Genomic DNA, 143,014 nt, shown 5'->3' with positions numbered 1-143,014 from the left:
GTTCAGGTATCTAGTGACTTCCTTCAAGTGACGTCCAAAGGGTGTATCTTCATCCGGTTGTGTGAACTTGTTCCATGCATCCGCCATCCTAAAGAGTAGAAAATATGAGGAGTCAGAGAAGAAGAGAGTGAATAGTGATCTAGGTCTTTTAGCTTAGTGGTCGTGTCCTACAGTCAGGGTGTGCTCTGATACCATCTCTGTAGTGACCAGACCTCAAACAGTCTGATCTCTGTGCTCCGGTGTCATCCCTGGATCAGTAATGCTGACACCACACAGTACTCGAAGGATTTATAGCAGAGTAGCAATCACACACTTATTACATCGAGTGTCTCATAAGAAAGCTTATTACAATAAAATATGGCTTAAGGCCATCTAATAACGATAACAGCGGAAGGCTTGGAAGATAAGTGAGTCCATCAACTCCAACAGCATCACTGAGTATAGGACCACGACCTAAAAACTCCTTAATCGTCGTCTGAAAAGTCTGCAACATTAACATTGCAGCCCGAAAACGGGCCAGCACATGGAATATGCTGGCAAGGTAACACATAGAGAGTAATGGAATGAAACAGCTATACTATATGCATATTTGGCTGGTGGAAAGCTCTATGGTTACAGTTTTTGCGCAAAGCCAATTTTTCCCTACTACAAAGGAATAAAATTTATTTAACTATCATGGTAGTTGTTAAACATTGAGAATGGTTGACAGCATTCTCAATCCCAATTAAGCATCATCATTAAACATAACCCAACAAAATTAATGTAGAGTAACATGTTGAGATTCACATGATAATCCAGGTACTAGATACTCAAGATGTCCATAACCGGGGACACGGCTAATCATGATTAGTTCGTTACACTCTGCAGAGGTTTGCGCACTTTTCCCCACAAGACTCGATCGCCTCCGTTTGGTTTCTCGCACTTCATGGTGTTTGAGAAGACGGATGATCGAGACATAGTCTTTCAGAAGCGCTAGCACCTTACGATCGGGTAGACCGTACCACCTACATCCCCTACATCTGCTAGTCTACCATTGTAAGAGTTCGCACAACTTAGTCAACTATGCTAGAGCCCATATTAGCTTGTGGCTGCACACGGAAGTTTCTAGTATGAATAGTCTTATGATCCCTTTGAGCCTGGGTGGCGGTCCAAAAGAAAATAGGCAAGTCCTGGAATACCCAGGTGCCTCAATCCACCCAGATGTGTGTTTAAGTTGCCACCTTAGATAAACCATTAATTAACAAAACTCACATCTGTCATGGATATCACTCACCCAATCCACGTCTACTAGCATAGCATGGCATAATAAGCAAATGCGGAAGTAACTCCCAAAGGTTTGAAATAAACAGATAATAGGTACTACCTCAACTACTTCCCATCCCACAATTTAATTAGATCCTAATCATGCAATGTGTGAGGATTGATCTAATGCAATAAAACTGGGTAGTAGAAAAAGGTATGATCAAAGTGTTACTTGCCTTGCTGATGATCCGGGAAACCTAGCGATTCGAAGTAACAAGCGGCGCACTCCGGATACTCTATCGCAAACAAACAAACAAGCAAGCAATAAGTACTCATCTAATGCACAAGTAAAACTCAAATAAGAGATATAACCAGAAGGTTCAACTTACGAACTCCGGTTGGCAAAAAGAATCAAATCGAACAAAGCAACGAAAGTCAAACGACGAAAGAAAACAACTTCGTTCTAGTAATCTGGTTCTCGGGAAAATTTTATAGTAGCAAAATCTTGTTTAAGTTGGTTAAACGGATAGAGGGTTTCGAGACGAAACTCTAGGCACTTGAATCGCCTGATTCCGATAAACGAGCGAAAAGATAAACTAAAACGAAAATCGGATCAGGAATCGCGATCAGATAAATCGCGGATTTAATCCGAGAAAAAGAAAACTGGTGAACAGTTAATCGAACGGACGTTCGTTAACAAAAACTAACCGGTGAACACGTTCGCTAAAACGAACGGATCGGCTATACCTCCGGCGAGGTACTCCGGCGGCGGGGCGGGGCTCCGGCGGCGGCTATGCGGGGCGGCGGGCGGCGCAGCAGCGGCGGCGGCGGCGGCGGCGTGCGGCGCGCGGCGGCGGCGGCGGCAACGGCAGCAGCACAGGCGGCGGGGCTGCTGCGGCTTGGCGGGGCGGGGCGGGGTGAGGTGAGGGGCGGCGAGGCGGCTCGGTATTTAAGAGAGGGAGGGGGTGCTGCCTTGGGGGAGGGGGCACGGCGGCGGCCCCGAGCCGGACTCGGGCGGCGGCGCGGCTCCGGTCTCCTGGAGGGAGACGCAGGCGGCGGGGTGGGCCGTCGGCTGGGCCTTGGCCCAGTCGGCGCGCGGCGCGGTTTTTTTTTATATATTCCGCTCGGAAAAAGGAAAAAAAAGAAATACTAAACGGACTGCAAAATTTCCGAAATAAATTTTCGCGGGCTTCTAAAATCAAGCCTCACATGGTGAACATTTATTTGGGACCTAAATGCAATTTTAAAAACGCACATTTTTCCTAAATCAAATAAAACACCGAAAAACTACGAAATAAAATCTTATTTGATTTTATTATTAAATCCTCAATATTTCTTTATTTTGGGAAAGTCATTTTATTCCCTCTCTCATAGTTTTTGTAATAGAAATAATTGATGATAAAATAAATAAAATCAAATGATCCTATTCTCAAAATTTGAGAGAACTCAAATATGAAAATATCGAAATTCCCAACTCTCTCCGTGGGTCATTGAGTTGCGTAGAATTTCTGGGATCAACCAAAATGCAAAAGAAATATGATATGCATCGATGATCTAATGTATAACATTCCAAATTGAAAATTTGGGATGTTACAAGAAGAGAATAGGTGCACCGTGCACGTACTCACGCTTCGTGCCCAGCCACACCCACGCGGGTACACGGTGGAGCTCATTTCTGTACGAAATGGAAGCCCATGTGCTAATTTGATCGTGTGTAGTGGTTGTTTACCTACGGAGGTCATGTACCACGCGTGCACGAAACAAAGTTCGACTTGATTCGTAGGCGGGTTATTTTTAAATAAATTTATATCGCTCAATGGCACGTACACATAATATAAAATGATTTTTATGGAGAAAAAGGTAGTCCACTCCACTATATACAATGGAGCCTGCCTGCCTGGTTTGTCTCTCTTCAGAGTATCTCACACAAGGCTGCGGTGGCCTCTCTCTCTCTCTAACCATTGGTCACAGATCCGGCTGCATCCCGTCCGGCGGCGGAAAGGTAGGACGTGCATCGTTTCTCCGTTCGACGGCGCCGAGGTAGCACGTCCCGATCTACGGTACACGTCGTTCTCTCTGACCAAGCTCCGGCGCGGTAGGGCCTACACCACCTGCTCGCTGCCGCAGTATGGGCAGACTCCGCCCACCGCTGCTCACCTAGTTACATCCCGACGACCTCCAGGTATCCCCTACGGCCTTGCTCCACTGCCCGTCTTCCCATGTCGCTGCATGTGGATCTTCCATAGTTCTTTGCCCAAAACGTAGCTCGTCCGCGTACTTTCCATATTGCAATCTCGTCCTCACACCGTTTTAGACAAACACAACTGTGTTGTTATCTTCCCTTAGGACAAGGAATATGCTTATTTTTTGTCGTCGCATGTGTCATCAACTGTTATTGGCTAGTAATTGTTTCCTTCCTACCTCTTTTTTGCAAACAGGATTATCCATTTCACCTCGTTGCTATTGCGACTTTTTGGTGAACTGCACAAATCACTTTTTTCTTAAGAGTGTTTTGTGCAGTTGTACTAAAATGTCAAACGGGCAACGTCTCTACATTTCAGTGCGACTGCACAAAGGGAGATTGGTTTTGCTCTATCCTCCTCCTCCAACTCCGAGCCTAATCTTCTCCAACTAGTTAGTCTTAAGAGAGACTGCAAAGGTGACCGGCTTCTATTTGTGTGTTTATTGTTTCATCGGCAGTCCTCTATTATCGTAATCACACTTAATATCTTTGGAACATGGACACTCGGCTCTATTTTAGTGGAACTGCACAAAATGATCGGAATGTTGCATGCTCCAGACAGCTACTTTTTTCCCAACATGCCTTGTTGATTTAGACAGAGCTGGGGGACGTTGATGCCAATGAAAGCATGGATCAATTTAAATTTAACACCTTCTCACAACTTTGTCTTCAGTTGTGATGTAAATATTAGCTCTGATCTACTAATAATTGAGATGCATTAGCAAGGAAGTTAGTTTTTTATTGTTTCTGAAAGAGCATCAATGGCAAGACACATGAAACAAAAGCTGAAAGCTCACACCATTGTACAATTTCATGTCGCTGGAAAATTATTTGTATAGTACGTCAATTATGTAAACAAATGCTGGAAGCTTGATAGCATTGCCAGAAGCCTCTTCGGCATCCGGGTCCATGTGCCATGCACAAAATTATACTCCTTCGTTCCTAAATATTTGTCTTTTACAAATTTCAAGTGGGCATATTTTAGAGTGTAGATTAACTCATTTTGCTTCGTATGTGTACTCCCTCCGTTCCTAAATATTTGTCTTTCTAGAGATTTCAACAAGTGACTACATACAGAGCAAAATGAGTGAATCTACACTCTAAAATATGTCTATTTACATCCGTATGTAGTAGTCCATTTGAATCTCTAAAAAGACAAATATTTGAGTAGTCACTCGTTGAAATCTCTAGAAAGACAAATACTCCGGAGTATATTTAAGAAGCGAGGGGGTAGTGCACAGCCGCATGGGAGACTCAGCCCGGTCGTTGCACCGCATTAATAGTGAGTAATGAGCAGTCAAATCATAAGCCCCACTTTTCCCACTGTAAGTTGCTCGGAGGAAGCAACCATCAATACGCTCTTCTTTGAATCCGCTCATACTACCCCATCCGTCACTGTTTATAGGGCACGCTTCAGAAAAAGAAAAAATCTCTGGGACCAAGGCGACTAGCGATCGGCCTGAAAAATAGCATTGGTAGTTATAGCACGGCGTCTATTACTAGAGGAAATAATGCGTACACACATGCATGTAGTGCTTCCACCCCAGGTACACACATGCATGCACTTACTCCACTCCATAGTACATCGAGAGAAAATTGTGGACTTGATTGCGGTTACCACGCCCTAATTAATTGAGTATTAAACCAAACACGTCTAAAGTCTCTCTGGTGGTGGAAATGCATTGAGAGAAATGCATCATAATGAAGCACGCCTTATAAACAGTGACGGAGGGAGGAGTAGTATGAAGGAGAAAAACCAAGTACGCGTATGGCCAGTCGGTCAACGCACCTCCTCTTGGCATATCACTGACATGTGGGACCGGAGTGTGAGCAAACCAATCTCAATTGACGGCAAAATGGCCAACCCGTCGTTCCTTGAGAGAGACGAGGAGCGAGAACACACAGACGGGCTCGCACAAAGGCCAAGATATATTCGAGCATGGTTGATCGATATCATCATTACATGTTGGGCTGCCGTTTTCCGCTCTTCTCCGAAATAAATGTGTACTTTATCAGAGATTAAAAAAATAAGAGTACAGACGCTCCACCATGCGGTTCTAGTAGTAGTACTACTCGTACTACTAAACCTTGCGCTTGGCTCTTCGCCTCTTCATGAAGTCGAATAATGATGGTACTCCGCATGTTCGGTACTATAGTGTATGCCTCTGGCAATCTGACACCGAATGAACTGATGCATGTCCACCGCCTGGGCGAGGGTAGGTTGCATTAGTCAAAAGGCGTAAGCGAGATTCACCTTGTCCCGCAAGCTTCTCCTCGTTCTGTGAGTTGACAGGACACACCAAAAAGTAGTGCTAGTCCATACTCCCTCCTTTCCGATTATTATGGCTTAATCTTTTTTGCGGGTAAATGAGGGAGCGTTATTCATATATAAGCATTCTTAGGACGATCAGCCAAGACACTGGTCACTAGGAAGCGAGGTACCCCGCAAAAAAATAAGTAGGAAGCGAGGTGTTTCATCAAGCAAGCTCTCGGCCACATTCAAAGTGCAGCAAGCACGGTTCACACAAATATGCGCCGCAAGGTTTGCTGACCTGTTTACATGCTGAATAACAAAAAAAGAGGAAATATTACCAAGCACTCCTATTTGTAACAGGATATGAGACAGAATTAAGCGAGAATTGTGGCGAGTGTTCCATGCAATCAACTTCCATTATCACATGCGAGAACCCTCGAAGAGAACCAAATGTGTTGAAGATTGCTTTATCACATTTTAAAAATATAATAAGAGTGCAGACGCTCCTCCATCCAGTTCCTAGTACTAGTATAGTACATACCTCTATAGACTATAGTAGTAGTACTAGTACTAGTAAACTTTGCGCTTGGGTGTTCGCCTCTTCGGGAAGTCGAACAATAATAGTACTAGTATAGTGTATGCTTCTGGCAATCTGACACCGAATTAACTATTGCACGTCCACCGCCTGAGTGAGGGAGAGCTTGCATTAGTCAAGAGTTTCTCCTTGTCCTGCGAGCCACCGCGCGCAAGCTTCTCCCATCCTGCAAGCTTCTCCTCGTTCGGCAAGTTGACGGGACACAGCAAAGTAATGCTAGTCCATACTGCCTCCTCTCCAGTTAATATGGCTTAATTTCAAACGAGATAAATACACTGTTTGTCATTGTATATTTGTAAAAATACGGTCAGTGGACTTCATAATACGCTCATTGCGCTCAATATATACATTTTCCGGTGTTTATACGGTTACTAGCTCACCCTGGCTGAGTATGTGTGTGCATGCATGTGTAGGTTGAGCACTTGAGCGTGACCGTGTGTGTTCCATCATGTGCTCGGACATGCATGCATTAGGGCCTCGCGCGCATTTTTTCGTCCATGTGTATGTGTGACTGTTGCAGACACGTAGGGGGAGTACGTGTAGGGGCAACTAAAGGAGCAGTCAAATCACACAGTAAGTTAGTCAGAAGAAGCAACCATCATTTCACTCTTCAGTGACACATACACAATATAAAATGGTTGATATGGAGAGAAAAAGAAAACCACTAGCATGAGCCTAAGCTACAAGCCTGCTTGCTTGGGTTGCTCTCTTCACAAGCATAGAACGACGGTGGCCACACCGCTGGTCACATATCCGGCCTGATCCTGCAGCTGGGGGAAGGGAACAATGTTCTGCGTAGACGCGGTCGACATCGGCGAGGGAGAAAATCCACAGTCGGTGCGTCCCAATCGGGGGTCACCGCGGTATGGGCCGATGCCGCGTCCCAACTGCCCTTCTAGCTACAACCCGACGTCCCAGGTAGTCCATCTTCCTTTTGGAGCCGGCTTGCTCCACTGCCGCAGCTCCCCATGTAGCTCCATCTCCATGTCGATCTTTCTCTACTTATACCGGCTTCTACTTGTGATGAGTTTATGTCTCATGAACTAGTGCCAGTACTATTATTCTAATCACACTTCTTCAATATCTTTGCCATCAGGGATGCTCAGCTCGATTTTAGTGGAACTGCACAAAAGCATCGTATGATCCGAGGGTGCCAGTCGTCTTTCCTTCGATAGGTTCTGCCTGGCCAGGAAATTAAATCATGTTTATCGTTTAGGGTTTAAGTCGTAGTGACCCCATCAGTAGTTTTTCTTTCGTACACGCTCTCACAACTTTTGTCTTTAGTTGTGAAGTAAATATTGGCTATGATCTGTGAATCATTGAGATGCATCAGTATGCGTGTTAGTTTTCCTTTGTATTTGATGGAATGTTGTAACGGGGCAACCTTGGAGTGGGAATGAAAATGGAGTGGAGAGTTTTCGTTTTTCCGGAGAAAAAATGGAAACAGAGAGAAACCAACATTTCGTTTCGTTAGATCGCGCCATCGAGCAAAACCAACGTTTAAATCACGTCTGTCGCATTCGTGTCTCACCCTCCTCCACGGCTCGACCCCACATGGTCGCTCGGCATGCCACTCACCGCAAACCGAGTATACGATAACTTTCCCGCCTGCTTGTTGATGGATCACGCCATGGATTACTAGTACTATTGGAAGAGATTGACGAGTTGGGGGAGGACGGCTAGCTGTAGCACAGACTCCCAAGAACTTTTTACATGCATTTTGTGGCTCGCTATTGCGACCTTTGGACACGGAGCAGTCGCGTGCACCAGGAAGCGGCGTGGGCGACGCTCTCTTGGCTAGCGCGCCGCTTCAATGCCGGCGCCAGTGAGAGGTCGCGTCCGCTCTGGCCGGGCATGAATATGACACTGACCGTTTTGGGCGGGAAGCACGTGCGAGTGATGAAGAGGGTTCGGATTGGTCAGGAGCGGCCATGGCAGCGGTCCGGACGCCCGCAAACAAGATGTTGTACGTTAATATTGCCGCGTATGTAATTAACAACGTAAATAATGTGCCAGTTGGACAAATATGATTGGAGATGGAAATGGAATTTTACGTAAACACGGGTATGCATGTCTATGTCTATGTGTGTGTGCGCGACGACTCTCGCGACCTGGAAGCAGGGGCGTGTTTTTGATTGAGTTTTCTTTCTTGGTACGTTAAAAAATTGTCCGCCAGTTTTCGTTTCTTTTTTTCGGGAACGCGCGTATTCTATTTAAAACCACTGCTATGGAGAGATTTTTTTACTCCATTATAGCCTCTTGTTTGATAGAGTTTCTCGCGTCTCGCTCTCTCACCCTCTCCATATCAAAACAAGATGACAGTGTCCACACTATCTCTCTCCTCACCGGTGGTCACAGATCCGGCTGAATCCCGTCCACTGCGGGAGGTGAGGAGGTGCAGCGTTGATGTTGTCACCGTCGGTGATGGAGGAAGCCGATGCGCACCGTCCTCTCGGAGCCGGCGCTGGCGCGGACGAAGGTCCTCCGCGCCCTTGTTCGCTGCCGTCGTGTGGGCAGACCCCGCCCGCCCGCCTAAGCGACATCTCGCCCACCTGAGGTATAACTTCTTGTACTGGTCCAGCTCCCCAGGTTGCTGCATGCGGGTTTTCTTCTATGCGACTATTCCCCAGCTCCCCATGTATAGTAGCTAGGGTTCGTCGGCTGGTCCAACATCACCTACTATTATAGATGAAATGCCACTCGAAAAGTTGTCCTGATTTATGCCTCAGTGGAGCTATACATGTTGTTTTGACAAAAAGTACATGGTGGTTGTGCAGTCATTGTCCATATGCTCCTATTGCTGCTGCTAATCTAATACTATCACTGGTTAAATGAAGTAATGCTTTTTTTCTCGGGTATCCTGGTTTAGTTCCCATCAAGATAATCATGATGCTTCTGTTTGTTGGTGTATTTTTCATAATTCTTATTGACAATTGAGATGTCGTTGTTAATTTTGTAAAACAAAGTAACAACACTATATCCCTTTTTTATATTTTTGGAAACAGCGATGTTTATCTCCATACTCGGGCATGTCTTCCTCAATTTTAGTGGAACTGCACAAAATTGGATGGCCTTGTTGTTCCGCCTCACTGTCCTTTGCCACGTGGTTCTTCCTTCCTCGAGCTTGATTACTGAGAAGAAACAGACCGCGGTGAGGATTTGTCAAACTTCGTAGGTGCCTCACCCAAACTTGATGCCAAATGGATGACGCATCACCACGATGACCTATCGATGCTCATGGTTGCGCCTCATGGCTGCGTCGGCTGTTGAAGCTGATCGATTTTCAATGAAAAACAAGCTGTCTTCCATCAGTGCTCTTTGCTTGTTACCCACAAAGATGATATCCTTCATCAGTTCACCTTGGTTGTGTTGGAGACGCAGTCGTCTTTCACATTGGTGCAATTTCATCACACAATTGGCTATGAACCAAATGTTTCCTCGAAGAAGGATCGACGTTGGTACTAAGAGCATAAATTTTGTATTGATTTCTAAGCCTTCTCACAACTTTTTCTCCAGCTTCCCTGTAATTTTATTTGTCCAACTATTAACTTTGATTAAAAAATGGTGTGGACTAAAAACCCGGATGGTCGTAGTAGCCCTCCATTTTTATTTACTCCGCATATTAGATTTGACTGAAGTCAAACTTTGTAAAGTTTGACCAAGTTTAGGCCGAACACAACAAACCATAATTATTAGAGAGGGCAAACTGTACATACTCTCAAACCTTTCCGATAATTGAAATTAAAATTCTTTATTTGTACACACTCTCACACGTTTCTGATAATTTGGCGCATGTGTGGTTGTTCACTTAAGGGGGGGTAGTGTGCCGCACATGAAGGACAGGAAGTGCAACCAGGACGCATGGATCATTAGTTCATCGGAAGTACTCCCTCCGTTCCTAAATATTTGTCTTTCAAGTGGTTTGAAATGGACTACCACATACGGATGTATATAGACATTTTTTACAGTGTAGATTCACTCATTTTGCTCCATATGTAGTCATTTGTTGAAATCTCTAGAAAGACAAATATTTAGGAACAGAGGGAGTAGTAGTTTTCTTCACTGGTACGTTAAATAAAGAGTTTCATTTCATACTTACGCAATTTAAAACGATTGTTATGGAGAGAATAAGAAAACCACTCCACTATATATTAGTCATATACACGAGTACTATATGGACGCAGCTTCATTGACTTTAGTGCACCTGCCTTTGGGTTTATGACAGGTGGGCCCAAAATGTGGCTGGCCCACCTATCATATAACCAAAAGCAGGTGTAGTTAAGGCACCGGAGCTCAATCCGTACTGCAGTATAGATAAGCTGGAGCCTCAGCGCTTGTTCGCTATGGTTTGCACTCTCCACACTCTCACCACACTACATATATATACACGCTGGAGGCTCAGCGTTCCTTTGCTAGGGTTTGATATATTCACGGTCTCTCACCCTCTTCACCAGATCTAAACAATACTGCGTTGTGGCCTCTGTCTATCTCACCCCCCTCACAGCTGGCGAAGGAGGCGTCCGGATCCCGTCGCACCGGGAAGGGGAGGAGGTTCCGCGTTCACTCTATCGCCTTCGGCAAGGGAGGCAATCCACTGCCGGCTGTGCTTTTCTCTTTCACCCAGCGCCTGTGCGGGAGGGCCACCGACCCCTTCTTCCTCGCTGTCGTACGTAGTGTGGGCAGATCCGACCTCCCGCCGCACGCCTTGCCACATCCCGATGACCCTAAGGTATAAGTTTCTTTGAAACCATCGTTGGTCTAGCTGCATGCAGATCTTTTTCGATTCTATAGTCGAATCTAGGTCTTGGTTCAAAGAGGAAAGAAGGGTGCGGTGGGGTGGAGCATGAATCTAGGACGTGGTTCAATGAGGAAAGGAGGGAGGGATAGTAGTATAGACTAGCTATCCAGCCGCTTTGTTGGTCAAAAAGGGAAAAGGGGGGTAACCCAGTACACACATATGTAAGGAACCGAACTCTTTGTTGAAAAGGGAAAGAAACTGGGGGGTCGGGTAGTTTGTGCAGGACTAGATTTGATGCCCTCACATAGGAAAAAGTATCAAAGAGAACAAATATGGGACCAACACAGATATGTTGCTTGGCTACATACTCTGCATCACCCATTTATACGTGTGGACGCACATGGTGCTGGCATGTCCCATGTCCTATCCACATGATCGTGCAGTGTGTTTTGAGATGTTGTGCTACTTGTATTGGTACTGTTTTAAATATTTCCCTAAAATATTAAAGGAAGGATTGTTTCTCCACTTTTTTGGGTCAAATTTCGTACGTCGCTCCTGATTTTTTTTTTGAAAACCATCGACACGTGCTTCCTGAGTTTTTCCTTTTAGGAAAAAGTAAAGGAAAAAAGGGACCCATTTATACGTGTGGACGCATATGGTGCTGGCATGTCCCATGTCCTATCCACATGATCGTGAGTGTGTTTTGAGATGTTGTGCTACTTGTATTGGTACCGTTTTAAATCTTTCCCTAATATTAAAGGAAGGATTGTTTCTCCACTTTTTTTGGTCAAATTTCGTACATCGCTTCTGATTTTTTTTTTGAAAACCATCGACACGTGCTTCCTGAGTTTTTCCTTTTAGGAAAAAGTAAAGGAAAAAAGCGACCGAAGGAGGATCGAACACGGGACCTCCGGGTTTAGGGCTAAGGTGCTAGCCACTCTCCCTTATGATGTTTGGTGTTCAAAAGCAGTGCTGCACTTCAAATGTACATAGGACATTCCGGATTATTATTATTTTTGAAAACCAGCCAAAAATAGGAGGCCCGAGGAAGAATTGAACATGGAGCCTTTAGTTTGCACGCGAATGTGGTGACAAAATTAGCGCTGGGCCATAAATATACACTGAACATTTTTTAGTATATGGTGAATATTTTTTCAAATGTAATTTTTTAACTAGCAACAAAATTCCGAAATGTTTGAAAAAATTGAATTTAAAAATACACAATGAATTTTTTTAGTATACAGTGCACATTTTTCAAATACACACTAAACATTTTTAAATATACAATGATTTGTTTAAATGCACGCTGAACAAATTTCCTATATATGATGAACTTTTCTTATATATAGTGAAGAGTTTTCAAATGTATGGTGAACTTTTTTTTCTCTATGGTGAAATTTTGTTATTACATGATTTTTTAAGAAGATGAATAAATTTTGGAATTACGAACTTCTATTGAAAAAAGATACGAACATTTTCTAAAAAATTGAAGAAAATTTCAAATTCTGAATGAAAGGTCCAAAAAAGTCGGCCGTCTAAACGCTACCTTCAGCGAAGCGACAACATTTTGATGCTCACAAGGGTCAAATAGAATCGACGGCGTTTCGTACATCGAGTCACAATTTGTGTACGTTATTCCTTCTGCGAACAAGTCTTGGTGAACACTCTTCTCTCATGGACCCGGGCCTACTGGAGTTCCATTTTTTTGGAAATTCAGCAAAAACTACGTGCATTAGTGGGATTCAAACTGGCTACATGAGGTGCAAATCCCATCACATTAACCAACTATGCCAGCAACTCTCATGGAATAAAATGAGCTATATCGTATTTATACACTACAACAGATAACATTTTTTCGTCCCAATCCCAAACAATTCACACTCGCACTTGCACTTGCAATACTGCATCTTTTTGTTTTTCTCTTCAAGTAATTGTCGGCTCAATTCAGATTGCAACCTGAAAGTACTATGAGATCTAACCATAGCTTCACCAATCAACCATTACTAATGGATTCAAACAACATGTTGGCACTACATATCCAAATTAAGACAAGAGCACACACAAGTTGATAGTATGCATATTCCTTTACCGAACCTTGTGCAGTCCAAGTTCATATATATTTCAGCGACGCAACCAAAAGAGAGAATTAGACAACTACTGATTTGGCTGAGTTGGTAGAGCCAATCAGGGCAAGCAAGCGTGATTTCCACACAACTAGAAAACCGTAGATCTTGCTATGGCAGTGGGCGCATGCAGCGAAGCAAACATGTCATGGGAGTGGGCGCATCCCCTAGAATCATTAATTGATATTAGTTGCTTGGAGTTGTAGGCGAGTTGCCTTGGCGGCGACCGGCTGGCATGCTACTGAGTTAGTGCTCAATGTGGTAGGGGATAAGTGTCCAACATTGTCGTTAGCCGCACATTATCATGTCCAATGTTCTGAAGTGGCCTCCTAAGAACCCTACCACAGAGTGACCGATCATTTTTTACATTAGCGACCTAGACTGTAACCCAGTTCCTTGATCTGGACAACCTTCGTATAGGGCCACAGATGTTTGCTCCATAACGAAGCACCAGGGTTGTGCAGGAGAAATTGTATGGAGCATGTGCCCGAGGGACACAGAGGGCACCGCTCAACCCACCTCAACAGATTAGTTTAAACATTCCCTTGCATTGGGGCAGTTTAATCCATTGGGCCGGTGCGATTCAATGACAGGTGTGTCATGTGATGGCCAAGCTCATCGCCTTGGGATTGGCCACGTCTAGATGCATTACGATCAAATGGACACCGGGGTACCCGTCAGTGAGGGCGGAAACTACGAAAAGCCATGATAGATGAATGCCGTGTTAAAATAGAGGACATGGACTTGCAGGGCGAGCGAGGTGGAGTCTTTGAGTCATGATTATTAGGCTAGATGTCTGTGATATTATTATTTTTCTCCCGTTGCAACGCACGGGCATTTGTGCTATAAATGTTGAATTGAAGCTATTGTATTTCTCTCTTTTCCCATTAAGTAGTGAACAAAAATGGTACCAACCCAGACATGATGCTTGTTGCTTTACTACAACAAACTCTGCATCACCCCCTTTATAAGTAGATGGAAGCACATGGTGTTGTTGCGCCCACTCGCCCCCGGAACTGTTTATGCTTTTTCTTAATCTAATGTTGATGGTAAAATTAAGCAATTCCACTCTCAGAATTAACTACTAAACTATTTTAAGAGAATTTCTCTGTTAATATGAATCAATGCAACCGTCTTAGAAATGCTATTGTCCTATACTTTGTTTTCCATCAAGATAAGGTAGATGCTTCTTTTTGTGGCTACATGTTTCATCCTCCTTTATTGGCGGTAATTGTTTCCTTTTTGCCTCTGTTAAATTAGGGATATCTATTCAACTTGTTTCTATAGCAAACTTAAATGTCACACCGGCGACTTTACTGGATTTCAGTGAAACTGCACAAAACGAGCTTGGATTTCCTATTCATGTTGGCAGATTCGTACGTGATCTTGTGTGCGTCATGACAGGTTGGTACTTGCCTTCATCCACATGAACGTGCAGTGTGTTTTGAGATGTTGTGATACTTGTATTGGTACTGTTTTAAATAAATGTTGAATTGAAGCTATTGTATTGCTGTCTTTTCCCATTAAGTAGTGAAAAAATGGGACCAACCCAGACATTATGTTTGTTGCTTTGTTACAACAAACTTTGCATCACCCCCTTTATAAGTAGATGGAAGCACATGTTGTTGTTGCTCCCACTCTCCCTGGAACTGTTTATGCTTTTTGTTAATCTAATGCCGCTGGTAAAATTAAGCAATGACACTCTTAGAATTAACTACTGAGTCTTATTTCAAAACTGCAACACTTGTTAGGGATTGGCAGGATTACCATTTTTGTGGCCGCGTGTTTCAACCTCCTTTGTTGGCCAGTAATTGATTCCTTTTTTGCCTTTGTTAAAACAGGGATATCTATTCAACTTGTTGCTATTGTGACATTTTGCTTCGCTTAATTTTGGTGGAACTACACAAAATGAGACCGGATTTCCATATATGTGTTGAGATCTCTTTTAGATCTTCCTCAGGAGTTGTTTCAAATATTGGTCTTGAAAGGTCAGTACCTACTTTCCTCAGAATTAACTACTGAATCTTAGTTCAAAACTGTAACGCTTGTTAGGGATCGGCGGGAGTACCATTTCTGTTAGGGATCGGCCGGAGTACATGTTTAAGAAATGTATTGTTCAGATAATGTCTCTGTTATTATATATCAGTTAAATTGTTTTACAAATGGTACTATCCTGCTTTGTAGTTCTTTCTACATGTTTAACCATGGTATTGTTAAGATAATGTCTCTGTTAAAATGAATCAGTCGCGTTGTTTTGGGAATGATACTTTTCTGCTTTGTCGTTCTTTATACATGTTGAAACAAGGCATTGTTAAGATAATGTCTCAGTTAATATGAATGAATCACACTGATTGAGAATTGCTACTCTCCTGCATCCTTTTTTACGGTTATTTTACACCACCGTTTGTGATTATGGCATCGCACACAGTTCCGTTGAAGGGTCTTTGATCGTAGTGTCGCGTTACCAGCATCCTGCAGTAGTGACTTGTTATTGCAGTACCAATACAGACCCACTCCTGAACCGACGTGTGGCCGGAATAGGCTTCTTAATGGAGGTGTTTGAATGCACCGAGCGTACATGTTCTATCAGGCGTGCATCGAGTGAGGGGGTAGTAACTGTTGTCACTTGTACACACTCAGTTTACTATTGAATCCAGTTCCCCAAGAGCTGGAAAACGAATTGCCGTCGCTGCCTACCCACTCATTCACATGAAGAGACTCCAATAGCGATCCGAGGGGTGAGCCTGCTGGATATGGACTTCAGCAAGGAGTTCACCTTTGAGTTCACCGTTCATACCCATGGTTGCACCAAGTTGAATGTGATGTACACCAATGATCCAGACTTGGTGAATCTCTGCCTTGCCGAGTTCAAGCAGTACCTATAGGACGAGAAAGCACAAGGTCGCAGGACTAGACCTTGTGCCCATCCATTCTTCTCCTGGCAGGGACCAGCGGGTCACCGTCGCCCAAGTATGCATGCAGGACGAGGTTCTCGTCTATCACTGTTGTAGGGCCATCATAGGTTCTGGAGCATTCACCCGTTTCATCAGCAGCGCCGACTGCACCTTCGCTACGGTGGAGAGAAGGAAGAATGCGATGATTCGGCCATCTGGTGCAACAAGCTTGTCAACATCCAAAAGCAATACAAGATCATCAGCAATGGGCAGGAGAAGGACTCCGTGGTTGACCTCGTTGAGACCATCATCGACCCCTGCTACTCCAACATGAAAGAAGACGACCATACCAAGGACCTAAACACGTGGGAGGTACCTCTAAATCTAGCCTACATAACCTACGCGGGCAAGGACGTGTACGCATGCTATGACATGTACAGGTGGATCTTGGACATGAGGGTGTGTCTGCTTCCCGTAACAGACGAGTACACGGACAGCCGCAGCATCATGATCAAGCATGCCAGGAAGGTCTAGATGATGTAATTTATCTATTTAAGCACCTTTATCATATGAGTGTTTCATGCATTAGCCTATGTGTCGTAATTATCTGTTTTGTCCGAAATATTTCGTCTAAGAACCCACTAACTTGTTTGCTTTTTTAGTGGCTATTTGCTTATGTATGTAACTAGTTCACTGGGCTGTCGTGCTTTGAATCTCCTTCCTCCCAACATATTCCCCTTCTCAGGTGGACCCAGCAGGTCTCGCACACAGACATCTCAAACCAACCACCTGTCCATTTGTATTTCTTTATTTTGTTCAATCTTTCGTCCTCTTCCTACAGCGGTTGGCGGCGTTGCCGCCCACGCCTCAGTGACCCATCATAGCATATGGCGTTGGCCAGGCCATCCCTCTACACCCATACATTGTCTGGTGGCTGCAGCTCCACCGGCCCACCCTGCACCCGAACAAGTCAACCCTCGTACTCCCCTCCGCTTGCGTCTTCCCCCGCTCTGGTTAGTTCAGTTTGAGGTCTCGACGTCATCCTCCGCCTTGGTTCTCGTGCCGCGGCGCCGCCGTATGTCGTTCCCAACATGGTCAGCAAAACAAGAGGAATCGGGAGACGATTGTTCGTCGAGAGGCTGACAGTCCCGGGCCCACCAGGTCCATGGCCTAGGTTTTGTTGTTTAACATGCGCAGCCCACGACATGTTTCAAATTTTTTGGATCCAACGGGTATCAAGCGGCCTCTGGGCCTCCCAGCCTAGCTTGTCTATAACATCAGGTTATGTTTGTTTTTTCAAGACGACGCACAACTCAGTTCTATTTTTCTATAAGAATGCAAAACAGAACCTATGTTTTCCCTTCTATAATAGGCTGGGGGTCCTAGAACTTGCTTAGGATGTGATGATTTGGTCCTAGAACTTGCAAAATGACCCTACCCGGTCCTAGAACTTGCACCATATGTGCAACTTTGGTCCTGGACTAATCACAGCGTGACAACTGGACTCCTCGGGCCCGAGCTGGTCAGTGCGTGCGTTTTTGCAAATAGCCCCTGCCTTTCCTTGTAATCAACCCGCACTCACTAAAAACACCTGAATTAATTGTTTAGCTGCAGAAACTGAGTGTTATTTCCTGTCCACTTGTAACTTTGTCCTGGCCATGTGGTATTTTCTGTCCACTGGAGAAGATGCACAACAGAATCCATGTACCATAATATTTCTTTAGATCCTATGTGGGAATCCATTTCTATGGTGCAAATGTAGTACTCCCTCCGTAAATAAATATAAGAGTGTTTAGATCGCTAAACTAGTGATCTAAATGCTCTTACATTTCTTTACAGAGGGAGTAACTTTTTGAAGAGGGTACAACTGCTGACAATAAAAATCTTGGACACTCGCAAGTAGTCATATGATCTATCGCTCAGAATGTTTTTCTCCTTTCTTTTTTCCTTGGGGAAGATGTGAAAATTTGATGATTTGGATTATCTGCTTAGTCGTGCATGCCGCGACTGCCAAACCACGCGCCCAGAAGTGCAAGCCGCAGCTATACCAAGAAGAAGAAGCATTAATACCAATCACTTTCAGTCGCTGCTACACCTGCATGTATTGTATAACACCATTTTTGTCAAGCAGACCAGCAACCGCGCACAGGGGATCTCAGGATCTACAGATGGAGATCTATAGTATTGACTCAATTAACCTATCTTGATTAATAGTCGGATTAACTCCTGCATGGTGAGTGAGGGAGTCCTAGATTAGGGGGGGGTTCGGGTAGCCGGACTATACCTTCAGCCGGACTCCAGGACTATGAAGATACAAGATTGAAGACTTCGTCCCGTGTCCGGATGGGACTTTCCTTGGCGTGGAAGGCAAGCTTGGCGATGCGGATATTCAAGATCTCCTACCATTGTAACCGACTTTGTGTAACCCTAACCCTCTCCGGTGTCTATATAAACCGGGGGGTTTTAGTCCGTAGGACAACTTCATCATACAACAATCATACCATAGGCTAGCTTCTAGGGTTTAGCCTCCTTGATCTCGTGGTAGATCTACTCTTGTACTACCCATATCATCAATATTAATCGAGCAGGACGTAGGGTTTTACCTCCATCAAGAGGGCCCGAACCTGGGTAAAACATTGTGTCCCTTGTCTCCTGTTACCATCCGCCTAGACGCACAGTTCGGGACCCCCTACCCGAGATCCGCCGATTTTGACACCGACATTGGTGCTTTCATTGAGAGTTTCTCTGTGTCGTCGCTTTTAGGCCCGATGGCTCCTTCGATCATCAACAACGATGCAGTCCAGGGTGAGACTTTTCTCCCTGGACAGATCTTCGTCTTCGGCGGCTTCGCACTGCAGGCCAATTCGCTTGGCCACCTTGAGCAGATCGAAAGCTACGCCCCTGGCCATCAGGTCAGGTTTGGAAGCCTAAACTACACGGCTGACATCCGCGGGCACTTGATCTTCGACGGATTCGAGCCACAGCCAAGCGCGTCGCACTGTCTCGATGGGCATGATATAACTCTGCCGCCGAACGGCGCCTTGGAGGCCGCACACGCATCGGTTCTGACCATTGATTCGGAGCCTACTGCGCCGATCGAGGATCAGCGGTTGGACGCTGCCTCAGGGGCTGCGATCTCAGAGGCGATCGAGCCGAACTCCAGCCCCGCACTCCGCATGGCTCGTGACTCCGAGGAGCCAGATTCCTCTCCGAACTCTGAGCCCCCCGTGCCCCTGCCGATCGAATCCGATTGGGCGCCGATAATGGAGTTCACCGCCGCAGACATCTTTCAGCACTCGCCCTTCGGCGACATCCTGAATTCCCTCAAGTCTATCTCTTTATCATGAGAGCCCTGGCCGGACTACGGTCAGCAAGGTTGGGATACGGACGATGAAGAAATTCAAAACCCACCCACCACCCACTTCGTAGCCACTGTCGACGACTTAACCGACATGCTTGACTTCGACTCCGAAGACATCGACGGCATGGACGACGATGCAGGAGACGAACAAGAACCAGCACCTGTAGGGCGCTGGAAGGCCACCTCATCATATGACATATATATGGTGGACACTCCAAAGGATGGAGATGGCGATGAAACAGCGGGGGACGATACCTCTAAGAAACAGCCCAAGCGCCGGCGTCAGCGGCGCCGCTCTAAATCCCGCCCAAGCAAAAACGGTGATTCCGGCACGGGAGATAATACTACTCCGGATAGCGCCGAAGGACACCCCCTCCAGCAAGATTCAGCACAGGAGGACAGAGAAGCCAGCCCTCACGAGAGGGCGGCGGACCAAGAGGTTGAGCACGATAATTATACGCCTCCCTCCGAAGACGAGGCAAGCCTCGACGACGACGAGTTCGTCATGCCAGAGGATCTCGCCGAACAAGAGCGTTTTAAACGCAGGCTTATGGCCACGGCAAGCAGCCTCAAGAAAAAGCAGCAACAACTTAGAGCTGATCAAGATTTGCTAGCTGACAGATGGACTGAAGTCCTTGCGGCCAAAGAGTATGAACTCGAACGCCCCTCCAAGAGTTACCCAAAGCGCAGGCTGCTACCCCGACTAGAGGAGGAAGCACCTACATCACCAGTGCATGACATGGCTGACCGGCCACCTCGTGGCCGCGACAGAGAGGCCTCTCGGCCCTCCACTCAAGCCATGCCCCGGCGCCGCATCAAGCATACTAAGGCATGGGAAAATACGCCCGACCTGCGCGACATACTGGAGGACAAGGCAAGGCAAACAAGATTGATCTACGGATCACGCAGGCGCCCTACGGCACATGACGGTGATCGTCACTCTGGATGCCATGAATCCGGCCGGGCCGAACTCAACAGACAAAACTCCTTCGAGCTGCGTCGTGATATAGCCCAATATAGAGGCACCGCACACCCACTATGCTTCACAGATGAAGTAATGGATCATAAAATCCCTGAGGGCTTCAAACCCGTAAACATCGAATCATACGATGGCACAACAGATCCTGCGGTATGGATCGAGGATTATCTCCTTCATATCCACATGGCCCGCGGTGATGATCTACACGCCATCAAATACTTCCCACTCAAACTTAAGGGACCGGGCCGGCATTGGCTTAACAGCCTGCCAGCAGACTCAATCGGTTCTTGGGAGGACCTGGAAGCCGCATTCCTTGACAACTTCCAGGGCACTTATGTGCGACCACCGGACGCCGATGACCTAAGCCACATAATTCAGCAGCCAGAGGAATCGGCCAGGCAATTCTGGACACGGTTCCTAACAAAGAAAAACCAGATAGTCGACTGTCCGGACGCAGAGGCCTTAGCGGCCTTCAAGCATAACAACCGTGACGAGTGGCTGGCCCGACACCTGGGACAGGAAAAGCCGAAATCTATGGCAGCCCTCACGACACTCATGACCCGCTTTTGCGCGGGAGAAGACAGCTGGCTAGCTCGCAGCAACAACTTAACCAAGAACCCTGGTAATTCGTATACCAAGGACAAAAGTGACAGGTCGTGTCGGAACAAACAAAAGTGTCGCGTTAACAGCGACAGCAACGAGGATACGGCAGTTAATGCCGGATTCCGAGGCTACAAATCCGGTCAACGGAAAAAGGCATTCAAAAGAAATACTCAGGGCCCGTCCAGTTTGGACCGAATACTCGACCGCTTGTGCCAGATACATGGCACCCTCGAAAAGCCAGCCAATCACACCAACAGGGATTGTTGGGTGTTCAAGCAGGCAGGCAAGTTAAGAGCCGAAAACAAAGACAAGGGGCTGTATAGCGACAACGAGGAGGAGCCCAGGCCGCCGAACAACAGTGGACAAAAGGGATTTCCCCCTCAAGTGCGGACGGTGAACATGATATACGCAACCCACATCCCCAAGAGGGAGCGGAAGCGTGCGTTACGGGACGTATATGCGATAGAGCCAGTCGCCCCAAAGTTCAACCCATGGTCCTCCTGCCCGATCACCTTTGATCGAAGGGACCACCCCACTAGCATCCGTCACGACGGCTTCGCCGCATTGGTTCTAGACCCAATCGTTGACGGATTTCATCTCACAAGAGTCCTCATGGACGGCGGCAGCAGCCTGAACCTGCTTTACCAGGATACAGTGCGAAAAATGGGCATGGATCCCTCGAGGATCAAGCCCACCAAAACGACCTTTAAAGGCGTCATACCAGGTGTAGAAGCCAACTGTACAGGCTCAGTCACACTGGAAGTGGTCTTCGAATCCCCGGATAACTTCCGAAGCGAGGAGTTAATCTTCGACATAGTCCCGTTCTGCAGTGGCTATCACGCACTACTCGGGCGAACCGCATTCGCAAAATTCAACGCAGTACCGCACTATGCATACCTCAAGCTCATGATGCCAGGCCCTAGAGGAGTAATCACGGTCAATGGGAACACCGAACGCTCCCTCCGAACGGAGGAGCACACGGCAGCGCTCGCAGCAGAAGTACAAAGCAGCCTCTCTAGGCAGTTCTCCAGTTCGGCCTTCAAAAAGCCGGACACTGTCAAACGCGCCCGGAGTACCCTACAACAAGACCGCCTGGCACATTCTGAGCTAGCGTAGCAATGCGGCCCCAACCCTAGCCCTCGCGATATAGCAAAACCAGTGCTTCACGTACATAACTACGCTCTTGAAATACCATGGGCACAGGGGAAGGGGCACTATCATGTCACGCCCGAAAAACGGCTTAAACCGCACCAGGGGCTGCTGGATTCCTTTTTTTTCTTCTTTCTTCCTTACTCTCAGGACTCCATACTTCGGACGACCCGTTCGGCAATTCAACTGCCGCACAAACGATGCAAGATCCAGGAAAGCAGACAAGCCACGCCGCATTATGGAACTCCCAAGTGGTCTCTATTACGAGCAGTATACCTGTTTTTTAATACAATTCCGCGGCCTGCCCCTGGCCAGGACATGTTAAATAGTCCAATTTCTTTTGCTTATCGCACTATTTGTATCATTCCGCTTTCATAGCAGCCTTTCTATAAACAATGCATAGATTTTTGTCTATTTTTTGCATTATCCTCTTTTTTATATATATGTTTATTAATAACATGTTGCATCCGTACACCGTGGTACGACAAAAATATGCCAGGGGCTTCAGTACCCATCAATATGGCGTGAGAAGTCCGTACACTTTCACAAGTGCGGCACCCCGAACTTATATCACTATATGCATTGGCTCCGAATCATGATTTGGGTCAATAGTTGGGTTTGCCCGGCTCCTATGTTTTGGTGCCTTACGTTCCGCTATATCGGCTAAGGTAGCACTAGGAGAACTACTGCGATTGTGCCCCAGTTGAGCTGGGCTGAGCACCTCAGTAGAGAAAGCTAAAACTGACTGTCATGATGAGGCGAGAGACCGGTCGCTGTTCGAGAGGTTTTTCGAGTCCTTAAAGACTTATGCCGCTTCGAGCGAGGAACCGGCTTTGTCCGGCCAAGGCGTGGATAGCGCCCCGAACTCGGTCTTCCGAATACTAGGGGCTTCACCGAAATTTAAAATTATAGAGTTCTATGGCTAAGTGAGAGTGTTCAAGCATTATAGTCCGATTGCCTTGTTCGTTGTGCTGAGCGCCTCCCTCGACGGACCCAATCATGGGAAAAAGAGCGCTCAGGTTTATCCCGAACACCCCAGCACTAGTGGCATGGGGGCAGAAGCCGACGACTGGCCATCTCTCAATTTTTTGATAAACGGCCGCACAGAAAGTAATATTTTAAATTCAACAAGCATTGCTTAGCGCATATGAACAAGTTTTCAGTGCACAGGATAACACGAGCGAGTTCATTCAAAAATTACATCCTTGGTACATTCATCCGCCATAAGGCGGGCACCAGCCAGAACATCCTTGTAATAGTTCTCGGGCTTGCGATGCTCCTTCCCCGGTGGCGGCCCATCCCTCAGAAGCTTCTCACCGTCCAGCTTACCCCAGTGCACCTTTGCACGGGCAAGGGCCCTACGGGCACCTTCGATGCAGACGAAGCGCTTGATGACCTCGAGCCTTGGACAAGCCTCCACAAGCCGCCGCACCAGTCTGAAGTAGCTCCCAGGCAGGGCCTCTCCAAGCCACAGCCGAACTATGAAGCCCTTCAGGGCCTGTTCGGCCGCCTTGTGGAGCTCGACCAGCTGCTTCAGCTGGTCGCTCAAAGGGACAGGGTGTTCGGCCTCAGCATACTGAGACCAGAACACCTTCTCCGTCGAGCTGCCTTCCTCGGCTCGGTAGAATGCGGCGGCATCGGATACGCTGCGGGGAAGATCTGTGAATGCCCCTGGAGTGCTCCGGATTCGGGTAAGTAACAAGTAGTTTACTTTTATATGTCTGCTTTGCATAGAGAATGCCTTACCCGCCACTATCTTTTTCACCGCATCCAATTCCTGGAGGGCCTTCTGGGCTTCGTCCTTGGCAGATTTGGCAGTTTTAAGGGCCGCAGCAAGCTCGGACGCTCGTGTCTTCGAGTCGAGCTCCAAACTCTCATGTTTTTTCATGAGAGCCTGAAGCTCTTGCTGCACCTCGCCGACCTGTGCCTCAAATTTCTCCCGCTCGGTGCGCTCTGTGGCTGCTTTCTTCTCGGCCTCGGACAGCGCCTGCTTGAGGGTCGCCACCTCAGTTGTGGCCCCTACAAATAAGCAGTATACTCCTGTCATTTTTTGCAATTGCGTCTTCTTATATGCATTTTTTCTATAAGGTATCTCTTACCTTCTTTCTCCTCGAGCTGCCGTTTGGCAAGGCCGAGCTCTTGCTCGGTCCGCTCGAGGCCCTGCTTCAGGGCACCCACCTCCGCAGTCAGTGCGGCGGTGGCCAGCAGCGAAGCCTGCATACGTATATTGACTCCTTTTTAGTTAGACTCCTACGATATTTAATAGATCCTCTATTCGGCTTTTCTTTCCGAATGCCAAACAGAGCATCAGGGGCTACTGTCTATGCGGTAATATTTTTACATATTTTTTTACTTACCTCGAAGCCTGTTAGAAGGCTAGCACAAGCTTCAGTCAGTCCGCTTTTGGCGGACCGAACCTTCTGGACCACCGTACTCATGATGGTACGGTGCTCCTCGTCGATGGAGGCGCCCTTAAGCACCTCTAGCAAATTGTCCGGCGCCTCCGGTTGGACGGAGGACGCCGGCTCAATAGGCTTGCTCCTCTTGGCAGGAGTTCGCCTGCCACGGTCCGGAACCGTTGATGATTCCGGTGTGGTGTCCGGCTTAAAGCCGGACTTGGAGCCCTGGGGGGGTCTTATCCCCTTCACTCCCAGAGTCCGGGAGGTCGCCTCGCGGCTCCTCCTGGACCACCTTCTCTTGCCCCGGAGCTTGTCGCGACGCCACTTCGGCGTCATCCGCGGCACAGGGGGAGGCAGCGGGTGGAACTGAATTCATGGCCGATGAATCCAGGGAGCCGCTCGACGACTCGTCGAACCCGTCCTTGGGCGGGCTGCATGATTATATTCGACATTAGGAGAAGTTGTGCAACAAAAGGAATATCATGAGTTACTCTGGTATCCGAACACTTACGATTTCGCCAGACGCTTGGCCCTGTCCGGCCACTCCTCTTCGTCCTCGTCGGCGTCGGGGGCGTAGTCCGGCGGAGGGGTTTTCCTCTTCTTGGACCCTTCGGCCTCCCCTACTGGGGAGGCCTTCCTCTTCTTTCCTCCCCCCGCTGGAGGGGGAGAGGTTTCTTCTTCCTCCTCCTCATCTTCACGGGAGGAGTGCGTCTCGGACTCGTCGTACAATGAGTCCGACACCGCCATATGTCGGGAACTCTTTTGAGTCCCTGTGGCCTTCTTCTTCTTGGCCTTCTTCTCCGGCACCACATAAGGTGCCGGAACCAGCAGCTTCACTAAGAGAGCAGGGGCTGGGTCTTCGAGCAAGGGAGCCGGACAGTTAATCAGTCCGGACTTCGCCTGCCAATCCTGTCAAAGGTAAGGGAGTTTAGATCCCGCATAGAGTCAAACTATGAAAAAACTTAACATCCTGTAAAAGATGAAAATATCTCACCTCGCCAGCAGGACGCTGCGAGCTGAATCCGCGGTCTTCGGAGGCGGATGTGGGAGCCTCGGCGCCTTGGGTTAGCCCCTTCCAGACATCTTCGTACGTCGTGTCGAAGAGCCTGCTCAGAGTTGGTGCTGCGCCGGGTTGAACTCCCACAAATTGAAGTCCCGTTCTTGACACGGAAGGATCCGGCGGATGAGCATGACCTGGACTACGTTGACAAGCTTGAGCTGCTTGTTCACCAGGGACTGGATGCATTTTTGCAGTCCGGTCACCTCTTCTTCGTCGCCCCACGACAAGCCCGTCTCCTTCCAGGACGTGAGCCGCGTAGGGGGTCCGGATCGGAATTCAGGGGCTGCGATCCACTTCGGATTGCGTGGCTCGGTGATGTAAAACCACCCTGACTGCCACCCCTTCAAGGTCTCCACAAAGGAGCCCTCGAGCCATAGGACGTTGGCTATTTTGCCCGCCATGGCACCTCTGCACTCCGCCTGGTTGCCGCGCACCACCTTTGGCTTGACGTTGAAGGTCTTGAGCCAGAGGCCGAAATGGGGGCGGATGCAGAGGAAGGCCTCGCACACGACGATAAACGCCGAGATATTGAGGATAAAGTTCGGGGCCAGATCGTGGAAATCTAGGCCATAGTAGAACATGAGTCCGCGGACAAATGGGTGGAGAGGAAAACCCAGTCCGCGGAGGAACTGGGGAAGAAATACTACCCTCTCATGGGGCCTCGGGGTGGGGAGAAGCTGCCCCTCCTCAGGAAGCCGGTGCGCGATGTCTTTGGACAAGTATCCGGCCTTCCTTAGCTTTTTGACATGGCCCTCCGTGACGGAGGAGACCATCCACTTGCCTCCCGCTCCGGACATTGTTGGAGAAGGTTGAGGTAGGAAGTGCGGGCTTGGGCGCTGGAGCTCGGGTGCGCAGAAGATGGATAGGCAAAGGAGGAAGAAGGCGTAGGTAAAAAGGTGGATCTTTATTCCCTTATCACCTATTACTTTTATGAGATTAATGAACGGAATTTTACGTGTTTTATTGGACGGTTTATGGTAGTCTATTTTGATAATATATTGATTTATATAAGACCTTTGAAGGAACATTTGGAATATTTACATGCTATTTTTATTGCTCGACGTGATGCGCGCTTGTTTATGCATGTCTACGATTCAGTTTGGCTTGAGTTAACTAAAGCTTAATTTTGATGCTAAACAAAGTGCTCAATTGATCTTAAAAATGCATGAGTTAACTAAAAAAACATTGAGCATATGAATGCTAAATATACAGTTGCTGGAGATAAAGGTAGAAAACATGTTGTCTTTGCACCTGGAGATCTTGTTTGGTTACATTTGCGTAAGGATAGGTTTCCTGGTTTGTGCAAATCAAAGCTAATGCCACATGCTGATGGTCCTTTTAAGGTGTTAGAGAAAATAAATGATAATGCATATAAACTTAAGCTGCCCGCAGATTTTGGGGTTAGTCCCACTTCTAACATTGCAGATTAGAAGCCTTATTTTGGTGAGGAAGATGAGCTTCCGTCGAGGATAACTTCATTTCAAAAATGGGAGGATGATGAGGACATCAATACCATTATTACACCCATAGCCCCTGCTGCTATACATACTAGACCAATTATTAGAGCTTTCGCACGCCAATTAAATTACCATGTACTTTGGTTTCTTAGTAATGATTCCAATGTTCATGAGAATATATGCTGTTTAAATTGGATACATTTGTCTTGCTTATAAATGTAGGGCCTAGCTTGGACAAGAAGGATGAACATTGAAGCAAGATCAAACATGAAGATGATGGCATGCGCAGGGGGAACAAGAACGAAGTTACAAGTGATGATTTCAGGACCTTGAAGCCACCATAATGAGTGCATGAAGTCTTGGACGAAATATACAAGATGCCATTTCATAAATTTTGTCCAAAGACTATTATAGGTGCTGGGTCACCTTATTATTGGGCTAGACCCATGTATTTTTGAAATACTAAAATATATGCTATTTTTAGAGTCCGTATGTGTGGTGAAAACAGAGTTAGGGTTAGTTTTAGACACCTCCAAAGGGGTCATGAAATCCTCCCCTCTTTCTTCATATATACAGCCCTTAGGGCGTGGTTTAGACTTTGAGTTTTGTTTAGATTAAAGTTCGCTATAGCTGCAACTTCGCATACTTCATTTGTATTCAATGACCGGACCAAGACTTCACAGAACCCCACCTCGATCAATAGAGGTTTCATCTTATATTCGCAATATCCAAACTGCAGTCTTAATTTCTTACTTGTTCGTCGTTTGCTTGCAGGAAATAGACCCTCTTGGTCAGGTTGATCGTGCTTCGGCGTAGTCAATAACCTCTCCGAGTTGGTTTAGCAATTGCTAAGGCGCACATCCTCGCACGTTCGTAATCGGATCGTCAAAGTCTACTCCACAAAAAACGATAGCCATCATATCATCGAAAGACGGGACACCTTTGCCTCTATTACATCTAGTACCAAGAAAATAACCACATGCATTGAACTCCATAGAGAAATTCAAACTGCGGGAACCTACATTATGCAAGGTAGACGTCCATCAACCTTGATTCAGGAAATTAATTATCCCTAATAAAACCCATAATAGGAACCCTAACAAACCCCTCCCAAAGTCCTAATCAACTACCGTCGCTGCAACAAAGCAGCCCATCAAAACATGTTTTGATCGACAACGTGGTCTCCTATATGATAGGATCATGGATCAAATCATCAAAACCGAGTAAAAATCATCTCATTTTTGTTCGAAAAATGGGAAAGAGAAGAGAGGCAAGACCAGTTACTGTATACCAATGGGTCCGTGCCATCGCTCGACGAATTGCGCCCATGGTGTCTTTCTCCTCACCGACGACAAGGGCCGCCACATGACCTATCAACCTTCGTCTTCGGTTTTGAACCTCGCCCACAAAAAATCGTTCACGTGATGTCGCCGGTCGCGGCCCTTCATCTCCCTTTACCAACAGATCTGATCAAGGCGCCTCTAAACATAAAATTGATCGATGCGAGGGCTTATTTGTAAAAAATAGATGCGACTCGGTGACAATACGGGCCAAAATATAGACAGTGACAGTATGAGTCCACGTGAACAACTACAAACGTAGTAACATGCCATTCTTTGAATACAATGACCAAAATGACCATGATGAACCAGTTTTTTTTTAGGCAATGATGAACAAGTTTAATGACCCGTAGTGCATCTCTACTCCTAATGGAGCAGTTGGTAGTCTCCGTCGGTTAATTATCGTCCCACTTCCCCTGATTTATTTTCGTCCTCAATCCCACCTCGTACGTAACAGTAAAACCGTCCTAGTTCGAACGTCTATTTCGTCCTCCCACCCTGTCGATCGACAAAAAAAACGCCTAGAAAATAAAATCTACGAAGGTTAACCCAAAAAAAACCAGGGCGGGGAAATTGGTCCCCGAGCGTTTCCTCCTCACGTTCGCCCCCGCCGCTCTAGGGTTGTGCTCTTCTCTGGCGTCGGCGCGTCGCCCTCGGCCCGATCTCCGGTCGCCGTCCTCCACCGCGTCGGCGGCGGCGCCGCGGCGTGGCGCCACCTGCTGCTCCTCCTCACTGCCCAACTGCTCGCGCTCGCCCTCCTCGCGTTCGCGCTCCAGTGCCGCGGCGGCATGGACGACGCCGGCTCCCCTCGCCTGGCCGTGCCGGCCCCGTCGAGGCTGCAGTCCCTCCACTCCTCCGCCGCCTCCTGCGTCGAGGTGCTCGCCGCCCCCGCCGCCCCGCCTTCCCCTACCTCCGCGGCTGGTCCTTCCACTTCGACGCGCCGGACACACACCACCCCAAAGTACTACCTTTCCAATCTCACCTCCGCCCTCTTCCTCGCCGGTCACCGGCCGATGTGTCCGACCTGTGAAGCAGGAAGCTTGTTCGATGAGATAAATCCCTGCCTCACGATTTGCTTCGTGAAGGCCAGAATTTCGCTCTTTGTTTGTCTACTGAAAAACCTCCATGTGGGGATAGATGTCATCATAGAATGCGTGCAGTAAAATTGTTCTGACTGTATTATGTATCATTATTTTGGTTAGTCTAAAAGAAATAATTTGGTTAGATTTGTCTTGAAGAATAGATTCGACCTATACTTCTAGGTTTTGATACAGAAAATAGAAATTTGTTGCCAAAGCAGTGTATGGAGACTATTTCAGTATCTGGAAGTACACTTGTGACCGGAGGCATGGCCGCTGTTGCTGCCAACATAGTGGCAGTGAGCGCAATCTGGAAGTAACAAGCACACTGTTTAGTAAGTGTGTTGTCCCTGGATTTTTTTATCCATGAGTATACCGTAGTAAATTGCACACCTCACTGGTGTACAGGGATCTAGGATCATGTAATGTAACAAAACAATGGTCCATTATGTTCCACTGGCTCTGATCTCAGTTAAAAGTTACCTGCAATTTTTATCCTTATTTTATTTATTCGTAAGGTATCTGACAAATGTGTTTGTGCCATAGTTCCCAACTAACCGTTGCTGATATTTGTTTTTAGGAGGGGATGGAGAGCTTTACAAATGGGAATGTTAGGTTATTGAAGCATGAACGCAGCATTGTTGCAGAGGATGATCTTGACTGTCGGTGGCAGGAAGCCACTGGAGAGGCTGTTTCCGAGGTCTCCAACCGCCCTGCACTCACTGTCCATCCAATCGGTTGGTTCTGCATTCATCTATCTGGATCTTGTTTAACACACAGGTGCAATTAAACCTCGATATGTTATGTGTAAAATCCTATTAAATACGTAAATATGATACCATATACAAATTGTTAATACATTCGAAAGTTACTGCACCTATTCTTCTAGCATACAGGCAGTTAATTATATTTTATATTTTTCCTAATTTCCCTGTATACTGTGAGCCTGCGATTGTTTGGTTTCATGGTTTTTGAGCAATGTCCATGCTTTCAACCCACATGCATACATGCATGTTGATTACTAATTAGTGGTTCCTTCTTACCACAATCATGATGCCTTTTCTATTTCCGAATCAACTGATTTTAATACTGATTGCTTTTGAAGATTACACTTGAAGTTACTCACCATGGACCACCATGAAGCTACTCACCATGGCCTATGTGTCCGACCTGCTGATCTTTTGCTTGCTTGCCAGGTGTGCGTGCAAACGAGCACCTCCGCAGGCCTGGACCGGATCCTGCCGTGGCTCTTCTACCACAAGGTCATCGGCGACTTTTTGCTCTTCGTCGAGGGCAAGGCCGCCAAGCCCAGCGTCGTCGGGGTCCTCGAGTCCATCCCCGTGCGTTCCTCGCTTGAGATTTTGAAGAATCCAGTAGTACCAATTTCACTCTGCTTGTTCTCAATGTCTGACTCTGTTTCTCTTCTTCTTCTTTAGGGGTATGAAGGTGGTGTACATGACCAAGGAGCTTGAGGAGTAGCAGGCCAGGTGGTGCGAAACAATCTTTGCCGCCCACGTGCCTCGTCGGGCTATACACAAATTCATTTCGATGCCCATTCTGATGATGTATATGTTTCACCTGCAGCCGAATCTGGAACGAAACCTGGCTCGCAGGATTCTTCTACAAGCCTTGCAACCGCAAACTATTTTTGAAGCAAGCACTCAACATGGAGATGGCCATTGTGATGGCCCGGGTATGTATGTTTGTTTTCGGCTTATCACCAGCAATTATTAATAGTGTTCGTTTAGTGTATTGTATTTATCATAAACAAAAAGCATTTTTCTTCATGGTAGGAATCTGGCATGGATTGGATAATGCATCTAGACACCAATGAGTTGTTATATCCCGGTAGTATTCCATCAGATGCCTGTTAGCTGACGTCCCCGATGATGTTGACATGGTTATTTTTCCTAACTATGTAAGTATACAGTGGTCCTAATACACCTGCTGGACTTCTTATGCATAGTAATTAACTTGCATGTCTGCACTCTGCAGGAAAGCAGCGCCGAGCGTGATGATATAGAAGATCCATTCAGTGAAGTAAACCTTCTCTGTATTTAGGAACATAATTTCCTCAAGTTCCGTTGGATATAATGTTGGCTGATGTAAACAACTTATGTCTAAATACTCTGATATGAATTTTGTTTGTTCGGTTTACGTCTGAAGTATGATACTGTGGTAGGATTTATGTGTGTCTGATACTGTTTACATTTGCTTGAAAAAATAGTTTTGAGTTGCCTTGTTATCTGCGTAGCTTGCCATGCTTATGTTTAGCCTATAATCCCAGAAATAAGTTCTTATACTCTTTTAGTGTAGACTGGGCATGGATCTAGCTAATTTTGCATATTACTCCGAAAGAAAAGAGAAGAGAATGAAAGAATATTAGACCTCTGGTATGTGCAACAAGTCATCGCTGACAACAGATTAAGTAACTTTGATGAATTTTGACATTCAATTCTTTGCTGCTTGTTAAATTTAATTAAGAGCGCTGAACCTAGGTGTGTGCAGCCTTGCTTTTATCTCTACTCCTAATGGAGCAGTTGGTAGGATTGCGTCCACGGCACGGTTTTTTTTGTCCCACCACTTTCGTCCGGTTTTTTTCCGTCCCACCTCCCACCACCACCTGCATTTTATTCTCTTTACAAAATATTACAGAAGAAAAAAAACCGTGCCGCCACTCCTCCCTCGATTTTTGTCTAGGGTTCCCTGCCTTCGCCTCTGCCATCGCGGAAGCTGAGGGCACGCCGCCGCCTCTGTTGATCCCTAGGGACGCCGCCTCCGTGGATGAAGTGGTTCCATTCGATCGGTACACAAGAGGAACCCATCTGTGGCCACATCACCCCTGACATGTTGATGTGCATGGAGTATTCATATGATACACAGGACAGGAAATCTAGCAAGTAATGTTCTAATCAGTTGGGTTATCCCCTTTTGAAAAAAAATCTTAATCAGTTTATTGGTTGATTTGATTGCGTTAGGTTATTTCTAATTATGTTCGAATTTCATCAGATTTGTATTTAAGTTTGTTTCTCTCATTGAATAAATTGATTGCCGATCCTACAGGCTGGGTGAGAAGCAGACAAGGGTCACGGTGAACTATTGCTAGCTTGAGGAGATGCTCACATGAAGACATGGTTGCCGAAGGTTGCATACAACTAAAGTGAGCTTCTCTTTGAAAATCTCATAATTGTTTCACTTACCTTCTTTTCACTATCAGCAGTTTCTACCGTTTCAAGTTGTTTGTTTATGAGCCAAGACTGAAGATATACAAGCTAATGGTTAGTATTATCCCTTTTTCATATATTTTGGTTATTGCTTTAGTTAGCTAGATGGATGTGCTGCAGTTAAATAATCGAATGACTTCTATACTTATATCATTGTTTGGTTTATGTAATTGTTGGCGCCAATATCTTGACTCGCTAAAAGTGCATGCAAATTTCTTACTGAAACAAGCATGTTTGACGTGTCAGTCAAGGGGTCCCTGCATCTGTGGTGTTCGGCTCGCTATGGTGGTCGACCATGGAATACTTGTGAGGGAGAGCACCCCTTTAGTGCCTCTTCGCGTAGTTCCTCCGGCGTGCACAGCTTAAGCCTTGTTACCATGGATGACAAAGTCTGCCTTGTCGTGACGACCACGCGCGGGTACGCACATAGGCATACTATAAGATCGTTATTAATTAATCCATGCAGTTTCATGTCCAGGCCAATGTTTAGTTGGGGGAAGTGTTGTGGATTTTTTTTTATTCAGTCATGAGTGTCAGTGTTGATTTTGAGGGCATTGTTAGGTGTTTAGTTGAGCTAGCAAGGGGGCGTAGTGGACCTGTCATCATTTTTCTGAAATGGGTAAAAGATGTTCAGCGTTGGCTCTATATTTTCAAGGGCATGTGCTTCTCTGAAGATGCTTCAGCTGCATTTTTGTTTACCCATCATTCGGTGGCAAACCAATGATTCCTCATGGGTTGCAGATGATGAGTACTCACATTTTTGGTCTTACTGATTTTGTCAGACTGATGGGTGCACGGCAATTTTTGGTCTTACTGATTTCGTCTGAGAGATAATCAGATAAAACGACAATTAACTCCCAACTAACCACACCTAGATAATCAGATAACTACATTTTGAAGTTAGTATACATTCATTCTGTTCTTGCAAAATATTTATTTATATAGCTTGTTGTCATCTAATTTAAGGTTCAATTTCCTCACTGTAAGTCCTCAAATATGTGGGCAGCATGGACCACCAGATAGGTAAGCAAGAGAAGGACCAATTCATAATCATCTTATTTGTTCTGCTTGGACTGTCGTTGTTACTTGCAGTTGCCTCTGCTACCATGTGGCAACGCAACCATGAAGGGCTTGACGTGTTGGCTGTCAAGAAGCACTAGGTCGACGGCAGGCAAGGCATCCAGGAAGCCACAGCACGAGAGAGCGATGACGCTCAAAGGGTGAGGTTGCCAAATGGTGCGGTGACACTAGCTCGCTAGCCAAGCAGACTACATTCTGGACTATTTACACATCATGGACTAAAATTGGACTTCTTTCTGGACTCACATCTTTTATATAATATATACTCAAGTCTGATATGCCTTTTATTTATTCTATAATTAAGTACAATCTTTTAAGTTGCTGCTGAAGGAAGAAGACATGGGGTCAGAAAAATGTTAAGATTGACTTGATGTGTGGTAAGGAACATCCAGTTGAAAAGCTTTTGATGCTTGAACATCCACTACTCAATTATTCTTTTAGGTATGCATAATCTGCCAAGTTATAAGCAGTTCCTTTTATTTGGGCACGCATAATGACCGTTCCGCAGCATCAGGTTCAAAAAAAGTTCTTCAAGGTTAGTAATTTTCTCCAAAAAAAGTTCTTCAAGGTTAGTAATTAACTCCCTTCCCATATGGATATGCATGATGGTTGTTCATTTTTTGGGATAGCTTACCCATCTTATGCCTTGAAAACTGAGCTACCTCCATGATTATGCATCTGGTCTCAGTAGATTATTTTTCCGCCAAAATACAGTTGTGAAGAGGAGTTCCTGATTATAGCTGAATATACCAGCCTACTTGCCTACAACCAAGGCAGAATTATCAGCATGTATGCGAAACAGCCTGCTAGCTGGGTGTGTGCCCCCTGTTTGAGCGAGAGGGAGGACCTTTGCTGGGCAGTCAAAGGATGTGCTCGGATATGGTGGTCCAACTGCAAGGTAATGCTAACACATCTTGTTACTCTTTCTTCAATTTCGCTAGGTTTACGACAGTTCCATTCAAGCACAAATATGTTTATGACACTAATTCAAAGTTGTAAAATACATATATTTATAATAGTTTAATTATTCTTACATGATTTCCACATATATGTGTTGCTTTAGACAAAAAAATGTGCAGTGAACTTGTTACATAGAACACCCTAGGTATCGCCACTAGCATCGACTAGACGACGCCCATCACTGAGACACTCTTCTCTTGGGAGCATTGGCCCAGCTTGATATGCGGGGAGGTGAGAGGGCAAGCTAGGGGAATGGAGTTGGGAGAGACGATTGTAGAGCGACATCGTTTTTGTTCCTATTTCTTTTCCTTTTCAAGTGGTTACTTTTTCTTCATCAGTTCATCTTTAAACTTTTGGTTGTCTCAGCGTAGCTTGCAGCTCCAGCTTAGATTTGTTAGATTTATGGGTAAGTCAAATTGTTTAAATTTATATTGTCCAATTTATTTATAGGAACCAATCACCCAGATTCCTTTCCTAGACTGATGCAGATGGAGCTTGCAATCATATCCAAAGACTAATGAAGCTGGGGCTGTCAAACTGACCAAAGCAATTTGCCACATCTTAGGCTTGAAAATTTGCATATGGACGTGGGAGTCCACTCATATGTATGGCTTTCATGTACACTTTGAATGGTCCAGGAACATTTGTATTTTTCTGTGTGTTGATTTTTTTCCAAGAGTATTTGCTTTGTGTCTGTAGACATTAGGTTAGTTGTCAAGTTGGTAATTAGAGGATTAGATCACTGTATCAATCGACAATCATCTCGGGAAAGTATCATCGTACTTTTGTTAGATAATTGGTACTTCTGTAGTTGCATGTTTTTATACTTATATATACTTGTAGCCACTTTTATTGTGTTCTTTGTTCCTTTCTTTTTATCATACATATAACTAAAAGCCAGTTTACAGAAAAAACGTCAGTCTCATCCCTGGCCTTCTTCAGTTGAGGAGATTACTCTACTTTTTATCACTGTTGGAGGATTCCTTATTTTGAGAAGTCAGTATCACAGCAACGGGCACGCAGCTTGGCCAACTCATTATTTCTACCGGCACCAATTGTTTTTATTGTTTCTAGCCAATGTAGATTGTGGTGATTGTATGAAAGATTTAATACCTTCCTCACGTGCATGCTAGCTAGGAATGTTTGTGGATGGACGTGAAATGAACTGTTAAGTACTCTCCTATTTAGTTTCACCAGGAATTTATTGATATGGTAAGAATTATTAGATTGGTTTGTGACGAAATGTTGCTTGAAAATAAATTCACGATAGGTTAGAGTGGGGGCAAAAATAGTTACAGTGCTCTTGTAGGACGATGGATTTTCTCCATGTAGTCTTGTAGCCTTCATGGAAGTCAAATTTTGTAGGTTTGTTTGTACATTTTTGCTTTGTTTCGGAAACCAGAGTAGTTCACTTTATCCATGTGTTTTTTCTTGCTTCTCTGCACTGTACCCTTTGGGATGATCAATATGCATTACTCTTTCTCAAAGTTTCTATTTGGAACTATATTTTTTATTAAACCACTGTCAGAAGGTTTCACAAGAAACCTAAAAACTGTAACAGGTGGTCATTATTTTTTTTGCCATATGTAATGAATGTTTGCCACAAGTTAGGAAACATAACTGGTTTTTAGTCGTTTATCAGTTTGTTTTGCTCATGGGGATATATAATTAGCTTTACCAGTTTTTTGATTATACAAGTTTTTCTCTTCTTTCTCCACATGTGTGTTTCTACAATATGTGTACATTCAAGCGCCAGAAGGTTTGTTCTCCCACTGTGTGCCACTAATATTTCATTTTTGTGGGTGAGATTTTTTAACTTCTGGATGCGCAATGGTTTGGATATGGTGTTGTGCAATGCTACTGTGTTATGCTATGACCATGAACATGCTTATGTGATGTGGTGCATCTCTTTTTATACTTCAACATTGTTGTTCCCGCTTGCGCGGCAGTGGTGACTGTAGATGCTGCTCACGCATCTGTTGTTCCTGTGTGCGCGGGGGCGCGGAGATGGGCGACCGGGCGCGGGAGGCGGCTCGGCACGACAAGGCGAGGCCGGGCCGGACTCGCGAGCACCAGGCAGGCGCAGCTGCCACCTGCGTCGACCAGGAGCACACGCCCGCGGAGGGATACTGTGGCCTGGCACTATTCATTGTGGAGCTCGCGAGGGACTCCTTGTCATGGGCGGGCGCTGCCTGTCACGGCGCTCGCGAGGTCCAGTTTGGGATCCATGGAGTCTAGAGCGCGGCAGTAGAACTGCGCGACGGCCGTCGCGGTGGGCGAGCGCGGGACGGCGACTGCAACTGCTGCTGCGGTGATTGGCTGCTGTTTGTTCCTGCTTGCGCGGCAGCGGTGACTGCAGATGTTGCTCATGCATCTGTTGTTCCTGCGTGCGCGGGGAGCGGACGCGATGGCGTTGCGACGGCGATGACTGCATTGGGCAAACTTTTTTGTCTGCGCGGACACGAAAAGACAAAATGGGTCGGTGTGTTGCAGTTGCTCTAACTCCCTGAAGTTTTTCATTCATTTGCTTTTAGGATGTAGGATGGAGCATAGTTTGTGCTGTTGATTGTCAATTGTATTCCCTCCGTTCCTAAATATAAGCCTTTAGTTTGTGATGTTGAAGATGCTTCGTACTCCTCCTGTTCCTAAATATATGCCTTCTTAGAGATTTCAATATAGAGTATATATGGAGCAAAATGAGTGAATCTACACTCTAAAATTTGTCTATATCCATTCGTATGTAGTTCATAATGAAATATCTAAAAAGGCTTATTTTTAGAAATAGAAGGAATAACAAACAAAAAAGATCACATAACACAAATTGATTGATCATAAATTATTGTTTTTTCTCCTAGGTGGGATTGGTAGTAAAGCTGTTTTGTTGGACTATGCAGTTCATTGGCCATGGAGTTTTTGAGGCAAATCTCTATCAAGCTATTAATGTTAGGTTAAGCACTAGCTTTAGTAAATTCCTGCCCAAAGATTATACTTGACACTTACTCTGACGGTAGAACCGGACACGTGCTCCACTTGACAATATCCTGGTTTTCACGTTTGAGCATTGAAAATGAAAAACAAGTGTTTGGGTATGTGGTGGAAATCCCTCTTACGTGATTTCTAAAAAAGGGTTAATCAAATATTGCATTCATGAATAATAGAACTACTAAAATGTGGACAAGCTAATTAATTTTTGAGGAACCTAGCACATCAACAACTATCACCTGGCCCATGTCAAACGTTCACCCCAGCAGACTAACCTGTCAACTACCAAAATGTGGACATGCTAATTTCTGCTTCGTATTCCAATGAGCATAGACGAACAATAAATTTATATATTGCATTATCGTAACATTCAAAATAATATTAATTTCGAAAATTGTAGGGATGCGTGTGACTATTTATATTATTTTATGCTTTGGTGGAACGGTGAAGAATTAGTTCATCCACTGTGCCTAATGAGTATTCTCCATTACATATTTTAAGATCTTCGACGTGAATTTTTCATGCTAATTACATATATTGCTTGTGCAGGTTGGGTATGATTGAGGAGGTTTTCTTAGTTATACTTGTTCAAATTTCATGTGAATGGAGCTAAAGTCTATATTCTTAATATTGTGCGAGAATTTCTTAAGCGCATCAAATGGATCTTAATTTGTAACTGGTTTTAGTTAGATAATCTCTCTATATGTATAAGTCATCAGATTGCCTTTTTTGTTATTAATTTACGTTGCAAGTGAAGTTAACTTTAATTATTAGCCGATCTTGCTTGTGCTATCTATTCTCTTCACGTGAAATTTAACATGTATTATGTTTATATAATTCCAGCAATATATTCAAAAGCCCGTGGCAACGCACGGGCACTCTACTAGTTTTACTAAGTTGACACAAGCCTTTGTAGTCCGTTTCCGCCCATTCAATTTTTTGTTCATTCCATTTATCCAAACTAGTAAGCGTGCAACGTGCAAACGCACGTCCTGCCAATCAATCCATTTTTCAATTCCACCTCTATTTATTTGTATCTTTTTCTATAGCTTTTGTTTGTCTACACCTTTTTTTTAATTCAAACAACTAAAGAAACTAAAAATGGAAATACAATATGTGCTATTCCCCAAAGAAATAAAATGGGAATGTGATATAGGTAATGAATAGGGAGTATCTAGGATGATAAGTACAACATTTGTCGAAATATCCCCGGGGCAATAACCTAATTATTTGAAATGCATTGTTTGACAGAGACACAAAAATGAAGAGTTTATTTGAACAGTGCGCAAAAATGCTCTTCAGATGTATTTTATCAAACAAGGAGTCTGAGTTTGCCAAAATAAAAATTCAGAGCGGTTTGGAAGTATTCTCATCACTTCTCTTTCTCCGCCTCAGAAGCATTCTTCATCCGGGCTCCCAAACGCTTCATTCCTCAGAGCTTTGTCTATATAAAGAGTCAAGGTACTAAACATGCATGGCATATATGTCCAGTAAGTAATAAAATTAGTTTCTAGCACAATGTGGGAGGATTTAAAGATGGGACATTACCGTCTTATGCAAACCTTGTGGAGACCTTTGTATATTTAATGCATACTTCTGCTTTCATTATTGGGCTGATGAAGTGAAAGTTGTGAGATAAAATATTCTAAATCTCCTCTAGCTTCTTTAGCAACTATAACCTTCGAGGTGGACAATCCACATCTTTGCTTCTCAGGAGAGGCTCCTAGTTGATTTGCTGCTGTACAAGGATGCTAATCTGAAACAATTATGCAGCACATGGTAAGTGCTAAGTCGACAATTGGTACTGAATCTACCAGGCTCCGAAGGATCCAATTATGTGATTTTACATGTGCATCTTAGCTATCAAAGGAAAGGAAGAAAATGGTCAAAGCAACAAAAAAATGCAAGCTTATATAAACTTCACAAAACCGGGTATGACATTTCAGCGAAGGAAGATTTATTCACTTACGTTCACATGATACAATATGCAAGCAACAATTCATGGGCATGCCCTGACTAAACTATGTATACACAAAAATAATTATCACCTCCCAACTGCCCGCCTGTTAAATGTACACAACAACTAATTGGCTTAATAGTTATCTCACACTCCCACCAATTTATTAAGAAAACAGAAATCACCCAATGGAACCAGAATTTCAGAACAGCTTAGTCAAGTTTTCCTATGTTGTATACCCTGCCGCTGAAACAAAGCAAATGAGTATAAGCTATGTAAAACAACACCAAGGATAGCGGATGAACAAAACAACAAATTCTGCATCCCACGGAACAACACCATTTTATGCAGTATTCACTATCGAAGACCCTCTGCTCTAAATACTGTGAGATGTGGAGTGTAGTAGAAACATGCTGAACCAACATGAATAGACTCCAAAATTATATGCATACATCTTGAAGCATACACTGGAATTTTCAAATTGCCATCCAACCTCCGGGAACTCTTCATGTCAAAAAGAGAATTATACAAGACATGGAAAGGAATAGTAGGCCCGGACCAAATAATTACTAACCTTGAACTGTAGGTTCAGGCCAAATAACCAAATAAAAGATACACAGATATCGGTGAAATTAACTATAATATACGCAACTATTATAAAGAGATTTCAGATGCAGATCAACTACATACACATAATTTAGTGCCCAAGATTTGGTGTCTTATCAATTGGTCCAAGTTCTCCATGTGGCAGCGCATCTCATTATTATTCTCTCGTTGCAACAAAAAAACAGAAGAATGTTATTTAGTGTCCAGTCAGCAAGTGTAAGCTTGAGCTAAAATAATACAAAAAAGAGGAAGGAAAAGTACTGCAATTTTTACACTTCAAAGCACCACGAATACACCTCATAATCGGATTGGTACAACAATAAGATGAAATTATTGCTATGTAATATATTTTTTGTGAAGAGACTTGAAATATCCTAGATTTGATGCTTGTACAAGTTCAGTTAAAAGTGGTTTAAACAGTCTATAAACTGAACTTATTTTTACTTCCTAGATTAACCAAAAATTGGGGGATTTCACACCAACCGAACGTAATAATATACAACAAAAATATTACTCCGTCTGTATACTAATATAAGGCGTTTAGATTACTAAATTAGTGATCTAAATGCTCTTATATTAGTTTACGGAGGGAGTAGAAGAAAGCAGTGCAAGGACAGAACAGTACTCCCTCCATCCCAAAATAAATGACTGAATTTTGTACTAACTTTATAGTAAAGCTAGTATAAAGTTGAGTCACTTATTTTGGGACAGAGGGAGTACATGAATTGTACGTAGCAGACATACATAAATCGAAACGTATGAGAGAGAAAAAACGATTATTTTTATCATATTACCTCAGTGTTAAACTGTTTGTCTACAACGGCGCGACCATAGCCTCAGCTTCCCTCTCCCATTTGTCAGATTGTGGGGAGTGGAGCATTTGGGGACTGCATGTCTCGAAACAAATTTGATCATACTACTAATGGGATCAAACACCAACAACCAATTGCATTGGTTCATATTTTCAGTGAACTGGGTAGAGAAGCATAATACAATCATAAAGAGTTTTGAGCTTGCAAATGAAGCAACCTTGTCTCTCTTGGATAGTTCAAAACAAAATGAAGCCGCCTTGATAAAATTCAACGTCGTCTCTGCAGACTCGTTCTCCCACAGCTTGAGAGAGACCTCTTGCTACACCTCTCCACCACCGACCACAAAGTACAAACTCTCAAGCGATGAAGTAAACCTGAAAATGTGACTGAAAGGACCTTAGGTGCAGCAATTGCTGATGAATGGCAACATTCTGAACATGTAGAAATAAAGTATGAGTTGATAGGGAAGAGGCCAAAAAAGAAGATATAAAATATTAGTATTGAGATTGCCTGAATTTCGTATATTAGTGGATGATTGAAATCATGTACAGAAAGTTTAGGAGCTATTGTGTAGTAATTTTGATGCCAATTGAGGAGTGAGTCGTGGTAGAATGGATTTGTGGGAGCACTGAAAAGGTAATTCGAGTTACACAATACAATTATCATATGAAGAGATTAAATAGTCAATAATCAGACTGTAACCCGTCTAGTGCTGAGCTTGGCATTGATTTGGATCATGATAATTCACCTTTTAATGATATAATCAGAGTCTAACCCTTTCAGAATAACGTTGTTTAACTGCGGCAATGTTAGTTGTGTGGAAGGATCATGTATATAAAAGAATGAGAATCAGTTCACATTTGGTCATTGGAAAAAGTACAATGTAGACTTTGTAACATCCTCCACTGCGACGTATGCAGATCATGATGCAGTAAAACGACCAAAGAAAGTAAATAAGCACAAGCATCAGATTCTCTTGTGTATGGAACATAAACTGAATCATAAGTACAGGGTAGACTTTGTAACATCCTCCATTGTGGTGTATGTAGATAATGATGCGCTAAAACGATCAAATTCTCTTGTGTATGGAACATAAAATGGACCATATGCTGGGTACCTCACTATTCAGTATAGTTTTGTATCAATCTACACTTCAATCAATCTAATGGAAACTTACTGGTTTCTCCGTAGTCAGATAAGGTCGTGGCCGTCCGTTGGGGCAGCGTTGGGCAGCAGAGGAGGGCAGCCGCCACACCGCGCTGACGTCCTTCCGTGTGTCAGCAGAGGCTGACCGGCGTTGGGCAGCGGCGGCAGGGGGCGCTCCCGCGTTCTTGGGGCAGCAGAAGAAGACCAGCGGGGGCCTGCTCTGCTCATGCCCACGTTTGTCCGCGGGGAAGCAGAAGAAGACTGGTGGTTGCGGCGATGGAGGCCAAGCTGGGCGGTGGGGGACGGTGCGGGGCCGGCCAGGGCGGTGGCAGACCGGCGGCTGGCGGCAGAGGGGGGGCAGCGCGCGGGGCTGGCCGGGGTGGTCGCGGACCGACGTCCGACGGTTGGATCTTTTGCCCCACTTTACTTGGGCATTAGATGATTTGCCCCATTTTACATAGGATTAGATCATTTGCCCCACTTTTCATTTTTCTTTTGATGATTTGCCCTTTTCAATTACTGTAATCATTTTTTATTTTGTATCCCTTTTTTCTCCATGTGAAAAGACACAATTGCCCCTGTGGCTAATTTACAATTTGACACTGTACAAATCTTTTTTCTTTACAAGCCTGTATCCAACCGAAGCAACTAATTAACAGGGAACAAATCACATTAGTTTCTTTATATGGCTTTATCCAACGGAACCAACTACTAACAAATCATAGATTGATTTTGTTGTGTCGTGGTGTTCATGGCTAGTGGAGAGGCGGATCCACCGCCGGCCCCCAAGCCATCAACTCCGACGACCCCTGCACAGCGAGGCTTCACACAGATGACAACTGAGACGATCCCACAGACTGCCGGACAGGGAGGCGACTGTTGCGTCCATGGATCACCACGATCTGCTCCAGATTGGTCAGTATATTATCTCCCCTTCCTCCCACCCCACGCCAAACACACACACAGTGCCACACGGATCCAGGGTTTAAACCTCTTGGCATCTCCTCGCTAGGCAGCCCCTAACGCTGCTACACTTGTAGTAACCCTGCAACTACAACAATATGATGGAAACATAATTATCAGGATTCAGGAGTATAAAGTTCTGAAATTATCCAAATCTTTAAACCATGTGGATGAATACTTCTACGAGGATCATGAATCCAATGACATGGGCATACACTTAGTTTTACTGGAAAATGAATATTAAACAATTTGTTAATTGTTTCCTAACATAACAAAATGACAGTTAGATGATGCCCTTATGTCCCCTCCATAACTGAAAATCTTTTGTTCTCCAAGTAGGTCTCGGCCGGTGGCTAGCAATGATACATATGTATCAACTATGGAAGGAAGTGTTGATTGGTCCAAGATTGAGATAGCACCAATGAATGATGAAGAAATTGATGTTCCTATAACAGAAGAGAACATGTGCTCGGTGCTTGGCATCAATGATGAACCTGAGCATCGGAAAATTGTATCTGAAGCAGCTATGAAAGCCTCCATTGCAGATGTTGATGCATGTGTGGCTGATATTGATGAGGATTTACTTGCTGATGCGGCTCTTCCTGTGCCTGACCATATGCCTGAAGAGGATCACTTTTGGTATGATAAGGAACATCCTGTGATAGAGGAAGGATCTTTGTTTCGTTCAATGAACGAGTTTAGGATGCTCATGAGAACATTTGCTATTAGAGGCAAGTTTGACATCAAGACCAAGGATAGTGACACTACTAGATTTGTGGGTCACTGTAAAGGAAATGCATGTCCTTGGAGAATAACTGCTAGGACAATAGAAGATGGAAAAACAGTCAGGGTACAAACTTATCTAACATGAATCATCTTTTATGTTAAAACTATCTTTTATAAATTACTTGCAACTAATGGTTGGTATTGTGTTTTCTGCAGGTAAACAAGATAGTAAAGCCTCATAAGTGTTCATCAACCGCTGCAGTGATTACAAGCATGGCAGACCAAGCATGGGTGGCAGAAAAGGCAATGGGGTATCTTCAAACTGAACCAAACATTGGTGCCAGCGAGCTCCGAAAAAAGCTACAGGCCGAATACAAATGTACTATTGGGTATCATACTGTTGACAAGGGAAAAGAAAGGGCCAAGAATAGTTTATATGGGACCTGGGGAAAAAGCTTTCAGTCATTATTGAATTTCAAAGCTGAGATTGATAAAAGATCTCCTGGTAGCATTGTCGAGGTTGATGTCAAGAGGGAAGGAGGTGAAGTGCATTTCCGCAGATTTTTTATGGCACTTAAGCCGTGCATTGATGGCTTCTTGGCTGGTTGTAGACCATATGTCAGTATAGACTCCACATTTTTGACTGGAAAGTGGAATGGTCAATTAGCAGCATGTACAGCACTAGATGGACAAAATTGGATGTTTCCTTTAGCATTTGGTTTCTTTGGTACGGAGACCGAGGGTAACTGGATTTGGTTTATGCAACAACTGCATAGGGCAATAGGACATCTTCAAACTCTAGCTATTTGTACTGATGCATGCAAAGGGTTAGAGAATGCAGTTAAAATTGTGTTTCCTCAAGCTGAGCAAAGGGAATGCTTTAGGCATCTAATGGCAAACTTCAAAAAGAAGTTTCACGGAGATGTTTTTGGTCGCATGTGGCCAGCAGCCAAGGCTTATCATCTGGAAACATTTAATTATCATATGGGCAAGATATTTGAAGCTGAACCTGCAGTGAGTACCTACTTGTGTACCTATCATAACTTAAAGTGGATGAGATGTGACTTCAACACAGAAATAAAATGTGATTACATTCACAACAATCTAGCTGAGTGCTTCAATAGCTGGATCAAAGGAACAAAGGAGCTGCCCATGGATGAGCTAGCCGATGCAATAAGAGAGAAAATTATGATACTTGTTTATAGAAGGAGAAGGATTGGGGAAATGCTTCAGGGAGAGATATTGCCTGCTATCATTCAACAAATAAATAATAGAACTAGGCAACTTGACCATTTGGTTGTTGGAAGATCAACCGGAGAAAGTTGTGAGGTCAAGGACACTAGCAAGAATAATCTTAGGCATGTTGTGAAGATAGGCAGCCGTGAGTGCACCTGCCTAGAATGGCAACACACTGGAAAGCCATGTGAGCATGCACTTGCATTCCTTATAGAGACGGCAGATGTGAACTTTCAACCATATGTACATGAGTACTACTCCGTGAGTAGGTTTCGGGCTGCCTATGCTGGAGAGATTGAACCAATCACGGACAAGTCTCAATGGCCTCATGTTAATCTAGATTTTGAGATGGTGCCACCGGATTTAAAGAGCTCCGTTGGGAGACGGAGGAAGCAGAGAATCAAAAGTTGCCTTGAAGACGGTGGTGGCAGCAAACGGAAGAAAAAAGATGATAATGGCAAAACAAATGACCAAGAAGGAGGTGACAAAGAGAAGGAAAAGGAAAAGAAGAGATTTGGCAGCAGAAATAGGTGCAAAGAATGTGGGATATTGGGGCACAGGAAAGCAACTTGCAAAAAAAATGAAGCTAAAGAGAGGTAAACCATGCACTAATATCTCCTTTATATTAGTATCAAATTAGTACTATTATACCATTTCTAACATCCGGTGTGACTGAACTTTCTAGTGATGTGTCTGCTCGCGAGCTCGCTCCAGTTGTTGTTGCGACACCTACACGCACAACAATAATCACACTGCCTCCCAGCCTTCATAACAGCCCTGGGCCTATCACAAGGAGGTACCTATTATATTTGTCATAAGCACATTTGATTCATGCAAAAGAAAAATCCTACTTTTATAACATTGGTGTGTAAACATGCAGGAGGCTTGCTATGGCCATAGCTGGAGACGATGCATCACATCCATGTGGGACAAGTACTGTTAATTCTACAGCATCACCTACTTCTCACTTCCCTTCACGCTCTACGGCATGCAAGAAAAAATTGACCCCGAAGAGGAAGAAGCTCTCATTTTAGTGCATTCAATTCTATTTTAAATTCGTAGAGGTGTTGAAATTTGTCAATTTCAAAGATATTGGCTCGAAAAAATACTTTTTTGCTTGATGTAAACTCGGATTAATTTATCATGTCGCTTGAACCAAGCAAACCTTTTTGTGGCATCAGTTCGTGATTTCAGTGTGATATATTCTCTCAATTCCATGTGCTAAGTGAACATATGTTGTCAGTCTATTTTTTTTCCTATGAAGATGTTATATGCTGCCAATTTCCAACGAAATGCATATGCCAGGATGCACATCATATATATAGATCTCTGACGACTAAAGTAGATCCAGCAAAAGATGAAGCATATATATTTTGAGTGTGATATAATTAAAGTATGAAGCATCTGGAGGAGATAACTAAACAAAGCATTTTATATAATGTACCCAGCTCCATGATTGAAGCAGTACCAGCTGCTAGGGTAATTAGTACTATCAACACTGTCGTCCAGCCATAGCTATTACCGACCAACGAGCTGACACACATCAAAACTGTAAATCCATTAATCATTGGAAGAAGGTAGTTTTTACCAGCAACGAGCGCACCATCTGCCGAGCTGCAGCTGGAGCCCTGGAATCCGCCCGTTCGCCGAGCTGGAGCGGGAGCCGCCGCGGCGGGCCGCCGAGCTGCAACGGGAGCCGCCGTCCCGGGCCGAGGAGCTGCAGCGAGAGCCACGGAACCCGCTGGTCCGCCGAGCTGCGGCGTGAGCCCCGGGAATCGCCGGTCCGCCGAGCTGCGGCCGGAGCCGCCGCCCCAGGCCGAGGAGCCGCAGCGGGAGCCCCGGGAGCCGCCGGCGCCGGCCGACCATCTGCGGGAGCTGCCGCGCCGGGCTGCTGCTGCCAAGATGGGGGCCAAGGTGCCGTGGTCGGCCTCCTCTGGTATGAGTAAAGAAGAACAGAGGAAATGCGTTGAACTGGGGAACAGTGAGCTCGTCGATGCAACTTAGTGTCAGTCCAACAGCGGTGTCAAATTGTAAATTAGCCACAGGGGCAATTGTGTGTTTTCGCATGGAGAAAAAAGGGATACAAAATAAAAAATGATTACAGTAATTGAAAAGGGCAAATCATCAAAAGAAAAATGAAAAGTGGGGCAAATGATCTAATCCTATGTAAAATGGGGCAAATCATCTAATGCCCAAGTAAAGTGGGGCAAAAGATCCAATCTCCCCGTCCGACGGGCAGGGGACGCGCGGGAGGGGGGAGGGGGGAGGCAGCGCTCGGCCGTTGGGAGGAGAGTGGGAAAGGTCGTGCGGGGGTGCGCGTTCTGCAGAGCGGTTTGTTTTCGTGATTATAGCGATGGAGGATTAGTGGCTTGATTGGCGTGTTTGTTGCATCAAACATAGGAGGATTAAGGATCATTAGATTTTATTGATGGATGGATCTGATTGTTTGGTTCTTCGCCCTCTCTTCCTTTTATAGAGGTAGTAGATTAACACATTCTCTTTGCGTTGTCAAAAAGGTAAATAAAAAGGGTGCGTCTAGTGGGCGCACGGCCGCCTGGGATGGATAGGGAGCGGCTGACCAAAAAGGAAACCACCTGGCCCCCCTTCGTCCTTAAAAGGAAAGTGGCTAGTCGCGTCCCGCGAAATCGTCGCTAGCAACCACAAGGTCCCGCGCACGCCAGCTGGCCGTGGGAATCACGTGCAGCGCGACCCCACCCCTTCTATAACTGCCTCTGATCAAGCTATCTGCCCCATGGCATCTTCTTCCCCACGAAAAGGGAAGATCCCACCAGGGTGAAAATCTCCATCGCCATGAAAAAGTCATGGCGGCTCCAAAGAACAAAGAACAGAAGAGAAGAGAGGAAAGAGATCTTGGGAGCAGGAAGAAGATCAGAAAAAGCCTTAAAAGGCAAAAAAGGAGAGGAGGAAAATGTAGCTGTAGTTTGCACACAATCTGTGCAACCAGTTATCTGCTTTCGTGCAACTACAGCAATTCCAGCAGCCAACTATGGGCACACTGTGTGGAAAAAAAGTAGACAGAAAATATATCCACAACAGTTGTGTGCAAACAAAACATAGGCAAATTGAAGCTGCTTTCATGCAACTAAATCAGCTCCAGCAGCCAAAATATAGCCACACTGTGTGCAAAAATTATGTGCAACAAAAAAGATGTGCAAAAAACATGGCAAGTATGTCAGCATCCCAAGCAGCAAACCAGCAAACCCAGCCACTATTGTGGCAACTGCAGCACCAAGTGAGCCAGCTGCAGGTCCAAATGAACCAACTGTATCACCTGCTGTGCCAACTCCACCAGCAAGTGAGCCATCTGCAGACACAACTGTGCAACCACAACAACAGGGAGGAGGGAAAAGTGAGGATCCATTGAATTTCTTCCTCTTTAACTCCCCCTTCACCTCCCCTCCAGACCTTGTTTACCCATGGCTTTGTCATCTTTAAAAAAAGCATAGATTCATGTAGACTTCCTTCTTGGTGAGTTTGTTTTGATGATCAAACATTGTGCCTTTTTGAGTTGTTGGCAAAGGAGGTTGGACAGGTTGCCCAATACCACTGATAGTTAGCAACAAAAGGTCTTGCAGTTGGCACAAGTAGACCTGCAGTTGGCTCAGAAGTTGCTCGAGTTGGCACATTTGAACCTGCAGTTGGCTCAATAGCTGCTAGGGGTGGCACAGTGGCTGCCGGAGTTGGCACAATTGGACCTGCAGTTGGCTCACTGGATGCTGGAGTTGGCACAGTGGTTGCTAGAGTTGGCACATTTCGACCTGCAGCTGGCTCACTGGATGCTAGAGTTGGCACAGTGGCTACTGGAGTTGCCACAATGGCTCCTGTAGTTGGCACTGAGCCTTTGTCTGTTGGTACTTTGCTAGATGTTATGCTAAGATCTTGAGTTGGGACTGTATCAGGTTTGCTTGGCAGTTTGTACTCTGAAGTTGGCAAGATAATGTATGGGGTTGGCACAGCTAGATCTATGACTTCCTCACTGTACACTGTCTCCTGCCAACTATACGGTCTACAACGTGCAACTATCCTGCAGATGTAGCCAACTGGCGTGTGAGCGTGTGCAACTGAAAAATTGTAACGCCCTCGATGCGGCTATAGCTCCCACGTGTCGAGGCACGACTTAGAGACATAACCGCATTGAAAGCAATGTCGCAAGTCAGGCAATCATTACAACATCCCATGTAATACATAATAAAAGGGGGAGATAACATAGTTGGCTTACACTCGCCACGTCACATCAGAGTACATAAATAACATCCATCAAACAAACACTCATGGCCCGACTACGGCGCCAAAATGGAAAAGAACCCAACATGCGACAAGGCCCTGAATCGAACCCCAACTAGGCACCACTACTGATCATCGGGAAAGGAAACATAATAACGCTGAGAGTCCTCGTCGAACTCCCACTTGAGCTCGTACTCGTCACCTGGAGCGGAATCACCTGGACCTGCATCTGGAATTATAGTATTTGTGAGCCACAAGGACTCAGCAATCTCGCACCCTCGCGATCAAAACTATTTAAGCTTATATGAAGGATAAGGCAAGTATATGTGGAGCTGCAGCAAGCGACTAGCATATGTGGTGGCTAACTTATCCGCAAAAGAGAGCGAGAAGAGGAGGCAAGGCGCGAGCGAGAAACTAGAGGAACAACCTGCGCAAGCATAACTCCAACTCCGTGTCCATTTCCCGGACTCCGCCGAGAAGAGGCCATCACGGCAACACACGCGATTGATTCATTTTAATTAATTAAGGTTTAAGTTATCTACAACCGGACATTAACAAATTCCCATCTGCCCATAACCGCGGGCACGGCTTTCGAAAGTTCAATCCCTGCAGGGGAGTCCCAACTTAGCCCATGACAAGCTCTCACGGTCAACGAAGGAATAGACCTCCACCCGAGACACACCGATCAGACTCGGTAACCCGGTACAACAAGACAATTCGACAGGTTAAAACAAGACCAGCAACACCGCCCGAATGTGCCGACAAATCCCGATAGGAGCTGCACATATCTCTTTCTCAGGGCACACTCAGATGAGACTAGCTACGAGTAAAACCAACCCTCAAGTTTCCCCGAGGTGGCCCCGCAGGCAGCTCAGTTCGGACCAACGCTCAGAGGGAGCACTGGCCCGTGAGGGGCTAAAATACGATGACCCTTGGGTCTGCAGAACCCAAGGGAAAGAAAAGGGTAGGTGGCAAATGGTAAAACCAAGGTTGGGCATTGCTGGAAAAGCTTTAATCGAGGCGAAATATCAAGGGGTTCCCATTATAACCCAACCGCGTAAGGAACGCAAAATCCGGGAACATAACACCGATATGACGGAAACTAGGGCGGCAAGAGTGGAACAAAACACTAGGCGAGAGGCCGAGCCTTCCACCCTTTACCAAGTATATAGATGCGTTAAGATAACATAGTAATATAGTGATATCCCAACAAGTAAATAAATGTTCCAACAAGGAACGGCTCCAATCTTCACCTGCAACTAACAACGCTATAAGAAGGGCTGAGCAAAGCGGTAACATAGCCAATCAACGGTTTGCTAGGACAATGGTAGGTTAGAGGTTCAATCATGCAATTGGGAGGCTGACAAGCAAGTGGTAGGCATCGTAGCAGTGGCAAAGCAAAAGAGCGAGCAAACTAGCATAGCAAAGATAGTAGTGATTTCGAGGGTATGATCATCTTGCCTGCACAGTTGTCAAAGTTGACTGGATCCTCACAAGCAAACTCAACGGGCTCCTCGGTAGCGAACTCGTCTCCCGGCTCTACCCAACAAGACAAACAAGCAACAAGGATACAATCAACCACGTGCAAGACCAAGCAATATGATGAAATGATGACATGCTATGCGGGATGCGATGCGGGATGCAAAATGCAAGATATGACAGGAAATGCATGAACCTGGCCTCAACTTGGAATTCCAAGGGTGCCACTGGATAGAGGGGATGAAATCGCTTGAAAACGATATAAAGATCATTGGAATCGGAGCTACGGTTTGGAAATGGCGAGCGTTTTACGAAACGAACCGATCTGCGATATACAGCAAGTAGGCTCCTAAATGCAACGAAATGAACATGCTACAGCCACCAAACATGAAAACAAAATACATGGCAGTGATGTACACAAGATGGTTAACAAAACACTAGCACTGAGCCATAGGCAAATTCATCCATTAAGAGGTTCAAACAAGCATGGCAAAAATGAATATGCAAAACAGATTCCAGACTTGGTGAAATTAACGCTAGCCTGAAATTTCAGATCACGATGCTCTCTTCGGAGCAGTAAAACAACATGATAAATGACCTGAACATGACAAGTAAGAACATGGCATGGAGCTAATCAACAAGCTTAACAAAAGACCCAAAGTGACCTGGGGCCAAAAGGGTTCACAAAATATATTAACGGGCACACGAACATAGCATAAAACACAATCAGTTTTCAGACTTAGTGAAAACTGAGACATGCTGAAATATAACCCACGAAGGCATGTAAACGAGCTCGATGCACTCACCATGGTGCAAGTCACAGCAAGGCAAGCATTCATCCATTAAGAAGGCACAAAATACAAGCTAGAAATGGCAAGAACAATGGCATAGCATGCACGGATCAACTACAACAACGCCGGCAAAATCGCAAATGAGTTGACGATCTGCCCAGATTAACAACGAAGCAAAAGTTGAGCTCGATTGAGTCAACCTAGAGCACTCCATATATGCAAATAAGGACATGGATGGATATAGCATAACATAAATATCAAAACTCCCTTACTGATCATCCTCAAAAGAGGCACGGATCACTAGGAAACAAGCAGGACATATAGCATCATGAACTAAAATATCCCAGACTTAGTGAAAATCACTAAGTCCCTGAAATCAGCAATCTCAGGTACCTCTCTTCGCAAGCTTGCACAAGACAACACACACATCCTAAAAATGCATGGGTGGCACCTCTAGAAAGGAGACAAAATGCTTAACAATTCATCCCAAAGGGGCACAGGCATATCACGCACGAATTAAACATGGCAAAAATGACAAAAGTGCATGATGAACTAACGGATCTGCAATTTAACTCACGAAGCCTCCTTCTAACAGCATTTTGGGCATCAAGATGACCTCAAATGCAAATGATGCAATGGAATAAAATGATGTACATGTCGAGGCGAAGATTTTGATATATCATACGCCCAAAACGGAGCTACGGTTGCGGAGATACGAGCAGTCAAAGATAGCACGAAAAAAAATAAGGGGGAGAGGGAAAGTCAACCGGATCTAGGGTTTCCAGATCTGGCGGTTACTGTAGCAGCACTGTAGCACCCGCGCGAGTTCGCCGGAGACGGCTCGCCGGAGCCGGTGGAGGCGGCCGGAGCAGCGGGGAGAGGCCGGGGCGGCGCCGGGAAGGTCGGGGGAGGCCGGTGGCGGCGGTGGCGGCCCGCGCGCCGGCGAGGAGGTGCGGGCGGCGGCCGGCCTCGGGCTCGCCGGAGATGACCCGTGGCGGCGACGGCGGCTCCGGTCGCCGGAGCCCGAAGAGGCGGCGGCGCGCGTGGAGGAAGGAGGCGGCGGGGCGCGCGTGGAGGAGCCGGGTCGCGGGGGCCGGATCCGGGCCCCCCGGCCCGCGGCGGCGGCGCCACGTGGCACGCGGTGGTTGGGCGAGGGCGCGGCGGCGGACGCGTCCGGCTGGGGCGGACGTGTCCGTCGGTGCGGGGAGATGTTCTGGGTTTTTTTTTTCGAGGAGGACGGGGAGGAAGACGAGATCCGAAATGGGGGGTGTTTAAATAGGCATAGAGGGAGTTAGGAGAGTCCAAATGAGGTGCGGTTTTCGCCCACGCGATCATGATCGAACGATCTAGGACATGGAGCTGAGTTTGGTGGGTTTTGGGCCAAGTTTGGGGGGTGTTGGGCTGCAACACACACGAGGCCTTTTCGGTCCCTCGGTTAACCGTTGGAGCATCAAACGAAGTCCAAATGACACGAAACTTGACAGGCGGTCTACCGGTAGTAAACCAAGGCCGCTTGGCAAGTCCCGGTCCAATCCGGAAATGTTTAATCCCCACACACGAAAGAAAGCTAGAAATGGCCACCGGAGGAGAACGAAGCGCCGGAATGCAAAACGGACAACGGGGAAAATGCTCGAATGCATGAGATGAATTTGTATGCAAATGCAATGCACGAGATGACATGATAAGAGATGCACGAAAAAGAAAAACAACACACAGAGACAAAGACCCGAACCCGAGAAATAAATATAACTTAACGCCGGAAACGGCAAGAGTTGGAGTACAAATTAGGAAAGTATATCTGGGGCGTTACAAAAATGAAAATGAAAAAAACAGAGATGCACTTCACGTCGTACCCATAGATGTGCTTGACATCACCGGTTGCTGCCTCTCGACTCCGCCGTCGCGGGCTGCAACCTCGCCTTCGCCTGTCGTCGGTTGTTACCGCACCAGGAAAAGAGAATGTAACTCCACGACCATGTGTGTGCTACTATACCGGCGACAGTGTGCAACTCCGTGGTCGTGCATCTGCGACTATGTGGACAGGAGTGTGCAACTCCACTGCCAGGTCAGCCAACTTAGTATCGCCGTTTGTGCACCTTTTCAATGATTGTATCCAACTGAGAATGACTATATGTACAACTAGAACTATTATAAATGTCAACAAAAATTGATAGTCATGTGTGCAACTTTCCAATGATTGTATCCAACTGAAAATGACTAGAGATCTCAAATGACTATCTGTGCAACTAAAATTACTATAGATGCCAACAAAAAATAATCATTGTGTGTATAACTTCTCAATAATTATATCCAATTAGGAATGACTATCTGTGCAACTAAAACTACTATAGATGCCAACAAAAAATGAAAGTCATTGATTCATAGGGAAAATGTATTCAGTTCCATTTTCATCACCGTAGGACCGAAAATGTTCATTGATTCGGCCGTCTGTACATTCAGAAGGAAACAATCTCCTACTCAGTCGTGAATTTGTCTCCTCCTTTCTTCATGTAAAACAAGAGGAGCACAGTTACATAATCAAAAGGAGTGCGCTCGTACAGATTGAATCCAACACGAGAACAAGAGGCGCAGCACAGGACCAACCGTCGCCGTCTCTGAATCTAGCAAAATCTTGGCCTCTGCATCGACGGGATGCCATGGTGGACTGGTCTGGTGGTGGTGCGGCCAAGCCAACCGTCGTGGTGGTGGTACGACGAGGACCTTCGGGCAGAGCCACGCGGGCTGGTCCTCCCCTCCTCTGATGAGCCGGTGGAGTGTGTTGGCTGGCTAGTGCGGGGCTCTTGGTGGCCAACTGATGGGGCGCTTCTGGTGGCCGCGTTGAGGGAAAGACCAACGAGCACCCTCCGATCTAGATCCTTGGGGATAGTGAGAGAGATAAGAGAGAGGGAGGCGTGTCGGGAGAGACGAGTCGTATGTGGAGTGGGTGTGTTGTGCGACGAAGAGAGAGATAGACTGATCTTGTCAGATAGCGTGGGTTGGCGGAATCGAGTGGCCAGCCGGCCGCTCGGGACGACCAAAAAGCGCGCGTGCACTTTTTAGAATTTAGGAAATAAAAAACCCCAAAACCGCGCTCTCTTTCGAATCGAAATGAAGAAAAAAACCCCACCTCATCCCGCCCACACCGCCGCCCCAAATACCTAAACCCTCGCCGCCGGCGATCTCGACGGGTCCATGTCGCGCTGGAAGGAAAACATTTATCCTGCTCCGCCCCACTACGGCAGCTCTTCCAACCCCTCCCGACTGCTCCCTTGCAAGCGGCCGCTGCAGTCTCCATGCCCGCCGCCCCGCCGGCCGCTCGCCGATGTCACGGGCAACGCCCTGCAGCAGCCCGGATCCGCAGGCGGCGTGGAGGGCATCGATTACGGGTACATCACTCCCCTCCCCAAGGTGCCCAAGTCTTGCGGGTTCCTTCTAGAGGACGACGACATGGACGAGGCGTTCTTGCTTGAGGTGGACGCCATCTGCGAGGAGCACTCGCGGTCCATGGCCGGGAAGGATAAGGGCAGGGAGAAAGATTTGACGGTGGAGCGAGGGCCAGTCGTTGTGGCGGCAGCAACCCACGCCGGACCAGTGTGCGGAACGGTATACCTTTGGTCCCTTCTAAGTTGTTTTGAAATTGGAAATAGAATAGGGAGAGCCAAGGCATATCCAAATTCGTTTATGCAAAAGGTTGATTTGTTAGGGAGAGATAAGAACCGACGAAAGGAAATGCTGACTCAATCCGAGGATAATCTGTTCTTGATGTGTTATCCTGATTAATTAGGATTGCCTAGGTGGTAATTTCAATAAAGCGCTCACTTCATTATTCTCTCTTTTGGATTGAATTTAGCTTGAGGACGCATTCTGGACGGAGGCGTATGCCATTTTTGAGGAGTGTGATGCTCAGCGTGCTGCCAAGAGCCAGGATGAGGAGCTGAAGGAGATGGTGGAAGTGGAAAGCTCGGTGCTGTCCTGTGGTGATGATTCGCTTCTTCCTGCTATATCCATCGCAGATGACTGTGTTAAGGTATGTGAATATCCATGGGGCATGTGTGCCTTTTGCTTTCATTGATCTGGTGAGGAAACTTCGGAAAATTCTACAAAGTGCTACTCCCTCCGTTTCCATAATTCTTGTCGTGGTTTTAGTTCTAATTTGAACCCGGTTCCTTTAAATCGGAAAGCATTTGTAACTTCCTTTAAGTCATGTTTTCCCCTACCTAACACTGAGAATCTTAAGAGAATAATGTTGGTTTTGTGAAATTAGAAGTGAACTAGGTAGCTGGTAAATTGCAAAGTAGCTTATCATGTTGTCTTCTTTTGAGAGAAATTCAGTTGGAGGACACTTTCTGGGAAGTCAATTCCATCAGCAAGGAGCACCATGTCGCATCTTCCGAGATGAACCAGGAGCACTACGTCGCATCTTCGGCGATCAACCAGGATGAGATAGACGAGATGTACGTAGAAGATGGCTCAGTAGCATTATGTGTTGATTTCCCTCCAGTAATTTCCATTGCGGAGGCGGGAGGAGAGGTATAACTTTGCTTCTTAACTTTAGACAAGGGAAAGTTCTATAGTTTTGGGGCATGATGGAATTCTTGCTTCCTGAATCTTGGAAGGAATTGAGTAGGTTTGGTCTGGAACCAAATAACTAAACCAGTTTATTTGATTACTCTTCTCTTGGAGATATTAAGGTTGTTGATGCACTCTTGGGGGAGGTCGATGTCATCCATGAGGGGCAGGTTGCCATGTCTGCTGCCAAGGGCAAGGAGGAGCCTGGGGAGATGGGACTAGAAATGGAGGAAAATGAAGGGTGTGCCCCAAGGAAGTACTATGAGTATTTGCACTCCCTAAACGACAAGCAGAGGGAGGCTGCATGCAGTGATGTTGCTGTTCCGTTAATGATCGTTGCAGGTCCAGGAAGTGGAAAGGTACAGTTTTTGTCTTAATTTGGATAAATTGTACAATATACATTTCGTGTTTCTGGATACAATATCTTAGTTCTCATTACAGGGAATATGTATAATTATAATGTGATCAACTCTTTCCACAAAATTGGTTTTCCCAAATTTGATATCCAAAAAGTCAACTAAGACCAATAATTTCTGTTGCTTGTGTCCACCGAGACCAATTGTCTTCGTGATTTACCTTTTTTTTACTAAGATGATTTAAGAAGAATAAGATTATCAGTATCAGATGAGTTAATAAGTTCATATCTTCTGTTCTTATAACTGATATTATTTTCCCAAGAATGTTATAGCTGATATTATTTTCCCAAGGATGTTATAGCTGATATTTTGATGCAATTAATTATTGATTCCAAATGAAATCAGAACTAACATCATCTGTCCCATTACGACAGAAATCCTACCTACAAAGTAAAATATATCCCATGAATATTATTTTTGCTCGAACTCGCATCTAAAAATGTGCACCAATTGTAGTAGAAGAAACTCTGCGCAAAGGTTGCACCATTTATTCCCAAGACAGTAGCCTATATCCTTCCGGACAGTTGTAGAAGAACCGAAAGCAATTTACTCATATGTTTCACTCTTATTTGTTTGTCTGTTTATGTAACTTTATATCGTATTTGCGAACTTCTGGCGCACTAATGTAGTGTTCAAGAAAATGATGCAAGTGCAGTCCTTGGATTTACATTTTTAAAACGGTCTGAATTTTGTCTCTTACCTGCACACAGTTTCATTATGCTGTGACTTCAATATAATAATTAATAAGATGGCACTCTTTAACTTTGCTCCATAGACCTCTTATCTTGTGATCATTTCCACACTTTTGTCTATATTGACTTTCTTTGTAATTGGCATGACTCAAGACTTCTACAATGGTCGGCAGGGTTCTCACATTGCTCAAAGAGGTAGGGTGCGCTCTTTCATATGTTCACTACAAAATTAGCATGTTGTGATATTTGAAGGTCACACAGTCACATTTCTCCATTTATTGTACGACCAGGGAATTCCACCATCAAACATCCTTGCTATGACATTCACAACTGCTGCTGCCTCAGAAATGAGGGACCGGATAGGGGCAGTGGTCGGGAAGGCAGTTGCCAAAGAGATCATAATAAGCACATTTCACTCCTTCTGCTTGCAGCTTTGCAGGACCCATGCTGAAAAGTATGTATTTTCTGTTGTCAGATATTGACTTAATTATGAAGTAACTGAATGGGATAGAACTGTATAAAAATGAAGCTAAAATAATATTATCCTCTATTTTTCTTATGAGTCAATATTTACTTATGATGACTCTTTTCACCTGTATTAAGTAGTAACCATGAACTAGATGTCAGAGATGCGTTAAACTACCTCTTACAATCATTTTTTTCGAGAAAACGCCAAGGAACTTTGTGTTCCATTGCATTGAAAAGATAGAGTTGGGTTACAATCCTCCTAAGAGGCCAAGTTCAAACAAAATACAGGGAAACTAGTGTACATCCCAGGTGGGCGGTGTTAAGCTTCATGCACTAGCCAACGCAACCAAAAGTCCGAACTGATGGAAAGGGCCAGGCAGTCCACATATACACTTCATCACCCCCTCTCACGTGTGACGCGGAAAGTCAACACGTGGATAGACTCAGAGGTATGACTCAAGAGGCCTATACGTGGACAAAGGGGGGCATCAACATTTTTTTTTTGGATAAACTGCGAAAGCCAGGACTTGAACCCAAGACCTTAGCTCCGATACCATGTTATGCTTCATGCACTAGCCAACGCAACAAAGTTCGAACTGATGGAAAGGGCTAGGCAATCCACATATACACTTCAACAGGCGGCAGGATGACACGAAGGCCATGGGCACCAGCTCGTGCCCACTGCTCTACTTCGTCCTTGATCTTGGAGACGAGGTCATGAACCAGAGGCTGGGCACCATCGAAGACGCACTCGTTGTGCTGCTTCCAAATCATCCACGGTGTCAGGAGGGCAATGGATGTGAGACCCTTGCGCGGCTGCGTAGGCGTGTTCTACTTGGCGTGGAGCCACCAGTCCATGAGGGATTCTTCCTGATTTGGGCCTGCGGTGGTCATCCTGAGCTAGGCGAGGATCTCATGCCAAGTCTGCCTGGCGAAGGGGCACTCCAGGAGGAGGTGATGCATCATCTCGGTGGCCTGGTCGCAGAGTGGGCATCCGGGCTGGTACTGGAGTCCACGTCGAGCGAGGCGATTAGCAGTCCACGACCTATCTTGGTTGGCTAACCAGTGGAAAAACTTCACACGCAGCGGCGACCAATTTTTCAAATGAGTTTCCACGAGAAGCAAGTCGTGGATCCCTGGAAGGTGGCGAGGTAGCAGGAGCTGGTGGCCGTCCACTACCAAACAAGCTGGTCGGGGGCGTCCGAGAGCAAGAAGTGCTTGATCGCCAGCCAGACATGCAGATACTGGTCAATCTCGTGTATGCCGAGGGCCCTGTGGATGTCTCGTGCCTAGTTATGGCCTTGTAAACCTTCAGTGATGGTCCAAATCTTTGCGGCGGCGCTTGGGGATGCAGCTGTAGAGGGCTGGGGCATCTCGCTTATTGACTGCCAGTTGATCCAGTGGTCCTTCCAGAAAAATGCAGTTAAGCTGTTTCCGATGGTCATCGTGGTGGAGGAGAAGAAGAGCACCCGTTCCTTGGCAGACGATTGCAGATCCAAGCCACTCCAGGCGCGCTCATGATCGGTGTGCGAGAACCAAAGCCAGCGGAGCCTCAGGGCGAGGCCAACACACTCTAGGGCGTGGATGCTTAACCCTCCGTGCGAGATGGGGCAGCAGATGCGGTGCCAATTGACGTGGCAGAGGCCATCGTTGGCAGCTACGGGGCCAACCCACAAGAAGCTGGGTTGAATCTTCTCGATTTGACGAAGCGTCTTCTTTGGCGGCACGAAGGCGAGGAGTTGCTGCTCAGGAATGGTACCCAGGACAGATTTCACCTACGCGAGGCGCCCTGGTTTGTTCATCAGTCCGTCCTTCCAAGCAGGGAGTCGCCCAACGATCCCATCGACAAAGGCATGTAATTGGGCTGTGGTAGGTCGTCGTATTGCGAGGGGGATCCCGTGGTAGGTGATCGGTAGCTCGACAATAGGACAACCTAGTTGCGGGATCGCAGCCGTCGCCTCATCCGTGTCGCAATGCAGCGGAGCTCTTGGCGTAATTCGCCATAAGGCCAGAGGCGCGGCCGAAGAACTTCAAATTTTGGCAATGATGTCGCTGGACGAACAATGGCAGAAAAGTACCACGTCATCAGCGTACAGAGACACCATGGGGATCGAACGTCTAGGGTGCAGTTGAGCCATGATTCCCAGGTCGATCGCGCGCTTGGTGAGCCATTCTAATGTGTCAACATTGAGTGCCCGCGACGACGATCACGCTGGCAGAGCCCCCGGCGGTGCCAGATAGGGGCGCCCGGTTCGCCATTCATCAGGACGCGTGTGCTCGCCGACGACAGGAGGATAGGATTCACTCCAGAAGTCTGTTCCCAAAGCCATATTGGTGAAGGACCTCGAAGAGGAAGGGCCAAGCCAGGGAGTCGAAGGCGGGCGGGAGGTCTAATTGGAGCAAGACTCGTGGGGCACCCGGTTGGTGAAGGACCTGGGCCGATTGCTTGACTAGAATGAAGTTGTCATGCAGACTTTGACCGGCGATGGACGTGTTTTGGCTTCGGCTGACAAGGCTATCCAACTTTGGGGTGAGGCATAGTCAGAGGACTCTGGCAAAGATCTTGGCCACTAGGTGGATAAGACTTATTGGCTTGTAGTCGTTTAGTCTTTAGTGTGTTCGCATCTGCGTGCTTCGGTAGCAGGGTGATCAGCGCCCGGTTGAGGCAGCCATGGCCTCTCATCTCATATAACTGTTGGAAGACGTCGACAAAGTCTTGTCGCACCATACTCCAACAGGCCCACAGGAACTCTGCGGTGAAGCCGTCGCCCCGATCGCCTTGAGCGCGGGCAGACGCTTGATCGCCTCCCAAATCTCCTCGGTGTTGAAGGGAGTGTTGAGGTCGTCAAGGTCACTGGGCACAATTAGCTCCAACAAGTCCACTGTGCAATCGCAGTCGATGGCGGTGCCCAGGAGCGCATCATACTGCGCGAAGGCAGCTTTCGCCATGCTCTCGTGCTCGGTGATCACCTGGTCGTCCACAGTGAGGCCAAAAATCCTGTTCTTCAGCTGGCGGAAAGAGCATTGCCGGTGGAAGAAGGCGGTATTGACGTCGCCGTCCTTCAGATTGGCGAATCGAGCGCGTTGTCGAGCGAATGTGCACTCCATAGAAGCCAAGCCAAGATAGGAAATCTTAAGCTGCTTACGGAACTGATCCTCTTGCAGCGTCAACATCCGGTCTTCCTGAGCCTTGTCAAAGCGTGAGATGAGCTCGTGTGAGATGGCCATCTTGTTCCTATTGTTCCCGACAGATCGGGAACTCCAATTCGTCAACTTCCGTGCCGTGGCTTGCAATCAAATCATCAGATGGCGGTAGGGGTTGGCGTCATCGATGGAGCTCTAGGCCGCAGCCACCGTCTCGTGGAAACTATCAAGGCGCAACCATAGATCCTCAAAGTGGAATCGTTGATGTGCAGCCGGTACGGCCGTACGGGGGTACAACCAACAGCAATGGGCTGTGGTTCAGAAACCACAGATGCGAGGCATCGAAGGTGGCAAGCGGCATGGGCGTCTTCCCAGTCAGCAGTGCAAAGCACCTGTCAAGGTGCACGGTGGGTGGGTGGGGGAGGGGATTGCTCGTTCGACCATGTGTACCGGCGACCATTGAGATATATTTCCTTCAACGTGAGGTCGTTGATCAGCCTTCGGAATCTGCTCATCATGCTTCTATTCAGATTGCCATCATTCTTGTCTTTGTCGTGGTAAATTAGGTTAAAATCCCCGCAAAGCATCCAAGTAAACCTATTCATGGACAACCCGGCCCAGAGGCCCGAACCCGAAGCCCGACATTCAGGCCGGGCTCGGGCTCCAGTTTCTCGCCCGAAGCCCGGCCCGAAAGTCTGAAATAAGCCCAAAATGGCTATATATATTATTTTTATTTGAAATATAGGTATAATAAACTAATATAATATCCCGAATATGATTAATTTAATTAAAAACGCCATTGTTCATGTGTTTCAGGCCGGGCGGGGCCGGGCTCGGGCTTGGGATTTTTTCATCGGGCTTTGCCAAGCCCGGCCCGAACCTGGCCCGTGGAATGATCAGGTTTACATCCAAGGTCCCTGGCAATTGCTGCGGACGTTGCGTAATTCCTGAAGAAACACGATTTTATCTGCATCATCCTGCGCTCTGTAGACCACCGTCATCCACCAAGGGGCATCTGAGCCTGTGGAAACCTTGGCAGTGATCGTGTTCGCGGAGAACGCCGGGTCCGTGATAGTCACGGCCTTGCTCTTCCAAGCGAACCTCTTACAATCATCTCTAACTGTAATTTAATGTCTCACAAAGTTGTTAATGGAAAAGTATGTGCAATGCTATATCAATTTGCTGATCTGATAATTTTCTTGTTTGTGTTTTATGTTCTCATTTCAATACACATTCTCTTTCTTGCAGTTTATTAAGTCTACAAGTTGTTGTGAACTTTTAGATACTTGTTCTTGGCTTATTTTGTCCCTTATTTTGAAAACTAATATTTCTACAACATTCGTTTGAAGGCTAGGCCGCACATCTGAATTCATAATATATGGCCATGGGCAACAAAGGAGGGCCATTATTGAGGCAGAACGCCTGTTGGAGCATGGCAAAAGTGATGGTTTAGGAGATGCAGTTAAGCAGCAGTATGATGGAGACATTAAACATTCTTTTAAAGACAAAGCTAAGAAGTGGTTGAAGTTTGTTACACAGGTGCCTTCTACTTCTGAAGATTCATCACTATCATTTTATAGTTTCTATTTCCTTTTTGTTTTGGTGCACCTGCAGCTCTATGAAGGGATTGGGCAGTCTCTACAGCATTTTGCTCCTGCAAAATTATTGTAAAGCCTAACAATAACTTTAAATCTACCCAAAGTGTCGTTCAGATTCTCCTTATATATGTATATATGTTTGTTACTTGCCACCTTCTGCACAATCGACAGCGCATAATATTGAAGGAACTGCTTCAGCATGCTGTGCAGACATTGTTCTAAAGGCTTACTGCATATAGTGGATTATTCCTAGTCTTGTTGAGACGCCTGAATTAATTCAAGATAAAGTATACAAAGTTCTGCATATAGTAGAAAACAGAAATACAAAGGTTTTATACAATACACTTGACATACAAAAACTAACTCTGAAGAATCACTTTAGAACCAATCAATTAGGACACAACAACAAACGTCTTATTAATAATTTTGACAATTACTAGATCCCAAAAATGATGTGAAAACTCTGGGTAACTATAATACTGCTTGAAGCCTTGAAGGTGCCTCACAAAACCATAGGTGTGACCACATGCTAAAACTGGATCACATTTAGCTTAGTTGTGAATGGATATGTCCATAGTTAAAAAAGGCACACCTAGGCAGGCGCTTAAGTGCGCGTAGGCTCTAGGTGATAGCAAAACGCCTAGCGCTTAATCTGCGCATAAGCATGCGCTTTGGCCAGAAAAGTGCAAGGCAGTGGCTATGTTTTTAAAGCGTCCCTAAGGCGACGCCAAGGCGTCGAAGCGCCCCCCCTCCGCTTTGGAAAATCGACCGCTTTGGGCGCCTAGGCGTCCAAAGCGCCTGCCTAGGCGTCGCCTAGGCGCCAAAGCGCCCCCCCTCCCTAAGGCGGTAAGGCGTCGCCTTAAAAACATAGGGCAGTGGCCATAAGCATAAGCATAAGCATGCACTTTCTAACTGTCTTAAGTGCGCCTAGGCTATAGGTGATAGCAAAATGCCTAGCGCCTTTTGAACTATGGGTATGTCTCACTTCACGGGTAGTCATGGGCTCATGGCTATGGATTTTGTTTGTCCAAAGCATTTTGGTTCACACAATTCTTGAGCTTACTACTAGAGTCTCTATCACATTTGTACTAGATCCAAACTGTGAGCGAGTCAGTAATATGAAGAAGTCTTTCTGGAAAATAATCATGTATCTATAGTGTAGGAGGTTGTGTTACTAAGCAGATCTTTTTGTGTAGTTGGGTTTTATTGTTACCATTTACCAAATGTTGCATCTTCATTTACAGGCGAAATCTTCAGGACAAACTCCTGAAGAATATGAAAAGAAGGGCGATTTGACAGGAGTAAGCTCTCTTCTGTGTATAAATCATTGTTATCCACTTTGTTCTATAATCACATTGACCTTTACTTCGTGACATTTTGAGTAGGCTTCGATTCTTCGGCACTATAATGAAATACTAGTGTCTTGTAATGCTCTTGATTATCATGATTTTATCAACTCATCCATAACTCTTCTCACGAAGTTTCCAGAAGGTAGTTTCATTTCTTATCTCACAATATCACCTGCTTTGATGAGCTGTTGATAAGATATCTGTCTTGCCTATGCAGTATACAAAGAGTGCCAGAACACATGGCAGGCAATAGTGGTTGATGAGTTTCAGGATACCAGTGCTATGCAATATTTTCTTCTGAAGCTTCTAGCTTCTCACAATCATATAACCATAGTTGGTGATGATGATCAGGTATGCAAATTTGGTCCACTTTATCATCCAAGAATTTTAGAACTTATGGTTTCTAGATGCCCATTGGTGCTTTCAGCTGCCATACATATACTATTTTCAACTTCTTTTTCTCTTGTATCAGTCCATCTTCAGTTTCAATGGTGCGGATGTTTCTGGCTTTGATTCATTCCGTAGAGACTTTCCAAATCATAAAGAGGTAACTGTGACGTCTCTGGGGGCACTTTCTAACTGTCTTAGGTGTTACATTTTCTTCATGATATCTGTTAAGTAGCTTGCCTTGCCGATGACTGCAGATCAGGTTGAACAAGAACTACCGCTCTACACGGGCAATTGTCGAAGCAGCAACAGCTCTTATTCACAACAACACTAAACGGTGTAATCATAAACTTGCTGAGACAGACAACCCTTCTGGAAGTAAGGTATACTCATAGAAGCCCAACTGAACTGCTTTGTTTGTTCTTCCATCCTGTCAGTTGCTTATTGATTTAATATTACTTAGATCACTGTTAAGGAGTGCCATAGCGAAGATTCACAATGTGCATTTGTCATTGACAAAATCATTGAAACTACATCTAGTTCAGCTGAAGGCCGTGACTTCGGTAAAATTGCTGTCCTATATCGAAGACAGGTTGAGAATTTTTGAACCCTGCATTGTAGAAAAGCACATTTGGTCATGCTTGCAGTCTAACTTTCTTATACACAGATAACTGGCAAAGCATTCCAAGTGTCATTCCGCAACAGGAAAATACCCTTTAATGTTCATGGTGTGGCTTTCTACAGGAAAAAGGTAGTTCAATTTAGTTTAATCTTGAGACTCATTGCAAAGTAGCAATTTCTCATTATTTCTCTTTTCTTCTGTGCGGTTAACTCTACAGTCATTAGTTGCGTAACATTTGGGATCTTGGAAATTTCTTATGGGTTGCAAACGAGCTATTGCTAATTTTTCAATGCCTTTGGAAGGAACCAGTAGGGAAGCACCCTTCTGAAAATATATGTTATAATCATAAGCTATTGTTTGATCTTGATGCTATGAAGCTAACAACATTATTTGTTTTTGTTTACTTATTTTTTTGTAGACATGTGAGTTTGGTCAACGTCAGCCATACCTAGACTGTTCGAGAAATCAATCATGCGAAATCTTTTTTTGTGCATCACCAAATTTTGCATAACTTTGTTCCACTTAATAATAAACGAATGACCACACTTTAGTGCACTCATAATTTACTTGGGAATAATAAGTAAACAACCCTGTAAGTGCTCTCAATTGCCTCATGGCTTAAGTGCTTTACCATGCTATTATTCCAGGCCATCAAAGCTATTATGGCAATACTTAGGACCACGTTACCTGGTTGTGATGATGGCCCATGGCGTCAGGCCTTAAAGACCCTTTTGCCTGGTGACAAGGAAGAAAAAAAGAAGGTTCAAGTGTTACCAGACTCTTTCTTTTGCGTGTTATACCTTTTTTCATTTTTAAAATTTCCATATATTTGATAATTTGTTGCAATTTTATTTGCAGATTATAGATCATGTGGAAAAGATTTCATTGGCTAGAAAGTGTAGCTTCATATCAGCTGCTACTGACATCTTCAGTGCAAAGGTCTCCGGGACCTTCAAAAGGTTGTTCAATTCTCCCTGTTAACTTGCTGTTCTTAGACACCATAAATTCACCGCAAGTATTGTTATTTCAAGCTAATTGAAGACTGTTTATACCATCTTTTACATGGGCACCATTATTGCATATGTACATTAAATGTGTGTAGGACCGATGTTGTTTGTGCTTTGAGCTATACAACTGCTGCTTATTTATAACATAATTTCCATTTTGTTCTTAGTTTGGAAACTTTGTTTTGTCAGTAAGTTTCCTTATCGTTATGCCATGCTCATGAATCTACTAAATGTTGCTTTATTCAGAGTGTCTCATTTTGTTGGCTGCAGGACCCAGATTACTCAAGGGCGTAAGGTTTTATCGACCTTGTATAGCCTATCAAAATTTGTTGAGAGGGTACTGAACAAAATTTTACTCCCCAGTACTGTACATTTCTTCATAACATAGGATACATCTCAGTTTACGATATATCTGCAATGTTCCATATCTTCAAAATTTTCTGTAAAGAAATAGCTGACCTATAAAAACGTAAACATCTATGGAATGAACATGTGCCATCAATTTCAAGAACTTAGTTCTTTTGCCTGTGTATTTAGTATTTACAGGTAAGAGGGTTATAACTTCTGCACATCACCCATAACTTAGTAAACTTGCATCGCGTTCTCTGTTGATAGTCAGCAGTGAGCAAACTTCTGCACAACATTATTTATAACTACCCCATGTAGAGTGGACAATTATAACTTCTGCACAGCAGTGGTACACTTCAACTGATCTTGTGGTTAGTTTCTCAAGAGCTACATCCTTTTTTAACTGACTGCTAATGCAGAACCACACTAATCAAGGTCACCTCTAAAATAGTAGCCATCTTCTTAATTACAAATATTAACCCTCATCGTAAGTTCATAAGAGGTAGCAACCACTTTTTTTTGGGGAAAAACACAAGTCTATGTATCTGAATGTACTATTTCATGAAAGATATCTTTGTATGTGTTGTGCTCTGATAATGGTCTGATTCTTTTCATAGATACATGTTAACATAGACGAAAGCATAACTCACTAAACCTGCAGCAAAGCCTTACTGATAATTGGCTGTCTTCATTTTTGTGTCTCAGGAACAATCAGTTTCAGCTGTCATTTCTTCTGCAGGAAATATGCTACCTCAGGTTCAGTTACTTGTTACAATTGCATCCAAAAAGATTTACTCTCTGTTTTGGTGTTTTATCACCTTTTTACAAGTTTTTAAATAGCTAGCTATAACTGTGCTATAGCTTTTTGAACCCTAGATGCTATCTGCCAGGCATATTCATTATTTTTTATATTCTAGTGTTAAAATCGATGATTGTTTTCACTAGTTTTTTTTGCGACCTCCTGCGAAAACTGCAATTTAAACCTTGTTTTTAAATATGATCTGGGAGCACTGTGAATAGAAAAAGTGCTTTTGAAGCAACAGTGTTACTCCATATCGGTGTGAATTTGTACATGCAGTTGGTACATGACTTTATGTGATCCTATCATCTAATGGAATCATGAACTGTGTGCTCACACCTGTTGATCATCTTGAATTCTTCTAGTTTACTGCAGAATTCATGGTATGCAATAACTGGGAGTGGGGGTGGGGGGTTAAATTAGGCACAATTGTAACCTCCTAATCCTGATTCGCAAAAAAAAACCCCTCCTAATCCAAGCTTATTCATAGGGGGAAACAGCCAGCTGGAACAGTGTCATGTGCTTTCACTGTAAACATATAACTATAACGTAGGATCTGACATCATTGTTTGCCACGTGTTCTACGATCAGATCATGCTAATTTCCTGTTGTAAATTAAATCTACAGTAGAAAGCTGTGAAATTGATATATGGTTTGGGCACACATTACCTTATCGCATATATGCTTATTACCAAACTGAGGCTGATTTGGTGTGTCTCTAGTCCCTACTGATCCTATAATATCTACATCAATGCTTTGTGCATATTTCATTCTTTTCATGATGGTTAATTTAATAATTTTCATTTCTTTGGCAGCAATATCTCCTTGAAAAGCGTGCAGTTATTGATAACGATGGTGGTAAATTGTTAAATGAAGACAATGACATCAGATCTGTAAGTTCATACTATTTGATGCTCTTAATGTTCTATGTGTTGATTGTCTTGAGACTTAAATTTTGATGTTGTGCACCGAGATGAAGATCATTCTGAATCATCCTAGCTCTACCATATATAAGAGCATGCACAAATGGAGATTGAGCAAGATATGCATTTTGTTCCTCATTGAAAATGCCCAAATCAAGTGACGTGCTCCTTTTATTTAAGTCAAAAGCAGCTATTGGTAGACTTGTAACTAATTTTCTGGAAACAAGCTTATTTAAAATAGCTTGTCAACCATCATGGTTGGATAAAGGGTCCATGATCTCACTGGTAATGAGTCGCTGTTACCAAAACTAGGAAATCTGTAATCTAGCCAAGTTTTCCAAAAGCCAAACAATTTGATTACTTGAGACTAGATAGCGAAAGTTGTGGCTAACTACTCGGAGAGCAAACAGGGCGACGGCGCGCTCTGGCGATGGCGATGGCGATGGCGACTCCCCTCCTGCGGTGGACGTCGCCCCCGCTCCCCCTCCCCAGCCTCTGCGCCGCCCCCTTCGGCCTCTGCGCCGGCCCGCCGTCCGCACCCCCTTCCCCGACCGCGCCACCCGCCCCGGCCGTGGCGCCGCTCCCCTCGCCCGCCCCTGTCCCTGCGCCCCGCATTCGGTGGGCAGACCTCGCCGACGAGGACCCGCTCCCTTCTCCCGCCGCTTCCCGTCGCACTGCACAGCTTGGCTGGGCCGGTGGCTCAGCCCCCGCGTGAGGGGCTCGGCCGCCGGCTCGCGGCTACCGCGGTTGCCGACATCGCCCTTGAGCCCCGCTCGGGCTGTTGGGAGACAAGGCGCGCCCTTGCGGAGCGGGGCTGCCCGTCGCCAGCGCAACCGGACTTGGGGTGTGGCTGGCCGTTCTGACAGGGGTCCGACTCTTACGTCATGGCGCCGCCCGATGGTTGACCCGCGGCCGCGTCCGGTGGCAGCTCCGACCTCGCTGGCGGCTAGCCATGGCCCGGTCCCCTCGTCCCCTTTGGTGCGGTCTTCCCATTCCGCCCGTTCATCGCCTCGTTCGGGTCTTCTTCCCTCTGCTTCCAAGCCTCTCGGTCCACTCGACGCCCCTGGTTGGCCCTTGCCGGCGGTGTGCTGGCGGCGGCGCTTGCCCCGACTAGGGAAACCCTACGGGTCCCGTCCCCTCCGCGCCTCCTGGGCCGCCCCTCGCCCGAACCTAGCCTCTTGGGCCGTGGCCCAGCCCACCAGTCGCTGGCGCTAACTGGGCCAGCCCTGCTTGGACCGGGCCGGCTTGCGGCTGCTGGGCCGCTTCTGTGCCCTAGGCCCGTGGCTCCAGTGGCCTCGATATGGCTCCCCCGAGGCTTTCTGACCGCATCGTCTCCCCCCCGCCGCCTCCCTCGACCCGTCCCATGCTTCTGCTCCCCCGCCCGACGCGACGCGCCCCTCTCCCTCCCCGCCGGCCTCCGCGGCTGTCCCTCCCCCTCCCCCGCCGACCTTGCCGCGGCCGGCCATGCCCCGCGAGTGGGACGACGGCGCGGCCCGGCACAAGCGGCGCGCCAAAGACTGCTGTGACCCCCCTCGCCCATCTCCTGATGCACTTCGACGTGAGGAGGAGCTCACGCGTGAGCTCCGAGAACTCCACGGCGGCCGCCGCGACGATCGGCGCTCCCCGCCCCGCCGTGACAACCGGGGCCGCTCCCGCTCCCCTTGGCCGACGGCCTCTGGGGACTGGCGCCCCCGGCTCCTCGGCGTGGTCGGAGCCCCTCCCCATCCCGCTCGGCGCGCCTCCCGTCTCCTTGCTCCCAAGCCCAACCGGTCGCTCTTGCATCCCGGAAGTACGTCCCGCCCCACGCCGCCGCACCTTCGGCTCGGGCCTCCACTGCCACTCCAGGCGGCGGCCCGCCCCGCGGCCACCAGGGCCCCGCCAAGAAGAAGCGCCGCGGTCAGGGCCGGGGCAACCAAGGCTCGTTCCCCCCGCCGGTTCCGGGTGCCCCCTCCACCCCGGGCCCCGTCTCCAACCTCCTGCGCCCCCCATGCTTCAACTGCGGGGTGGCGGGTCACTCGCAAGTCAACTGCGCCAACCCCCAGTGTTGCTACATCTGCAAGGATCCTGGCCATCCCGCCCTCCTGTGTCCAGATAGACCGGTGATCTTGGAGCTCATGATGTACGGTCACGGTATCAAGGGGCTGGGCTTCTTCCACCTCGAGGTCCCCGACATCCCGCCCCCACCCCCACACTGCAGGCTATTGTCACTGTGGTCGACGGGGTGGCCTCTCCGGAGATGATTGAGGCCGAGCTCAACCACCTCTACCGTTGCCAGTGGGACTGGGTGGTCACTCCTACCGCTGGCCACATCTTCACGTGGTCTTCCCCGACCCCGTCAACTACGGATACGCCACCCGCAGTGGCCGGATCACCCTCGCCCTCAACCAACTCGTCGTCGACGTTAACGAGCCGATTCTCGACGCGAAGGCGGTGGCCGTTCTGGATACCACTTGGATCCTTGTGGCCGGCCTCCCCGAGATCGCCCGGTCGGAGCTCGTCATCCGCCAGATGTCCCGGATCCTTGGCAAGGTGGTGGTGGTTGACGAGCTCTCCCTCTGCAAAAAAGAGGAGGTCCGGGTCAAGGTCAAGTGCTTAGACTCCTTCAAGCTCCGTGTCACCGTTCGAGTGTTCTTCAATGACCAGGGCTTTGACCTACGGATCGCCCCCGAGCCTCCCAACCACGTCGGTCGTCCCCGCTTCTTCGACGACGGCCCGCCCGGTGACAACCCGGGGGCCGACGGGGACTACCACGGTCGCCACCGCCCCCGCTCCCGCCGGTCGGAGGTGGGAGGGTCGGACGATTCCCACTCCCGCTCCCCGTCCCCCTCGCCTACTCCCCCTACCTCCGAGGGCCGAGGCCGCCAGGTCGCGCCTGGCCCTCCTCCCTCCTCTGTGGCCACTGTGGAGACATCGCCCGACCAGGTTGCCGAGTCCTCGGAGGCCAGCGACACCTCCAGCTTCGGCCTGGTCGTCTGTCCGACCTCCTCCCCCGCTCCCCCGCGGCGCCCGACCTCGTTGGGCCGGCTCTAGAGGTGGTGCCGCTCCTGGCCGCGACGCTGACCTCAGGCTCGGCCTCGCCTGCTCCCGCGGTGGGTGTACCACCACAGGCACCCTCCCTTGGCGCCGCGACTGCCATTGCCTCGTCTTCTCCGCCTCCCCCGACGCCCCCCTGGACGCCCTCCCGCTCCTGGCCGCGGCCCCTACGAGTGCGCCTCCGGCCGCGGCGCCTCCCGTGGTCGTCCGGCCACCCCCGGCGGCGACCCCCCCATCGTCCCCATCGATTCTGGTGGTCCCGGCGGCCGCCGCCTCGTCCCTGCTTCGCTGTCTGCTCGCTCGACTCCGACTCCACTGCTCCTCGGCTGCGCTGGACCTCTCCAGCTCCCTCCCGCGGCGGACCCCGGCACGGATGGGGAGACCAGGGTGACCACCCCCGTGGCCGCCCAGCCTCCCCCTCCGCGATCCGCGGCCTACTCCCGCCGCGGCCAGTCTGCTTCCTTCCTGGTGACGGCCTCCCGCCGGAGCGCCGGCTCGATGCTGCGCGCTCGGATGGCAGCCCGGCTCTGCCCATCCACGAGCGGGCAGAGCTCCGCGCTGTGGCCCGGAACCTGGAGCCAGGTACACCTGCAGTCCCCCCCTCTGTTACTACTTGCTCGTTCTCTGCTCTCGAGTCGGTTCCACTTGGTCATCTTGTGAAGGTCGCGACAGACTCCGCGATCATCTTCAGGGGGGAGGTGGCTCCCCCCTTAGCTCAGATCGAGGCCATTAGGGCCCGCGAGATCCTTGACGGTAGACTAGCTAAAGCCCGCGTGGCTCTGCTCTCGCCTCCCGTCCCTGCGCCTGCTGTGGAAGATGCCACTCCGGCGCCCCCTCGGAGGACCGGTGGTCTCCTTCCGTTGGCGGCTGCCGACCTCTGTGGCCGCACTCGGTCTCGGACCGCCGCCCTCCGCGCCCAAAGCGCATCCCGTGTCCTGGGGTCAAGCAGCCCCCCAATGGATGCTTAATGTGCGCCCTCTTCTGGAACATCCGCGGTTTCGGCCATGATGGCCGACATCGCCAACTCATTGAGTACATGCGCGAGGAACACATTGACATCGTCGCCATACAAGAAACCATGCGCACGGAATTCTCCCTCCCCGAACTCGATCGGCTTAGCTCCCACCTCTTTGCTTGGCATTGGCTCCCTTCTAGTGGGAGCACTGGCCATTCCGGTGGCATCCTGTTAGGCGTTAAGGATGCCACCTTCGAGGTGGGTAGTATGGACAGGGGCCAGTTCTTTGTTAGCATGGAACTTTTCGAGCGGGCCCTTAACTTCAAGTGGGAGGTTATTATCGTCTACGGCCCTGCAGACCATAGTAGATCTGCCTCCTTCCTCGAGGAGCTCCACCGGAAGGTTACGGCTGCTACGCTGCCGGTGGTGGTTGGAGGTGATTTTAACCTCCTTCGGTGCGCGGAAGACAAGAGCGATTCACACGTCAACTTTGCTCGCATGCAAATGTTCAATGACTGCATTGCTGATCTTGGTCTTCATGAAATAGATAGGGTGGGTGCCGGGTTTACCTGAACCAATCGTCAGGCTTCCCCGACCCAGTCCGTCCTGGACTGGGTCCTAGTTTCCCCGGAATGGGACCTCCGCTGCTCCCTAGCCTCCCTCCGGGCCATCACCCGCATTGGCTCCGACCACGTACCCCTCCTCCTCTTCTCCGCTGACGAGCGCCCCTCGACCCCCCCCCCCCCCCCCCCCCCCGATTCCGGTTTGAGACTTTCTGGTTGTCCCAAACTGGCTTCGTGGAGGCGGTTGGTGCCCGTTGGGTGGAAGCTCGCGCCCAACCGCAGCCCCGTCCCCCCTCTGCCATTGACTCATGGCAATTCTGTGCCAAGCGAGGCAGGCCGTTCATGAAGGGGTGGGGCGCCAACCTGGGGCGCGACCTCCGCGAGCGCAAGAAGGCCCTGTTGACCACCATTCAGGCCCTGGACCTGCGCGCTGACGCGGTTGGCCTCTCTCCCGAGGAGTGGCTCTCCCGTTACGACTTGGAAGACCAACTTTCTGTCATCTACACCGATGAGGAGACCTATTGGCGCTTGCGTGGTGCCCAGAAGTGGGTATTGAAGGGTGACGCGAACACGGCCTACTTCCAGGCCATAGCGAATGGCCGCCATAGACGCAACACCATCCCCCTTCTTTGGGATGGATCGATCCTCCTGCAGCCCCCCCGCGACATTAGGGCCCACGTTGATGGTTTCTATAGGTCCCTGTTCTCAGCTGCTCCTCGAAGCGGCTTATCTCTGGCTCGGGACTGTTGGTCTGGCCGCCAGCTAGTCTCCCACGCGGAGAACGCGGCCCTCATGGCCCCCTTCTCCGAGGGTGAGGTCTGGGCTGCCATTAGAGGCGTGAACCCTACCTCGGCCCCGGGTCTGGATGGCCTCCCGTTAAATTTTTCCAGACCTTATGGAATGTGATCAAGCCTGAGATCATGGCTATCTTCGACGAGTTCTACGTTGGGTCCATCGACCTCGGGCGCCTTAACTACGGGATCATCTCTCTCATCCCCAAGGTTACTAGGGCGTCCGACATCCGCCAGTTTCGTCCAATCACCGTGATTAATGTGATCTTCCGGATTCTGGCAAAAGGGTAGGCGACCCTTCTTGCTGACCACATTACCACCCCAACCAATCCGCCTTCATTCAAGGTCGGTATATCCTGGATGGGGTGCTAGTGCTTCATGAAGTCCTGCATGAGGTCTGATCCAAACACCTCAGGGCGGTCTTCCTGAAGATCGATTTCCATAAGGCTTAAGACATTGTTAGCTGGCCCTTCCTTCGGGAAGTTCTGCTCCGGAAAGGCTTCGACGAACGATGGATCACCAGAGTGATGCAGATGGTATCCTGCGGGCACACTGCCGTGAACATCAATGGGGAGATTGGCCCTTACTTCCCCACCCTTTGTGGGGTTAGACAAGGCGACCTGTTCTCCCCATTCTTGTTCAATATGGTGGTGGACGCACTCGCTGCCATCCTAGACAAGGCTAAAGCTGCGGGCCATATTCATGGGATCACTCCCCATTTGGCCGGTGGCTCCAGGATCTCCCTGCTCCAGTACGCCGACGACACCATCATCATGGTCGAAGGCTCGGACGCGGACATCGCGAACCTTAAGTTCCTCCTCCTCTGCTTCCAACAAATGTCTGGCCTCAAGATCAACTTTGACAAGAGTGATGTGATGGTAATGGGCTACCCTCCGGCGAAGGCCCTCGACATCGCCAACCGCCTCAATTGCCGCCTTGGTTCCTTCCCAACGACTTACTTGGGAATGCCCATTAGTGACTCTCGGCTTACCGTTGCGGACTTGCGTCCGACCGTAGCCAAGCTGCAAACGCGCATTGAGCCATGGCAGGGTAGGTGGCTGTCGAAGGCGGCTCGGACGATTCTCATCAACTCCTCCCTCTCCAGCCTCCTCTTGTTCCTCATGAGCTTCTACAACCTTCACGAGACCCTTCACCATGAGATCGCCAAGGTTCAATCTCGCTTCTATTGGGCTGGCGATAACAATAAGCAGAAATACCATAGGGTTAGCTGGCCAGACATCTGCAAGCCCCTGGATCAAGGAGGCCTTGGTATTATGTGCTCTAAGCGCATGAATATTGCCCTCCTTTCCCGTTGGCTTTGGCGCATCTCGCAAGGACACGGCGGCCTCTGGTTAGACATCATCCGGAACAAGTACCTGTGTGGGCAACCCCTGGCCTTCTGTCAAAGGTCCGGCGGTTCCCAGTTCTGGCAGGCGGTCATCCAACTGCTCCTCGTCCTACGCATTGGGACGTCCATCTCGGTTGGATCGGGTGCGGCGACCTTGTTCTGGTTTGACTGTTGGGCGGGTGACACCCCCTTCGCGGTTCGCTTCCCGGACCTCTTCTCCATCCCCGTCGCCCCCTCGATCTCTGTAGAGAGGGCCCTTATTGACTTAGGGCGCCTCGCTTTCCGGAGGCCCAATGGCCTCCGGAAGCCGCCGCTTGGCAAGAGCTGCTTGATTGCGTTGCTCTCCACGAGCCGGTTGTGGATTTTGGCCTGGATGAGGTTCGGTGGCGTCTTGAGCCTTCAGGCCAATTCACCACCAAGTCCCTCTATATGGCCATCGCCCCCTCCTCCGCCCCTCCCCCCTTTCGGCGGTGTGGTCCATCCGCCTGCCACTGAAAATCCGGATATTCATGTGGCAATGGATCCACGGACGGATCCCATCTGGGGTGGAGGTTCGCAAGCGCAATGGCCTTGGTTCCGGCCTCTGCCCGCTATGTGGTACCCCCGAAGATTCGAACCACATCTTCTTCTCCTGTGTGACCGCTCAATTCGTGTGGAGCTGCTTTCGAGAGGTGGTGGGAGGTGATTGGTGCCACACCAACTTCCCCGACCTCTTTGCCGAACTCCAGAACTCCCCCGTGCCCTCTTGCCAAATTAGGTGGCTTGAGATTGGGGCTCTCGCGTGGACTCTCTGGACGATTCGCAATAAGCTTGTGATTCAGCGCATCCCTCTTCGCCGGGCTACTGACGCTCTCTTCAAACTCTCTGGTTACTTGCAGCTTTGGCGGCCGCTTAGTCGCCCTCAGGATCGGGACGCCATCTCCGCCTTCATCGCCGACCTTCGCTCGATGGCCGTCCGTCTGTCGCCGCCGCCCCCTCCGCCCCCCCGGAGCCAGATTAGACGCCCGGCATGTTCTCCGGCTGCGGCCGCCTTTTTTATGTGTTTTTTGGGCTTGTTGAGCTGTGCCCTCAGCAGAACCTTTGTACTCCTGTTGTGTGACTTGGGTGTGTGTGTTGTGGACTAGTCCGTGTATGTGTGCTCTTGGCGGTTTGCTTTATTTATAAAGCGGGGCGAAAGCCTTTTTCGGTAAACTAGATAGCATCTTACTCAAAGTTATGAATACTCAATCTAACAGAGTCTCTCTCTCTCACTGAGTTTCTCATCACTATTTTGTGTAACTACAATATTCCAGGAAATTCATTAGGATTCCTTTCACTTTGTTCTTAATTTCTGGGCTAATTCACCGTACCACGACCCCTTGTCACAATGCCTCGACTATTACCAAACCTGTTACTTTGGTTACTTCTAAAGAATTTGCAATCTGGCACTGTTTGATTATTTTTCGAGAGAACGCAAAGGACCTTTGCGATTCATTGCATTGAAAAGGTAGAGTTTGGATACAATCCTCCTAGGAGGTCAAGTACAAATGATGCTCAGTGAAACTAGTGCACATCCCAGGTGGACGGCAGAACGATGTGAAGGCCGCGGGCACCAGCTCGTGCCCACTGCTGGGCTTCATCCTTGATCCTGGAGACCAGTACGTGAACCATGGGCTGGGCGCCGTCGAAGATGCACTCATTGCGTTGCTTCCAGATCATCCACGACGTCAGGAGGGCAATGGAGTCTAGGCCTTTGCGCATCGGTGTCGGCGTGTTTTGCCTGGCGTGCAGCCACCAGTCCATGAGCGAATCTTCGTGGCTTGGTCCTGCGGTGGTCATCCGTAGCCATGAGAGGATTTCGTGCCAAGTCTGCCTGGAGAAGGGGCATTCCAGGAGGAGGTGGCATCGTCTCGGGGGCTTGGTCGCATAATGGGCATCGAGTTTAGTGCTGGACGCCACGCCTAGCCAAGCGATCAGCCGTCCAACATCTGTCCTGGTCTGCCAACCAATGGAAGAACTTCACCCGCGGTGGCGCCCAATTCTTCCAGACGAGCTTCCAAGAGAAGGAAGTTGTGGAACCCTGGAAGGTGGCTAGGTAGCAGGAGCTAGCAGTGTAAGTATCCGAGGCCGTCCATCTCCAAACTAGCTGGCCAGGAGCGTCCGAGAGCGTGATGTGCTCGATCGCCAGCCAGACATGAAGGTATTGCCCAATCTCATGTATGCCCAGGACCCCGTGTATGTCTCTGGCCTAGCTATGTCCCTGCAGTCCTTCAGCGACGGTACGAATTCTGCGTCAGCGCTTGGGGATGCAGTTGTAGAGGGCTGGTGCGATTTCACAAATTGACTGCCCATTGATCTAGCGGTCTTCCTAGAAGTGTGCCGTTGATCCGTTTTCGAGGGTCGTCGTGGTGGACGCAAAGAATAGCGCTTTCTCCTCGACAGTGAGTTGTAAGTCCAGGCCACTCCATGCGCGCTCCTGGTCAGTGCACGAGAACCATAGCCATCTTAGTCGTAGAGCGAGCCCAGCGCGCTCCAGATCCTGAACTCCCAATCCACCGTGTGATATGGGGCGGCAAACGCGGCGCCAGTTGACGTGGCAGTGGCCACCATTGGCGGTGGCGCGACCAGCCCACAGGAAGCCGCGCTCGATCTTCTCAATTTGACGAAGTGTCTTCCTCGGCGGCGCGTAGGCGAGAAGTTGATGCACGGGGATGGCGCTCAGTACGGACTTGACCAGTGCAAGCCGCCTAGTTTTGTTCATCAGGTGGGCCTTCCAAGTGGGGAGTCGGCCGACAATCCCATTGACTAGAGGTTGCAACTGGGCGGCAGTCCGTCGGCCTATTGTGAGGGGGATCCCAAGGCATGTGATCGGCAGGTCGACGATGGGGCATCCCAAGTGTGCCAGAGCTGTCGTTGCCTCGTCCGTGTTGCAGTGCAACAGCGAGGCCGAGCTCTTGGCGTAGCTAACCATCAGGCCGGAGGTGCGGCCAAAGAGCGCCAGCACTTCGCGCACGGCGATGATGTCGCCGGGCGAGCAGTGGCAGAAAAGCACGGCGTCGTCCGCATACAAAGATACCATGGGGATCGAGTGCGTCGGGTGCAGTTGTGCCATGACGCCCATGTCAACGACGCGTTTGATGAGCCTGGCCAAGGTGTCGACGGCGAGCACAAAAAGCTGCGGCGACATAGGATCACCTTGCCGGAGTCCCTTGCGGTGCCAAATAGGTGGGCCCGGCTCTCCGTTCATCAGTACGCGTGTGCTCGCCGAAGATAGGAGGATGGAGATCCACTCCATGAACCTGTTCCCGAAGCCGAATTGGCGTAGGGTCTCCAGGAGGGAGTCAAAGGCACGCGCGAGGTCTAGCTTGAGCAACACTCGTGGGTCACCTAGCTGGTGAAGAAGCCGGGCCGATTGCTTGACCAGAATGAGGTTGTCGTGAAGGCATCTGCGGCGATGAACGCATTTTGGCTCCGGCAAACAAGGCCATCCAGCTTGGGCGCGAGCCGCAGAGATGGTACTTTGGCGAAGATCTTTGCCACCAAATGAATAAGGCTTATTGGCCGGTAGTCGTTCATTGTGCTTGCGTCCACGCGCTTCGGCAGCATGGTGATCAGTGCCTGGTTAAGATTGCAAAAGCCACGACCCCTTATCTCGTATAGCTGCTGGAAGGCATCAACAAAGTCTTGGCGTACTATGCTCCAGCAGGCTCGCAAGAATTCTGCGCTGAAGCCGTCCCGCCCGGGCGCCTTGCGCGCAGGTAGCCGTTTGATCGCTTCCCAGATCTCATCGGCGCTGAATGGAGCATCAAGGTCTATCAGGTCAGTGGGCGTGATCAGCTCCGACAAGTCCAGCGTGCACTCGCGGTCGACAGCAGTGCATCATAATGGGCAAAAGCTGCTTCCGCCATGCGCTCATGATCGGTGATCATTTGGCCATTCACGGTCAGGCCAAAGATTCCGTTCTTCTGTCGTCGATAAGAGCATTGCCGATGGTAGAAAGCCGTACTGGCGTCGCCGACATTCAGGCTGGCAATCCGCGCACGCTGCCGAGCAAATGTGCATTCCATAGAGGCGAAGCCAAGATAGGCGATCTTGAGCTGTTTGCGGAGCCAGTCTTCATGCGGTGTCAACTGTCGGTCTTCCTGAGCTTTGTCGAAACGCGATATCAGTTTGCGCGAGATTGCCATCTTCTACTTAATGTGCCTGACAGATCGGGAGCTCCAACTAGTCAGTTGTCGTGCCGTAGCTTGAAAACGTAGCATCAGCCGACGGAAGGGGTCGGTGTAGTGCACAGATCTCCAAGTCATGTCCACCGTGGCATGGAAGCCGTCCATGCGCAGCCGCATGTACCGTTGATGTGCAATCGGGACCGGGGCGCAGTCCAGGAACAATGGGCTGTGGTCTGAGATGACCGATGCGAGGCATCGGAGGCTGCAGGCAGCATGGGCTTCCTCCCAGTCAGAAGTGCAGAGCACCCTGTAAAGGTGCACGAGGGTGGGGGACTGCTCGTTCGACCAGGTATACCGGCGACCATTGAGATAGACCTCCTTCAACGTGAGATCGCTGATCAGCCGCCTAAATCTGCCCATCATGCGTCTATGCAGGTTGCCATTGTTCTTGTCTTTGTCGCGGTAGATTAGATTAAAATCTCCGCAAATCATCCAAGGTCCCTGGCAAACGTCCCGGATGTCACGCAGCTCTTGGAGGAAGGCGATTTTTTCTGTGTCTTCTTGCGGTCCATAAACCACCGTCATCCACCATGAGGTAGCAGAGGTCGTGGAAACATTGGCGGTGATCGCGTTCGCGGAGAACTCCAGGTCCGTGATATTCACGACTCTGCTCTTCCAAGCGAGGAGGATGCCGCCTCGCATGCCGATCGCTGGTAGGTAGACGTAGTTGTCAAACTCTGAACCTAGCGTGTCCAGGATCACCGAGGAGCAAATCAGGGCCATTTTTGTCTCCTGGAGACAAACAATGGCCGCATAAGTGGATGCCAGCAGGGAACGAACAGCGAATCTCCGAGCGCGGGAGTTCAGGCCGCGTACATTCCAAATAACAATCTTAAGGCCGTGATCCATAAGCAACATGATCGACGGTAGAAAGATTGCAAAATGACAAGGCTAAGTCTCGCGAGCAGCGACAGTGCGCGCGGAGACGACCGCGGTCACATCGACGGGGAACTCGCGGTCAACAAGTGCAGCGATGGCCGAGAGAATGGCAAGCGGGATGGGCGCGGCAAAGATGCCATCGTATGTCCTCATCTCCGATGCAGTAATCCGCTGGTTGGTGCCCACGATCCCCAGGGTAGGCATGATTTGGACATGTGCCCGCCGTTCAAAAGTCAGTGGCACCGTCGTGGGCGAACAGGCTGCGGTGGCTGAGCGTCCTCGGCGAGGGTTGAAGTTCAGAGGTCGTCGTGGCCTTTTCCCGGGTGCAGGCAGCGTGGCTCCGATTTGCTTCGTTGCAGCAGCAAGGATGTCGCCCAATGTCCATGCTCTGTCAGTGGTACGGGACGTGGAGTGGCGAAGGGTTTACTGGCGGGGAGGCAAACCTGCCAGCAGTTGCAAGTAGGGAGGCGCGGTTGGGCGTTGTCCCCAGCGATTGGGATGCCGCGGAGCTCCAGCTCAACACGGTATTCAAACCCACCGCAGCCGGCATGAGCTAGCTTGCATCACGGGCGGAGCGACAGGGCAAAACGTGGGCAGCTGATGAAGTGGTCACCACGCATGCGATCCATGGACGTTCTGGAGCCGAAAATGATGAGGAAGTCCTCAGGACGGTGCGTGTGGACGGTGAAGTCGCCTTCCCCAAACTCGAAGGTGCCGCAGAGCAGCTCAGAGACGTTGCGGGCCGTCACCCGAGGCATGTTGCCAGTGATGGTGGCAACCATCACGCGTGAGAGCACCGCCTCGGCCTCCTCCATCTCGACGGAGCGTTCAAGAATGACCCGCGCTGGCTCAGCAGCGGTCACTTGCGCCACCGGAGTTGGGGGCGGAGGTGGTGGCGGGGGGGGGGGGGGGGGGGGGGGGGGGGGGGCTGGTGGCGGCCGGCTCACCGATGGAAATCAGCGCAGCCGCGGGATTCGTGGCCGGTGATGAGGCAGCGCCTGCAACAGATGCCGTTGGTGCAGTCGCGAACCCGGTGACGGTGGTCAAGACAGCGGAAGCAGAGTCCAGCCACCTCCTCCGGCGACGGGCTGCACTGCCGCGGCATAGCGGGGCTAGGCGCCCGGGGGCGGAGGCGGTTCCTGCGGCATGGCTGCTGGTACCCGTTGGCGTCGACCACGGCACCGCCCGAGATGCGGTGCACCTCAGAGCGTGGGCCAAGGCGGGCCGAGGCAGGTAGCCGAGCGCGCGCGGGCACGACAGCAGGGCCAGGCGGCGCGGGGGGGGGGGGGGGGGGGGGGGGGGGGGCGGTCCGGGGCGCCGGCGGCGTGCGGGCCACCTCACTGTAGGAGCGCGCGGAAGACTCCCCCTCCAAGTCGAACCAGCGTCCATCACCTGAGGAGACGCGGTTGCCGAAGTGGGAGCGGGTCTCGGAGGCGGCCATGAGGGGTGGGGAGGGGCTCGGGAGGTGGGCCCGGCAAGGCTGGTGGGGGGCGGGCTCAAGCTAGGCTAGTGGCGGGAAGGGAGCGGAGCTGGAGGGGGCGGAACGGAGCAAGCGGAGCCATCTTCGCACTGTTTGATTATTAGGTAAGTGGAAATGCAGTCCGCTAGGGCCCATAGAGGTGGTGATCCTCCCTGTCTGTGGTCTCCTCCTAAAGCTAACCCTCATTTAGGCAGTGACACGGTGTTAGAACTGCTGTTGGAGCAAGTTTTGGCCTTTTAGAAACAGGACAGCTCTTATAGTGTTTTCTTTTCATGTACTCTATCTTGTAAGCCCAAACACATAAAAAACTAAAAAGTGAGCCTGAACTCATATAATAATAGTGGGGTAAAGTGTTTCAGTTTCTTTTGAGTAAATTCACAGAAAGACATGTTAGAGAACTACGGTCTATGTTTAATAGCAAATCTGTGCAAAAGAAAAATTGTGCAAATAAAGCTGCTATTTTCTCCCTTGATCCTTGTCTTCCTGCACAAACATTTGGAAGTGCACTTGGCACTAAACATGTACTCCCTCCTTTTCAGTTTATAAGGCATATCTAGTTTGTCTTAAGTCAAACCCTTCTAAGTTTGATCAAGTTTATAGAAAAATAGCAACATTTACAATACTGAATCAATAGTAGTAGATTCATCATGAAATGTGTTTCCGTCGTGTATTATTTGGTATTATATATGTTGAGTGTTGACACTATTTTTTATTAACTTGGTCAAACATAAAGGTTTGACTTAAGACAAACTAGATATGCCTTATAAACTGAAAGGAGGGAGTATATGTGTTTTGTTCAATTGCAAATACACTTTTGTAGTTTTATAAGGGTGTAGGTAACCCATTGCCTAAACGCTGCACCCAGAGTCCCATACCCAGCTGCGCTATACCAAGTGTAGATATGCATATAGGTCCATCAGCGTAGGTTGGCCCGTTTTATCTCTTTGTACCTGTACTTAATTCCTTATTTAGTATTTTGATTGTTCGATAGACATATTATATTATTGCTAGTGATTTGTCTGAACTCTCATTCCTCATATACAAAGGTGACATTGACATTGTATCAATTTGCAGGTACTTCAGTTTTTAATGGATGATGTGTCTGACTTCTTGTCAACACACTTTTCTAGTTCAGGGGATGCAAACCAGACTGAGGAGAAAGGCTGCACTGCTACACTTAAAGCCTTCATTGATTACATTTCTTTGAGGGAAACAGAAAATTTTCGATCCCGAAAGGAGGAAAATAAGAACTCCATCACATTAACAACTATTCATCAGGTTCTGTCTTTTCTATCCAAATCACAAATAATGTCGTCTATTGTGGCATTTGGTAGTTGTGTGATACAATTAATGTGATGATTTCCCCTTTCGTTTGCAGTCAAAAGGTTTAGAGTGGGATGTTGTGTTCATCGTGCAGGTATTTTCTGCAATCTTTAGAAAGCGGTTACATAAAACCACAAATACATCTTTCATGGCATGTTAGTCACATACTCACGTGTATATGGTAAATATCATGCAAGTGCTAACTGAAATGATGTTAGTATTTTTGTAGGAAGTTTAGGCTGTAACCCAACATTTGATTTCTTGATCATAATTTCCAACCTTTCTGCTAAGTTGAGTGCTTTCAACTCATGCCAAATCCTATCCAATAATTGAGTGCTTGTCGTTACTGTATTGTCATGAGATATGCCAATGTCATCAATCATTAATTGTTGAAACTTTTGCTGGTTTTATGGCGAACAAGAGCAATTTTGTCGGAAGGATATTGGCAACGCCCTAAGATATCAGCTTCGGCATAACACAGAAAGTTTTATTTTGTCATGAAACTTCCCTCCTTACATGTTTCTCTTTTCTGTAGACCACTGATGAATCTTAATACTGCACTTCGATAGTCTTTTTCTTGTTTCTGTTTAATATATGCTAATCAGTAATTCTATTAAGTTTTTCAAGTCGACATTTTCGTGCTAATCCTTGCATTTGTTCAGGCAAATGATTCAGAGATCCCCTTACTGCACGAGTACAATGGCACTGTGAAAGAAGCTGGATGCACATTGGAGGTTTGTTCAATACCTATTATTTGTTCCTCAAATGTTCCTTTGTGTCCATCAACTTGGCTATAATTACAGGAGGAGAGGAGGCTATTCTATGTTGCAATGACACGAGCTCGGAAGAAATTGTACATCTTGCATGTCACAGTTGACTCTCATCGCCAGGTACCTGATGTTTATCTTTTATCCTTATCTTCATACTCCATCTAGCTTTTTCTGACAAACTATTGGTTTCTAGCTGCTACTACCTTCACGTTTCCTTCGAGAGATTCCAGGTCACCTTTTCGACATACAGGTGAGCAGTAGTGTCAGACCATTTTTGACCTATTTTTATCTCTGCCTGAAGCTAAAATATTAGCTCCATCCCCTATTGATCTGTGTTCAATCATATAATCTGCTAGAGCCACATAAAATCATTATTATTAGTCCTGCTCAGTTATTTCATCGGCAGTCATATTGTATACCCCATTCATTATGTGAGTGGAATTTTAGCATTATTGTTTCTCTTGTTTTGATAACTTGTAGGGTGAGGGGCCTGCAACAAAATATCACGAGCAGCCTTCTGGAGACATTTCATTTGATCACGCTGAAGGAGAGACATCAACTGAAAAGCCTATTGTTCAGAACGAAACTTCACCTTACCCTGAACTGATGCAGTCATGCCTTGCTAATGATTTCTTGAAGAGGTAAAACATTGTATTTCGATCCTCCGTTTCCTGTTTAGTTTATTTTCTTTTTTGTTTCTAATAATAATAGTGAATGCTATATTATTTTTTCTGCACAGTTTCTGTAGTATTTTCTATTAGCAAACATACTAATATATCTTGCAGATATGCAGTAGCATAGCTAAGCAAATATGCAGTAGCATAGCAAAGTATGTTGCAGATATATTAGTATGTTTCTGAGCAGCCCTGTGCATGTAGCTCCCGCTTGCGCAGGGTCCGAGGAAGGGTCCGACCACTTTGGGTCTATTGTACGCAGCCTTACTTGCGCAGGGTCCGAGGAAGGGTCCGACCACTTTGGGTCTATTGTACGCAGCCTTCGGTAAGGCTGCGTACAATAGACCCAAAGTGGTCGGACCCTTCCTCGGACCCTGCGCAAGCGGGAGCTACATGCACAGGGCTGCTCAGAAACATACTAATATATCTGCAACATACTTTGCTATGCTACTGCATTTCAGCCTCTTACCGAAATGTAGGGAAAGGCTGCATACAATAGACCCAAAGTGGTCGGACCCTTCCTCGGACCCTGCGCAAGCGGGAGCTACATGCACCGGGCTGCTCAGAAACATACTAATATATCTGCAACATACTTTGCTATGCTACTGCATATTTGCTTAACTTTGTTTCCTTCTTTGAATTCATTCTTTGTACAGGTTCGAAATTGATGATAGAGCAGTAGTCTCACATATATTTCATCATTGGGCGAAGAGGCAGGCATTTCAAATTCCAAAGAGACTGCTTGATAAGGTACTGAGTTCTTAAATACATAAGAAAGGTGTCACATCACATGCCAATTGTCGGGAAAGTTATATTTCCTAGAAGCAGTGACGGCATCTGCATGTATCATTTTGTTTATTTTTTTAGAAGGAAAATATAACGCACACAATTAATACGCTGGTGTTCTGGGGGAACTGAATGAAGTTAGTGTTGTCAGCAGGCCGAATTGATGTTATATCTTTTCATATGACAGTTTTGCTACTCCCTCCGTTCCTTTATAAGGTGTATTTGTTTTTCCAAAAGCCAAACGAGTGCAAGTTTGACCGAGTTTATAGAAAAATATATCAACATTCACAATATGAAATTTATATCATTTGATCCATCATAAAAAGTAGTTTCATATTTTATGTATTAGGTATTGCAGATGTTGTTATTTTATTCTATAATCTTGGTCAAACATTCAAATGGTTGACTTGTACGGAAACCAATGCACCTTATATTCTGGAATGGAGGGAGTATTTGAGAATGGCGACATGCTCATTCTGAACCTTATCATTGGCACTATCTTTATCCTTTCAGATCAAATTTGTGATTGATGAACGCCTGCGTGGTAAAGGATATAAGCGCAAGGTGACTTCACCCTTCTCTCCTTCCATCTCACAGCTCCATCATCCCGGTCATTATTTTCATGTTGGTTGGATCATCACCTATAGTTGTGCTACATAACTAATCAATGATATTTGCTTTTTACATGCTCTTTTTAACGAGAGCTTTTACCCTGAGAAGTTGACCTGCAAGTTCCTCTCCAGGATGTCTTGTGCAAGCTGAAGTCATTGTTAAGCGACGATGAAGCGCTTGGTTACGCAGAATATGTGAGTTAAGTCACTGTTTGGTTTATTAGCAGCAAGCTCTTTGTTTTCTTTGGTAAATTCTTAACTAAATGCTGCGACTCAGGTTATCAAGTGGGAACAAATTCCAATTGACAAGCGAAGCCATTTGATGAGAGAGAGACAGGCAAGTCCTAAATCATTTTCTGTTGCAAACAAGTTGGATTTTCTTTTTATACAAGCAAGGCTTGTTATGTTAACTTTCACATTGAGAAGATCCTTACTTTGATGGTTCTCTTTCAGGAACATTTCCAGAAGCAGAGGATAGAGAACTCCATGGGTTCCTCGGAGCCTACACCTAAGCAGGTCAGTCAGATACATACACTACCTGCCTTTGGCTATTGTCTAGTTGGTGTACCATGTTGATCTTAAGGAGCGACATCCTCTGTGCAGATATCCTACCTCCGGAGCCTGGGGTGCACCATAACACCCACGTCTCGTCTCCATGCGTCCAATCTTATTGAGAAGTATAAATCGCTGTGACCCGTTCTGACGAGTTGAAGTCGCAGAGGAAGCCAATGGATAAACTAGCAGGCTCAGAATTTTCAGGTTACTGAGCTGTGATCGGCTAAGGTAAGTTAAACATTCGTGCAGCCGGCACATCAGGGTAAAATAATGAAAAATATCAATAATAGATGATCGGATAAACTAGATGACACGGTACTTGGTAGCTCATGTACATAATATGTGAAGTGCAGGAAATGTTGTGAATCGATTGTGCACATCAGGGTTATATATACTTACTACTAGTATGCAAGTGGTCGGAACTAGTGTATATAATCTCTAACTGTTTCCTGCCCAAGCATTTGGTTGTGGATTATACATGCCTTTCTTTTTTACATAAAGAAAACCTCTCCTCTTTATTCCACGGTAACATTTTTTTTTTGAAGCTCAAACGGTAGAACAATTGTTCTACGGTATTTTCTATATATTAATAAATAGTAAAGATAAATATGTACAAGTAAACTATAAAAGAGAAGAAAAGAAAAGAAAGTACAGGCGGAGAAGAGCTATCCAATTCCTGTTTTCTCTAACATGGTTGACCTATTGGAAGGAGTTACTGACAGTGTTCATTCCAGATGATCACTGATCCAACTTTGCAGACTAGTTAGATACTTTGCTTTAATCCTGTGCGCTAGCTGTTTTAGATCTTCTTTTAGCTTGAACTTCCAACAGTTGATGCTAGGGGCTTCTCTTCTGAAGATTTTACCATTCGTTTGCCCCCAGATGGCCCAACAACCTTGGAAATTATCTCCATGGCAATGTGTTTTGGAGGCAATCCCCTTAGCAACAAAATCTCATCAACACATGAGATGCCAAGTCTCTTTTGAGGGATGATACTGAGCCAGCAATCTTGTACAAATCCACAATCCTAAAAGAGGTGTCTTGCAGTTTCTTCAGTATGGCCTCTGGACTGCACGTAAACTACGCCAAGAGCGCAGCCACGCTCATTCGCTGCGAGGCCGACGAGGCTGCTCCCGCCGTCCAGCTCCTGGGTTGCCCAATCGTCGAGTTCCCCCTCACCTACCTGGGCATCCCCCTTACCATCCGACGACCTACTGCCGCCCAGCCGCTGCCCCTCGTCGACAGGGTGGCCAGGAGCCTCCCCTCTTGGAAGGCATGGCTGATGAACCGAGCCGGCCGCCTCGCCCTAGTAAAATCGGTCCTAGGCGCGATTCCGCTCCACCAGTTGCTTGTGCTTGCCCCTCCAAAGAAGACTCCCAAGCTGCTTGAAAAAATCCAACGCGGCTTCCTTTGGGCTGGCCGCCCCGAAGCCAACGGAGGACACTGCCATATCAATTGGCGCCGTGTCGCCTGCCCATTGTCCTTGGGTGGGCTGGTAGTCCACGACCTGGAGCGCACGGGCCTATCGCTTCGTGTCCGATGGCTCTGGTTCAGCCGCACCGACGATCGCCGCACTTGGAGTGGCTTGGACCTACAGTTCTCCGTTGAGGAGCGTGCCTTTTTCTTTGCCAGCACCTACACCGTCCTTGGCAACGGTCAGACCATGAAGTTCTGGGAGGACAGATGGATTGGAGGACGCTCCGTTCGCGAAATCGCGCCGCTTCTGCACTCATGCATTCCCAAAAGGAGAAGGGAAGCTACGACGGTAGCCGACGGCTTGCCGGGACACCTCTGGGCGCGGGACATCCATGGAGTTGTGGGCATTCACGAAATCAGCCAGTACATCTTACTCTGGCGCCTGATTGAGAGCACAACGCTCTCAGACACACCAGACCAGCTCGTGTGGAAGTGGACCGCGTCGGGCATCTACACCGCCAAATCTGCCTACATCGCTTCCTTCCACGGTTTGACGACCTGCGGCAACTGGAAGCTCACATGGAAGAGTTGGGCATCCCCCAGAGTGAAATTCTTCCTCTGGCTTGTCAGCTTGCATCGATGCTGGACGGTGGACCGCCTCGCCCGGCATGGACTGCAGCACCACAACAGTTGCCCCCTTTGCAGCCAGGAGCCTGAAACATTGCACCATCTCCTCCTTGGGTGTCCCTTCTCGAGGCATGTCTGGTTCGAGATCCTCTCCTGGATGCGCATGACATGCAGGCACCCGGACAATGAGTCTACCCTCTGTGATTGGTGGCATGATGCCCGGCAGGTCACGCCCAAGGCGATGCGCAAAGGGCTGGCATCCGTGACACTTCTTACATCCTGGATGATCTGGAAGCACCGCAACGATTGCATCTTCAACGATGCGCGCCCTTCCATCCGAACGCTAGTTCACAGCATCAAGGAGGAGGCCAAACTTTGGGCTGTGGCAGGCGCTGCTGGACTTAGAGTAGTCTTGCCCCCGACCTGGGATGTGCATTAGCTCATGTCCCCAGACTGTAATTCGCCTCCTAGGAGGGCTGTAACATAAAACACTCTCTCTTTTCAATACAATGAAACGCAAAGCTTTTGCGCTTTCCCAAAAAAAAGTTTCTTCAGTATCTTCATGGCAAAACACACAATCGAAACTTTCCAGAGCGAAAGATTTTCTTTTGAGTAAGTTTCTAGTATTAACTCGATCATGCAGCAGCGCCAGCCAGAAGAAAAATTTGTGCCTTAGCCTACAGGAGCTCTTCCACAGCCATTTATAACTCTGCTGTTCTTGTTGCTGAGGGCAAAGATGGTGATACATGGTGATAGAAGAATATTTGCTTTTTTGGCCCTTAGAAGATCAATAATCTTTCATCTGCTCATTGTAGTGGAGCTGAACCAGCTGCTGTAGTTGAGTGAATTGGTTATAAGCTAGTGTGGAGGTTACATTGTTACATTGTTTATTACAAGAGAGGTTACAAACTGATTTGGAGGATCAAGCATCAGACCAACAGATTCAACACTTGTAGCCATACCTGCATGCTCATGAGCAACAACATTTGCTTCTTCTCTCGGACTATGCTCAAACAGAACATGTGGGAATTCCCATGCCAAATGATAGCAGTCGTTGAACTCTGCAGCAGCCACACATAAAGATTGTCCACCATTCCCCATGGTTTCATTTATCTCTATATTATCAGAGTTAACCTCAATTCGGTTAAACCCGATACACATCATTTCATCATGCACTTCTTTCCTATGCTCCCACCACGAATACCAACTTGTGATGGCAATAGCTTCTGGGAAGTCTCCCAGTCCTAGTATCATATGTTCATTAGCCGGAAGGAGAAGCCGGAACGCAAGCAGATATTCCCCCGCTCTAGCAGTCTCACAAGCTTTTTCAATAATGTTGATATTCTCAGTTCAGTCCATACTTCTCTCACCTTTGGACATAAGAATAGCAGATCTTTGACATCCTCGACACCCATATCGCATGTGGGGCATTGGCAGGAGGCCTTAGCATGACTGTTAGCAAGGGTTATTATGTTGTGAACACAAAATGCGACAGTAAAAAAAAGAAGGAAAAATCTAAAGCCTTACAACAGAATATAGGGAAATGCTCACGCCTATTTTGACCCAAACCAATATTACTAATATTGGTGCAAAATCGTTCATGCATGTCAGTGACCTTCATATTTCGGAGATTACAGAAAATAAGTTGAACCATACAAGCGATGATCTTATGAAACATACACTCATTATTGAACTTGTAAACCTTGACGGTCTTAGAAAACATAGCTCTTTATTAATCTTGAAAAAACTTTAAGCACGGACTCACAATATTAATGAATAGCTAACTAACAAAATAGTCATAATCCTTGAACCTTAGCCAAGGGAGACTAAATATAAGACCTAGACGAGAACACTGGACTTCGATTCGACTAGCACTCCGCCGAACACATGAATTGCATCTCAAAATGCTTCACAAATACCCAAAATATGTAAGACTCGATATTTCCCTCATTGGATCGAGGAGCTCTGAGCTAGGTTTGCTTCTCGCGAGAAGACTAGGGCTTTGCTTTTGGAGATTGAGGGAGAACGATTGTAGCGGTAGAGAGATACAGATACGTAGCATCAATATACGTACTTGTACACCCATACGTAACACAGAGGCGAACCTACGCGTATTTCTTATCTTTTCCGATAGGAAAACACATACATTTTCCTTCAATTTTTGTTTTCGACACCGAAAAGACAAGAGCTCCTCTACAGTGTTTAAGAGTGTATTTGGTAGCATTCTCACTCTAGAATGGTTGTTCCCCTCTGAGACATACTGTACATAGCAACTGATGTTATTTGGCCACGGTGTATGTGCTGAGACATGAGCTAAGACTCTGTTTGGTACTCAGACTGTGTGATGCGGAGCATCCTACAGACATCACCATGTCAAGAGTCGCTTTGGCAAGTGACACGTGCGACATCTACTTCATATACATAAAGGTGAATCATCTTCTTTACACGTGTTTACTTGACCCCTCCGAAGATGGTATATTACTTGACACTCCTCTCGCGTGCATGCATATATATTACTGGAGCTTCATCGACAATGACGAGGAGTGCAAGCACAAGTGCACGCCTACACCATCTGCGAGGGAAGCGTGTGAACGGCGTTGGAAGAAAGAAGACGGAGTTGTTGCCTGGCATGGAGCCGGACATCCGGACTACCAGCCGGATCATCCGGGCATCAACCGGACGTCCGGGTTACCTCCCGAATCATCCGACTATGGCGACCAAAGGCACTCGAAGGCTTGACCTGAAGCTGGATCATCCAGAAGATGTCGGGATCATCCGGCCTTGCCTGTGTGCATGACGGGCCACTTGGCCTTGTATCCCCACCTAACTTACCCCTTTTCTCTTAGCAGTATATGTAGACCTCCTCCAGCTCATTTGTAGGATAGCTAAGAATATACCTCATATCATAGAGCGTAGCTCATCTATCTCCTCGTGTGCGACTCCTCTTAGGAGAAGATCCACAAGTGGATTCAAGGCCTCCTAGTGAGAAGAACCATCTCTGGTTGCCAAGGCCCCTAATGGGAAGATTCCTCCATGGAATTCAAGAGCCATGTTCCTAGAGATTTGGGTGAACTACCCTTGTATCTTTATTTTCCTTGTTGTTCTTAGATCTTGATGCATCCCATGTATTGCTTGTGATTTGAGGAGTACTTGGCGGAATCTTATCCAATAGAGTGTTTTCCTCTCTCTTTTCTCCATGTTTTCCCCTCGTGTTCTTCGTGTTCCTCCTTGAATTCACCTCCAATTCATGAACATCGGGAAAAATCTCATCGATTAGGGTTTCTGTAGAATCGGAAGTATGTCTAGAGGGGGGGGGGTGATTAGACTACTTCATCAAATAAAATCTTTTCTTTTTCCAATTTTAGTTGTGGACAGATTTTAACAATTAGCACAAGTCAAGCAATCAACCTACACATGCAATTCTAAGAGTATAGCAGTGGAATGTGAAACATTGCATATGAAGGTAAATGGAAGGGTTTGGATAAGGCAAACACAACGGAGACACTGAGATTTTTGGCGTGGTTTCGATACATGGTGCTATCGTATGTTCACGTTGATGAAGATTTCAACCCAAGAAGGGTAACGGTTGCGCGAGTCCAGGGAGGGCTCCATCCACGAAGGGTCCACGAAGAAGCAACCTTGTCTATCCCACCATAGCTATCGTCCATAAAGGACTTGCCTCACTCGGGTAGATCTTCACGAAGTAGGTGATCTCCTTGCCCTTACAAACTTCTTGGTTCAACTCCACATCACGAGGAGGCTCCCAAGCGACACCAAACCAATCTAGGGGACACCACTTTCCAAAAGGTAATAGACGGTGTGTTGATGATGAACTCCTTGCTCTTGTGCTTCGAATGATAGTCTCCCCAACACTCAACTCTCTCTCATAGATTTGACTATGGTGGAAGAGGGATTTGAGTGGAAAGCAACTTGGGGAAGGCTAGAAATCAAGGTTCAAATGGTAGGAATGGAATCTCTTGATCTCAACACATGAGTGGTGGTTCTCTCTCAGAAAATGAATGGTGGAAGTGTAGGCACGTTCTGATGGCTCTCTCATAAATGGACAAGGGGGTGGAGGGGTATATATAACCTCCACACAAAATCCAACCGTTATACACATTTGAATCATCTCGGTGGCACCGATTAGTTAAACTCGATGGCACCGATCTGTTCAAAAATATGAACGTTGAGAATCTTGGTGGGAGCGACTGGAACAACTCGGTGGGAGCGACTGGAACAACTCGGTGGGACCAATGTGCTAGGGCTTAGGGAAAACCTCGTCTCGGTGGCATCAATTGCATCAACTCAGTGGGACCGAAATGAAGCAATAAGGGCAATAAAGAGTTGGCAAGCCATCTCGGTGAGACCGATTGCAATCCTCGGCGAGACCAATAATTGCAACAAGTAACAGAGAGTTAGCAAGGCCATCTCGGTGACACTAGTAGAAAAACCACTTTACGTGAGATACATTAGTCCCAGTTTGTAAACAGACTGGCACTAATGTGACCATTAGTGCCGGTTCCAATGGCTAGGCGGGCGGGCAGTCCCAGTTCGTGTTGAATCTCTAGTACCAGTTCATGCCACGAACCGGGACTAAAGAGGTGGTGGGCTGGTGTCAGGCTGGGGCCCCACCAGTCCCTTTAGTCCCAGTTCGTGGCACGAACCACGAACTGGTACTAGAAGCTCACCTTTAGTCCCGGTTTGTGTCATGAACCGAGACTAAAGATGTTCCTATATAAACCCTTCGTCCAGCCCGCGATCGAGCTCTCTATTTTTCCCCTTTCCTCTCATCTCTGTTCTTTCCCAAAGCTCGAGCTCGTCTTTCATTTTGCCCAAAATTTGTCAAGATTTGAAGGCCCCCCATCCATCAAAGTGATCACAAAGGTTAGCAATTTTGTCCTTTCATCTCTCATTGCTAGATTAGCGCTTGCAATGCTCTATAAGTATAGGGATTTGTGGATTTTAGTTTGGGAGTAATTATATGTGGTATTTTATTTGATTTATATGCAATCTGAGCTCAAATTAACTCTTAGTTTGCATATGTAGGTGTGGTTTACTTAGGGCCTTCCCGTCCCCGTCCTAACCACCGTCGATCGCTCGCACCGTCCCATCGCCGGCACCACCTTGGTGACCCTCTTGTTCTTATCGTTTTATATAAAAAAAAATCATGTTTTTGTGATTTAGATATATAGTTGCTTGTATAATTTTCTTACCCGTATGTTGTTTGTTATACATAGTGGCATGGTTTTGATATCCGTCCCTGTCGGCCCTCGTCCGGTTTATGATTTGGATGTGGTATATTCTCTTTTATAACTATTTGTTGCATTTCGTGTTTATGATAAATTATGCCCATCAAGTTGACATAGATATTTTTATCTAGGAGGTATGTGAACCAGAAATTCCAACCGACCCTTTTGTCGAGAGGTTAAATTTAGTGAAAAATAAATCAAGTATTTGAAAGAAAAATTGAAAAGAATTGTAGAAGAGAAGATGAAACTGGAGTTGTATGATGTCGATGCTGCCGATGATCACAAGATCAAGATGGAGAAAATGCGCTCGAAGATTAGAAATGAAGGAAATATGCCCTAGAGGCAATAATAAAGTTATTGTTTATTTCCTTATATTATGATAAATGTTTATTATTCATGCTAGAATTGTATTAACCGGAAACATAATACATGTGTGAATACATAGACAAACAGAGTGTCACTAGTATGCCTCTACTTGACTAGCTCGTTAATCAAAGATGGTTATGTTTCCTAACCATGAACAAGGAGTTGTTATTTGATTAACGAGATCACATCATTAGGTGAATGATCTGATTGACATGACCCATTCCATTAGTTTAGCACCCGATCATTTAGTATGTTGCTATTGCTTTCTTCATGACTTATACATGTTCCTATGACTATGAGATTATGCAACTCCCGTTTGCCGGAGGAACACTTTGTGTGCTACCAAACGTCACAACGTAACTGGGTGATTATAAAGGAGCTCTACAGGTGTCTCCAAAGGTACATGTTGGGTTGGCGTATTTCGAGATTAGGATTTGTCACTCCGATTGTCGGAGAGGTATCTCTGGGCCCTCTCGGTAATGCACATCACATAAGCCTTGCAAGCATTGCAACTAATGAGTTAGTTGTGAGATGATGTATTACGGAACGAGTAAACAGACTTGCCGGTAACGAGATTGAACTAGGTATTAAGATACCAACGATCGAATCTCGGGCAAGTAACATACCGATGACAAAGGGAACAACGTATGTTGTTATGCGGTCTGACCGATAAAGATCTTCGTAGAATATGTAGGAGCCAATATGAGCATCCAGGTTCCGCTATTGGTTATTGACTGGAGACGTGTCTCGGTTATGTCTACATTGTTCTCGAACCCGTAGGGTCCGCACGCTTAAGGTTTCGATGACAGTTATATTATGAGTTTATGAATTTTGATGTACCGAAGTTAGTTCGGAGTCCCGGATGTGATCACGGACATGACGAGGAGTCTCGAAATGGTCGAGACATAAAGATTGATATATTGGACGGCTATATTCGGACACCGGAAGTGTTCCGGGTGATTTCGGAAAAAACCGGAGAGCCGGAGGGTTACCGGAACCCCCCGGGAGAAGTAATGGGCCATATGGGCCTTAGTGGAGAGAGAGGGGCTGCCAGAGGTGGGCCGCGCGCCTCCTCCCCCTGGTCTGAGTTGGACTAGGAGAGGGGGGCGGCGCCCCCCTTTCCCTCTCCCTCCCCACTTCTTTCCCCCTCCTAGTAGGAGTCCTACTCCTACTAGGAGGAGGACTCCTCCTAGCACGCCTATAGGGGCCGGCCGGCCTCCTCCCCTTGCTCCTTTATATACGGGGGCAGGGGGCACCCCTAGACACACAAGTTGATCTTCGTGATCGTTCCTTAGCCATGTGCGGTGCCCCCCTCCACCATATTCCACCTCGGTCATATTGTAGCGGTGCTTAAGCGAAGCCCTGCGACGGTAGAACATCAAGATCGTCACCACACCGTCGTGCTGACGGAACTCCTCCCCGACGCTTTGCTGGATCGGAGCCCGGGGATCGTCATCGAGCTGAACGTGTGCTAGAACTCGGAGGTGCCGTAGTTTCGGTGCTTGATCGGTCGGGCCGTGGAGACGTACGACTACATCAACCAAACGCTTCCGTTGTTGATCTACAAGGGTACGTAGATCACATTCTCCCCTCTCGTTGCTATGCATCACTATGATCTTGCGTGTGCGTAGGAATTTTTTTGAAATTACTACGTTCCCCAACAGTGGCATCCGAGCCTAGGTTTTATGTGTTGATGTTATATGCACGAGTAGAACACAAGTGAGTTGTGGGCGATATAAGTCATACTGCTTACCAGCATGTCATACTTTGGTTCGGCGGTATTGTTGGACGAAGCGGCCCGGACCGACATTACGCGTACGCTTATGCGAGACCGGTTCTCCCGACGTGCTTTGCACATAGGTGGCTTGCGGGTGACCGTTTCTTCAACTTTAGTTGAGCCGAGTGTGGCTACGCCCGGTCCTTGCGAAGGTTAAAACAGCACCAACTTGACAAACTATCGTTGTGGTTTTGATGCATAGGTAAGATTGGTTCTTGCTTAAGCCCGTAGCAGCCACGTAAAACTTGCAACAACAAAGTAGAGGACGTCTAACTTGTTTTTGCAGGGCATGTTGTGATGTGATATGGTCAAGACATGATGCTAAATTTTATTGTATGAGATGATCATGTTTTGTAACCGAGTTATCGGCAACTGGCAGGAGCCATATGGTTGTCGCTTTATTGTATGCAATGCAATCACGCTGTAATGCTTTACTTTATCACTAAGCGGTAGCGATAGTCGTGGAAGCATAAGATTGGCGAGACGACAATGATGCTACGATGGAGATCAAGGTGTCGCGCCGGTGACGATGGTGATCATGACGGTGCTTCGAAGATGGAGATCACAAGCACAAGATGATGGTGGCCATATCATATCACTTATATTGATTGCATGTGATGTTTATCTTTTATGCATCTTATCTTGCTTTGATTGACGGTAGCATTATAAGATGATCTCTCACTAATTATCAAGAAGTGTTCTCCCTGAGTATGCACCATTGCGAAAGTTCTTCGTGCTGAGACACCACGTGATGATCGGGTGTGATAGGCTCTACGTTCAAATACAACGGGTGCAAAACAGTTGCACACGCAGAATACTCAGGTTATACTTGACGAGCCAAACATATACAGATATGGCCTCGGAACACGGAGACCGAAAGGTCGAGCGTGAATCATATAGCAGATATGATCAACATAGCGATGTTCACCAATGAAACTACTCCATCTCATGTGATCATCGGACATGGTTTAGTTGATTTGGATCACGTAATCACTTAGAGGATTAGAGGGATGTCTATCTAAGTGGGAGTTCTTAAGTAATATGATTAATTGAACTTAAATTTACCATGAACTTAGTCCTGGTAGTATTTTGCAAATTATGTTGTAGATCAATAGCTCGCGTTGTTGCTTCCCTGTGTTTATTTTGATATGTTCCTAGAGAAAATTGTGTTGAAAGATGTTAGTAGCAATGATGCGGATTGGATCCGTGATCTGAGGTTTATCCTCATTGCTGCACAGAAGAATTATGTCCTTGATGCACCGCTAGGTGACGGACCTATTGCAGGAGCAGATGCAGACGTTATGAACGTTTGGCTAGCTCAATATGATGACTACTTGATAGTTTAGTGCACCATGCTTAATGGCTTAGAATCGGGACTTCAAAGACGTTTTGAACGTCATGGAGCATATGAGATGTTCCAGGAGTTGAAGTTAATATTTCAAGCAAATACCCGAGTTGAGAGATATGAAGTCTCCAACAAGTTCTATAGCTAAAAGATGGAGGAGAATCGCTCAACTAGTGAGCATGTGCTCAGATTGTCTGAGTACTACAATCGCTTGAATCAAGTGTGAGTTAATCTTCCAGATAAGATAGTGATTGACAGAATTCTCTAGTCACCATCACCAAGTTAGTAGAACTTCGTGATGAACTATGATATGCAAGGGATAACGGAAACGATTCCCAAGCTCTTCGTAATGCGGAAATTAATGAAGGTAGAAATCGAGAAAAACATCAAGTGTTGATGGTAGACAAGACCACTAGTTTCAAGAAAAGGGCAGAGGGAAGAAGGGGAACTTCAAGAAGAACATCAAGCAAGTTGCTGCTCAAGTGAAGAAGCCCAAGTCTGGTCCTAAGCCTGAGACTAAGTGTTTCTACTGCAAAGGGACTGGTCACTGGAAGCGGAACTACCCCAAGTGATTGGCAGATAAGAAGGATGGCAAAGTGAACATAAGTATATTTGATATACATGTTATTGATGTGTACTTTACTAGTGTTTATAGCAACCCCTCAGTATTTGATACTGGTTCAGTTGCTAAGAGTAGTAACTCGAAAGGGAGTTGCAGAATGAACAGAAACTAGTTAAGGGTGAAGTGACGATGTGTGTTGAAAGTAGTTCCAAGATTGATATGATCATCATCGCACACTCCCTATACTTTCGGGATTAGTGTTGAACCTAAATAAGTGTTATTTGGTGTTTGCGTTGAGCACGAATATGATTTGATCATGTTTATTGCAATACGGTTATTCATTTAAGTAAGAGAATAAATTGTTGTTCTGTTTACATGAATAAAACCTTATATGGTTACACACCCAATGAAAATAGTTCGTTGGATCTCGATCGTAGTGATACACATAATATTGAAACCAAAAGATGCAAAGTTAATAATGATAGTGCAAACTTATTTGTGGCACTGCCGTTTAGGTCATATTGGTGTAAAGCGCATGAAGAAACTCCGTGCTGATGGGCTTTTGAAATCACTTGATTATGAATCAGTTGATGCTTGCGAACCATGCCTCATGGGCAAGATGACTAAGACTCCGTTCTTCGGTACAATGGAGCGAGCAACAGATTTATCGGAAATCATACATACTGATGTATGTGGTTCGATGAATATTGAGGCTCGTGGCAGGTATCATTATTTTCTGATCTTCACAGATGATTTGAGCAGATATGAGTATATCTACTTGATGAAACACAAGTCTGAAACATTTGAAAAGTTCAAAGAATTTCAGAGTGAAGTGGAGAATCATCGTAACAAGAAAATAAAAGTTTCTACGATATGATCGCAGAGGTAAAATATTTGAGTTACGAGTTTGGCCTTCAGTTAAAACAATGTGAAATAGTTTCATTACTCACGCCACCTGGAACACCACAGCATAATGGTGTGTCCGAACATCATAACCGTACTTTATTAGATATGGTGCGATCTATGATGTCTCTTATCGATCTACCACTATTGTTTTGGGGTTATGCATTAAAGACAGCTGCATTCACGTTTAAAAGGGCACCATCTAAGTCCGTTGAGATGACACAATCTGAACTGTGGTTTGGCAAACCAAAGTTGTCGTTTCTTAAAGTTTGGGATTGTGATGCTTATATGAAAAAGTTTCATCTTGATAAGCTCAAACCCAAATCGGAGAAATATGTCTTCATAGGATACCCAAAGGAGACTGTTGGGTACACCTTCTATCACAAATCCGAAGGCAAGACTTTTGTTACTAAATTCAGAGTTTTTCTAGAGGAGTTTCTCTTGAAAGAAGTGAGTGGGAGGAAAGTAGAACTTGATAAGGTAATTGTACCTTCTCCCTTATTGAAAAGTAGTTCATCACAAGAAATCTGTTCCTGTGACTACTACACCAATTAGTGAGGAAGACTAATGATGATGATCATGTAACTTCAGATCAAGTTAATACCGAATCTCGTAGGTAAACTAGAGTGAGATCCGCACCAAAGTGGTACGGTAATCCTGTTTTGGAAGTCATGTTACTAGACCATGACGAACTTGCGAACTATGAGGAAGCGATGATGAGCCTAGATTCCGCGAAATGGCTTGAGGCCATGAAATCTGAGATGAGATCCATGTATGAGAACAAAGTATGGACTTTGATTGACTTGCCCAATGATCGGCGAGCCATTGAGATTAAATGGATCTTCAAGAGGAAGACGGACGCTGATAGTAGTGTTACTATCTACAAAGCTAGAATTGTCGCAAAAAGGTTTTCGACAAATTCAAGGTGTTGACTATGATGAGAGTTTCTCACTCGTATCTATGCTTAAGTCTGTCCGAATCATGTTAGCAATTGCCGCATTTTATGAAATCCAGCAAATGGATGTCAAAACTGCATTCCTGAATGGATTTCTGGAAGAAGAGTTGTATATGATGCAGCCGGAAGGTTTTGTCGATCCAAAAAGAGCTAACAAAGTGTGCAAGCTCCAGCGATCCATTTATGGACTGGTGCAAGCCTCTCGGAGTTGGAATAGACGCTTTGATAGTATGATCAAAGCATATATTTTTATACAGACTTGCGGTGAAGCCTATATTTACAAGAAAGTGAGTGGGAGCACTACAACATTTCTGATAAGTATATGTGAATGACATATTGTTGATCGAAAATAATGTAGAATTATTCTGCAAAGCATAAAGGAGTGTTTTTAAAGAAGTTTTTCAAAGAAAGACCTCGGTGAAGCTGCTTACATATTAAGCATCAAAATCTATAGAGAGAGATCAAGACGCTTGATAAGTTTTTTCAATGAGTACATACCTTGACAATATTTTGAAGTAGTTCAAAAATGGAACAGTCAAAGAAAGAGTTCTTGGCTGTGTTACAAGGTATGAAATTGAGTAAGACTCAAAGCCCGACCACGGCAGAAGATAGAAAGAGAATGAAAGTCATTCCCTATGCCTCAGCTATAGGTTCTATAAAGTATGCCATGATGTGTACCAGATCTATTGTATACCCTACACTGTGTTAAGCAAGGGAGTACAATAGTGATCTAAGAGTAGATCACTGGACATTGGTCAAAATTATCCTTAGTGGAATAAGAAAATATTTCTCGATTATGGAGGTGACAAAAGGTTCGTCGTAAAAAGTTACGTCGATGCAAGTTTTGACACAGATCTGGATGACTCTAAGTCTCGATCTAGATACATATTGGAAGTGGGAGCAATTAGCTAGAGTAGCTCCGTGCAGAGCATTGTAGACATAGAACTCGCAAAATACTTACGGATCTGTATGTGACAGACCCGTTGACTAAAATTATCTCACAAGCAAAACATGATCACACCTTAGTACTCTTTGGGTGTTAATCACATAAATGATGTGAACTAGATTATTGACTCTAGTAAACCCTTTGGGTATAGGTCACATGACGATGTGAACTATGGGTGTTAATCACATGGTGATGTGAACTATTAGTGTTGAATCACATGGCGATGTGAACTAGATTATTGACTCTAGTGCAAGTGGGAGACTGAAGGAAATATGCCCTAGAGGCAATATAAAGTTATTATTTATTTCCTTATATCATGATAAATGTTTATTATTCATGCTAGAATTGTATTAACCGGAAACATAATACATGTGTGAATACATAGACAAACAGAGTGTCACTAGTATGCCTCTACTTGACTAGCTCGTTAATCAAAGATGGTTATGTTTCCTAACCATGAACAAGGAGTTGTTATTTGATTAACGAGATCACATAATTAGGTGAATGATCTGATTGACATGACCCATTCCATTAGCTTAGCACCCGATCGTTTAGTATGTTGCTATTGCTTTCTTCATGACTTATACATGTTCCTATGACTATGAGATTATGCAACTCCCGTTTGCCGGAGGAACACTTTGTGTGCTACCAAACGTCACAACGTAACTGGGTGATTATAAAGGAGCTCTACAGGTGTCTCCAAAGGTACATGTTGGGTTGGCGTATTTCGAGATTAGGATTTGTCACTCCGATTGTCGGAGAGGTATCTCTGGGCCCTCTCGGTAATGCACATCACATAAGCCTTGCAAGCATTGCAACTAATGAGTTAGTTGTGAGATGATGTATTACGGAACGAGTAAACAGACTTGCCGGTAACGAGATTGAACTAGGTATTAAGATACATACGGTCGAATCTCGGGCAAGTAACATACCGATGACAAAGGGAACAACGTATGTTGTTATGCGGTCTGACCGATAAAGATCTTCGTAGAATATGTAGGAGCCAATATGAGCATCCAGGTTCCGCTATTGGTTATTGACCGGAGACGTGTCTCGGTCATGTCTACATTGTTCTCGAACCCGTAGGGTCCGCACGCTTAAGGTTTCGATGACAGTTTATTATGAGTTTATGAGTTTTGATGTACCGAAGTTAGTTCGGAGTCCCGGATGTGATCACGGACATGACGAGGAGTCTCGAAATGGTCGATACATAAAGATTGATATATTGGACGGCTATATTCGGACACCGGAAGTGTTCTGGGTGATTTCGGAGAAAACAGGAGAGCCGGAGGGTTACCGGAACCCCCCCGGGAGAAGTAATGGGCCATATGGGCCTTAGTGGAGAGAGAGAGGGGCTGCCAGAGGTGGGCCGCGCGCCTCCTCCCCCTGGTCCGAATTGGACTAGGAGAGGGGGGGGGGGGCGGCGCCCCCCTTTCCCTCTCCCTCCCCACTTCTTTCCCCCTCCTAGTAGGAGTCCTACTCCTACTAGGAGGAGGACTCCTCCTGGCGCGCCTATAGGGGCCGGCCGGCCTCCTCCCCTTGCTCCTTTATATACGGGGGCAGGGGGGCACCCCTAGACACACAAGTTGATCTTCGTGATCGTTCCTTAGCCGTGTGCGGTGCCCCCCTCCACCATATTCCACCTCGGTCATATTGTAGCGGTGCTTAGGCGAAGCCCTGCGACGGTAGAACATCAAGATCGTCACCACGCCGTCGTGCTGACGGAACTCCTCCCCGACGCTTTGCTGGATCGGAGCCCGGGGATCATCATCGAGCTGAACGTGTGCTAGAACTCGGAGGTGCCGTAGTTTCGGTGCTTGATCGATCGGGCCGTGGAGACGTACGACTACATCAACCAAACGCTTCCGTTGTTGATCTACAAGGGTACGTAGATCACACTCTCCCCTCTCGTTGCTATGCATCACCATGATCTTGCGTGTGCGTAGGAATTTTTTTGAAATTACTACGTTCCCCAACAAGAAAGATTAGAAAATATGCCATTGATAGTGAGGCTTGGTATCATTATGCTGTTGGATCAATTGTTACCTTAGTTGTGATCTTGATCGCATTTGTTGTTGCATTTAAAAGCTTTAGCTAGACAATGTGTATGTTGTTTTATGAGAATAAGTGTGTATGAACTTGTATTAATTTGGTCTTTTTGGTGTTTTGTAATGAAGATGAGCCGGCAATGGATGTACGATGACCAATGCTCTCCCCAGTTCATTAATGGTGTGAATGCTTTTCTTCTTGCGGCTGAGGCAAACAAGCGGGCAGATGGTTTTATATGTTGTCCATGTGCTGTCTGTAAGAATGATCAGAATTGCTCTAAGTCAAGAACCATTCACGTCCACCCATTTGAGTCTGGTTTCATGCCCCACTATAATGTTTGGACCAAGCACGAAGAAAGAGGGGTTATGATGGAAGACAATGAAGAAGAAGAGGACGACGACAGCTATCCTAGCCATGGGTTCCCTGAATACGATGGTACAACAATGGGGGAAGAAGCCGAAGAAGAGGCATCAGATGAGCCCGCTGATGATCTTGGTTGGGCCATTGCCGATGCAAAGAAAAATTGCGCAAGTGAAAAGGAGAGGCTGAAGTTGCAGCGCATGTTAGAGGATCACAAGAAATTGTTGTACCCAAATTGCGAAGCTGACAAGAAAAAGCTGGGCACCACACTGGAATTGTTGCAATGGAAGGCAGAGAATGGTGTATCTGACAAGGGATTTGAAAAGTTGCTGGTAATGTTAAAGAAGATGCTTTCAAAGGACAACGAAGTGCCTGACAGTACGTACGAAGCAAAGAAGGCTGTCCGCCCTCTAGGATTAGAAATGCAGAAGATACATGCATGCCCTAATGATTGCATCCTCTACCGTGGTGAGTAGGATTTGAATGCATGCCCGATATGCGGTGCAATGCGCTATAAGATCAGCCGCGATGACCCTGGTGATGTTGAGGGCGAGCGCCCTAGGAAGAAGATTTCTATCAAGGTGATGCGGTATGCTCCTATATTACCATGGTTGAAACGTTTGTTCCAAAACAAAGAGCATGCCAAATTGATGCGATGGCACAAAGAAGATCGTAAGAAAGACGGGAAGTTGAGAGTACCTGCTGACGGGTCGCAGTGGAGAAGAATCGAGAGAAAGTGGGAGGACTTTGCAGATGACGCAAGGAACGTATGGTTTGGTCTAAGCGTAGATGGCATTAGTCCTTTTGGGGAGCAGAGCAGCAATCATAGCACTTGGCCTGTGACTCTATGTATGTATAACCTTCCTCCTTGGTTGTGCATGAAGCGGAAGTTCATTATGATGCCAGTGCTCATCCAAGGCCCTAAGCAACCCGGCAACGACATTGATGTGTACCTAAGGCCATTAGTTGAGGAACTCTTACAACTGTGGAATGAAAAAGGTGTACGTGTGTGGGATGAGCACAATCAGGAGGAGTTTGACCTACATGCGTTGCTGTTTGTGACCATCAATGATTGGCCTGCTCTCAGTAACCTTTCAGGACAGACAAACAAGGGATACCGCGCATGCACGCACTATTTAGATGATACCGACAATATATATTTGAATAATTGTAAGAAGAATGTGTACCTGGGACATCATCGATTTCTTCCGAGCAGGCATCCCGTAAGAAAGAAAGGCAAGCATTTCAAAGGTGAGGCAGATCACCGAAAGAAGCCTCGCCACTATACTGGTCGTGATATACTTGATATGGTCAAGGATTTAAAAGTAATCTTTGGAAAGGGTCCTGGCGGACAATCTATTCCGAATGACGCCGACGAATGCGCACCCATGTGAAAGAAGAAATCTATATTTTGGGACCTACACTATTGGAAAGACCTAGAGGTCCGCTCTGCAATCGACGTGATGCACGTGACGAAGAATCTTTGCGTGACCCTGCTTGGCTTCTTGGGCGTGTATGGGAAGACAAAAGATACACCAGAGGAATGGGAGGACCAGCAACATATGCACGGAAAAGACGGCATACATCAGGGTCATGCCAGCTACGCTCTTACCAAAGAAGAGAAGGAAATCTTCTGTAAATGCCTGCTCAGTATGAAGGTCTCATCTGGCTTCTCATCGAATATAAAGGGAATAATAAATATGGCAGAGAAAAAGTTCCAGAACCTAAAGTCTCATGACTGCCACGTGATTATGATGCAACTGCTTCCGGTTGCATTGAGGGGCTTCTATCGGAAAACTTTCGATTAGCCATTGTGAAGCTATGTGCATTCCTCAATGCACTCTCAGAAGGTAATCGATCCAGAAATTATACCAAGGTTAGAGAATAATTTGGTGCAATGTCTTGTCAGTTTCGAGTTGGTGTTCCCACCATCATTCTTCTATATCATGACGCACGTCCAAGTTCACCTAGGCGAAGAGATTGCCGTTCTGGGTCCTGTATTTCTACATAATATGTTCCCCTTTGAGAGGTTCGTGGGAGTCTTAAAGAAATATGTTCTTAACCATGCTAGGCCAGAAGGAAGCATCTCCAAGGCCATGAAAATGAGGAGGTCATTGAGTTTTGTGTTGACTTTATTCCTGATCTTAAGCCGATTGGTGTTCCTGAATCGCGGCATGAGGGCAGACTGGGTGGAAAAGGCACGCTAGGACCGAAAGCAATAATATGTGTGGACGGGCATTCTCTCACTCAAGCACACTACATAGTTGTACAACATTCCGCCTTGGTGGCTCCGTATATCGAGGAACACAAGAATATTCTACGCTCCAAACACCTGGAGCAGTCTAACCACTGGATTACACGTGAACAAACCGGGACTTTCGCCGGTTGGTTGCAGACATGTGCCATGCATGACGACGCTGTTGAAGATGACCTGTACTTGTTGTCCCGGTTACCATCTTCGAATATAATGACTTTCAAAGGGTACGAGATAAATGGGAATACATTTTACACGATCGCCCAAGATAAAAAGAGCACCAACCAAAACAATGGTGTCCGCTTTGATGCATCAACCAAGAGGGGAAATGACACATATTATGGTTACATAGAGGAGATATGGGAACTTGACCATGGACGTGGTTTGAAGGTCCCTTTGTTTCAGTGCAAATGGGTCAATCTGACAGGAGGCGGGGTAATGGAAGACCCGCAGTACGGAATGACAACAGCGGATCTCAACAATCTTGCATACGCAGACGAACCATTCGTCCTAGCCAATGATGTGGTGCAGGTTTTCTATGTGAAGGACATGCCTACCAAGCCGAGAAAAAGAAAAGATAAGGAAGCGAATACATCATATGATGAGCCAAAGCGCCACATAGTTTTTTCAGGGAAAAGAAACACCGTGTGAGTGGAGGACAAGGCAGACATGTCAGAAGATTATGAAAAGTTTCATGAAATTGCTCCCTTCACAGTGAATATTGACCAGAGCATCCAGTTAAATGATGAGGATTGTCCATGGTTACGGTGCAAAGGGACACACGCGAAGAAAAAGTTTGACACCCAAAGATCCCACTCTTGGATGTGACCGGCTTCACTGTCATCACTTTCTTATCTAGTGAGTTTCCGGACTGATATATCTGGAAAGTCCCACTTCGGACAAACCGGAGGGAATCTTTGTAATAGTTAGGGTGGTTATGTGTTTTGGCATTTGAAACGCGAAGAAATATTATGTACAAACAAATATTATGTAAAAACTTGACGCACTTCATGTGCAAAATGGACAATCTCTTTTGAAGTATCAGGGTTTCAGTCGAAAACTCATCTATTACAAAGGCATTTCATTTTTTCAAACTTATTTCAACTCCAGACTTTTTGTGCGTTCAGTATGCACCATTCAAAGCCACACCATCAATTTTCAATCCTTACTGCTATTTTTCATGCATGTACTGATTTTTTAGCTAAACGACCATGTAATTAAAAAGCACTACAAAAAGAACTTTGAAAAGGTTGAAATTTGGCATGGTATCATCATTTCACCCACATAACATGTGCTAAAAAGTTGAGAGGGTTACAACAAAAACTGGATGCACTTCATCTACAAAATGGACAATCTCTTTTGAAGTATCGGGGTTTCGGATGAAAACTCATCTGTTACAACGACATTTCATTTTTAAAACTTATTTCAACTTCAGACTTTTTGTGCATTCAGTATGCACCATTCGAAGCCACGTCATCAATTTTCAACCCTTTCTCACTTCATTTGCTATTTCTCATTCATTTACTGATTTTTTGAGCTAAACGACCCTGAAATTGAAAAGCACTACAAAATGAACTCTGAAAAGATTGAAAGTTGGCACGGTACCATCATTTCACCCACATAGCATGTGATAAAAAGTTGAGAGGGTTACGGCAAAAACTGGATGCACTTCGTCTACAAAATGGACAATCTGTTTTGAAGTATCAGAGTTTAGGACGAAAACTCATCTATTACAAAGGCATTTCATTTTTTAAAACTTATTTCAACTCCAGACTTTTTGTGCGTTAAGTATGCACCATTCGAAGCCACGTCATCAATTTTCAACCCTTTCTAACTTCATTTTGCTATTTTTCATGTATTTACTGAACTTTTGAGCTAAAGGACCCTGAAATTGAAAAGAACTACAAATGAACTCTGAAAAGGTTGAAAGTTGGCATGGTATCATCATTTCACCCACATAGCATGTGCTAAAAAGTTGAGAGGGTTACGGCAAAATCTGGATGCACTTCGTGTACAAAATGGACAATCTCTTTCGAAGTATCAGGGTCGGACGAAAACTCGTCTATTACAAAGGCATTTTATTTTTTAAGTAACCTTAGAATTACCAAATTGAATATAATGATAAAACACACTAATATTAAAAAGCAGAAAAAGAATCACTAAAAAAATATTTTTAAAGTAAAGTTACTCACAAACTAGTGATTCACACAAATTTCAAATAGTTGAAATTTAAACTATTCAAATTTGAAAACTACTAGCAATGACAGAAAGTTTATAATTTTTTTTACCTCAAGCAAAAAGATTCACAAAGAAACTCTAAATAAATAAAAAAACTACTCAGAAACAAAAGGAAATAAATAAAGCAAAAAACAAAAAAATAAGTAAATTAAAAAAGCCCGCCTACTGAACCACCACAACCTGCATACGACTAGAAACCCAACCTCTAGTTGGGCCAGGATGCAGGCCTGCAAGGCCCAGTAGGCCCAACAGGGCAGCACAGGTGCGGTAGGCCCAGAAGGCCTACATTAGAGAGGACCTCGATGGAGAGGCTGCGTCGGGGCTTATAAACAAGTGCTGGCTCCTCTCAACTAGCGAGGTGGGACTTAACATCCATTGTGCCCCTTGCCTGGCAGCACACTACCTTTAGTCACGGTTGGTGGCTTCAACCGCGACTAAAGGGTGGTCTTTAGTCGCGGTTGGAGCCACCAACCGGGACTGAAGGCCCGTCTTCCCGCCGCTTGCCAAAATTGACCTTTAGTCCCGGTTGGTGGCTCCAACCGGGACTAAAGGTGCCTCCTATATAAGCAGCACTTACGAAAATTTCACCAAATCCTTCATTCTTCTCGACAACACCGAACGCCACCACACCGCTAGGCTGCCGGAGCTCGCCGTCATCGTCCGTCTGTGCGCCCCTGCCCCTCGACGTCGCCGTCCGTCCGTCTGCGCCCCTACCCCACCTCAACGCCACCGTTCATCCGCGCCTCTGCCGCACCTCGATGTCGTGGCCGTCGCGCCCCTGCACCTCGCCGTCGCCATCCTTCCACGCCCCTACTCCTCGACATCACCGTCCGCCCGTCCGCGCCCCTACTGCACCTTGGCACCGTCGTTCGTCCGCTGTGAGCTCGCGCGGCCGCCCACTTCGGCGATTTTTTTCACTAGTTTTTTTATACATGTATGCACATGAATGTTTGATGTTTTATTTAGATGTTTTAGTTGTTTTAGATGATTATATAGTACAGCTGTATCTATAGAATTTTTTTCACTATACATGTTGGTATATTAGTATATATGTATGTATGGAAAAAGGTTCAGGAAATTTTGACATTTGAGGAATTAATTAGTATATTTGTATATATGTATGTATAGAAATTAATTAGTTTAGATGTTTTAGATGATTATTTTGTCACTAGTATATATGTATGTATGAATGCATGTTAGATGGATATAATTAGTGTTTAATTAGTATATAATTTTTTTATATAATCTTTTTTTGTTTTTTAATGGATGTATAGAAGTATGCTTTATTAGTGTTTCTTTTTCTATTTTTAATTTTATATAATGTTGTATATCATAGTATAGAAAAAATTTGCATATAAAAAAGTTGCATAGGAAAAAGTTGACCATATATATATATATTTGTTAGAAGGACTATAAGTGGGGGGAGTTTCGGAATTTTTTGAGAAAGGAATATTATATAGGGTAGTTATAACCTAGGAATGGGACATTATAATTGAAAAGAGGATATTTTTCTCAAAATTCCCTAATAAAATGACATTGCATATATAGGAATTTTTTCGTAAGAATTTGTTCTTGACGTCAACAATACCCGGCCCGCATCCTTGAGGTCGACTCGTTCGCGACGATGTCCTGCTTCAGAGGCGCCATGTCTGGGACCGGACTCCGCCGGGATGGCACTGGGAGGTGCTACCTTCAGGGGCGCGCAGCTTGGTGAGGAACCCGACCCCGGGTCCCCTCGTCGACCCAGAGCTCCTTTGGTGGCGTTCGCATGAGCCACTTTCGGTGCAGAGGCAACTGGCCCTGCCGCAGGTGGTACGTCGCTGTGTCAGGGAGGAGGACGAGCACGTCCATCTCTACATGGATGCGTTGGACGTCAGGTTCTCCAATACCTGGCAGGTTCTTCAGGGATCTTACCCCAGCTATGATCCTGTGATCGTTCCTTCTCTTTGGGTGTCCACCGCCCGCGCCTCAGGAACCGCGAGTGGACTAGATTCTTCGGTAATATTCGATCTGTATTAGCTAGTGATGTATTCGAGATTATATTATTTGATATATTCGAGACGATGTATTCGAGATTATATTCGATGATGCATATTAATTATCTAGATTATTTGAGATGCATATTATCTACGATGATTCAGTTTTTCCTTATTAATTGCATGCATGCATTCTAATTTGAATACTAAATTGTTTTATCTTTCTTCTGGATTAGTTAAATAAAATCTATGGACAATACTGGCAGAGAAGGAGAAGAGACTATGTTCGATATCATACGCTCCCCGAGCCTAGATGGGAATGAAGAAGATGACGACTCGCAATATCTAAACAATATCGGTGAGGGTATGATATTTGATGAAGGCGAACGAATAGATGAAGTCTAGAACAATGATGACGAAGGAAATGTTGTTCTTCAAATAACAAAGACCGACGAGGTATATTTATATAACCAGGCATCTGGTGATCATCACATGTTTTAATTGATTTGTATATATATTAATGAGTCGATCTTTCTTCTTTTAGCCCTTCGGGTCGAGAAAATCTTCTACAAGCAATAGGACAATTTGAGGCCCGGCCAAAAATATGAAGGATGTCGTAAAGTACAACATCGATGCCATCAAACCTAATGGCGAACCACGCGAACCTAAGAAGAATGCGAACAAGTTCATTCGTCAATGCAGAGTTATTGTCAGGGACCAAATCCCGATCTCCGTTCAAGAATGGAAAAAGCCAGCAAAGGAAGATCCAGATGTTACTTTTGTCGACAAAAGAGCAAAAGATCTGCTTTGGGAATCTCTCATATCACATTTCACCCTACCAGATCATTTGACAGATGTAGATCTGGAGAAAGTCAAGAACTGTGCTCTTAAGAAGATGGCGATAGCATTCAACAACCACAAGAAAAATATATGGGCCGCGTACGTCAATGCAGGAAAGAAGACTCTAGAATTCAAGGGAACACTGGAGAAGGCAAGAGATCACTGGGACGCTTTCATGAACTTCAAGGGATCGGAAGTAGGTCAGGAACGGTCAAGAAAAAACAAGATTAATGCCGTGAAAAAGCAGTGCCACCATAATCTGGGGTCAGGTGGCTACGAGGTGGCTCGACCTAAGTGGGATCTCGCAGAGGGAGAGATGATGGCTGAAGGGGTCACTCCAGTTGCATTGAGCTGCCACCCAGGTGCAGGACTTGGTTCTATGCGCATGGGGGGAAGTTGGGCCCAAAGACATGCGAGGTTATTGGAGCGGGTAAGTCTTAAAGGAGCCACCGACTTGCGCGCCCTAAAGAATCCTGAACACCTAGGAAGAACACGAGGCAAAGGCATTGTTCCGTGGTTTGATGGGTTTGTGGACTGGAACGCCGAGTACAGAAGCCATGCGAGAAAGAAGCAGCAGGAGGAGCAGCAGAGGAAGCAGGAAGCAGACCACCTTCGCATTGTAGAATTAAAGCACACAAAGTTGGAACTCGCTTTCAAGCGGCAATAGCAGTAGATCGACGCACTTAGCCAGGAAATGGGGTCTCAGCAGCGGCAGCGGCTAGCGGATCCAGCATTGGATAGCACCGTCCCATCCATGCCGAGAAGCAGTGTGGGTTCCGCCCCAGGTGATGATGCACTGCTGGATAGATACCATGTGGATGATATCATAGCTACGACAACTTGTGAGCTACAGATAAAAGTGAAGAACATATCCATGAAGGTGGCGGATGAATATGCTTATACAAATCCCCCTGAAGCAACCTTCCATTCAAATCTGATTCCAGCTGGCTATGCTCATGTCGGGGTTGACGAGGTGGTCACAGGATATTCGGGGCTAGAGCTTGACATTCCTGGAGGTGCCGACGAGCACACACTAGGAGAGGCCATACATCATATCATTCTATGGAGAAAGGATTGCATCGTCTTTCCAAGGCCACCGACACCACGTCAGCCGGCTTCTCCTCCAAGTCCACCACCACGTCAGCAGACTCCTGCTCCTCCAAGTCTGCCACCGCGTCAGCAGACTCCTGCTCCTCCAAGTCCGCCACATTGTCAGCTCACTCCTCGTCCTCCAAGTCCGGCACCGCGTCAACCGACTCCTCATCCAAGTCAGGCACCGCGTCAGCTGTCTCCGCCGCCTTAGCAACAACGGAAGAGAGGCTCCACAGCTACGGCGGCTAGCAGTACAACAGGGGGCAAGAAATACAAATTTGGTCCAAGCCTCAAGCCTCTTTCGAAGTTGCCAAAATGAAGCCGAAGTGGCTGCCCAAGTGGCGGCGCATTTTGCATCGAACCCCCACCCCCCCGCCGCCAAAGGAGAAAGTACCCGAGAAAGTGCAACAACACTTTATTGTTAATGCTCAACCGGCTGTGAAGCATAGGGACTTAGACTATGAGCGCCAAATTAAGAAGTCCTATCATGCACAAAACTCGAAGGCATCGAGCTCGAGCTCGAGCCAAGCAGCTGTTAAAAAAAGCCGGAAAACTGTTCCTCAGCTGGGAGAATAGGCGGTGCAATCGATCCCCCCGCTCATTGTACAAACACATGTGAGTACCGGCGCCGACCAACTGGTAATAACCGACGATCATAGAAGGCAGGCTAAAGAGGCCGGTGTCATTGTAGAACAACTCCTAGGCATCGAGGACTTCCAAACGTTTAAAGAGGAGGAACTACAATATGGAAATATGTCCGCGACCAACCTATGGTCAAGCCTGAGCAGATCCCACTTCTATCAACGAGAATGTATGAATTGCATCAATGGTACATGAGAGAAGTAAAGACTACCGATCGAGAGTCCCTCATGGTGAAAGTCAAGGCAGAGCATTACTTCCATGAAAAAGATATGTGGGTTGAGTTTCGACAAATGTTTCAGTTATTCAATCAAGACGCACTCGACAAATCTATCGTCAGTTGCTATTGTCTGTAAGTGATTTCTTTCTCTAATTTAAGTCTCTAGCTAGTTGTAGTGCTCGTTCATTACTTGTAATTATCCTCACTGTATTCTTTTCTGTGGTATTATGTAGAATGAAAATGTATGAAATGAAACAAGCTGGATGCTATGGCATTGGTTCATTGACCCAAATACCATTAATCAAGAGACATGTCCGCGTGGATATGATCGACCATACACAGAGGAAAGCTTGCTAGAGTTATTGAAGCACCTAAATACCCAACCAGAAATACTACTTCCTTACAACTTCGGGTGAGTCACATTGTCTTGTACTACAAATTCTGTTTTTGCTTACTAGATGTTAATAAGTGTAGTTGATGAGTTATGCAAACGTGTGCGCATGCAGTTTTCACTGGATCCTGCTAATCATTGAAGTTGAAGAGGGAAAAGTTCAAGTACCGACTCACTACCTGAAGACATTAATGACCACGCAATCATGAAGGGGATGGTTCACATGTAATTTCAATCATTATCGCACTATGTCGGCCTCTTTAGTTCATTTCCTGACATCAACTAATTAATAACTCCTTTATTCATTTTCTTTGCCGGCGGGCATGGCTTGGTCATCAAATAGGTTGAAGGCCCATGGAAACAAAAGCTGAAAAGGGTGCGACCCATGGTAATGAAATAAGTAGTACTAGCTAGCTACCATCTCTTTAATTCTAGTTTCAATACCATTATCATGCTTGATTAATTATTATCTGATTGAATTCTATTCTCATAAAGACCATGGGGCAGACGCTGGGGACTAATTTATGTGCATACTACGTTTGCGAGAACATTCACATTATGCCGTCCGAAAGGACCAAAGGTGATAGACAAGCTTGGGTACGTTTGCCAGAAAACTATTCACAATTTTTATATCATTATCTAATATATACACACACAACTAATACATTCATATTGATCTCCTTTCTTTAAAGATGTTGAAGATGCAGGATACGCTCCTACCAACAGATCTCGCACGAGCAATTTAGGAGGAAATAGCGAGATTTTTGCTCGACCAGGTCATAGATCCCAAAGGAGAATACTATTGCAAGCTGTAATGCCTCCATATAATGATCTGCAAATTGTAGGAGAAATTATATATATATATACTTATTTATTTATATATATATGTGTGTGTGTGTGTGAATGGTCGTGCGAGAAATTCGATTATATATATATATATGATCGGTTCTACGAGAAATTCTATTTATATATATGCATAAAGTGTACAATATGTAGTAGCGTAAAATATGTTTGAAATGAAAAAAAATTAAATGGAAAACACACAACTAAAAGGAAAAATAAATCATAAAACAATAAACCCCTAAACCTTTTAGTGCTGGTTGGTGTAACCAACCAGGACTAAAGGCCCCCAGCCCCCCGGCGCGGGCTCGTGCCACGTGGTGGGCCTTTGGTCCCGGTTCGTGACGAACTGGCACTAATAGGGGGAGGGGGGGCTTTAGTCCCCACCCTTTAGTGCCGGTTGCAAAACCAGCACTAAAAGTCCTTACGAGTTGGGACAATAGCCCGATTCTGCACTAGTGTGAGACCGAGATCTGTATCGGTGTGAACGAATCGTTAGGGTTTCTGGAAGTGGCTATGTCAAATGAACTTGGTGGCACTGGGTAGAAAGAATTGGTGGGGCCGAGTTGGAGTTTAGGGTTTCGACATATTTGGATGGAGAAAGTGGCTAAGGGTTTTGGAGCAATAGCAGTAAGCACTTTGGGCAAGTAGACCATTAAGCAACACCTCATCCCCTTTTAATAGTATTGGCTTTCCTATGGACTCAATGTGATCTTGGATCACTAAAATAGAAATGAAGAGTCTTGAGCTTTTGCCAAACTTTGTCCTTAGAATTTTGAGGGGTCCACATCTCTATGTCATGCCATGCCAATTATTGAATATCCTGAAATATTTATCTTGAATGGATATTAGTTCAATGAGCTATATGTTGGTATGAATTACCAAAACCACCCGAAGATTAGTTGCATTTTCAGTCTCCCTCTTTTTGGTAATTGATGACAACATATATATCAAAGCTTCGACAAATGATTAAATGAATGAAATACATTGCCGCTTTGAGAAGTATGTGATAAGCAAGAGCTCCCACTAAATTTGTGCATTATTAAAAATTTGTGTTTGAATGCAAATGCATAATTGATTAGGATCATGGGTCACTCTTCCATGTCACATACATTTTGGTGGAGCGCACAAAATGATAAGTGAAATAACATACTCACATCTCCAAAGACATAAGTGAATTATCATACACCAATAACCGTAGGGATAAGCATTAAGCACACATTAAGCAGAGTATGATCAACCACATAGGAACAAACATAGTATCTCACAAGCATCACACGATCAAGTATCACAAATCAAACAAACATAGTAGCAAAAACTCAATAAATCCGAATAGCAAAAAAAGCGAGACACACACACACACACTCTCTCTCAAAGCCTATGATCTACACAATTTCTCCCCTTCGGTAAAAAGTACCAACATGCTTGAAAAGGTATAGAGCTATGCGTCTCTCTAGGCATGATCCTTCGGAGCTCCTGAAGGGGTCTTCTGGATTGTGTCTCATGTGTGCGTAGATGGCGTTGAGAGAACAACGTCTGCAAATGCCTCTAAAGATGTCGGCTGGATTGGTGGTGTAGACACTGGAGGTGGCACTATAACAGTAGTGGCAGTGTCCGTGCAACAAACCCTGGGTCTATTGCCCAGACTGTCCATAGGTCGAAGAGCAAGATTACAACACCAATATCAGATCAAGGCACAAGGGACCAATTCTTTGAAGGACTAACGTGCAGATCAAGAAGACCAATACTAGCCAAAGAGACAAGGTTCCACTGCTAGAGGGACCTCCCTTGCCGGGCAGGCGAGCCTGGCAAGGATGAGGTTACCCTGGAAGCAAGCCTCCAAAGATCGCCTCGGCAGGCCTGCCGGGGCTCACGGAGGCAAATCACTCCACCTCATCACCCCGCAGTGATGCACGTCATCGATCAGCGTGGTGTCAAGCTCCTAAGTGACTAAGTGGCCGCCCTCTGCCACACGACAGCCACTTCCTACAAAAAATACCTCCAAGCGACACCTGTCCTGAGACGTGTCAAACAAGCAGGTGATGTCGCTTGAAGCTACGTCGGTATTTCCCCAAAGAGGAAGGGATGATGCAGCACAACGGCGGTAGGTATTTCCCTCAGATATGAAACCAAGGTTATCAAACCAGTAGGAGTGTGACGCCCCCGATTTAATCGCACACTAATCATACACGCAAACGTGTACGATCAAGATCAGGGACTCACGGGAAGATATCACAACACAACTCTACAAATAAAATAAGTCATACAAGCATCATATTACAAGCCAGGGGCCTCGAAGGCTCGAATACAAGAGCTCGATCATAGACGAGTCAGCGGAAGCAACAATATCTGAGTACAGACATAAGTTAAACAAGTTTGCCTTAAGAAGGCTAGCACAAACTGGGATACAGATCGAAAGAGGCGTAGGCCTCCTGCTTGGGATCCTCCTAACTACTCCTGGTCGTCGTCAGCGGGCTGCATGTAGTAGTAGGCACCTCCCGAGTAGTAGTAGTCGTCGTCGACGGTGGCGTCTGGCTCCTGGGCTCCAACGTCTGGTCGCAGCAATCGGGTATAGAAACGGGGAAAAGAGGGAGCAAAGAAACCGTGAGTACTCATCCAAAGTACTCGCAAGCAAGGAGCTACACTACATATGTATGCACTGGTATCAAATGGAATAAGGGTATCATATGTGGACTGAACTGCAGAATACCGAAATAAGAGGGGGATAGCTAATCCTTTCGAAGACTACGCTTCTGGTAACCTCCATCTTGCAGCAGGAGAAGAGAGTAGATGATAAGTTCACCAAGTAGCATCGTGTAGCATAATCCTAACCGATGATCCTCCCCTCGTCGCCCTGTGAGAGAGCGATCACTGATTGTATCTGGCACTTGGAAGGGTGTGTTTTATTAAGTATCCAGTTCTAGTTGTCATAAGGTCAAGGTACAACTCCAAGTCCTGTTACCGAAGATCACGGCTATTCGAATAGATTAACTTCCCTGCAGGGGTGCACCACATTTCCCAACATGCTCGATCCCCTTTGTCCGGACACACTTTTCTGGGTCATGCCCGGCCTCGGAAGATCAACACGTCGCAGCCCTATCTAGGCACAACAGAGAGGTCAGCACGTCGGTCTAAATCCTATGGCGTAGGGGTCTGGGCCCATCGCCCATTGCACACCTGCACGTTGCGTACGCGGCCGGTGAGCAGACCTAGCAACCCCCATTACAAAGGAAGTTACGTTACGCGGTCCAACCCGGCGCGCGCCGCTCAGTCGCTGACGTCATGAAGGCTTCGGCTGATACCACTACGTCGAGTGCCCATAACTGTCCCCGCGTAGATGATTAGTGCGTATAGGCCAGTGGCCAGACTCAGATCAAATACCAAGATCTCGTTAAACGTGTTAAGTATCCGCGAACGCCGACCAGGGCCAGGCCCACCTCTCGCCTAGGTGGTCTCAACCTGCTCTGTCGCTCCGCCACAAAGTAACAGCCGGGGGCCGTCGGGAACCCAGGCCCACCTCTACCGGGATGGAGCCACCTGCTCCTTCAGCCCCCATCTCCGAACAGCCCCCATCTCCGAACAGTATCATAAGTAATGTAACAGTATCAAGTATATAGCATATGCCCGTGATCACCTCCCGAAGTGATCACGACCCAGTAGTATAGCATGGCAGACGGACAAGAGTGTAGGGCCACTGATGATAATCTAGCATCACATACTAAGCATTTAGGATTGCAGGTAAGGTATCAACAGTTGTAGCAACAATGACAGGCTATGCATCAGAATAGGATTAACGGAAAGCAGTAACATGCTACTCTACTCTAATGCAAGAAGTAGAGAGAAGAGTAGGCGATTTCTGGTGATCAAAGGGGGGGCTTGCCTGGTTGCTCTGGTAAAAGAGAGGGGTCGTCAACACCGTAGTCGTACTGGGTAATAGCGGCGTCGGTCTCGGTGTCTAGCAAGAGAAGAGGGGGAAGAAACAATAAATATAATGCAAACAAATGCATGACAATGTATGACATGACAAAGTGTGATGCTAGGTGTGCCCTAACGTGGTATGAGATGGTACCGATGAAGAGGGGAAACATCCGGAAAAATATCCCTGGTGTTTCGCATTTTCGGGTAGATGAACCAGAAGGGAAAAGTTGCATGTTTTCTATTCTAGGGATAGGTGGCGGACGAACGAACCGCGTATTCAGATCCGTCTCGTCGTTCTGAGCAACTTTCATGTACAAAGATTTTCGATCCGAGCTATGGATGAATTTCTACAATTTTCCAAAGTTTCGAAATATTTTCTGGAATCCCTGAAAATTGGCCAAGTCCTCAGTTTTAAACATCACTTAGTTGTTTTGCAGAGGCTATAGCTAGCATTCTGTACATCCTTTGAATTAGTGCCTTATATTAAATCTGGGCACTCTGCTGTGATCTACATGACAGTCTCAGGTCCATCTACATTAGTGTCCATTTGCTTGCTCAAATATTTGTTTCAAAAGTGCTATTGGATGTCAATTCCAGAATCTGTTTCTCAATTCTTCCGGTTAACAGAACATAGATATTTGTCATTTTCATAGGAATTAAACCACGCACTATCTGAAGTAGGTTCAATGGAACAAAATGAAGCTTGTTACATCTACTTTTCGTTTATATAAATTTTACCCATGTTAGGACTTGTCTTATCGCTATTTAGGGGCTGTTTAGCGGGCTAGTCATTACAGAAATATTTTCATAAGAATTAAACCACGCACTATCTGAAGTAGGTCCAATGAAACAAAATAAAGCTTGTTACATCTACTTTTCGTTTATATAAATTTTACCCATGTTAGGACTTGTCTTATCGCTATTTAGGGGCTGTTTAGCGGGCTAGTCGATGCAGAAATACGAAAGCTAACTACTGCTACAGTAACATTCAGTTACTGTAGCAGAGCAGCATGCAGTGGGCGCGCACACACTACACACTACACGGACACTCTACAAAGGGCCGGCCAGAGGCACATAGCCGGCCACACACGGCCATGGCCAAGAGCGGCAGCAACAACGAATACACAGCGGCAGCAGCAGTAGCTTGCAGCAGTACGCAGCGGCATCAGCAGTAGCGGCGGCACAGCAGCAGCCTAGCGAAGCAAGCAGCAGCAGCAGGGAGCAGCGCCGGGCACGACGTCGCGCGCGCGGACAGCGGCTGCTAGCGACGGCGGCAACGGCCGGGGTGACCAGGACGCGGCCAGGCGCCTACATGCGGTCAGGAGAGGCCGAGGGCGCGCGCGGCTGGAGCATGCGGCGCGCGCGCAGACATGGACGGGCAGGGGCGTGCCCATGGGTGGCTGGGCGCCCACGAGCGTGGCTGCGACCACGGAGCTCTAGTGGCCGTGACGAGCGCGGACGAAACATCTACAATGGCAAAACTTGAAGGGGGCGAGGGGGGAAGCGCAGCTCACCGCGGAGCTCGGTGACGCGCTCGGGGAGGCCGGGGACGGCTCGACGGCGACGCAATCGATGGCGAGGTGCCGCAGCCGTGCGTGGAGAAGATGCCTCGTTGGCGGCGATCCGGCGCTCCCCCGCTTGATCTACTGCTTGGAATCGACGGAGATGAGGCGGGCGGAGCTCCTAGAAGTCTCCACGAGGCTCGGGGAGGTCCCGGAGCACGGCTACAAGGCGGCGGCGGCGACGGAGCTTTGGTCAACGGCTTGATCTGGAACGAGAGAGTGAGGGAGGGGTTACTCGAGGGCTAGGGTTGGGTGCGGGGTCAAAGGAGGTCGCGGGGTCGACTTGTAGTCGGGGAATGGGTGTGGATGATCGCCACGCACGACCATCGCCGGCGGATGGCTGCCACGCCCCCGCCCCTGTCTCCTGTAGCGAGAGGGAGATGACGAGTGGGGGTGGCTGGGCCGGTTTTTGTTTAATGGGCCAAGTTTCCAGTAGTTTAGGTCCCTTTTTTCCATTTTCTCTTTCCTGTCCTTTCTTTAATTAGAGCTTGCAAATGAATTATGTTAAATGTGCAAATTAGCACATAAATATTAGGTAATATTTTGGGCTAGTCCAACAAGTTTCAATATTTTTTTCTAGATTACATATTTATTTAAATTTGATTATTTCAATAAAAGATTTATGGGTCATTTTTAAAATAGTCTAGGGGCCTTATAATAGTCTAGGGGCATTATAATACTTTGAAAAATGTAGATTCTTTCATGAAAATTTGTTAATGAATATTTTCAACCTAACCCACATTTGTAATTTACCATTTGAAAACTTTTATAGTTTGACTTGATTTTAAATTAGAATTTGAACAGGGTTTGAAACAACGTGAGTATACCAACAGTAAATATGTGTGGTGACGTGGCCTCATTAGTAGAGGGTTACTGTAGCTTAATTATCTGGGCGTCACAAGGAGAACCAAGCAACACAACGTAAACATCACTTGCACACAAATAACAACTTCTCGCAACCCGACGTGTTAAAGGGGTTGTCAATCCCTTCCAGGGTACGGTGCCTCAAGACAGGCAAACAGACGTGAGATAAATTTGTAGTAGATTGATAGATCGAACACCAAATAAATAAATAAGAATAAATTGCAGCAATATATTTTTTGTGTTTTTGAATTAATATATCTGAAAACAAAAGCAAGAGAAAAGTAGATCGCAAAGGCAAATAATATGAGAAAGAAGACCCGAGGGCCGTAGGTTTCACTAGTGGCTTCTCTCGAGAAAAATAGCAAACGGTGGGTAAACAAATTACTGTTGGGCAATTGATAGAACCTCAAATAATTATGACGACATCCAGGCAATGATCATTATATAGGCATCACGTCCAAGATTAGTAGACCGACTCCTGCCTGCATCTACTACTATTACTCCACACATCGACTGCTATCAAGCATGCATCTAGTGTATTAAGTTCATGGAGAAACGAAGTAATGCAATAAGAACGATGACATGATGTAGACAAGATCTATCTATGTAGAGATAGACCCATCGTTTTATCCTTAGTAGCAACGATACATACGTGTCGTTTCCCTTTCTGTCATTGGGATCAAGCATCGTAAGATCGAACCCACTACAAAGCACCTCTTCCCATTGCAAGATAAATAGATCAAGTTGGCCAAACAAAACCCAAATATCGGAGAAGAAATACGAGGCTATAAGCAATCATGCATACAAGAGATCAAAGAAACTCAAATAATTTTCATGGATATAAAAAGATAGATCTGATCATAAACTCAAAGTTCATCGATCCCAACAAACACACCGCAAAAGAGTTACATCATATGGATCTCCAAGGGACCATTGTATTGAGAATCAAGAGAGAGAGAGATGAATCCATCTAGCTACTAACTACGGACCCGAAGGTCTACAAAGAACTACTCACGCATCATCGGTGAGGCACCAATCGAGGTGGTGAACCCCATTCGAGATGGTGTCTAGATTGGATCTAGTGGTTCTGGACTCTGCGGCGGATGGATGAATATTTCGTCGACTCCCCTAGGGTTCTGGTATTTTTGGGGTATTTATAGAGCAAAGAGGCGGTCCGGGGGGTACCCGAGGTGGGCACAACCCACCAGGGCACACCTGGTCCTCCTGGCGCGCCCTGGTGGGTTGTTCCCTCCTCGGGACTCCCCGCAGGTGCAACCAGGGCCCAACATGTTCCTTCCGGTCCATAAAAAATCTCCATAAAGTTTCGTGGCATTTGGACTCCATCTGATATTGATTTTCTATGATGTAAAAAACACGAAAAACATGAACTAACACTTGGCACTATGTTAATAGGTTAGTACCAAAAATGATATAAAATGACTATAAAACGATTATAAAACACCCAAGATTGATAATATAACAGCATGGAACAAGCAAAAATTATGGATACATTGGAGACGTATCAGCATCCCCGAGCTTAACTCCTACTCGTCCTTGAGTAGGTAAGTGATAAAAACAGAATTTTTGATGTGGAATGATGCCTATCATGTCATATCATATTCTTTTCTTTATAGCATGGACAATTGTACTTTTAGTTGTTCAAAGCAATAGTCTAGTTTTGACATGCTAATTTAGATACTCAAGCATATCAACAAGCAACCTTGTCTTTCAAAATATCAATGCTAAAATAAGTTATCCCTAGCCCATCATGCTCAAACATTGATCCATTCATGAAACACACTCGAATATTAGCTACACCCAATACTTGAGTACGATGATATTGCCTCCTAGTTGGTGCTTTTATAAGAGAAGATGAAGACTCAAAATAAAAATTCCATAAAGTAAAAGAAAGGCCCTTCGCAGAGGGAAGTAGGGATTTGTAGAGGTGCAAGAGCTCAAAGCGAAAAACTTAGAGATAAAAACATTTTGAGAGGTGTATCCATCCCACCAACGAAAACGACTTAGAGTTCCCAATACTTTCCATGCATAGATATATCATAGGAGGTTCCCAAACAGAAAATAAAGTTCATTCCTTTTTCCACCATAACTTTCACTTTCCATGGCTAGCCGTATCCACGGTTACCCTCCATACCAACACTTTCCAAGGAATTTATTATTTGAGAACATAAAGTAAATTCAATTTTTTTGCATTTCAGGACTGGGCATCCCTAATACCTTTGCCTTACTCTCGTGCAATGACAATGGAATAAACACTCATCTTGAGCATAACACATCTAACATGGAAAATATTAGCCACCCCTCACCGCTCCGCGAGCGAAACAAACACACAAAAGAGAAGTTTATTTTGAAAATTAGAGATGACACATGCAAATTTGCTTAGAACGACAAAAGAATACCGCATATAGGTAGATATAGTGGACTCATGTGGCAAAACTGGGTTAAAGGTTTTTGGATGCACAAGTAGTGATCATACTTAGTGCAAAATGAAGGCTAGCAAAAGATTGGGAAGCGACCAACTAAGAAACGAATAATATCATAAGCAAGCATTAAGCGTAAATAACACCGAATAATGCACCATAAGTAGGATATAATTTCATTGCATGACTATTGACTTTCGTACTTGCATAGGGAATCACAAACCTTAACACCAATATTATTATTAAAAAAATTACTCATCAAGATGACTCACATATCACATCATCATATCTCAAAACTATTACTAAGAATCAAGTTTATTTTGTCCAATGATCTTCATGAAAGTTTTTATTATATCCTTCTTGGATATCTATTACTTTGGGACTAATTTTCATGTATTGCTTTTGACAAGCTCCAAAAAATATAAGTGAAGATCATGAGCATAATAAATTTTTCTTTCTCTCAAATTAATTTAAGTGAAGTAAGAGAGAATTTCTTGAAAATTTTACTAACTCTCAAATAAATCTAAGTGAAGCAAGAGATCATTTCTTAAAAAATACTAAAGCACACTGTGCTAAAAAAGATATAAGTGAAGCACCAGAGAAAGTCCATTCCTCATAAAAAATTTAAGTGAAGCATAGAGAGCATTTCTAACAAGTCATGACATAATTTTGGCTCTCTCAAATAGGTGTGTCCAGCAAGGATTGATAACTTAAAGCACAAAATAAAACAAGCAAAGACTCATATCATACAAGACGCTCCAAGCAAAACACATATCATGTGACGAATAAAAATATAGTTTCGAGTAAAATACCGATGATCGTTGGAAGAAAGCGGGGATGCCACTCGGGGGCATCCCCAAGCTTAGTTGGTTGCTCATTTTTGGATAATAGCTTGGGATGCCGGGGCATCCCCAAGCTTAGGCTCTTCCATCCTTCCTTCATCCATCGTAAGATAACCCAAAACTTGAAAACTTCAATCACACAAAACTCAACAAAACCTTCGTGAGATCCGTTAGTATAAGAATAATAAATCACTACTGTAAGTACTGTATCAAACCAATTCATATTTTGTTTTTTTATTTTATCTACTGTATTCCAACTTTTCTATCACAAAAAATCATCAGAGAAAACCATAGAGCTATCAAAATAAGCACACAACACAAAGAAAACAAAATATGTCAAAACAGAACAGTCTGTAGCAATCTGACTATTTAGAATACTTTTGTAACTCCAAAAATTCTGAAAAGTTTGGATGACCTTAGCAATTTGTATATTGATCTACTGCAAGTGGAATTGGTATTTTATCGCTCTCTGGTAAAAAATGAACATTAATCTCGTGAGCGTAAAAGTTTCTGTTTCTCAGCAAGATCAAACAACTATCACCCAAGAAGATCCTAAAGGCTTTACTTGGCAGAAACACTAATTAAAGTGTAAAAAAATCATAACAGTAGCATAATTGTGTTAACACACAAAACAGGATGCAAAAAGCAAAAATAAAATTTATTCATTGGGTTGCGCCCCAACAAGCGCTATAGTTTTATGCCCTTAGCTAGGCATAAAGCAAGGATCTAAGTTTTGTCATCTTTGGTTCGAGATCCATAAGATGCCCTCATGATTGATTGATAAGGTGGCTTAATTCTAGTTCTAGGAAAGTGTTCCATACCCTTCCTCAAAGGAAATTGGAACTTAATATTGTCTTCTTTCATATCAATCATGGCACCGATAGTGCGTAAAACGGTCTACCAAGAATAATTGGACAAGACGGATTGCAATCAATATCAAGAACAATAAAATCTATGAGCACATAATTCCTATTTGCAATAATAAGAACATCTTTAATTCTTCCCATAGGCTTTTTAATAGTAGAATCCGCCAAGTGCAAATTCAAAGAACACTCTTCAAGATTAGTAAGACCAAGCACATCACATAAAGATTTCGGAATTGTGGAAACACTAGCACCCATGTCACACAAAGCAAAACACTCATATTTTTTAATCTTGACTTTGATAGTAGGTTCCCATTAATCATGCAATTTTCTAGGAATTGAAACTTCTAATTCCAATTTTTCTTAAAGAGCTTTCATCATAGCATCGACAATATGTTTAGTAAAAGCTTTATTTTGTTCATAAGCATGCGGTGAATTTATCAGGGATTGAAATAAATAAATACAATCAATCAAATAGAAATTATCATAATTAAAGTATTTGTAATCCAAAAGAGTGGGTACATCACTAGCTAAAGTTTTGACCTCTCCAAACCCACTTTCATCAATTTTCTCAACAAGATTTTCACCCTCCGAGATATTGGGACACCTTCTACCTAAAGTTGACTCTTCTCCAGTCCCTTTTTCATCAATATTGACTTTACTAAACAAGGAATCAATAGAATAAACACCAATCATTTTAAGATCTTCATCACTTTTGCGAAAGAAATCACTAGAAAACAATTTTTCTAAAAATTCTCTTTTAGCTCTAAGCATAGCGGTTCTTTTCTTACTTTCATCCGTAGAAACATAAAGAGCATTAATTGATTCATCAACCTTAGGACCAAAATTTTCATCTTGAGATTTTCCACATCATGAGCAATTCTATCAACACTTCTAGACAAATCATCAATCTTACTCAACTTTTCTTCTATGGAAGTGTTGAAAACTTTTTGTGTGTTGATAAATTATTTAATATTATTCTCAAGATCATAGGTGTTACTATTATTATTTTAAGATTGATTCCATAGGAATTACCATAATTATTAGAGGAATTACTAGGAAAAGGCCTAGGATTAAAATTACCTCTATAAACATTGTTGTTGAAATTATTTCGAGAGATAAAATTCACATCTATGGCATCACTATTTTGCTCAATCAAAGTAGACAAAGGCATATCATTAAGATCAATAGGAGCACTTCTAATAGCAACCAATTTCACAAGAGCATCAACTTTTTCACTCAAAGAAGAAATTTCTTCAACCGAATTAACTTTTTTACTAGTAGGAGCTCCTTCGGTATGCCACTGCGAGTAATTTGCCATAATATTATCAAGAAATTTGGTGGCTTCACCCAAAGTAATTTCCATAAAAGTACCACCCGCAGCGGAATTTAAAAGATTATGAGAAACAAAATTCAACCCCGCTTAAATTTTTTGTATGATCATCCAAAGATTTAACCCATGATTTGGGCAATTCCTTAGCATCATTTTCATCATTTCCCAAGATTGTGCAACATGCTCATGTTCAAGTTGCTTGAAATTCATGATCTGGGTTCTAAGGGAAATAATTTTTGTGGGAGGAAAATACTTAGTGATAAAAGCATCTTTGCACTTATTACAAGAATCGATACTATTGCGAGGCAAAGAAGAGAACCAATTTTTTGCAGAATCACACAAAGAAAACAGAAATAATTTCATCTTGACCAAATCATTGTCCACATCTTTTTTCTTTTGCATATCGCATAATTCCATGAAGGTATTAAGATGGGACACGACATCCTCATTAGGAGTACCGGAAAATTGGTCTTTCATAACAAGATTCAACAAAGCAGTATTAATATCACAAGACTCCGCACTAGCGGCGGGAGGAGCAATCAGAGTGCCAATTAAATCATTGTTGTTGGTATTCGAGAAATCACATAACTTGGTGTTCTTTTGAGTCATGATGACTACACAACAAGATTGCACTAAAAACAGATCCTACAAGAAAATGGCGAACGAAAAAGAGAGGCGAAAAACGGAAAATTTCGTGAAGTGGGGGAGAGGAAAACGAGAGGAAAATGGAAAATAATGTAAATTGAAAGGAAATTATATTTGTGATTAGGAACCTGGTATATGTTGAAGATCTTCCCCGGCAACGGCGCCAGAAATTCCTTTTGATGTCGCTTGAAGCTACGTCGGTATTTCCCCAAAGAGGAAGGGATGATGCAGCACAGTGGCGGTAGGTATTTCCCTTAGATATGAAACCAAGGTTATCTAACCAGTAGGAGAACCAAGCAACACAACGTAAACAACACCTGCACACAAATAACAACTTCTCACAACCCGACATGTTAAAGGGGTTGTCAATCCCTTCCGGGGTACGACGCCTCAAGATAGGCAAACAGACATGAGATAAATTTGTAGTAGATTGATAGATTGAATGCCAAATAAATAACTAAGAATAAATTGCACCAAGATATTTTTGGGTTTTTGGATTAATAGATCTGAAAATAAAAGCAAGAGAAAAGTATATCGTAAAGACAAATAATATGAGAAAGAAGACCCCGGGGTTGTAGGTTTCACTAGTGGCTTCTCTCGAGAAAAGTAGCAAACGGTGGGTAAATAAATTACTGTTAGGCAATTGATAGAACCTCAAATAATTATGATGGTATCCAGGCAATGATCATTATATAGGCATCACGTCCAAGATTAGTAGACCGACTCCTACCTGCATCTACTACTATTACTCCACACATCGACCGGTATCCAGCATGCATCTAGTGTATTAAGTTCATGGAGAAACGGAGTAATGCAATAAGAACAATGACATGATGTAGACAAGATCTATCTATGTAGAGATAGACCCATCGTTTTATCCTTAGTAGCAACGATACATACATGTCGTTTCCCTTTCTGTCACTGGGATCAAGCACCGTAAGATCGAACCCACTACAAAGCACCTCTTCCCATTGCAAGATAAATAGATCAAGTTGTCCAAACAAAACCCAAATATCGGCGAAGAAATACGAGGCTATAAGCAATCATGCATATAAGAGATCAAAGAAACTCAAATAACTTTCATGGATATAAAAAGATAGATCTGATCATAAACTCAAAGTTCATCGATCCCAACAAACACACCGCAAAAGAGTTACATCATATGGATCTCCAAGAGACCATTGTATTGAGAATAAAGAGAGAGAGAGAGAGAGAGAGAGAGAGAGAGAGAGAGATGAAGCCATCTAGCTACTAACTACGGACCCGAAGGTCTACAAAGAACTACTCACGCATCATCGGAGAGGCACCAATGGAGGTGGTGAACCCCATCCAAGATGGTGTCTAGATTGGATCTGGTGGTTCTGGACTCTGCGGCGGCTGGATGAATATTTCGTCGGCTCCCCTAGGGTTCTGGTATTTTTGGGGTATTTATAGAGCAAAGAGGCGGTCTGGGGGGTACCCGAGGTGGGCACAACCCACTAGGGCACGCCTGGGCCTCCTGGCACGCCCTGGTGGGTTGTCCCCTCCTCGATACTCCCCTAGGTGCAACCAGGGCCCAACATGTTCCTTCTGGTCCATAAAAAATCTCCGTAAAGTTTCATGGCATTTGGACTCCGTCTAATATTGATTTTCTGCGATGTAAAAAACGTGGAAAAAAGGAACTGTCACTTGGCACTATGTCAATAGGTTAGTACCAAAAAATGATATAAAATGACTATAAAATGATTATAAACATCCAAGATTGATAATATAACAACATGGAACAATAAAAAATATAGATATGTTGGAGACATATCAGTAGGCGCGAAGCTGGCAAAATAGCCCGGCAGGGCCTGCCGGGCGAGCTGTGTTGTGACACTAAGTGACTGTAACACCTCGGAGGTAACTTTCCCTATTTGTACTCTAACTCTTGCCGTTTCCGGCGTTAAGTTATATTTATTTTTCTCGGGTTCGGGTCTTTGTCTCCGTGTGTTGTTTTGTTGTCATGCACCTCATATCATGTTATCATGTGCATTGCATTTGCATACGTGTTCATCTCATGCATTCGAGCATTTTCCCCATTGTCCGTTTTGCATTCCGGCGCTTCGTTCTCCTCCGGTGGTCATTTCTAGCTTTATTTCGTGTGTGGGGATTAGACATTTCCGGATTGGACCGAGACTTGCCAAGCGGCCTTGGTTTACTACCGGTAGACCGCTTGTCAAGTTTCGTGTCATTTGGACTTCGTTTGATACTCCAACGGTTAACCGAGGGACTAAAAAGGCCTCGTGTGTGTTGCAGCCCAACACCCCTCCAATTTGGCCCAAAACCCACCAAACTCTGCTCCATGTCCTAGAGCGTTCGATCACGATCGCGTGGCCGAAAACCGCACCTCATTTGGACTCTCCTAGCTCCACTTATGCCTATAAATAGAACCCCCGTTTTTCGGATCTCCTCCTCCCCTTGAAACCCTAATTTTCCAGATCCGCCGCTCCTCCCGCCGACGGACACGTCTGATTCGGGCCGGACGTGTCCGCCCCACCGCCACAGCCAACCACGACACGCCACGTGGCGCCGCCACCAGCCAGCCGCCGCCGAGCCCAAAGGCCCAAAGCCGGCCCCCGCGCCGCCCGCTCGGGCCACTCCCTCCGACGCCTCCTCGCCCGCAAGCCGCCGCCCGCCGTTTTCTCCGTTGACGCCGGCCGCCGCCCCGCCGCCGCGCGCCATCGCCGCCTCTCCACCGCCGCACGCCGGTCGTCCCCGCCGCCAAGCTCGTCGCCGGCCCCGCCTCGGGCCACCGCCACCACCGCGACCTCGCCGGCATCCGCCCGGCCTCGCCACTGTCCGGCCACCTCGGCTTCCTCCTCTCCTACTCCGGCCATCCGCGACAACTCCGGCGCCGGCCGTCCTCGAAGTCCGTGCCCCGGCGTGAACAGTGACTTGATCCAGATCCAGATCTGAAAAACCCTAACGGTTGACTTTTTCTCCCCCGAATACTATTTTTCGAGCAAACTTTGACCTGCCGTATCTCCGCATCCGTAGCTCCGATTTGGACATATAGTATATCAAAATGTTCGCCTCGACGAGTAAATCATTTCATTCCATTGCATAATTTGCATTTGAGTTCATCTTGATGCCCGAAATGCTGTTAGAAGGAGGCTTCGTGAGTTAATTGTCAGATCTGCTAGTTCATCTTAGACTTTTGTCATTTTTGCCATGATTATTGTGTGCATGATATGCCTGTGAGTCCTTCATATGTTTTGTTAAGCATTTTGTTATCTTTCCAGAGGTGCAACCCATGCATTTTTGTGATGTGTGTGGTGACTTGTGCAAGCTTGCAAAGTGAGGCACCCGGTAAATCTGTTTTCAGGGACTTAGTAGTTTTCACTAAGTCTGGGATTATTTAGTTCATGATGCCATATGTTCAGCTTGTTTCCTAGTGATCCGTGCCTCTTTTGAGGATGATCAGTAAAGGAGTTTTGTTAATAATCTTATTCTCTATCCATCCATGTCTTTGTTTGCAATTATGGAGCACCCTATCTTGAGTCAATCGAGCTCTACTTTTGCTTCGTGGTGAATCTGGGCAGATCGTCAACTCGTTTGCGATTTTGCCGGCGTTGTTGTGGTTAATCCGTGCATGCTATGCCATTGTTCTTGCCATTCTAGCTAGAATTTTGTGTCTTCTTAATGGTTATATGCTTGCCTTGCCATGACTTGCACCGTAGTGAGTGCATCGAGCTCGTTTACATGCCTTCGTGAGCTATATTTCAGCATGTCTCAGTTTTCACTAAGTTCGAAAACTGATTGTGTTTTAGCTATGTTCGTGGGCTTGTTAGTATATTTTGTGAACCCTTTTGGCCCCAGGTCACTTTGGGTATTTTGTTAAGCTTGTTGAGTAGCTCCATGCCATGTTCTTACTTGTCATAATCAGGTCATGTATCATATTGTTTTGCTGCTCCGAAGAGGGCTTCGTGATCTGAAATTTCAGACAAGTGTTAATTTCACTAAGTCTGGAATCTGTTTTGCATTTGCGTTTTTGCCATGCTTGTTTGAACCTCATAATGGATGAATTGGCCGTGGCTCAGTGCTAGTCTTTTGTTAAGCATCTTGTGTGCATCCCTGCCATGTATTTTGTTGTCATGTTTGGTGGCTGTAGCATGTTCGTTTCGTTGCATTTAGATGCCTACTTGCTGTAAGTTGCAGACCGGTGTCATTCTTAAAACGCTTGCCATTTCCAAACCGTAACTCCGATTCCGGCGTTCTTTATATCGTTTTCAAGCGATTTCATCTCATATTTCCAGTGGCACCCTTGGAATTCCAAGTTGAGGCCAGGTTCATGCATTTCCTGTCATATCTTGCATTTTGCATCCCGCATCGCATCCCGCATAGCATATCATCATTTCATCATATTGCTTGGTCTTGCACGTGGTTGATTGTATCCTTGTTGCTTGTTTGTCTTGTTGGGTAGAGCCGGGAGACGAGTTCGCTAACAAGGAGCCCGTTGAGTTTGCTTTTGAGGATCCAGTCAACTCTGACAACTGTGCAGGCAAGATGATCATACCCTCGAAATCACTACTATCTTTGTTATACTAGTTTGCTCGCTCTTTTGCTATGCCATTGCTACGATGCCTACCACTTGCTTGCAAGCCTCCCAAATTGCCATGTCAAACCTCTAACCCACCATTGTCCTAGTAAACCGTTGATTGGCCATGTTACCGCTTTTCTCAGCCCCTCTTATAGCGTTGCTAGTTGCAGGTGAAGTTTGGAGGCCGTTCCTTGTTGGAACATTTATTTACTTGTTGGGATATCATTATTTTGCTATGTTATCTTAATGCATATATATACTTGGTAAAGGGTGGAAGGCTCGGCCTCTCGCCTAGTGTTTTGTTCCACTCTTGCCGCCCTAGTTTCCGTCATATCGGTGTTATGTTCCCGGATTGTTGCGTTCCTTACGCGGTTGGGTTATAATGGGAACCCCTTGATAGTTCGCCTTGATTAAAACTTTTCCAGCAATGCCCAACCTTGGTTTTACCATTTGCCACCTAGCCTTTTCTTTCCCTTGGGTTCTGCAGACTCAAGGGTCATCTTATTTTAACCCCCCGGGCCAGTGCTCCTCTGAGTGTTGGTCCAAACCGTCAGCCGCCGGTGGCTACCAGGGGCAACTCTGGGCTGGCCTACCGGAAGTTTAGACAATCTGAGTGTGCCCTGAGAAAGAGATATGTGCAGCTCCTATCGGGATTTGTCGGCACATTCAGGCGGTGTTGCTGGTCTTGTTTTAACCTGTCGAAGTGTCTTGAGTTACCGAGATACCGAGTCTGATCGGAATGTCTTGGGAGGAGGTCTATTCCTTCGTTGACCGTGAGAGCTAGTCATGGGCTAAGTTGGGACTCCCCTGCAGGGATTGAACTTTCGAAAGCCGTGCCCGCGGTTATGGGCAGATGTGAATTTGATAATGTCCGGTTGTAGATAACTTGAACCTTAATTTAATTAAAATGAATCAACTGAGTGTGTTGCCGTGATGGCCTCTTCTCGGCGGAGTCCGGGAAGTGGACACGGTGTTGGAGTAATGTTTGCGCAGGTTGTTCTCTAGCTTCTCGCTCGTGCTTTGCCTCCTCTTCTCGCTCTATTTTGTGAATAAGTTAGCCACCATACTTGCTAGTCGCTTGCTGCAGCTCCACTCATATTTTTACCTTGCCATACCTATAAGCTCAAATAGTCTTGATCGCGAGGGTGCGAGATTGCTGAGTCCCTGTGGCTCACAGATACTATACCTCCAGATGCAGGTCCAGGTGATTCCGCTCCAGGTGACGAGTACGAGCTCAAGTGGGAGTTCGACGAGGACTCTCAGTGTTACTACGTGTCTTTTCCTGATGATCAGTAGTGGTGCCTAGTTGGGGTTTGATTTGGGGCCTTGTCGCATGTTGGGTTCTTTTCTATTTTGGCGCCGTAGTCGGGCCATGAGTGTTTGAATGATGTAATGTTATTTATGTACTTTGATTTGACATGGCGAGTGTAAGCCAACTATGTTCTCCCCTTTATTATTCATATTACATGGGATGTTGTGAAGATTGCCTAACTTGCAACATATGCCTTCAATGCGATTATATCTCTAAGTCGTGCCTCGACACGTGGGAGCTATAGTCGCATCGAGGGTGTTACAGTGACGCATTTAATGTGCTTTGTCAGCCTACAGAGTTAGGTATGATAGCACTATTTTCTATCTTATCAGTACGTAAAGAATGATTTGCTACCGTGGAAGCCACGTCGAAGGCCCCTCCGCCCGCGGATGCCGATGCCACAGGGAATGCGGAGGCGCATGAGGATGTGGACGCTGCGGGGGACGTGGTCAGCACAAGCGGCGTTGTCACCACCTCCCCCACGACCGAAGCAGGAGCGTGAGGCACCGGAGAAGAGCAGCACCAACAACATCCCGGCGACCATGCTTGACGAGGTACGGGTAGAGAGATTATTCATTCTGTCTCTCCTGGCCTGGCCGGGGGCATTGTTGCGACGGTGACATTTGCTCCGAGACGAATCGCAATGCTACGGCCGCCCCCGCCGTGGGTGCGATCGCAAGACATGCACCGCCTCCAGAGCAGACTAGCCCGACCAACGCTCTGAATGGAGTCAATGGCCCCCGCGCGCCATCACCTCGTTACCACGCCATTCCAGCGACTGGCTCCCGACGACGGGAGCCCGACGCAGCCATCGCCAGCACCATCAAGAGCCGGGCGACGCTGCGTTCTACATGATCATCGCCAAAGCCAAGCACCGCTATGGAAGCCATGTCACGGGCCCAGCTACTGTTGAGGTTTCCGCTGGCAACTGATTAGATGGATGAGTGGAAAGCCACCATTTAGAGTCTGATTGGTTTTGCCGAGGCTAGGGGATCACAACGAGCTGCCCGCCACGGCTTCCCCAGATGACGACGGTGGCCCCCACTGCTGGCCGTGCGGAAGGGGTCACCCACACGGTGCAATCCCCACCACGGCAGCCAGCGTGAGGTCCACGAGACCAAGAGCTTGATGACGTCTCAATAGCTTCGTCTGATCCTCGAGCCTGTCATGGCCGACGACGAGTCCCGGAGGACAGACAGATGGAGGCCGCACACGTCACCATCGAGCAACGCCGCGATGCCACCACTAGTCCAATGGGCGTGATGTCCCCAACACCGACGAGCCCGCGCTCGACAAAGGCGGGTATATGCCTTTTCGAGGCTGGATGCCCCGCCTTCACCCGTGAGCTGCGGCAAGTCCGTTGGCCGTCTGCTCGCACGATCAAGCCAAAGATTCCAGAGTAGTATGACGGAAGACTGAACCCGACAGAGTTCTTGAGCATCTACAACATCACTGTTCAAGCTACCCGGGGAAGGGATGAGAAGGGTTTTGCCAACTACTTCCCTTTGGCACTCAATTCAAATGTGAGGTCTTGGCTAATGCATCTACTGGAGAACTCCATCTCGACCTGGGCTGACCTGTCCCACGCGTTCGTTGGCGCCTTCATGGGCGGCCACCAAGAACCAGGGCGGCCCAACGATTTGCAGCTTCTCCCGCAGAAGGAAGGAGAGACTCTGCGAAAGTACATGCAGAGGTTCAGCCGAGTCCACATGAATATTTCAGATATCCACTCGACAACTGTGATAGCTGCGTTCCAGTCCAACATGCGCAACCGTTGGATACGATTCAAGATGAACGTGCGGTTGCCCAAGACTGTGAAGGAACTTTACACTTTGGTGGAAAAGTGTGCTCGGGTGGAGGAAGGGAGGAAGCTCCCTAGAGAAGAGGATGGCATCAACGTCGACTCAGAAGATGACACGAGGCCACCGGTGATAAGAAGAAGAACAAGAAGTGCAAGGATAAAGCAATATTGACTGTTGAGGGATTTGGCACGCCTAGTACCGTCAAGAAGGCTAAGGCCGAAGCCCCCGGCAAGGAATTTTCTGCGTGCACTGATTGTCGGGAGGCTGCGACTGCTGAGAAAGCTGGGAAAGGTGATGGTCCGTTTTGCAAGATCCATCAGACCAAGGGCCATGATCTCCAGGATAGCCATCAAGTTGAGCAGCTCGTCAAGAAGCAGAGGGCTGAATATGAGTAGCGTGATAAGGAAAAAGGTCAGAATGGAGCTGGCGGGAAGGGCCGGGGCGGTGAGGCAAATCGCCCCGGCAAGGCTTTTCAGAACCAAGGGAAACCTGCCAGGGGCAGAGAGAAGGATTGTGATGATGGCAGTGATGGAGGGGATGAAGAGGAAACCAACAAGCAGGAATTCTAGAAGGCCACTGTCACGCCCAATATGCGATCCTATCCGAGAGGAACTCGAAGGTCCCACCAAGGATAGAGCCGCATATTGAAACGCTTTTGCAAGGTGGATATCATTACATTGTACCATTACATAATAGTTGGGGATACATACAAAGGGCATACAAATGCCACAAGAATACATCAAACATCATACATGAGAACAACATCCGACTACGGATGAAACACAAACAGAAACTCAAACGACATCCAGCCTGCTAGCCCAGGCTGCCGACCAGGAACCTATCCCAAGATCGACGAAGAAGAACTCCAAAACAAGTAAGCATCGCTCTCACGTCATGATCATCGCATAACCTGTACCTGCAACTGTTGTTGTAGTAATCTGTGAGCTACGAGGACTCAGCAATCCCATTACCATGGTTTTCAAGACTACAAAGCTTAATGGGTATGTAAAGGATAAGTGGTGGGGTTGTAGCAAGCGACTAAGCATAGTATGGTGGCTAACTTGCGATTACAAGAGTAAGATGAGAAACTACGCAAATGCTCGCAAACTAGTAATGATCAAGAAGTGATCCCGAACTACTTACATTCAAACATAACCCAACCGTGTTCTCTTCTCGAACGCACCCGAAAAGAGACAGTCACGGTTAAGCACGCGGTTGGTGTATTTTAATTGAGTTTAGTTCAAGTCCACTACAACCGGATATTAGCAAATTCCCATCTGCCACATAACCGCGGGCACGGCTCTCGAAAGTTCAAACCCTGCAAGGGTGTCCCAACTTAGCCCATGACAAGCGCATGATCCACGGAGACAATCCTCCATCGTGGGACATCCGATCAAACTCGGGATCCCGGTGCACAAGACATTTCAACAATGGTAAAACAAAACCAGCAAGACCACCCGGTGCGTCGATACCCCGATAGGAGCCGCACGTATCTCATTCTTAGGACAACACCGTCTATGCTAAGCGGACGATAGCCAAAGACCTCAAGTTGCCCCGAGGTGGCACCGCCGACTGCTAGGTAGGTGGACCAACACTCATGAGGAGCACTGGCCCGGGGGGGGGGGGGTTGATTAAGAGACCTCGTAGGCCAGTAGGTCCATATGCAGGTTTTAGTTGTTATTAGGCAAATGGTAAAACCAATGTTGGGCCTTGTTGGAAGAGTTTTATTCAAAGCGAACTATCAAGAGGGGCCCATAAACCCTCATCGTGTTAGGGAAGCAAAATCAAGGAGCATAACACTAGTATGACAAAAACTAGGGCGTCAAGAGTGGAGCAAAACACCAGGCAAAAGGCCGAGCCTTCCACCCTTTACCAAGTATATAGATGCATTAATTAAATAAGTGATATTGTGATATCCCATGATATCCATGTCCCAACATGGAACAACCTGCAACTGCACCTGCAACTAGCAATGCTATAGGAGGGTTTGAGCAATGCAGTAACATAGCCAAACAACGGTCTGCTAGGATGGTGGAAAAGGTTAGAGGCTTTCATGGCAATTTGGGAGGCTTGATAAACAAGTGGTAGGTAGTGTGACATAGCGATAGCATCGAGACAACTAGCATAGCAAAGATAGTAGTGAGATCCAAGGTGACGGTCATCTTGCCTGAAATCCCGCTAGGAAGAAGACCGAATCCATGAAGAAGATGAACGGCATAGACGAACCAAGCGAAGTCGAACGAATCCTCACGATCACAACGAAACATGAACTATCAGGAAGAAGCACAACCGGAAAGAAGCAAACAACATAGTAAACACCCAGCACATAAACACGACATGATGCTCAACCAAGTATGATACATGATAAGGCTACATGATGCTACTCATGTCAAGAGATGATGCATACAAGAACAACACATCAAAGCAAGTTTAAATGAGGCCGGAATCATCTTACAACAATTCTGGCAAATCCCCATATGCAAATTTCGAAATTGGTCCAGATCTGAATAACACATTATGTTGAAGTTGTTAAACAAGAAGTTAAAGTGCACCAAGATGATCAACACGTCTTTCTAGTCAAGTTACATATAAGGTTCATTTAATTCGGAACTACGGCCTAGAAGATATGAGCAAAACAAGTTAAACATAGCATTGATGCAAATGCAAGCAAAACAACATCACAAACACTCCAAAACAAGGATGCAACAAGGTAACATGAAACTACATGCAAAACAAAGCAAGTTTCATATAGAGCATGCTCCAAACGGAGCCATGGTTCAACACATACACACAATACAAGTTTTATACACAATATGCACAAAACAACAACTAGGCACTTTGCAAGCATCAAAACAACATGCTACAGGAACCAAAAGAGCACAAACTTGATATGCACTTCAAGCACATGTTACATGCTTCAATAATCATTAAGGTTCAGGTTCATAGGCATCAAGATTGAACCAATATGATCAATGCAAAAAGCAACTTTATAACACAGATTATGACTTAGTGAAAAACAGGGCATACATATGAGCAGGAATAACATGTTGACATTTTGGAGGCATGAAATAAACATGCTACAGTGCAAGATCATAGCAACCAAAAGCATGAAATTACAGTACATGTTATACATGGCAAAGCATGATTACTAAGCATCTCCATATAACCTCTAGATCAATGGCATTCATCAAGACACATAAGCAAGTCATAACAGATTCTCGGACAGTGAAAAACAGAGTAAGGCTGAAAATAGAGTCATGATGCATACTTTGAGACAACAAAAGTATATGCTACAGGAACATCTCATGGCATCAAAGGGCATGGAAAGCATGTACATGTCAAGCACTACAAAACATGATGACTGAGATACTGCTAAATACCACTAGAACATGCTCAAAATATCATCGCAAGATGGCAAACAATAATAGTTTCACAGACTTAGTGAAATAAACCAAACATGGCAGGAGCAGCGACAAGTAGGCATGTTTGCAAGCTTGGTTAACTCAACATAAAGAATATCATGGCATCTTAATACAACCAACAACAAGATGGCATGTTTTTGCAACTACTCATGTCAAGAGAATGGTCATAGGATGCATGTAACACTAGCTATTCACATGGCAAAAATGAACTTACTGATAATAGACTGATAGAAACATTATATAGCAATTTGAGAGCATGGTAATGACAAGCTACATGAGTCCATAATTTCCAACAAGGGCGTGTATGGATAGAGCATAACAAGATCTAGAAACATCCTTACTGAGCATCTCCAGATTATGCATGTATTCACTTGTAGCAACAAGTTAACATCGCAACATAATATAGCAGGTTCAGACTTGGCAGAAAACACTGTCACTAGAATCAGCAACAACAAGTACCCTACTTTGCATGCTTCTGCTAGTCCCCATAAGGCACATAAAAATATATGGATTGCACCACTGTAAATATGGCATGAATAGGCTCCTAAAGCATGTTGACATGAGGCTCAAAAGATAATCACACAAAATGCTATGAAAAAGACAAATCAACAAGTTATGATAACTTCCAGCAGGTTATAACATTTATCACTTTTGCAACGATTATTAGGGCATAAATATGAGCAGTAAAATGCATGAAAATTATACCACCATGTAGAGCACTCAGAGATGAACATTTTGATATATCATACACGCAAATCGGAGTCACATGCACAAAGTTATGCCATGATGAAGATGCACACATATCATTGGAAACTCAGGGACTTAGAAGATTTCAACCTCGCGGAAAATCGGGACGAGGTGGAGCGGGATGAAGGGATCCTGGCACTGTTTGGATGGCGTCCTGGCAGATCTCATCCCGATCCGGGTGGGGGATCCGGGCCGGATCTCGCCGGATCCGGACGGCGGCGACGACGCAGAGGCGGGCGACGGCTGCGCGGCAGACGGCGAGGAGGGGGCGGCGGCACGACAGGGTGGCCGGCAATGGTGGAGGTGGGCGGCGAGCGGGCGACGGTGGATAGGCCCCGCGGGCCCGCAATGGGCTCGGCGGGCCTCGGTGGCGTGCGTGCTGGAGGGGCGATGGGGCGATGACGTGTCACACCCTGATTGGCTCGGGGGCAGCAGGCGGACACATCCGGTCGTTGGTGGACGCGTCCGGCGGCGGCGGGAGAGGGGGAGACTAAAGGAAATATGCCCTAGAGGCAATAATAAAGTTATTATTTATTTCCTTATTTCATGATAAATGGTTATTATTCATGCTAGAATTGTATTAACCAGAAACATAATACATGTGTGAATACATAGACAAACATAGTGTTACTAGTATGCCTCTACTTGACTAGCTCATTGATCAAAGATGGTTAAGTTTCCTAACCATAGACATGAGTTGTTATTTGATCAATGGGATCACATCATTAGGAGAATGATGTGATTGACTTGACCCATTCCGTTAGCTTAGCACTTCATCGTTCGTTGATTATCAAGGTACTCTACAGGTGTCTCCGATGGTACTTGTTGAGTTGGCATAGATCAAGATTAGGATTTGTCATTACGATTGTCGAGGAGGTATCTCTGGGCCCTCTCGGTAATACACATCACTATAAGCCTTGCAAGCATGATAACTAATGAGTTAGTTACAAGATGATGTATTATGGAACGAGTAAAGAGACTTGCCGGTAAGGAGATTGAACTAGGTATTGGGATACCGACGATCGAATCTCGGGCAAGTAACATACCGATGACAAAGAGAATAACGTATAGTGTTGTGCGGTTTGACCGATAAAGATCTTCGTGGAATATGTAGGAACCAATATGAACATCCAGGTTCCGCTATTGGTTATTGACCAGAGACATGTCTCGGTCATGTCTACATAGTTCTCGAACCCGTAGGGTCCGCACGCTTAAAGTTCTGTGACGATCTTTTTTATGAGTTTATATGTTTTGATGTACTGAAGGTAGTTCGGAGTCCCGGATTTGGTCGCGGACATGACGAGGAGTCTCGAAATGGTCGAGACGTAAAGATTGATATATTGGAAGCCTACATTTGGACATCAGAATAGTTCTGGGTGAAATCGGGATTTTACCGGAGTACCTGAGGGGTTACCGGAACCCCCCGGGGACTAATGGGCCTTGTTGGGCCATAAGGGAAAGAGAGAGGGGCCGGCCTAGGGCAGGCAGCGTGCCCCCTTCCCCCTGTCCAAATTGGACTAGGAGAAGGGGGGCGGCGCCCCCCTTTCCTTCTCTTTCTCTCCCTGCCTTTCCCCCTCCTAGTAGGAGTAGGAAAGGGAGGAATCCTACTCCTACTAGGAGGAGGATTCCTCCTCCAAGGCGCGCCAACAAGGGACGGCCGGCCTCCCCCTTGCTCCTTTATATCAGGGGCAGGGGGCACCTCTAGACAAACAAGTTGATCACAAAGATCTCTCCCAGCTGTGTGCGGTGCCCCCCTCCACCATAATCCACCTCGGTCATACTGTAGCGGTGTTTAGGCGAAGCCCTGCCGCAGAACTTCATCAACATCGTCACCATGCCATCATGCTGACGAAACTCTTCCCCGAGCTCTACTGGATCGTGAGTTTGTGGGACGTCACCGAGCTGAATGTGGAGGTGCCGTACGTTCGGTACTAAGGATCGGTCGATCGTGAAGACGTACGACTACATCAACCGCGTTGTCATAACGCTTCCGCTTAACGGTCTACGAGGGTACGTGGACAAGACTCTCCCCTCTCATTGCTATGCATCACCATGATCCTTTGTGTGCGTAGGAAAATTTTGAAATTACTACGTACCCCAAAAGTGGTATCAGAGCCAGGTTTTATGCGTAGATGTTATATGCACGAGTAGAACACAAGTGAGTTGTGGGCGATACAAGTCATACTGCTTACCAACATGTCATACTTTGGTTCGGCGGTATTGTTGGATGAAGCGGCCTGGACCGACATTACGCGTACGCTTACGCGAGACTGGTTCTACCGACGTGCTTTGCACACAGGTGGCCGGCGGGTGTCAGTTTCTCCAACTTTAGTTGAACCGAGTGTGACTACGCCCGGTCCTTAAGAAGGTTAAAACAACACCAACTTGATGAACTATCGTTGTGGTTTTGATGCGTAGGTAAGAACGGTTCTTGCTCAGCCCGTAGCAGCCACGTAAAACTTGCAACAACAAAGTAGAGGACGTCTAACTTGTTTTTGCAGGGCATGTTGTGATGTGATATGGTCAAGACATGATGCTATATTTATTGTATGAGATGATCATGTTTTGTAATGGAGTTATCGGCAACTGGCAGGAGCCATATGGTTGTCGCTTTATTGTATGCAATGCAATCGCCCTGTAATTGCTTTACTTTATCACTAAGCAGTAGCGATAGTCGTAGAAGCAATAGTTGGCGAGACGACAACGATGCTACGATGGAGATCAAGGTGTCACGCCGGTGACAATGGTGATCATGACGGTTCTTCGGAGATGGAGATCACAAGCACAAGATGATGATGGCCATATCATATCACTTATATTGATTGCATGTGATGTTTATCCTTTATGCATCTTATTCTGCTTTGTTTGACGGTAGCATTATAAGATGATCTCTCACTAAATTTCAAGATAAAAGTGTTCTCCCTGAGTATGCACCATTGCCAAAGTTCGTCGTGCCGAGACACCACGTGATGATCGGGTGTGATAAGCTCTACGTCCATCTACAACGGGTGCAAGCCAGTTTTGCACACGCAGAATACTCGGGTTAAACTTGACGAGCCTAGCATATGCAGATATGGCCACTGAACACTGAGACCGAAAGGTCGAGCATGAATCATATAGTAGATATGATCAACATAGTGATGTTCACCATTGAAATCTACTCCATTTCACGTGATGATCAGTTATGGTTTAGTTGATATGGATCACGTGATCACTTAGATGATTGGAGGGATGTCTATCTAAGTGGGAGTTCTTAAGTAATATGATTAATTGAACTTAAATTTATCATGAACTTAGTACCTGATAGTATTTTGCTTATCTATGTTGTAGATAGATGGCCCGTGCTGTTGTTCCATTGATTTTTAATGCGTTCCTTGAGAAAGCAAAGTTGAAAGATGATGGTAGCAATTACACGGACTGGGTCCGTAACTTGAGGATTATCCTCATTGCTACACAGAAGAATTACGTCCTGGAAGCACCGCTGGGTGCCAGGCCTGCTGCAGATGCTGCTGACAACGTTAAGAACATTTGGCAGAGTAAAGCTGATGACTACTCGATAGTTTAGTGTGCCATGCTTTACGGCTTAGAACCGGGACTTCAACGACGTTTTGAACGTCATGGAGCATATGAGATGTTCTAGGAGTTGAAGTTAATATTTCAAGCAAATGCCCGGATTGAGAGATATGAAGTCTCCAATAAGTTCTATAGCTGCAAGATGGAGGAGAATAGTTCTGTCAGTGAGCATATACTCAAAATTTCTGGGTATCATAATCACTTGACTCAACTGGGAGTTAATCTTCCTGGGGATAGTGTCATTGACAGAGTTCTTCAATCACTGCCACCAAGCTACAAAAGCTTCGTGATGAACTATAATATGCAAGGGATGAATAAGACAATTCCTGAGCTCTTCGCAATGCCAAAAGCTGCGGAGGTAGAAATCAAGAAGGAGCATCAAGTGTTGATGGTCAATAAAACCACCAGTTTCAAGAAAAAGGGCAAAGGGAAGAAGAAGGGGAACTTCAAGAAGAACGGCAAACAAGTTGCTGCTCAGGAGAAGAAACCCAAGTCTAGACCTAAGCCTGAGACTGAGTGCTTCTACTGCAAACAGACTGGTCACTGGAAGCGGAACTGCCCCAAGTATTTGGCGGATAAGAAGGATGGCAAGGTGAACAAAGGTATATGTGATATACATGTTATTGATGTGTACCTTACCAGAGCATGCAGTAGCACCTGGGTATTTGATACTGGTTTTTGTTGCTAATATTTGCAACTCGAAACAGGGACTACGGATTAAGCGAAGACTGGCTAAGGACGAGGTGACGATGCGCATAGGAAATGGTTCCAAAGTCGATGTGATCGCCGTCGACACGCTACCTCTACATCTACCTTCAGGATTAGTTTTAGACCTAAATAATTGTTATTTGGTGCCAGCGTTAAGCATGAACATCATATTTGGACCTTGTTTGATGTGAGACGGTTATTCATTTAAATCTGAGAATAATGGTTGTTCTATTTATATGAGTAATATATTTTATGGTCATGCACCCTTAAAGAGTGGTCTATTCTTGTTGAATCTCGATAGTAGTGATACACATATTCATAATGTTGAAGACAAAAGATGCAGAGTTGATAATGATACTGCAACTTATTTGTGGTACTGCCGTTTGGGTCATATTGGTATAAAGCGCATGAAGAAACTCCATACTGATGGACTTTTGGAATCATTTGATTATGAATCAGTTGGTACTTGCGAACCATGCCTTATGGGCAAGATGACTAAAACGCCGTTCTCCGGAACTATGGAGCGAGCAACAGATTTGTTGGAAATCATACATACTGATGTATGTGGTCTGATGAATATTGAGGCTCGCGGCGGGTATCGTTATTTTCTCACCTTAACAGATGATTTAAGCAGATATGGGTATATCTACTTAATGAAACATAAGTCTGAAACATTTGAAAAGTTCAAAGAATTTCAGAGTGAAGTGGAAAATCATCATAACAAGAAAATAAAGTTTCTATGATCTGATCGTGGAGGAGAATATTTGAGTTACGAGTTTGGCATACATTTGAAACAATGCGGAATAGTTTCACAGCTCATGCCACCCGGAACACCACATCGTAATGGTGTGTCCGAACGTCATAATCGTACTTTACTAGATATGGTGCGATCTATGATGTCTCTTACTGATTTACCGCTATCGTTTTGGGGTTATGCTTTAGAGACGGCTGCATTCACGTTAAATAGGGCACCATCAAAATCCGTTGAGACGACGCCTTATGAACTATGGTTTGGCAAGAAACCAAAGTTGCCATTTCTTAAAGTTTGGGGCTGCGATGCTTATGTGAAAAAGCTTCAACCTGATAAGCTCGAACCCAAATCGGAGAAATGTGTCTTCATAGGTTACCCAAAGGAAACTATAGGGTACACCTTCTATCACAGATCTGAAGGCAAGATATTCGTTGCTAAGAATGGATCCTTTCTAGAGAAGGAGTTTCTCTCGAAAGAAGTGAGTGGGAGGAAAGTAGAACTTGATGAGGTAAATGTACCTGCTCCCTTGTTGGAAAGTAGTTCATCACAGAAATGGGTTCCTGTGACATCTACACCAATTAGTGAAGAAGCTAATGATGATGATCATG

The 143,014-nt window shown here is 46.1% G+C and overlaps 2 protein-coding genes and 2 long non-coding RNA genes across 23 annotated transcripts; 3 read left to right on the top strand and 1 right to left on the bottom strand.

Annotated features, from left to right (window-relative positions):
• Nucleotides 1-28,965: 28,965 nt before the first annotated feature.
• LOC125536992 (D-aminoacyl-tRNA deacylase-like) lies at nucleotides 28,966-30,544 on the top strand. Of its 3 annotated transcripts, none has more exons than XR_007295418.1 (2): nucleotides 28,966-29,397; nucleotides 30,096-30,544. XR_007295418.1 is itself a non-coding variant. In XM_048700279.1 (2 exons), exons 1-2 carry the CDS (start codon nucleotides 29,225-29,227, stop codon nucleotides 30,303-30,305), a joined length of 297 nt encoding a protein of 98 aa, XP_048556236.1. In that variant the 5' UTR covers nucleotides 28,977-29,224; the 3' UTR covers nucleotides 30,306-30,521. The 3 variants fall into 3 exon arrangements, 1 of the variants encoding a protein (XP_048556236.1); XR_007295417.1 differs by having other exon boundaries at nucleotides 28,966-29,850; XM_048700279.1 differs by having other exon boundaries at nucleotides 28,977-29,311; nucleotides 30,096-30,521.
• A 144-nt stretch (nucleotides 30,545-30,688) lies between these two features.
• Nucleotides 30,689-37,486, top strand: LOC125536990. Of its 16 annotated transcripts, XR_007295412.1 has the most exons (11): nucleotides 30,689-30,855; nucleotides 30,952-31,002; nucleotides 31,100-31,208; nucleotides 31,309-31,433; nucleotides 31,511-31,620; nucleotides 32,216-32,415; nucleotides 32,579-32,659; nucleotides 32,736-32,793; nucleotides 32,986-33,157; nucleotides 33,832-34,717; nucleotides 35,230-35,647. It is a non-coding gene; the product is annotated as an uncharacterized LOC125536990 (long non-coding RNA). The 16 variants fall into 16 exon arrangements; XR_007295416.1 differs by lacking the exons at nucleotides 32,216-32,415; nucleotides 32,986-33,157 and having other exon boundaries at nucleotides 30,691-30,855; nucleotides 31,511-31,555; nucleotides 33,832-34,387; nucleotides 34,534-34,717; XR_007295405.1 differs by lacking the exon at nucleotides 32,216-32,415 and having other exon boundaries at nucleotides 30,691-30,855; nucleotides 31,511-31,555.
• Nucleotides 37,487-38,965: 1,479 nt separating this feature from the next.
• Nucleotides 38,966-42,932, bottom strand: LOC125536989. 2 transcript variants are annotated; one of them, XR_007295400.1, is made up of 3 exons: nucleotides 42,314-42,932; nucleotides 41,119-41,522; nucleotides 38,966-39,517 (listed from the first exon to the last, which is right to left on the bottom strand). It is a non-coding gene; the product is annotated as an uncharacterized LOC125536989 (long non-coding RNA). The 2 variants fall into 2 exon arrangements; XR_007295399.1 differs by lacking the exons at nucleotides 41,119-41,522; nucleotides 42,314-42,932 and adding an exon at nucleotides 40,409-41,112.
• Nucleotides 42,933-54,809: 11,877 nt separating this feature from the next.
• Nucleotides 54,810-86,477, top strand: LOC125536988 (ATP-dependent DNA helicase SRS2-like protein At4g25120). Of its 2 annotated transcripts, XR_007295398.1 has the most exons (32): nucleotides 54,810-55,325; nucleotides 55,573-55,749; nucleotides 56,055-56,252; nucleotides 56,414-56,650; nucleotides 57,553-57,594; nucleotides 57,690-57,853; nucleotides 62,361-62,550; nucleotides 63,854-63,910; nucleotides 63,995-64,100; nucleotides 64,176-64,309; nucleotides 64,431-64,505; nucleotides 64,603-64,728; nucleotides 64,809-64,937; nucleotides 65,013-65,096; nucleotides 65,615-65,728; nucleotides 65,826-65,926; nucleotides 66,245-66,311; nucleotides 67,028-67,078; nucleotides 67,937-68,014; nucleotides 82,376-82,579; nucleotides 82,680-82,718; nucleotides 83,287-83,358; nucleotides 83,428-83,514; nucleotides 83,588-83,644; nucleotides 83,875-84,035; nucleotides 84,725-84,818; nucleotides 85,368-85,418; nucleotides 85,598-85,660; nucleotides 85,743-85,802; nucleotides 85,919-85,981; nucleotides 86,069-86,248; nucleotides 86,374-86,477. XR_007295398.1 is itself a non-coding variant. In XM_048700277.1 (31 exons), the coding sequence occupies exons 1-31, from the start codon at nucleotides 54,915-54,917 to the stop codon at nucleotides 86,156-86,158; spliced, it is 3,582 nt and encodes a 1,193-aa protein (XP_048556234.1). In that variant the 5' UTR covers nucleotides 54,810-54,914; the 3' UTR covers nucleotides 86,159-86,477. The 2 variants fall into 2 exon arrangements, 1 of the variants encoding a protein (XP_048556234.1); XM_048700277.1 differs by having other exon boundaries at nucleotides 86,069-86,477.
• The last annotated feature ends 56,537 nt before the right edge of the window (nucleotides 86,478-143,014 follow it).

Source organism: Triticum urartu, chromosome 2, assembly GCF_003073215.2.
Source record: "Triticum urartu cultivar G1812 chromosome 2, Tu2.1, whole genome shotgun sequence".
NCBI classification, from domain to species: Eukaryota; Viridiplantae; Streptophyta; class Magnoliopsida; order Poales; family Poaceae; genus Triticum; species Triticum urartu.
Note: the sequence above shows the minus strand (reverse complement) of the source record. Positions and strands in the feature narration are given on the sequence as shown.

Bases quoted from the DNA above. Each gene is read 5' to 3' on its own strand.
- LOC125536988 (XM_048700277.1), top strand. From the start codon at position 54,915: ATGTCGCGCTGGAAGGAAAACATTTATCCTGCTCCGCCCCACTACGGC. The intron at 57,854-62,360 runs GTATGTATTTTC...ATTCGTTTGAAG, and splicing joins TGCAGGACCCATGCTGAAAA to GCTAGGCCGCACATCTGAAT. The intron at 85,419-85,597 runs GTGACTTCACCC...GTTCCTCTCCAG, and splicing joins GTAAAGGATATAAGCGCAAG to GATGTCTTGTGCAAGCTGAA.
- LOC125536992 (XM_048700279.1), top strand. From the start codon at position 29,225: ATGGACGACGCCGGCTCCCCTCGCCTGGCCGTGCCGGCCCCGTCGAGG. The intron at 29,312-30,095 runs GTGCTCGCCGCC...ATTTGTTTTTAG, and splicing joins CCGCCGCCTCCTGCGTCGAG to GAGGGGATGGAGAGCTTTAC.